General features: G+C 44.5%; 3 protein-coding genes across 17 annotated transcripts; 2 read left to right on the top strand and 1 right to left on the bottom strand.

The window, feature by feature from the left end:
* The first annotated feature begins 3,437 nt into the window (after positions 1–3,437).
* REN (renin) lies at positions 3,438–17,051 on the top strand. Its single transcript, XM_083745723.1, has 9 exons — positions 3,438–3,890; positions 7,108–7,264; positions 7,895–8,018; positions 8,203–8,321; positions 9,039–9,235; positions 9,909–10,031; positions 10,716–10,860; positions 11,454–11,552; positions 11,935–17,051. The coding sequence occupies exons 1-9, from the start codon at positions 3,757–3,759 to the stop codon at positions 12,094–12,096; spliced, it is 1,260 nt and encodes a 419-aa protein (XP_083601849.1). The 5' UTR covers positions 3,438–3,756; the 3' UTR covers positions 12,097–17,051.
* A 190-nt stretch (positions 17,052–17,241) lies between these two features.
* ETNK2 (ethanolamine kinase 2) lies at positions 17,242–42,999 on the top strand. Of its 6 annotated transcripts, none has more exons than XR_014565960.1 (9): positions 17,253–17,687; positions 26,096–26,355; positions 28,714–28,851; positions 30,326–30,474; positions 30,871–30,954; positions 34,620–34,813; positions 35,667–35,740; positions 41,672–41,854; positions 42,863–42,999. XR_014565960.1 is itself a non-coding variant. In XM_083745719.1 (8 exons), the coding sequence occupies exons 1-8, from the start codon at positions 17,337–17,339 to the stop codon at positions 36,394–36,396; spliced, it is 1,323 nt and encodes a 440-aa protein (XP_083601845.1). In that variant the 5' UTR covers positions 17,242–17,336; the 3' UTR covers positions 36,397–41,148. The 6 variants fall into 6 exon arrangements, 4 of the variants coding, with proteins under 4 accessions (XP_083601845.1, XP_083601848.1, XP_083601846.1 ...); XR_014565961.1 differs by lacking the exons at positions 41,672–41,854; positions 42,863–42,999 and adding exons at positions 36,324–36,641; positions 41,002–41,148 and having other exon boundaries at positions 17,255–17,687; XM_083745719.1 differs by lacking the exons at positions 41,672–41,854; positions 42,863–42,999 and adding an exon at positions 36,324–41,148 and having other exon boundaries at positions 17,242–17,687.
* SOX13 (SRY-box transcription factor 13) lies at positions 42,928–102,969 on the bottom strand. 10 transcript variants are annotated; one of them, XM_083745712.1, is made up of 15 exons: positions 102,870–102,956; positions 102,131–102,278; positions 69,809–70,016; positions 68,048–68,153; positions 66,847–66,933; positions 64,841–65,013; positions 62,589–62,657; positions 60,952–61,066; positions 60,025–60,107; positions 59,780–59,939; positions 57,760–57,869; positions 56,071–56,167; positions 54,131–54,274; positions 47,613–47,829; positions 42,928–46,837 (listed from the first exon to the last, which is right to left on the bottom strand). In XM_083745712.1, the coding sequence occupies exons 3-15, from the start codon at positions 70,013–70,015 to the stop codon at positions 46,558–46,560; spliced, it is 1,848 nt and encodes a 615-aa protein (XP_083601838.1). In that variant the 5' UTR covers position 70,016; positions 102,131–102,278; positions 102,870–102,956; the 3' UTR covers positions 42,928–46,557. The 10 variants fall into 10 exon arrangements, with proteins under 10 accessions (XP_083601838.1, XP_083601833.1, XP_083601840.1 ...); XM_083745707.1 differs by lacking the exon at positions 102,131–102,278 and having other exon boundaries at positions 47,631–47,829; positions 60,952–61,063; positions 102,870–102,969; XM_083745714.1 differs by lacking the exon at positions 102,131–102,278 and having other exon boundaries at positions 60,952–61,063; positions 102,870–102,969.
* Positions 102,970–112,038: the final 9,069 nt, after the last annotated feature.

Below are 112,038 nucleotides of genomic sequence, written 5' to 3' on the forward strand. Positions count from 1 at the left end.
AGTTTCACTGCATTATTGCCATCTGGAGGGCCACTCTTGTGCAAACGTGCAACAGAAGCAGCACTAACACTAATCCCAAGTGTTTGTGGCATGAAAAGTCGCAGGATTTCGGCAGAAAGCTAGGGGACATGCACCAATTGGAAATGAAGCATTATAGTATGTATGCCTGCCCCAAAATCTTAGCATGCGAAAACGGTATTGAAAGTGGAGACCCTGATATCATCATGAGCAGAAATCATAATGAATATTCAATAAAAAAGGACAACTGTAGCAGAACTGGGGACATCAGTCCTAACACTGCTTTTCTTTTAATTTAAAACAATTCATGTATCCTGAAGTTATATGAAAGATACTGCCGTGATGGGATTATGCTCTGAAAGTAAACAAGGCCTACTGGGTGACCTGGAAGTGCATTTATTTCTGCCATCTCCTCTCCTGCATCTTTCTCATATCTCTGTCCCAGCTAGCAAGCAAATGCAAACAGGGGTTGGTGATTTTTTGACCTTCTGGCCGGAAGGGTTTGCCTAGGGGCTTGTAGGCTGGGCAGTGTGACGCAGTTGCTGGAGCCTTAAAGGGTGGGAGTCTCCCAGTCCCTGCGTGGGAAAAGGCCTCCGGTTCCTGCAAAGAAGAAGGCTCAACAATGACCTTGTGTAGCCAGGCTGACCAAGAATAGGTAATCCGTAAAGGAAAAGGAAAGGGATTAAAAGCAAGGCAAAAGGCGTTGAAGTCTGGCATAGGCATAGAGTGAAGATCTAAGGAGTGAAAATCAGATGGGGAAATTGCATGCAGAAAACTCTGCTCTATCCCAACTGCTGTGATTCACATAAGCAAGAGTTGTGTGGATCCAAGAACAGTTTAACTGCATCATGTGATTTTCTTTAGCAACTAGCAACTCGGTCTGCCGTTAGTATGCTACTGTACAATCCAATTTCAATAGCTTTGTTCAGGATCTGCATATGTCATGTATGCTCTAAGTGTTGTTACACACCATCCCAGGGGTTCCAGGTGCTTGCCCAGAGTTTGTGTTTCCTTTGGAAATGACACAGAGCAGAGACTGTGGTGACTTTATGATATATGATTTATTTGCACGTATATACAGCTTGAGCCTACAATGGAGGGCTTCTCAGCATCAACACCACAAGAGGGTCTTCATAGAATTGTAAAGTTGGAAGGGACCCTGAGGGTCATCTAGTCCAACTCCCTGTAATGCAGGGATCTCAACTAGATCATACATGACAGATAGCCATTTGACCACTGCTTAAAAACCTCCGAAGAAGGAGAGTCCACCGCCATAGGGACACGGGTGGCGCTGTGGGTAAAACCTCAGCGCCTAGGACTTGCCGATCGCATGGTTGGCGGTTCGAATCCTCGTGGCGGGGTGCACTCCAGTCGTTCAGTCCCAGCGCCTGCCAACCTAGCAGTTCGAAAGCATCCCCGGGTGCAAGTAGATAAATAGGAACCGCTTACTAGCGGGAAGGTAAACGGTGTTTCCGTGTGCTGCGCTGGCTCGCCAGATGCAGCTTGTCACGCTGGCCACGTGACCCGGAAGTGTCTTCGGACAGCGCTGGCCCCCGGCCTCTTAAGTGAGATGGGCGCACAACCCTAGAGTCGGACACGACTGGCCCGTATGGGCAGGGGTACCTTTACCTTTACCTAGGTGGGGCATGGCCAAAAAAAGGTTGGGAACCACTGAGCTAATGTGTGCTAGTGTCAGCTTCTTGGCTCCAACTCAGTTGCATGTAAAACCTGTGCTCAGAATGGCTGCCATACATTTATCAAACTCCAAGAGGGGGAGTTTCGCTCCCCTTACCCACACATTTCCGTGGCTCTTTAAAGTGGCCCTCCAAGGCGTCTTTCGCACTCGCATCTGAAGTTGCCAGGAATCCACTCAGCCGCATGCAAAGTGTGTGCATTCCCAGTATGCGCTCTTCCCATATGTTCTGTTTGGCCCCAATATGCCAGTTGCACCACAAGTTAATGCAAATGTATATTTTTTGCCAAGATAGGTTTTACATTTGCAGAGCAGGCAGATTATTCAAGCCGGCGTAAGCTGTGTGCTTGTGAAAATCCGTCAAACGCTTCCCATGCCTCTCTCCGTCATATAAAAAGTCTCACCCAAAGGTTACTGAGGCCATCACAACAGAAGTAACTTAGCTGACACTTGGAGGAGCTCGCTGTTATGCTGCCATATGTGCCCTCCTCCTCCCACCAAATCCCAAGTGCCTGTAATATTATTTCATTGAAAGACCTTGTTGCCAGCCCCTTTAACCTGGCCTTTAACCTGTTCGGGGGCGGGGGATGAGCTTGGGAAAATCTCTGCTCACAAGCATGATGCCTGACACAGTGTGTGGGAAAACAGAGTTTATTTATTTACCCTGGTAACTGCCCACAGAGGTATAAGGTTGCCTTGACCAAAAAGAGGGCAATTCATTACCCCTTTTTCAAAAGGCAGTCTAAAGCGGCAAACCAAACTGGGAACAAGTCCCACTGAATTCCATAGAAATTATTTCTGAGTAGACATGGTTAGGAATATACTATATTGTTAGGGTCTGAGTGCATGACCAGTTCCTTTTAGTTCACATACAAACTTGTGTGCTTCTGCCCACCCCATAGCATTTGGCACCTGAAGCAGCTGCCTCACTCTGCCCAATAATAGGGCCATCACTGCTGCAAAGCACTTCTAAGAATTTTTTTGAGGCAGAAATGCTGGGCCAGGCCCATATTTATTTATTTATTTATTTATTTCACTTATATCCCACCCACCATAGGACTCAAGGTAGCATACACAGGGCACTGATCTGACTCAGACGTTCTCAACTTTAGCAAGGGGCAAAGTGGCTTCATCAGCTACCTCTGTATCATCGAGTAAGAGAGGATAGCAAGAGATCTATACAGTTATCTACCTTCCCCCCTGCTTAATACAGCTCAGAGTACTCCCTACCACCACCACAAAAATAGATACTCCATATTCTGTGAAATAGTAAAGGTAAAGGGACCCCTGACCATTAGGTCCAGTCGTGACCGACTCTGGGGTTGCGGCACTCATCTTGCTTTATTGGCCGAGGGAGCCGGCGTACAGCTTCCAGGTCATGAGGCCAGCATGACTAAGCTGCTTCTGGCAAACCAGAGCAGTGCATGGAAATGCTGTTTACCTTCCCGCTGGAGCATTACCTATTTATCTACTTGCACTTTGACGTACTTTCAAACTGCTAGGTTGGCAGGAGCAGGGACTGAGCAACGGGAGCTCACCCCATCGCGGGGATTCGAACTGCCGACCTTCTGATTGGCAAGTCCTAGGCTCTGTGGTTTAACCCACAGCGCCACTCATGTCCCTCTGAGAAATAGTACAGGCCTGTTAATTTCAATTTTCACTATTGCTTTAGTAATTGCAAGTGTTCACTGGAGTCCACCTGCTAAGGATCAGGAACATAAAATATTTTCTAAGAAATGCTATTAAATAAAAAGAGCAAGACTGACCTACTTAGGGGTATGTTTAAATTTGTTCCACAATAATAAGCGGGATCTTGATTTCCTCATTGAGCTACGTACGCTGTGCTAATCATGGAAGAGAGTGAGTCCTCATACGCACGCCTTCATGGGCTCTGGCCAAGCTGCCCTTTGCCAGGAAGTGAGGTCAAGCTTAGCATCCCAAAGGCACTCCCCCCCCCCATCAGCAAAATTTATTACTCCTTCCCTACCAATCAGTACTGAGCAGAAACTCAAGTTTGGCACAGCAACTTTTTCTATAAAAGCCCAATGGACGTGGGTTCTCCTTGTATACAACACCAGAGTGAAGGTTCTGCTATCCAAAGCAGCAGTAGGATGCCGTGGTCCTGGGTCTTTGCAGTGGTTTGCTGCTTCTTGTGCTTTTCCGGTGATGCCTTCCAAAGGTAATGTGCCTTCTCTTTTCAAGTCAAGTCAAGGCCTAGTCTTGGGAGAACTGCCTGCTTCCCAGCGCACGATGAATGCGTAGGCTAAGTACCTGATGCAGCAGGGTCAAGGACAAATCAGAATTCCCTGATGAGCTGTATGTAGCTACTGTGCTGGGATTGATGTTAGCATTCACATGTTTTTTCTCCAGCCCATTTTGTATTATATGTGACTGGTTGTACTTACGTAGGAGAGAATAGACCACCATGGTGTACTTCAAATTGGGGGAAGGTAGAATTGAAGAAGTTGAAGGCATGGATGAAGATATAATAAGAAACGAGTCAAAAGGCAGAGTTGGGGAGCAAAAGTATGGATAAAGCCTGTTAAGGCTGTGTAAACACTATATACCTTGTTTTTCGCTTTATAAGAAGCACCAGACCACAAGATGCACCTAGTTTTTGGAGGAGAAAAACAAGAAAAAAATTATTCTGAATCTCGGAAGCCAGAACAGCAAGAGGGATCGCTGCGCAGTGAAAGCAGCAATCCCTCTTACTGTTCTGGCTTCTGGGATAGCTGCGCAGCCTGCATTCGCTCCATAAGATGCACACACGATTCCCCTTACTTTTTAGGAGGGAAAAGTGGGTCTTATAGAGGAAAAAATACGGTTCCTTTAAAGTACAGTGCTACCTCGGGTTAAGAACTTAATTCGTTCTGGAGGTCCATTCTTAACCTGAAACTGTTCTTAACCTGAGGTACCACTTTAGCTAATGGGGCCTCCTGCTACCACCGTGCAATTTCTGTTCTCATCCTGAAGCAAAGTTCTTAACCCAAGGTACTATTCTGGGTTAGGGAGTTTGTAACCTGAAGCATCTCTAACCTGAGGTACCACTGTACATTTGAAGCCCCTTCTTTCCCTCAAAGAATTCTGGGCACTTGTTAAGGGTTGCTGGAATTGTAACTCTTTGAGGTATAAACTCCTTTAACTCCTTTAATCCCAATACTATGGAAACGCCCTTTGATTTGATGAGTGGGTTATATGTAAAAGGAATAAAAAAAGTGGACACAGAAATAGAAAGATCTGGTAACAAACTGTCTGGTGGAAAGGTTGGTGAAAACAAAGTCTAGACTGCGGTGAGGGGACAGATTGTATGGTGATGTTTTTACCAGAGAAGATCAAGAAAGAAGAAGAGGGTGGAGGGAGTACAACTTTGGACATACAGATTGGCATAAATCACCTCAGCAGAGAAGTGAACAGCTGAATTTGGGAGACCTGCAATAAGCACATCCTTTCCTTTAAGCTGCTACTTAAAATTCAGTGCTGCATATTGAGAGATGTCTCAGTTCCACTGAGAAATCAAGGCAGGTCTCCAGAAAATTGTGATTAGGCTTTGTTGCCTAATGTGGACTAAATTTAAACAAGCGTCAGCAAAGCTGTTTTGGAGGGGCGGAAGGTAGAGGAACACAGGTCCCCCCCCATACTTTTGAGATTGAAACTGTGACCTTTCAAATGCAAAGCATGTTCTCTACCCCTGAGCTATGCCATTCCCCCCCCCCCCCCAATCAATGAAAGGGTCTCATAAGACGAACAACTGCTTTTTCCTCCCCATTTCTGGAAAGGTGCTAATAATGACATATCCTAGGTCCCTGCTTCTACATAACAATACACTTTCCCAATAGCTATGCCACAGCAACACTGCGGAAATTTAAATCTGGATGGCAACCCCAAAATCAAGGCGGACCATTGAAGTAAATTGCTGCAGGTGAAGGAATCCTAGGAACCCTTATAAAGATAAAGCAAAACATTGATGTCTGTCCTCAGTGTGGTAACCTGAAACAGAAGCATATTCTTTGTGGCTATTATTGTGCAAAGGTTAAACGGGAGACAATTGCCATAAGGAAAGAAATATGGGCACAGGAGGGAGGACCACATAAGGCTCCACCTATAGAGACTGTTGTACTGTATGAGGGAGAGAAAGCTAGAGATGAAGATGAAGGCAAGCGGATCATAGAAAGAATAAGGAAGCGCCCATCTTTGTTCACACAGGACTGATTATGTAGCACAGTGGAATATTTGGTCACAAAGTCCTTGCACTCGCAGAGTAAAAATAGCTGAAAAAATGCTACTGATTACACTTATCCCCAGAAAGGGTAAATTTTAATTGTATTTTTTAATTTGCCATTGTAGTACAGCATCACTGCTGTACTTTAAATGTTACAAAGAATATTCTAAGGGAAGAAGCGAATGCATTTGGTAATTGTACTTTTGGAAATTACCTGAATGGCTAATTTAGCTACTGTAAACTTAGCTGATTTTGTCATTGTATTAAAGTTGGTTAAGCAAAGTCAATCATTTGCAGGAGCAGATTCTTACGGCATCTATTTGGTCATATTACACTGTATTGTGTATTGGGGGGGGGGGGACCATGGATTTAAACTGCATTTGTAAATGAAATGAAGCATATTCAGCAATCTCCCAAGTCTGGTTAACCATTGTAGACAGTAGTGGGATTGTGAGAGAGGGTGCCGCAAAGCAGGTATGGGAGTCACTGTGATATAAAAGGAAGGAGTGGTTGGTCCTCAGGAATAGAAAAACAAGTTGTAGAGCAACAAATGCAAATAGTGATGGGGGAAGCATTGTGTAGTTGGGTGGCAATAAAGAATTATGCTTATGTAACAAACATGAAGCATCCTTCCCTTAATATTGGAAAAACAATAATTTTTAAAACATCCAAAATGTAAGGACCACAAATTTATGCAGGTTTGAAGCTGTGGACAACAATATGCAAGACTGAAGAACATGCTTCAAAAACTGCTAAATGACTTTTAAATAAAATTGTGTGATTCTATTCTCTCTCTCTTTAAAGATAGATTGAAACTAGAGGAAAATTACTTGCTGACAGTCCATTGCAAGCATTTACTGCCATCTAGAGCAAGTGAGAGGTATCTTCCAAGCCAAGGCAGCTGTCATCTGTGCAACAAGGCTGCTTCCCCCTTGCAGCAAAGTCTGAAAGTGGCCTCAAACAAACTGTATTTCCTCACCAGCATGACTTTAGTTCTTGCAGCAGTTTATTCAGCTCACTGTGGGGTGGAAGTGGCAGAGGCATTCTGGATATCCCAGAGAAAACACAACAGCATTAGAAGAGCCCTGCTGGTTCAGACTAAAGAGCCTTCTAATCCAACATTGCATTCTCACAGTGGCCACCCAAGTTTTATAATTCCTTTCTTAACACCTTTCAGGATTCCGCTTAAGAAAATGCCCTCAATCAGGGAGACCCTGCAGAAGATGGGGGTGGAAGTGTCTGATGGCTTCCCTTCCATGGAGCACAGTCTATACCATCTTGGCGAAGCACTTCATAATGTGACAGCACCTACCACCCTCACAAACTACAGAGATGTGAGTGTTTGATGATGCCACTTGAGCAAGCGAGTCAGCAGATCAGGGGAGCCCTAGAATCTTTGTAGAGATATTTATGGAGCGTGCTGTGATGGAGGGCCCTTCCACCTGTCCTTTTAAACCGTGCATCCATGATGATTTGTGCTTATGATGGCAACAGGGTGGTTTTGCACGATCCTGCATTCCTCACTGCATACACCTGCAAAGGTGGTTTTTTTTGGGGGGGGGGGTGGATGCACTGCTTCATCTCCCATCAGTGCAGGTCCTGTAACTTCCTGCAAAAATGCTGTAATTTTTATAGTACAAATCTTTCAGGATTGTTCGTTTGTTGCACTTTTGTGGCACTGTAGAACAGCACTGCTTACAGATTTGTTATTAGATACTGGGCAGCTTTTAAATGTCATAAATAAATAAAATGAGAGTGCTCCCCTCCAGATGCTATAATAGCATTTGGAACACATCACAAAACAACTAAGAAAGCAGAACAATGTGTAGTTGGTGCAGCATCAGTCTACCACTCATACATTATTATAGCATCAATGATATGTTGCCAAATGCAGTCTGGATGGGCACTAAGATTTAGGAATCAGCAGCGCCCACTATTTATTTTTATTGCAACATGTCTTTCAGACGCAGTATTTTGGTGAAATCAGCATTGGCACGCCAGCCCAGGTCTTCAAAGTCATTTTTGACACAGGGTCGGCCAACCTTTGGGTGCCATCCCACCAGTGCTCCCCACTGTACAGCGCCTGTGGTAAGTGATAGCGAGTACCATGCATACTCAGGGAAACACATGCCAACAATATAGTATGGAAATGCCTGGATTCATGGTTTTTTCCATTCGAATGCATGGTAATTAAAACATTTGTTCATCGTGGAGTATGATCTGTTTCTGGTGCACCAATTAATATAACCTTAGTGTCTTTCTTTCCTATTAGCTTCCCACGCCCGCTATGACTCCTCCAAATCAAGTACATACAGGCCAAATGGAACTCAAATTGCAATCCAATATGGGAAAGGACACGTCAAGGGTTTTCTTAGCCAGGACATTGTGACAGTAAGTACTACAAGGGGGTAGAAGGCTCCTTTCCTTCCACTCATATGCCTTCTTGCTTCTGAAGGAGGGGAACTGGCGCAAACCTCTATCCTGGCAGACACAAGGCCATTCACAGGCCTGGATTCTTCTATACCAAATCACTGGTTGAAGGCTATGACCTCTTGCACTCAATCAAGGAGAATCCCCATAGTCTGGACCAGCCTTCCCCAGGTTGATGCCCTTCAGATGTTTCGGGCTACAACTCCCATCAGCCCCAGCCAGCAAGGACAACGATCAGGAATGATGGGGATTGTAGTCTGAAACATCTGGCAGGGGGAACCAGATTGGGAAAGGCTAGACCAGACTGCCATGTGTCACTTCAACCACTAGATCAGGGATAGGGGACCTGCAGCTGACCTGCCAGGTGTTGTTGTACTGTCACTCCCATCATCCCTGACCAGGAGCCTTGTTGGCTGCAGCAGATAGGAAGCAGAGTTCAACAATATATTGAAAGATTTGGCATTCAGCACTGTCACACTCTCCAAGTTATCTGAATGATGAGAAACTCCAGGGGCACAGTTCATTATAATTTGGAAGGAAGTCACAGGAGGCTGGTGAAGTTTTGCAAAATTTATCTTTATTTACAAATATGCAGGTTGAACATTGGGGAAGAAAAACCCATGCCTGCTTTGCTCCTTAGCAAAAGTAACCTTTCTTTTCCTTGTTTCTTCTATCCAGGTTGCTGGCATTCCTGTTTTCCAGGTGTTTGCAGAAGCCACAGCGCTCACTAACAAACCTTTCAACTATGCCCAGTTTGATGGAGTGCTTGGCATGGGGTATCCCAGTCAAGCCATTGATGGTGTTACTCCAGTGTTTGACAAGATCATGTCTGAACAGATTCTGACGTCAGAAGTGTTCTCTGTCTACTACAGCAGGTGATGGTTGTTTGGAAGAGCCTATGTGCCAGATAACTGGGAGCATAGGTGGTCTGGACAAATCCTTCATAAGGAACCAAAAACTCATTATCTAGTTCAGGCATCCCCAACCTTCAGCCCTCCAGATGTTTTGGACTATAATTCCCATCATCCCTGACCACTGGTCCTGTTAGCCAGGGATCATGGGAGTTGTAGGCCAAACATCTGGAGGGCCGCTGGTTGGGGATGCCTGATCTAGCTGAAGCATGTTTTCAGTGGTAGAGTGCATGCTGCTTTCCAGGTTCAATTCCTAGGAACTCCCATGTTCAATCAGGGGCATAAGAAGGCCCTATCTCCATTTCTTTGTGGCAGAGGGTGTGGCCTGAGGGCCACACAGAGAGAGGCTACTGGGCCTTGATGTACAAACACTGGGGTTGCTCTTCTTTGCCTGGAAAGCTTAGTTTCCATTCACACAGAGTTCGACATTGGCCCATCACTGCACCACTCTGAGTATCACTCCCCTCGCCACATTCTCATGCACACGAACACTCTCCTCACATTACTACCTATGCATGTTTTTTTGCTCCTGCCAACAAGAATCTAATCGACAGAACCTGAGGTATATCATGCCAAGTGTATCAGGTACAAGAGTGGGCAGGAAGGAGAAAGTGACTGCTTGTGATTTTTGTCCTAGGAATTCTGCGCTGAACACTGGGGGAGAAATCATCCTAGGAGGCAGTGACCCATCTTACTACACGGGGGACTTCCACTATCACAGCATCAGCCGGGAAGGCTATTGGCACATTGATCTTAAAGGGTGAGGGATGCTGCTTTTTACTGCTCCAAGTAATTCACAAACCCTTCTAAGCTCCATCGCCGTGTGACAATCCAATAAACACTCCATTTATCAAACTTGGGTTCCTTTTTAAAAACAACAACAACAATCCTTATTGAGCTTTAAAATTGTACAAAACATATCCCCCCCAAATATCCTTTCAAAATGAAAACAAGGACTTTAAAAGCATTAAGGAAGAGAGGGAAAGGTATGTGGAGGCATTTTCATACACCAGTTTATACTTTCCTTAAATCAATATATAATGCAGCTGTAAAATCTACATTGCCTGGAATGTATAATTTTATTTATTTGTCTTTTTATGTATTCAGCGCTACATTAACACATTCATGGCCATAATATCACAAAAAATAGTCAAATAACCTTTCACAGGTGTGCTTGGTCTCTAGGGCTGCAGAACCCATTGCCCTCTAGATGTTGCTAGACTACAACTCCTATCATCACTGGTCTTTGGCCATGCTGGCTGATGGGTGTTGGTAGTCCAACAACATCTGCAGCGCCATAGATAACTCCATATATTAGCACATACATCCTATAGGTTACTTATCTTCTCTATGTGTCAGAACGGCTGCTTCACTGCAAGGGCGAGGGTGGGTAGGGCATAAGGGTTTGTCTGAAACATGAAAGGCTGTTTTGCTTTCTCCCCAGGGTTTCTGTCGGGGGCGAGCTGCTGTTCTGTCACGAAGGCTGCACGGCATCTGTAGATACCGGGACTTCCTATATCACGGGCCCAGCTAGTTCAGTGTCTATTCTGATGAAAGCCATAGGAGCTACTTTGTTTGAAGAGAAAGATGTAAGCAAACTGAAAGCTCTCCTCCGAAAGCTTATCCTCTCTTGCAGTGGGTAGACAAAGAAATGACAGGTCAAAAAAGTAATGAGGAAAAACAGCAGTGGAACCCAAAGCCTGGTTGCTTTTTCATGCACGCAAACACTCCCTTGGTGCCCTTGAATGTAGTTTTGTTTTGTTAAAAAGTGAAGTGCTGGGTCTCATATCTTAGTAAAAGTGCCATGGGTGCCAGCACAAAATGGCTGCCATAGGTAGCAAAAGAAGACATGACAGTATTCTTGCCTGAGACTCCCATTACAGTAAAAACACTTGGTTACAGGTGCAATTGTCAAGTCTGAAACTAAGAACCTTGGCAATGCCCCTTCTCCTCGTAATTAATTTGCTGGTCTTCTCAAAAGGTGAAGAGTATAGACAGTATGGATTTGGAGGTTGTTTTTGCTTACATAAAACCTAGATTGAAATCTAGGCATGAGGGAGATACTCCGATGGATATTAGATGGGCTTGGTCTTCAACTCTTGCCTGAAGTACTTTGCCCCACAGTCTTGAGTACAGGACCTAAAAGTTTCATTTTCCTATTAACTCCTTTCTCTTCTCACAGTATATCATCGAATGCAAGAAAATTCATTTGCTGCCTGATATCTCCTTCCATTTTGGAGAGAGAGCCTACATACTCAGTGGCACCGCCTACGTCCTCCAGGTAAGATGCTGGGCAAGATTTGCAATAAACAGGAAAGGTGGAGGGCAGCTAGGAAATAGAGGATTTGGGGTAGAAAAAAATTCCAGGGGAAAATTTTTGAGGTCTGATAGTTTGAGCAATGGTGCAACACTAATAGGCACAGTGGAAAACAGGAGTGCCTGGGGTGCTCTGGTCCATGGGGTCACGAAGAGTCAGACACAACTCTTTTGTGTTTTGAGACTACAATTCCTATCACCCCTGACCACTGGTCCTGCTTTCTAGGGATCATGGGAGTTGTAGGCCAAAAACATCTGGAGGGCCAAGGTTGAGGAAGCCTGATCTAAGGCAATAAAACTGTCTCACTGACTCACTTCCCTGCTTGGTTGTGCCATTCTCTCTGCAGCATTCTGAATATGGCCAAGAGTTCTGCACCGTGGCGTTCTCAGGTTTTGATATTCCTCCTCCACTGGGCCCTCTCTGGATTCTGGGTGCTAGTTTCATCGGAGAGTACTACACCGAATTTGACCGGCAGAACAACCGAATTGGCTTTGCCACATCCCTCTGACACGGAAGAGTCCTGTTTCAGAGATTACTAACTTTTGAGAAGAAACTGCATAAACTGTGAAAGAGAACAGCTTAATAATATATTGTTTTCAATAGCAAAAAGAGCTTGTGTCAATATGTATGCAAAGCCCTCCAATTATTCTGCTGCATTGCTAAAAGCTATAAAACAGTAACATCAAGAATCACATACCGGTAATCCCTGGATTTCAATGTCCTCTTCCTATATTGTCCACTGAAGTCAGAAAGCTGAAAGTTCTGCTTCCTATCTTAAAACTAGGACAGCTGAAATCTTTCCACCTTAAATTATAACCTGTAGACTTCCCTTTCCTGCTTAGAGGAAGTGACTGGGAAGTGTCCGTCTTCTGTGGTTACTTATTTCCCTTCACTTTTGTGGATACTGACATTCATACAAAAAGCCGTCCTTGTTGTGAGAGGGACATTTCATACTTGGCAAAGTCCTACTTGTTTTCAAGTGAAATATGATCAGGTTAGATATGGAAATGATAGCTAATGAACAAACGTGAGGAAAAACACAGTGTAAGAGAAAATGAAGGTCCCATGCAACACATCTGAACAATCCTGAAGCAGGGTTCATCTGGCAGTCTGGGTTTCTCCCAAAGAATCTTGGGAATTACAGTCTTGTGGAGCTCCTGACACTATATCTTCCACTGAATGGGAAACATGACAGGATAGAACTGCCCTAGTTTAAAAAGTATAGTACAAAATCCTTATATGACACCCATTCTGATGTGGTAATTTTTTGCATTAACATTGTGTGTCTGTAAGTGATTGCATGAAGCAAACTGAAGAACAGAATCTTCCATTTCATTTCACTCACTTAGTATATCTATATCCTGCCTTTCTTCTGTCATGGAATTCAAGATGACATATATGGCATTTCCAGGCATTTTCCACCCAGATACTTGCTAGACTCTCTACACCAGGGGTTGTCAACCTGGTCCCTACCGCCCATTAGTGGGCGTTTCAGGATTCTAGGTGGGCGGCAGGGGGTTCTACAGCACAAGTGGAATCCTCCTTCCATTGAGCACTGGTGGGAGGTAAGGAAATTTGTATAAGTGGGCAGAAGGTATAAAAAGGTTGACTACCCCTGATCTACACTGACCTAACCTGCTTACCATCAGCCCTCAGACCATTCCGTGGGTTAGAAAGCAAGCTAACATTCTAATTTTGTCCATGGCCTAACCGTTGAAGGTATCGACTTAGGATGTCGTCAACTTTTTGAAGTCAATAGCAAGTGCATTAAAACAATGCATAGGGTAGAGAAAGTGGATATAGACAGGGACAGTCCGTCCAGTTTTGCCACCTGAGGTGAAACAGGAATTGCTATCTCCTGTCTGACAGCACACCATGATCCCACCAACTACTGCCGCTTCTGCACCCCGCATCCCACCCCTGCCACCACTGGAACACCCTGGCTCTCATGGAACTTGATGATAGCTTGGGCATTCCACAAAGCATTGCCACTCGACTTCTCCTCTCAGGCTCAGGGAAACCAAGCAACAACGTGGGATGCAGGAACACCCTAGCTCTCGCCAAATCCAGAAGGAGTCAGGGCTTTTGCATGCCATTGCTGCTTATCTGCTCCACCTCAGGGGTGAGAAAGACAAGTGTCAATGCCATGTGACAGAATGCCTCCCTCTCACCAGTAAGAGGGAGGTATTCTGGCATCAACGGCAACAGTTGGGCAACCAGAGCACTGCCTCTTGTGCTTTCACCACCTGAAGTGAGAGCTTCACCTTGCTTCATGAGCAGGCCAGTTCTGGATATACAGATGTTTTTCTCCTCTCTACAATACTAAAATTCAGGGCCATCCAATGACACTAAATGAATAAGAGTCAGGGCAGTCGGGCAACAGAGAGTACTTCTTCACACAGCACATAGTTTAACTATGGAATTCACTTCCAGAAGAGGCAGTGGTGGTCACTAATTTGGATGGCTTTAAAAGAAGATTAGAAAAATTCATGGAGGATAAGGCTATCAATGGCTAAGATGGCCATGTTCAAACTTCATAGTCAGAAGCCGCATGCCTCTGAAAGGCAGCTGCTGGGAATCACGGGTGGGGAGAGTGCTGCTGCTTGTGGGTTACCCATGGGCATCTGCTTGGCCACTGTGAAAACAGATGGACCTCAGGCTTGATCCAGTAGGCTCTGATGTTCTCAGAGTCCTCCCCCTCTGATCCTAGGTGTGAAATATTACCATTACACCTTGTAGCCATTACAGCCTTATCCTCCACAAATTCCTCAAATTCTTTTCCAAAGCTGTCTAAGTTTACATTTACATTTGATTGGTAGTGAGTTTCACAACAAAATAGAACAACACATTTTCAGTAGCCTCAGTGAAGAAGAGCTGACACAGTAATCTATGTAGTTTGTGGGATTTCCCCAGTTTACAGAGGGCTATAAACAGGGGGGTTCTAATCACCACCTCAATCCAGACACCTCCCTTGAGGGATGATCCCAACCAACAAGTGGCGCAGCAGTTCCTAGCTAGCCTTCACCAACCAAGATGGAAGATTGACCTTTCACAACTCTGAGCAATGTAAGATTTAATTTGTATCCAGAATTAAATCACCAGTGAATACTTCTGCCATTGGGACTCTTCAGCTAATGCATCTGAATGACCCTTAGTTCAGCCTATTAACACCTCTGCCAATGTGGCAGGACAATTTCCTGCCTGCCCATTTTGTACAGGACAGGAATAGGGCTTTAGATGACAGCCACTAATGACCTGCAACCAGGAGGTATTAGCACTTCAGAACATAACCAACAAGGAGGACAATTATAGCCATTCTGATTAAAATAGAGTCAGTCTATTTCATGAGAAAATGAAAATCACTCTGTGTTGCTTCCTAGATGTTTGAGAAAGAAGCAATTCTTCCTGGTTAGAAATTGGCACATTTCAATGGGAAAAATAAACCAATCAAATGTAAATGATCTCCTATCAAAATACTTTAAATATTTTGCTCACCAAAGTTTTTGGGTGGGTGGGCTATAATATGTTAAATCCCAGATCTCACAAAGAGCGGGTGTTCACTTATAACAGTTATCAAGGCTGCTGTCTTAGCTCTACTGATCTGGGAGCAAGCTTCACTGAATTCAGTAGGACTGACTTCTGAGTAGACATGGTTAGGATTGTGCTTTAAGTGCTATACAGTGATTACAGAAGTGAGTCCCCTGCTCACAGTCTCACAATTTAATAAACACAATACAAAATGGGAAAGGAATGAGGAGGGTAGAGGTGAGCATGCAAATTCAGGTACCAGTTCTTGAAAGTTACATAATCTCCACAGTGTCATCTGATCCAGACAGCCAGCAGCACAACCAAGAAGTCCTTAGTCCTCTGGGCTATAGTTTAAGCTAGTTCCTTTCAGTTCTGCAGCTCTGGAACACGTAGATATCACTGCTTCAAGCTCTCTCACTCTCCAATTTCTGGGAGACCATTCTCCTAATGCTTTGTTCTACCCTCACATAGCCCAATCCCATGTCATTTACCTCTTGAGTTTGCCTTGTTGCATTTAGGCCCCCATTACAGCTTGCAGGATCTCTGGCACCTGCACCTCTCCTTATATGACAGCTACAGACCACTGCACTCCATCAACAGAATTAGTCAAAGGAGCTCTTGGTTCAGGCCAGGCCTTATCTGTGTAGCCTGGATACATGTAGAGCCCTATTGCCTTTGCATGCCAACTAACAGATTTGTTTTCTATTAAGTACAAGCTGCTGATTCTCTTGATGATTTCTCACTCTTCTGAGTGAAAAAGGTAACAGCCTCATGGTGTGTTGTGACTCCAGGAGCTTTTTTTTAAAAAGAAAACATGCTTCAGTGTGTGTTGCATTTCACTTATGATCAGGAACACCTGTGCTGAGTTAAGCATGGACCTCTCCTTCGGGATTAGCATGGACTGAAGTAGCCAATGCATTGTGGGGTTTGAGAGACAGACATACACTGGATGGCCACTTCACACGTGCCCTTCAGAATGATGATTGCTGCTACTCTTGTTGCAGATAGCGCATGTCAGGGAGCACCTTTCCAATCACTGCATCTCCAGGTCAAGAAAATCTTAATTGCCTAAAGCTTTGCCTGTCATGCACCTGCCTTTAAAGGCACATAGCCACAGTCAGGAACAAAACTGGAAACCTTAATAATTGTTGAATAAACTAATAGCTGAGCTATGGATCATGCTTTTGGCTGAAGAAATTGAGTTATATTCAAGCAAAATTATTAGCTAACATCACCATCACATTTATGTTCCATAAGGTGGCTGGCATACATGGCCCCATTGTTTTTTATCACCTCAATCTATGAGGTAGGTTAGACTGAGACTGACTGGCCCCAGTGAGTTTCAGAGCTGAGTGGGGCTTTGACACTGGGTCTCACCAGTCCTCTCTCAAATCCAGGGATGGGAAACCTCGTCTAGTCTTCCAGATGTTGCTGGATCACAACTCCCATGGTTCCTGACCACTGGCTATGCTGCCCGCAGCTGATAGAAGCTTCCCCATCCCTGCTCTAACCACTACACCACGCATAATTGGGACAATTCTTTACAGGGCCGGCATCCCTGCTCACCAAAACACGCTGCCTTCAACTGAATAAGTACACATTAGACAGGTATAACATCCCCCCTCTCCATACTAGGGGGAAGCTGCTCCTGATGAATTCTTGCCTGCCATGCCCCTCTTTAGCTGCCACATCTCTAAATATGTTTACCTGAACCTGAGAGTTCAGTAGAGCTTACTTCCAAGTAAACATGCTTTGAAAATTGCAGCCTGAAAGGCTCAGAGCCTCTGCCAGGGTGGACCCTTTTCTCCCAGGGGACTTAATCACAGCAGCCTCCCCTAAGAGCCTTCCAGCACGAGACTCTTCCATGGGGAGCGGCGCGTTTACTCGATAGAGTCTCCAGCGCTGGCTGCCTGCTCGCTGCTGTCAACAGAACCTGGAGCCCCACCTGGCACCTTACCTGGCGGGATGCTGATGCTGATTGCAGCATCAGCAGCAGCATCCTTGAAGGAAGCGCGCTCCTGCTCCCTTGCCCTGGCCAATGCATCTCTCCCCGGCTCGAGCAGGCGAACGACCCCCTCCTTGTGACATCACAATACGGGCCGCGCCGGCTGTTCCACTCCGACCCCGGAGCGGGGGGCGGAGCGGGCGGGCGGGCGAGTGACTCATGGATTCCGCGCGGGGCCGGCTCCTCCCCGGCCAGCCCCTTCCCAGCCCCTCCACATGGGCTCCCTCGCCGGCCTCCTCCAGTCGCGGAGGGGGTGGAGTTGCTGGCGCAGGCTGCGCTCGCCTTCCTTCCGCTTTCCCAACTCGCCCGCCGCCACCGCCGCGCACCTGAAGAGAGCCGCGCTGTGGCCGGGCTGCCTCCGGGGCATGGAGGAAGGAGTGGACGAGGACGAGCAGCAGAAGCAGCCGCCGCCGCCACCACCGCCGCCGCCGCCGCGCGTCTCCACCAGCTACCGGGCCATCCAGCGTGTCGGCATTGCGGTGGATGAGACCAACGTCCTGCCGGGGGCTCTGCAGCTGATCCGAAAGCTGAGACCACAATGGGAGACCGAGCGAGTTAAGACCAAGGTACCGAACGCCAGAAGAGCACGGAGTTTTCTGGCCAAAGAAAGAAAGAAAGAAACCCAAACACTCTCTCTCCTCGGGGTAGCTGGGGGGGTGACGCTTGGGTTTGGAGGGGAGTCATCCAGGAGGGGCGTCTGGGGCGGGAGGCTTGGCACAAAGGGCGCTTCAGCCCCCAGCCTGAATTTGGAACATTCAACAGGTCGAGGCTGGTTTGGGGACGAGAACCATTCGGTAGTAGGATGGAGCCGGCATTGTTCTCCCTTATGGGTAACAAGATCATTTGATGGAGGTTAGCCCTTGCCAGAAGCACCCCAATGCTGCCTTATTATAGTCACCTCACCCTTTCCGTGCATGGTTCTGGGTCAAGCAAGAATTAGAATCCTTGTCAATAGTTGGGAGTACCGAAGGAGGCGCTTAATCCACATGGATCCCAAGGCTGCAGTCTTGAACCTGTCATTCTGCCCTTCCAGGTTTCTAAACACAAGGTGGAACTTCCCATGCCCCTCAAAAAATGCTCTGAGTGGTTATAATGAATTGATCCCCAGGTGACACACCCCATACTCAGCATTGCTTTCTTGTTTTGAGCCTTGAAGACCACTTAGTGAGAGGCAGTGGGTGCATCCAGTGCTTGGAGCAGAGAGATCTGGCAGTCTCTGTCTGTGTCTGCCCAGGCCAAGGAATTTCTGACTCAGTTTTCACATCTGTAATTCAGAAATGGAATGAATTGCCCTGTTTCCCAGTTGTGGGGCATGACTCCATAGGTGGAAAAGACAATCCTACAGAGCCCCAGGGCATGGCTAGGTATAAACATTAAGCAAGCTTCCCTTTGCATTACAATATAGGCCAAGATGAACTCAAATGGGATTCCTGCAAGAAGCATTTCCTGTCCTTCCAAATGAAACAAGATTCCAAGGAGCTGCCTGGCCCTTTAACAGCTTTGAGATTCCCCCCAACAGGAGAGTCTGTAGAGAATAAAATTCCTGAAGGAATTCCACTGGAGTTCATGCCAGCCTATATTGTAATGCAAACATTTAGCTTCCAAAAATATTCATAGGTAGCCATGCACTGGTTTTGTATTTTTTTCCAGGTGGAAAAAATATTTACCCTACCATTCCCTGTTTATGCTCTGTTGGTGCTCAGGGGAACATACAGTCCCTGGCTCAAATAATATAATGGTGCATACTTCCTCCATGTCCACAAGTGCAACTTTGTTCAGGTGAACCTAGTGACTCCCATCACTTTCCCTGAATAAAATTGGGATGCTGGGCAATCTGCTCTGGTGAAAATGGGAAAGCTGTGTTCATTTCATTTGACACACCTTCTGAAGAAGCAGGGCAATACCTCACTAACATCATGCTCTGGTGTGCTTTCATGAGGGCTTTGATCATCCCCCAATCTCTTAGGCAAGGAGTTTACGTACTTCAAAGTGTGTTTGCACCTGTCTTTTCAAAAGAACAGGAGTTTATTCCCATATTTCTGAAGTGTAGTTGAATGTCATGGTTGTACCCCCGCTTCAATGAGGTACAGAGAACTCTGTTCCTCTTTGCTTTGCCTTTCTGCTGAGAAGAAAATTAGCAGCTATTCAGTATTCCCTTGTGTAGCGTAAGGGAGGATCTTTCTGCCAAACTGTTTCTGCCCAAGGGTGAGGCAGAAGAGTGAGAGCCAGTGCCATGTAGTGGTTAGAGTATTGTGTTTCCAGGACCTGGGGGACCAAACTTCAAATCCCCACTTAGCCCTAAAGCTCACTGGGTTATCTTGTGCTACTCACTGTCTCTCAGCTTAACCAACCTTACAGGGTTGTTGTGAGGCTGAGCTCCTTGGAGGAAAGGTGGGATATAAAGGCAATAAATAAAATAAGCAGCACTTTCCTTTCTATCTTTCAAGTAGTGGCAGGCAAACTCACTTTGGAATTGTGCCTAGCCAATTGAGGCATTTCCCAGCTCAGTTCCAGAAATGTAAAGACTCCCCCCCCCCCCACACACACTCCCTGAGTTCTGCCCCACTAGCCCTTCCCTTTCAATCTTCCTGGTGGCAATGGTCATAAGCTGCAAGTCTTGCTGAGAGGCTTCCATTTCCCAATATACTTGGGACATGGGCTGTTGTTGTTACTGCATTCACAATGCCATGGGACTGGGAGAGACACACCCTTTGTATATTGTAATCTGAGCTGAAGAAGAATTGTGTGTGTTTGTGTGATTCATGCCCCACTTTGCAAATGACATGAGCATTTGAATCTGAACAGTTTCATATCCTGGACCAGGTCATTGCAAACTTCCAGGATGTCCCTGCTAACTTTCATGCATCTGACTGGAAAGAGATCTTAACTGTCACTCTGGCTTCCTGCCCTAATATAATATCAAAAAGAAATTGGGTCATGTGTTTTTTGGTCTTCCACCTTTTTGACATAATTTTGCTAGCGGTTTCATGGCAGATTCTGACATGCAATTGCTCTTCATTGCAGCCCCCACGGCCCCACCCATTCTAAGACTATGGTTTGCATATGGACTTAATGCAGGCATCATGGCTCAGTGTCAAGCCAGCTTTCCTCCTTTGCTTTCCCCCTTCATTCTTCTCCTCCAACACACCTTTGCTTAATATCCAGTCTAATGGAAGAGTTTTGATTGGCTCAGAAGCTAGCATGTTATTTTGTTGACACATTTTGTGTCTCAGTAAAGAGATATTTGAATTTTTCTCCCCCAAAGTGGCAGTTTAACCCTTTGCCATGCATGCTAACCTTTTCCTTTGCTGAGGGCTTGTTTGGTGGCTTTCTGTTTGAGAAAAGCTTATATATTTGACATATAGAAGATTGGCAAATAGCACTCCAGGAGGCGACATCATCATCATCCATGCTGTGAAATGAATGCTGGGGTTTCATCCCTGCTTTACTACACCACTCTTGAGGAGGCTGATTATACTACTACCAGTGTAGTATAGTGGTTAGGAAGCCCACAGTTCAAATCTCCACCCGACCATGAAATCCACTGAACCAGTCCCTGTCTCTCAGCTTAGCCTTGAACCAGTCCCTGTCTCTCACCTTAGCCTACCTCTCAAGGTTGTTGTGAGGGAGGAAATGGAGCTAGGAGTAGCTGTGGCTGCTTCCTTCTGCTCCTTGGAGGAGAAGCGGGGTATAAATAAAGGAAGGAAATAAATACCAATTAAAAGAAAATTCACCAAGAGGCAAATGGGTGCAGACATCCAGATTTACTATTACTGCCTCTGAGGCTCTGCAGAGGAAGCACTGCAGCTGCAGCCCCAGCCACTTATGGCGTCAGAAGGGGGGCGCAGGCAGATTGAGCCTGATCCCTGTGCCAGCTCCAGACTGGCACAGTAATCAGGCCCTGTGGTGGTTGGTGCAGGCTGTGAGAGCTTGGGATCAAACCAATCTTAGGTTGGCTAAGTCACACCCTGTCCATTTGGGGGCCTTTTGCTAGTTTTCACTGGTAGGAATACCACTTTCTGCGCTTTCTGCCCTCCTGCCCATTTGGCAGGTTGGCATCACTCTGTCAGCAGTAGCTGGAGGGAGGCCAGCTGAGCAGGCAGAAGCAGGGAGAGGGATGTTTCCTCTCAATTCAGACCCCCAAACAGTTGCATTGCCGCCTAATATTCAGCCCCGTGTTGGTGAAAGAGTGCAATGAGCACCAATTCCATCCATAAAGGGCTCAAAGGCAATCTGTGCAGGCCATTCCCTTCTCTGTGCACCCCTCAAAAAGGATAAGGTAACCTCAAATGTGTGTTTGGAGGGTTCCCACAAATGGAAAGGATAACGTGGGTTTGAAAGGAAGAGAGACGGATCTGTTATATTTGTTTGCATGCCCAATTTGGCCGGGTGCCTTCAGCAAGCAGATTCCCAGGAAGTGTGGGGAGTCAGTGACAGAAGGATCATTACAAATTTATAAATTGTCAAGTGTAATCAAACAGAAAAAGCTGTGTGGAAATGAATGGTAAAGGTCATCTGCAAACAGCCGGGAAAGAATGAGGCTTCAAATGAGGCTGCAAGTTCTCTGGGGCAGAGATTCCGTCTGTATCTTATAGGCTTGCTCAGTTTATAGGGGAAGGGGCATAGGAGCCCAACCCCCTTATGTGACAGTCCTCTTAAGGGCTGTTTTGGAAAGCTACAAGGGAGCCTTACTTTGGCTGAAATTAGCAAATGGAGCTTGAAGATATTTCCTGTATTTTCCTCCATAATTTGAGCTTTGTGCTTGACATACCTGTATACATAGAACACCCAGATCCTGACATCCAAAGCAGTGCTAGGCAACTTGTTCCCTTAGCACAGGGATTTATGCTTGCACAATGGAACTTTCTCCCCTTTCCTCCCTCTTGATGTCCCCTAAATCTGTTCTGGGGTTGCTCCCAAACCCTCTGTGGCAGATTTGGGGAGGGCAGGAGGCACATGTAGGGGGAGGAGAGGGGAAGTTCCATTGCACAAGTGTAAATTTTGGTGCTGATGGAAAGAGTGCATTGGATGTTACCCATGATCTCGCCTCGTCACACCTAGGATATGTTGAACAGACTGGAGGAGTGCCTCTGCTGCAAGCTGCTGCATAGTTTTGGGTTGCTGGGAAAGGGTTTTGCCCACTCCCTCATCTTGGGGAAAGCAGTGTGGAACCAGCCTTCTGCTTCTCCTTACCCGCATCTCTGACTGACCACAGTTCTTGCTTCATCAAGCTTGGGAGGAGGAACAGGTTTGCAAAAGTCCCCCCCCCCCCGCTTGCCCTTCCAGCCATCGCTCATACCACTGCCATGGGTGATACAGCATGCTAGGCCCACTTCTCCAGATCTGGCCCAGTGCTATGGCACCAGCGAGGACCCTAAAGATACTGGGGGGGAGGGGAAGGGTGCAGGTTACACAACGAAGTGGGTCCTATTTGCAGAGGGTTATTGAGGATTAACCATTAAGCAGCTAAAATTCACACTATGGAATGCAAGGAAAGTGTTGTGGGGATAAGTGCCAGTAATCCTATTAAGGTCCACAGGAAATATCCTCCATAAGCTTTATTGCAAAAATAAAGAATAAAAATTGAAAGCACAACCAAAGTTCGTGTCATCAGCATGGAGGTCACATAGAAATACAGTTGCAAAAATATATGGAGAGGTGGCTTCTTGAGGCATTCTTTTGGCAAGGAACTGCTCTCCCCTTCCTCCACACTGATCTTTTTAGATGGAAACTGCCACTGCTTCCCAATAATGATCAGTCTTAAGGTCTTCCCAACTTAGCCCAGCTCCCTTCTCCTCACTGAAGCCTTGCCTGTTTCTTAGCATCCTGGGATGTGGAGAAGACACAAGCAGCTTTTTCATATATTGTGCGTCTGAGGACTGACTGAGCCCAGGCAGATATGAAAACAGGTCAAACCTTTATGAGCTTGGATCAAGGTAAACCCAGATCCCTGTGCACAGTTCACTAAGGCCAAAGCAGATGCATGTATAGATGTGCTGAAGGTACTGAGGATCTAATGCTGCCCTGTTAGAAATGACCTCATGAGCATGTACAAAGGAGCACAGAGGGCACACACAAGTCCAAGAGCTTGTTTTTTGAGCCTGGGAAAAGGGAGAATTCCATATGCTGAGGCAGGCAGCCAAGCGCCAGGGAGAAGGCAAAACAAAACCCTCTGTCCATCTGTGAGGAGCCGTCAAAGCAACGAGGGACGCGTCCTCATCAGAGACATCTCCATTGATCAGGCCCTCCCAACGCCACACATCTCACAGCTTGTTTATGTCTTTGGGTCCTAAGTTGTTCAGTATTAAACTTGTTGTGCTAATTCAGGGGTGTTTCTCTGAATTGGGGAGGCATTTGCACTGCTGTCAAGTGTTCCACCAGTTAATCCATTCTTTCATTTCAATTCAAAATGATCCTCAAAGTGGCATGCAATAAAAATAAATCAAATGCACTTACCCTTGGGCTCCTTCTACCCTCTTCGGCATGGCTCTTAAGTAGTAAACACATCCTTCCCAAGTGCCTCAGATCTTATTAAGTCGCATCAACCTTTATCCTATTGCAGTCCCCTGAGTGTTGGAAGTTTATTTATCAAATGTAATTTTTGTGCCACTTGACTTAAAAATAATAATAAGTAGAAGAAAGTCCAAAGCAGTTGGATGGTCCTTTGTTTGGCTGCACACTCCTTATTCCCTGGAAGATGACTGTGACCAGTCTTTACATTGTCCAGGGGCAGTGAGGGCGTGGCCAGGTGGAGCACCTGTGCTCCAGGTGAGCTGCTGACCAATGGCTTTTGGTGCTTCAGGGAAATAAAATTCAGAGGTGGTCCAAACAAAAGCTTCCGTAGTTGTTAACTATTTTATTTATAATGTCAGTATCAATTCAAACCATAAAGCATACACACACATGATTTACTCTCCACCCTCTCCTTCCCCTAGCTGTGGCCTCCAAATGTTTTAGACTACAACTCCCATCATCCCTGACCAAGCTGACTGGGAACATCTGGAAGACACCAGGCTGCCTGCCCTACAGTGATGCTTTCCTCACAACTTAGGCACTTTTTTCTTTACATTGCACAGCTTTGCTTTTCCACCATGATTTCATGGAGCTTGTATCCCAAGGGTTGTTTAAAATAATCCTTCATGACCACAATTCTGCTTTTGCAGAGATTTCCCTCATGCAGGTCAAACAGAGATGTCCACAGTCCCAGTTTGTACTTGTTGTGAGCTATTAGGACAGTCCACTCAGCACTGGCATAATGCAGTGCCTGGGCAAGGGGGGGAAGTGACTGGGCATATGCAGAGTGGTTATGAAATCTGGCTTCTTCGTGGATCCACTTTTCTTTTCCCAGCATAGGAACTTAATCTAAATTGATGCTCAGATGCAGTAAGCCTTGGTGCCTTCTAAAACCAAGCAGGATTACAAGTCTTTTGAACCTATTTATCATTTTTTAATTGGTCCACCCAGTTATAATATTAAAATTATACTTGCATCATCTCTGTTGTCGTCAGAGTACAACTGCTCCTCACTGCGATATCCTAAAATCCATCTTTTCTTTCATCTGGTACTACAGCACTACTCAAGCATGTGACATCAGCAACTCATTTCCACCCTTTTCGTACAGCAGCTCCTTTGCTGACTCTCATGCATACTAAAAAGTATCTAAGATAGATTCCTTATGCCAAAGAGTTCACATCACAAATATGCCTCTTACTGTGGCTCAGGCCAGCCAACCTGATTTCTCTCTTCCCACCACCCTTTGCATTTAGCTATTTTTTATCTTCCTCTCTCCCATTTTATCCTCACAACAACCCTGTGAGTTTGGTACAGCAGAGAAAGAGGAGAGAGAGAGACTGGTGTAAGGTAGCCTAGCTGAGTGGGGATTTGAACCTTGCTGTCCCTGGTCTTAATTCAAAACTCTTAATAACCATTATTACACTGTGTTGGTTTCCAGCACACAACCTGAACAAGATGCTTGCTGATGAATAGTGTAAATGAGCTGTCCTGTGGCATATATTGCCATGATTTCAAGATATGATCATCTTCCTAATACCGTACCTATCCATACAGGTTTGAGATTTCACAAGACTGTTTTGCACTGCATTTTATTTCATTTCATATGGAGGTGAACTTGCTTAGAAAGTGAAATTTAAGGAAATACCTAATGAAACGACATCAAAGAAAATTGGTAATTGCTTCATTTTGAATTTTATTCTATCTACCCAGAGCTTGAGGATCAAATGCACACAATTGTGGAAAGACAAGACATACAGGGAGAACTTTTGAATGGTGGAACCAAGCAAAGTTGAAGAAGCAACTGGTGTCGTGGGGTGGCCACGCAGTTGCCTTGGCAGGGCTGCCACATTGATGGTGGTGGCTCTGCTGGTGCAATTGCACTGCCCTGACCCTCACCACTGTCCTGCTCCATTCCAAGCCCCATCCCGGTAAACAACAGCAATGGCCATGTTTGGAAGGATAGGTCTGTTGTACCACATGCCCCACTTCTAAATAGATGATCAGTAGTATTATTTGTTTCAGAATCTGTGGCTCCGCAAACAATTTCTAGATATCAAGGACATGTGAAACTGAGAGCTACATATTCTTTCCATGCACTTTTGGCAAAGCAAACACAAGTGTCATTCTTCACAAAACATGGAGTCTGTACTTTATTCCTATTCCTAGAAAATAATAATACTTAATAAAAATAAGAGCAATACTTGGCCTTATCCTACTAAATATTTGTGCTAGTGCATTTGCAATGTCAGGATTGGGTTCGTTTATTATTTTGTTAAGAATCACGCTTGGTGCTGTAATGAAACGGACTCTGGGCCACCAAAAATTGTGTCATAATAAATATGGTTAGTCTTTACGGTGCCACCCCTTTGTCGTTGTTGCTGCCATAGACCAACACAGCTACCCCTCTAGACACTGCTACACCATGACCTAACCACTTCCTCTCTATCTATTCCTCACTCAGCTCTTCACTGAAGGCATCACCAACAAGCTCATGGCTTGCTTCACAGCTGAGAACATGGGGGATGCAGTCCTGGTGAGGGTCTATGGCAGGAAGACAGAGCTTATTGTGGACCGTGCTAATGAGCTGAGGAATTTCCAAGTGCTTCAAGACCACAGCTGTGCCCCTAGTCTCTATTGCACCTTCGAAAATGGCTATTGCTACGAGTTCATGCCAGGGAAGGCCTTGGGACCAGAACATATACGACAGCCAAATATATTCAGGTGTGTGTGTGGAATGGGAGGTGGGGGGTTGTGTATTTCCTACTCTAAACAGAGGCCTATTGCTTCTCTGTCAGAAGGAGTTCCTACACTTGGTGGACATACGAAGAGTTTTGTGGGTGCTTGGCTCCACCCAAGTTGTTCTGCTGCTGTAATGAGTCATGGTTTGGTTTAACATATTACCCAAACCCAGTCTTGTGGCTTAGCTTTCCAACCATGAGTTGCAACCAGGGTTTATTCTAAGGTTTACAGCTTGTAGTTCATCTAGGAGAACTAAACTACAAGCCTGGGTCACTGACCAGACTAGCTGTGGCCAAAGGTAGGTCTTTCTATTGAAGGAACACAAGATCTGGCAGTAGCCTTGACCAGAGAGAAATCTGTGACACATCATGAGTTTTGTGTCCTTTGGCTGACCTCACAGACAGAGGAGAGGACCAGGGGGGAAATAATAATTTTATGATGTAGTAGCATCCTGTTTTTTCTCACATAGCTGTCACAGTGTGGATATGCTGAACATCAATGAATGGTGAAAGGGAACTTACATATTCTTGCTGAGTTTCCTGGAAGTATAGTAAGCCAGAGCCAGCAGAGCAAGAAACTTCCCCTGCTTGACACATTCAGCAAAGTCCTGTATCCAGAAGGTGATTGGACTTTTGTAGATTTAGAATCGACAGAAATCTAGGGAATTGCACACTTTGGGAACCAAGAATTATTCTCCCACTTTGCCTCCATTTAATAAGAAATGCAACTCTACTGGCAGGCAAAGAAGACTGAAGGCATCAGGGAAATTACTGTCAGTTTGAGCCATGTTAATGGCAATTTCACATGGTTTATAGACCACAAGAGGTATGACTTTTCACTGTACAGATCCCCTATAGGTAGGTAAGTGGTGTAATGTCTAATAGTATCATGGATTATCCAGTTTGACAGTGAACCAATAGCACAGTCTCAGTTGCCCACAATCTAGGCTTAGAGGTAGCAACATGTTTGAAATCAGAATAAGCAGTCAGTAGAATTCCTGTGATAGCTTAACCAGAGGAGAACTGTTAATATGTGAAAGGCACCCTTTGTTCATTATTCCCTAGGAATGGAACTGCAAATCTTACCCTAAACTTGAGCGATGTTCTTCTTTCGCAAAAAAGAAAAAGTGAAAAGTGAAATCTTTGTTGTTGTGGCCCTTTGCTACAGTGGGTTGGATCCAGGCTTATTCATGCTTAGAGCAGCCCCATGGAAATCAATAGGAGTTGATAGTCACAACTAACTGAAGATGCATTGATTTCAATAGGCCTACTCTCAGCCAGTGACGTAGCTAGCTGCTCAGGTGCCCGGTGCTACGTGTGCATCCAGCAGCCGGGGGCAGAGTGAGCCATCCATGCGGGCAGGGTAAGCCAAGGCAGGGCACGCTGCATAGAGCCTCTCCGCAGCCTCCCTCTCAGCTGTAGGGCAGCTGAGACGGTGGGCAGACGCAAGCTCCCGCTGCTCAAAAAAACAACGTGGAGCTTGCAGGCAATCTGCCCACTGCCTCCTCCTAAGGAGAGACGCGTGGCTCAGGCATGCTGCAGGCCCCATGGTGTGGCACCCAGTGCCCCCCGCCTCACCTAACTACCAGTGGCATAAGAAGGGGGTTACAGTGGGTGCGGGAGTTGTTGTTTTTTAAAAAAGTGTCATGAGCCCAATTTTTTAAATTTTATTCTAAAAACACGTTGTTGTTGTTGTTGTTTAGTCATTTAATCGTGTCCAACTCTTCGTGACCCCATGGACCAGGCACGCCAGGCACATATTTTGGCCATTTTGTCACCCCCCCTCAGTGATGACACATGGGGCAGACCACACCCCCCATATCCCCCTTCCTACGCCACTTCTCTCAGCATGACTAGGTCTGGATCCAACTCAGTGTTCTGTTTCTGAGAAGTCACTAGACGAGCCTTCGCCAATTTGATGCCTTCCAAATGTTTTGGACCACAGCTCCCATCAGCCTCAGAGAGTGGTCAGGGATCATGACATATGTTGTCCAGCAACATCTGGAGGGCACAAGGTTTAGGAAGGCTGTGGTAGACTATGTTCTACCATCTTATATATATTGAAGGTGGGTTAAGGGGAGTAAATGATGTTTGAAGCTGCTCCAATTTACAGAGGATCCGGTAGAAACATTTTAGATTTCTAGCAGGGAAAACCATGGAGCACTTTTAAAGTTAAGATACCAAATTATGTGAAGTTGAATTCACATGCCAGACTGTATTTTAAGTGGGTGTTTGGCTGCATGTTTTTATCCAGGTTTTGCTGTTTTCTAGAGGCTGCCATAGCTTCCATTAAAAGCAGTGTGTGGCTACTGAACAACTCTACTTTTGTGATTTATTTTAGGCTAGTAGCCCATGAAATGGCTAAAATGCACAGGATTCACACCAATGGAAGCCTCCCCAAGCCTTGCCTATGGCATAGACTGCACAAGTACTTTAACATTGTGAAAACAGAGTTTCCAAGAAAGGCATCTAATTCTGGGTAAGGAAATCAAGAGTTAATCTCTAATAAAGGTATTCATTATCCGGTAGCTTTGGCCTGCTATGTTGTAGTTATTTGAAGCATACGACACAAGAACTGTAATAGAGAGAAGTCACTGGAACTAATTTTAAGAACACAAACACAGAGCAGAGTGGCAAAGTCATAAATGGATCCTAGACTTTGCCACTAAAACTTCACAGCCAAAAGGATGCAACTAATGGTTCTTGTAGCTATAAACTATAAAGGGGGAGACAATTCTGCCTGGTTTTAAAAACTCAGCCTATTCAACACCCACTTGTCAGGAACAGGTCAGCAATAACGCACAAGGTGTCAGTAGAATTAACTCTTTATCCCAAAGCTCTTTAAGTCGTTTCCTCCCCCTGGTCCTTCCTAAGCAATCTGAGACTCTGACACCTTGTCTGACTCTCCTATGCCCTCTTCATACCTCTGCAGGCTCTGGGAGACTTATGGGGAGGGGAGCTGGTCACAGCAGCAGGAGGAGACCCACCCGCTTCTTCAGAAGCCTATTCATCATTTGGTTTGAGTCTAAGTAGCTAAACCACAGGTTTTCCAAATTTTGCGGGTGTCATGGACTGGCTGGATGCAGAGGAGTGGTGGGAAGCACCAGCTGGGGAACCCCCATGGGGAACCCCGGAACCCCTAGGGAAAGAAGGCTCAGAGCCAGGGGATTGGTGGTAGGATGACAATGAAAGGGAGAAGAGAGGAGGTGTTGGAAGCTGAAAAGGTAACAGGGTTTAGTGAGCAGGAAGAGAGCAGTTCAGAATCAGAGTATTTCAGGCATGCAAACTTGTCCACCCTTGTGTCACAGTGTGAAGTCACTGTAGGCTTGCATTGAATTCTATGGATTGTCCTGTTTGCAGTAACATGTACCATGATGAAACCGAGGTGAATCAAGAGCCCTAAATAGCTGCTTTCAGGCTGCACTAGCTTATAATCAATCTCTTGAGTGTGCAAGTAAATTAAAGAGTGAAGTAGAATAAAGGCAGCTGAGCTCATAAAATAATTTTCTGTTTCTACAAGGAGAACCTCCTTGGATTTCATGCAGAAGCTGCAAAGAGTCCCTTCGGAGATGATCTGATCCTTCAGAGAGATTTTATGTTAGTAATATCAGTTTAAAGTTTCAGGACCGTATAACAATGTTTGTCCAAGTAAGGAAGCTCTACACTAGTAATACAGTCTCATTTTGGTCATTTGGGGGTTTGATGTTTTACTGCTGGTGATCACTTGCCCTAATACAGGATTCAATTCTAGTAGATCTATTCATCATGCTGGCTGGGGCCAATGGGACTGAAGTCCAGCAACCTCTAGGGGACCACAAGTTCTCCGTCTCTGTCCTAGGAAAATCTTTCTCCAGAATAAGAAAACCCTGTTTTACCAGTTTTAGAAAACTCATCCCTTGCACTAAGAAAGGTTTAGCATCTGCAAGTGGCTTCCTTTTCTTTTCCTTCCTAAGTCTCCATCAGGAAGTGCACATTCCCAGCCTAGAGGTGTTAGAAGAAGAGATTCGGTGGATGAAAGAACATCTCTCCCAGCTTCGATCTCCAATAGTCTTTTGCCACAATGATCTTTTGAGCAAGAACATTATCTACAACAAGGCAGAAGGTTTGTTGCCTAACCAGCAGGTTACCGAGTTGGGGGGGGTCACAACTATTTTAAACTCTGAAATTAAAAACACTTAAGACAAGCTGCAGTCAAAGGAATTGAGTGGGTCCTGAAAACATATTTTTTGGAGTAATAAATACTTAATGCTTTGCAAAGCACTCAGGACCTAATAATGAGAAAAAATATCAAAATGCAAATGCCAGAGAAGCTCTCCTGTTTCTTTGAAGAGACACTGGGTCTAACAGTGTTAATCCTACTCACACTGGACCTGTTGAAAATAATGGACATGACTGCCTTAAGTCCATTAATTCCAGTGGTTCTACTCTGAGTAGAACTTAGTGGGATACAACCCACTCTGCCCAAGAATCCCAACTATTTCTCTCATTGCTTTTTCAGGTCACGTCCGGTTCATAGATTATGAATACACTGGTTACAACTATCAAGCATATGACATTGGGAATCATTTTAATGAATTTGCAGGTGAGTTAAACTCACCTTTGGTGCTGTCTCTGCCCCCCCTTTCCCTGTCTTCTTCCATCTCGCTTTCTCTTCTCATTCTTATTCTTCATGGAAGCAGAAAATAGCCATTCAATTCCTTTTTATCTGTCTTCAGAGGCATAAGCTGAAGCTTTTTAATAACTGATTTGCAAATAATCGTATTATTACACACATTATCAAGCACTAGTAATTAAGTTTATGCATGAAAAGGAATTGCCTACCTGCCTACCTGTGATCCAATAAATTTCCCTCCAGAAAACAAGAGAAACATCTTACTGTTCCATAGGTCTGAAAGGTCTACGCCATCGAGATGATCATTCCTTTCCCACACAATCTGTTTTCTTACTAATTTCATAGTAACACGAACTACCTCTGCTCCTTTAATGCCTAATGCTTTTGTCTAATATATTAAATTACTGGGACCCGCTTATTTAAACTCCTTTCATAATCTTACAGAAGGGCTGTCAAAGAAATAAAGCAAATCTACACCTTTATTGTTCCCAGGACAGTATAGGGAAGAATTCAGCGTAGCGCTAAGCACATCACTCTGTCAGCGCAAGCATATCTGCTTGCCTGATGCAAAGATCTGCCTTCTCCTTCCTCTGTGTCCAATTCTGGAGTTCCCCCAACACACCCTGAGACCATTTGGGGGAGCCTGATGGGAGGAGGCAGAGAGAAATCCCCGCTGTGCTATCAAAAGTCCTTGTATGGGTTTTCACCAGTAGGGCTTGCTAACTGAATCCTGCAGGTTATTTGGGTAGGCTGACCACTCCCTATACTTTGACACAAAGTGGGTAAAACATAGGATACTTCAGATTCTAATGTTATTCCACTTCAGTACTTTCTCAGTTGTTGCACAGCTGTTGCCGCTTAATACTTTAGTTCTTAAACAAGGTGGTACTTCCTGTCAGTTACACACCCCTTTGACAACCCTACTCCTGAGGTACTCCAGGTAACAGACCCAGGAATCACCACACCCCTCTTAACTGGTTTGGGAGTCTTCTCAGTGTAGAAGAATCTCTCCCCTCCTGACTGGAATGAGTCCTAAGTAGATTGTATTTTTCACAGCTTCTACTTCTCCTGGCTCAGCCTTACAGTTAATTCCTGGCCTATCACTCTTACAGGACACCACACACTGTCCTTCACACTAAGCTCAGAAACTCCTTTCTCTAGTTTGTGATATATTCCTCAGAGTGGATGTTTCTACCCAGAACCAACTCTCTCTCCTCTCACTCCCTATCTCCCAACCTATTCTCCCAACTCTGGTCCATGGGGTCACAAAGAGTCGGACACGACTAAACAACAACAGCATTCTCCCAACCTCTATCCCAACCTATAAACTGTCTCTCAAAATCCTCTCCTTTTCAACCCCCTCTCCTGGAACGCCAGCCAATCAGAGGCTGCCATTCGTTAATCGTTTGCTGGCAGGGAAAAAGAAAAAGAAACAAAAACCTGCCCAGCAAAAACAAACACATCACAGCTGCCTCCGCCATCTTTCTTTCTGGAAGTCCAGTCTTGAATAGTACTGATGCTCTCTTATATTATGTGGATGCTTTTTGTGCTATAAAGTTATGCATCCTCTGTTTTAAAAATGGCAAACTTCTGGCAAACAAGGCTAGCCGTACTAACGTATGGCAAAATTAGTACTTTTGGATTGTTAAAAGATTATTTCCACCCCACACCCACCCCGTAATTCTGATTCAAAGGATGGATTAGAAGCAAGCTCCTTTGGAAGGACCTGCATGTAATTATCCAGGTCTCTATATTAATTCTCTGCTAACTGAGCTTTTATGTAAGACAGGAAATCATTGTGTGGCTAATTACATCTGCTCTCATCTCAGCTTGCATTCTGTTTCCACGAGGATCATAAAAGCCAAGCAGGGTCAAACTGGAAGAGTTTCAGAAGGGGACAGCAAGAATCAGAGACAATAATAATATGCGGCTGTTATTTTGAAGTTGTTGTTTTTAACTGCTATTTAAAATTGTGGAATTGGAAGCTTGTATTTTGTTGATGTTCTGTAGCCCACTGTGCGGAGGGTATTGGCTGTCTACAAATACAGTAAATCAGTGTTTCCCAAACTTTCTCCCACCATGAACCAGGGGGAAATTGCTGAGGGTCTTGGTGGCCCAATTAATTATTTTTCTGCCTGTTATAGCAATTGTAATGAGCTGTGCTAAACACACTGTGACTTTACAATTGTATGTTTATTGCTTCTTTTATTTCTTGCTTTATTGCTTCTTTTATGTCATACCTTTGTTTTCGACCAGCTTAGTTCTTGAATTTTTTGGCTCCGGAACACCACCAACCCAGAAGTGACTGTTCCGGTTTGCAAACTATTTTTGGAAGCTGAACATCCAATGGGGCTTACTCGGCTTCCGATTGGCTGCAGGAGCTTCCTGCAGCCAATCAGAAGTCGCGCTTTGGTTTTCGAATGTTTTGGAAGTCGAACGGACTTCTGGAACCAATTCCATTCGACTTCCAAGGTACGACTGTATTTTTTATTGTACTACAATTTGAATTCAATGGGGGGGATAAAAATAATAAGGCAGTGGTTGTGCTATTTCCTGTTTTCAACCACAAAGACAGGAGAGCCAGGGCAGCTTAGTGGTTAGAGTGTCAGACTAAGACCTGGGAGACTAGGGTTCAAATTCCACTCTCAGCCATGAAGCTCACTGAGTGATCTAGGGCCAGTCATTGCCTCTCAGCCTAACCTACCTCACAGGATTGTTGTGGGGATAAAATGAGGAAGAGAACCATGTGACCACCTTGAGCTCATTAGACAAAAAGGTGAGGTACAAATATTAATTTGATAGGCATGATGAGCACCATTGATGGCATTTCTACAAAACAAAACAAATGTGAGCCAGATTGAAATACTCACTTAATACTCAACCACTGTTTGTACCAAGCATAGGGGAGAAAACAACAACAACAATTTTATTATTTCTACCCTGCCCATCTGGCTGGGTTTCCCCAGCCACTCTGGGCGGCTTCCAACAAAAGATTTAAAATACATTAAAACATCAGTCAGTAAAAACTTCCCTAAACAGGGCTGCCTTCAGATGTCTTCGAAATGTTATATAGTTGTTTATTTCTTTGACATCTGATGGAAGGGTGTTCCACAGGGCAGGCACCACTGCCGAGAAAGCCCTTTGCCTGGTTCCCTGTAACTTTGCTTCTCGCAGGGAGGGAACCGCCAGAAGGCCCACGGCACTGGACCTCAGTGTCCAGGCTGAACAATGGGGGTGAAGACGCTCCTTCAGGTATATTGGGCAGAGGCAATTTGGAGCTTTAAAGGTCAGCACCAACACCAAAAGCTTGAGGGAAACCAACCACTTCTGCCAAGACATAACACAGCTATAGGGAGAGTTAGTATTTCCTTCTCCAAATATGTTTGTTTCTTCCATTTTAATCTTAACACCTGCAGCTTTAAAAAAAGCAGTTCAGCTTGGAACTATATAAGCCAGTTCAACTGCCAGGTGATCCAGCGGTGCAAACAACTCTTAGCATCCCTCAAAAGTGTCCCTGTGACCTCACTGTGCTTGCCACCATTGTTCTTGAGGCTTAGCTTTCAGGCATCCTGAACCCACTGAGCTGTCCATACTGTTCCATGTCATGTTCTGTCAATTGCCTTCTCCTGCTCCAGGACTGAACGAGGTGGACTACAGCCTGTACCCCTCCAAAGAGATCCAACTGCAGTGGTTGAGGCACTACCTGCAGGCCTACAAAAAACTAGGCCAGGAGGACCTGGGGGGAGGAAGCAAAAGCAGAGGAGAGAGTGGAGATGTGTCTGAAGAAGAGCTGGAGAGCCTCTATGTGCAAGTGAACCAGTTTGCTTTAGTGAGTATGTGCATCACGAAGAAAGTGCAAGGAAAGAGGGAGAGAATACTGCAGACACTGGACACTGATAGCACACAGTTCACATAACTCTGAGGGCCACTTTTACATTTTGTCAACTCAAGAGAGCTGCATCACTCCCTGTTAATGGTTCACCTCTCCCTTTTCACAATTTTTTCTCTGCAGTCTTTTTCATCTTCTTGTACCATCAAAGGTCTGTTTCCTCCACAATGATTTCTTCCATTTAAACGCCTGCTGATTTTTTCCCCATCAGGCTTAATGCGGGCAATTAAGACTACATCTTTCCACAATGGTTAACTGCTGTCTCTCTCAAACTTTTTGTATGGTTTTAATTGTATGGTTTTATGTGCTGTTGTTGCAAAATTGCTCCGATATTTTTAATGACAAGTGGAATTCTTTGAAAAACTGTTGAAAAAATCGCTCTAGTGTTTGCAGAAGATGATTGTGCTGGGGATGTCACAGGAACAAGTCAATATGTGCATTTTGCAGCTGGATTTTTCCTGGTTCAAACGAAGCCACACATTACACTTGCAGAGTCTTAGAATCATTGAATTGTAGAGCTGGAAGGAATATGCAGCTGTCCCATATGGGGATCAAACCTGCAACCTTTGCGTTATCAGTACCACACTCTAGCCAACTGAGCTATCCATGCTGGGTCAGTTTTCGTAGCTTGGCCCAAGTCAGAAGCACATGTACTTCTACTGAATGCAGTGAGCGGATTTTCGCATCACCTTCACAGCTTTTAAATTTGTATGCTTGTCTTCACTCACACTTTCACTCACTCTCACTTAGGCAATCCCAAATATGTGTCCTTGATAATTCTCTTTTTTCGCAGGCCTCCCATTTCCTGTGGGCTTGCTGGGGCCTGATTCAAGCCCAGTTCTCTACCATAGACTTTAATTTTGCCAGGTGAGTGTGATTTATTTGCATTGGTAAAGGAAATTTAAGGGAGATAAGAGGGATGCTTGTGGGTATCATTTCTCCCTGGGGCAAGGATGATTCTGAAGCAATATACCATTTTAAAATTGGTGGTTTTGTGCCACGGGAGTTGCCAGTGACGATCTGTCCTCCATTTTGATTTGATATTGGCATAAGCTGTTGAGTGACCCAAGGTCACTGTGTGATCTTCGTGGCTGAGTGGGGTCGAATTGCATCTCCCCCACTCCCAGTCTGGCACATTCCCTATAGCACAGTCACTGTAATGTACAAAGCACCTAAAATAACCATACTGTGAGCACTGGGTGAGATAGATCCATATATTAGGGTGTGAATAGAGATGTAAGGGGGATTCTTATCAGTGTGAATGGCGGGGGGAGGACCAAGTGGTGTGTGTGTGTGTGTGAGTGAGTGAGTGAGTGAGTGAGAGAGAGAAAATGTAAAGGCATGGTGCTATGAGCACCCGCAAATAAGTCATAAGGCACTGATAAACTAGAGTGGATTCATATAACTAGAACTTCTTTAACAAGTCTCTGTCTCTTTCCCTTCTCTGCAGGTATGCAGACATAAGATTTAAACAGTACTTTAAAGCAAAACCTGCAGTGACATCCTTCAAAATGTCCAAGTGAGGTTAAGGCCCCAAAGTGTCTTCTGGTCCTCAAGATCCCATACTTATTTTCTCTGGGTGTAGAGCACCTGCCCCCCCCCACCCGTCCTCCTCCTCCTGCAGTTGCTTCAATGCTGAGCGGTCAGACATCATGAAACGGGGGATGGAAAAGAAAAGCACACCTTTTTTGAAGCCAAAAATTAAACCAAGCCCCTGGAACATGGCTGTGCCATCCATGGATTATCTGCCACGTGTTGCTTTCAGAAGGTGATGTTAGGACATGGCTGCTGGCAAGAGATTGCATTCACAGAGTCTGGGGGATTAAGGAATGCTTCAAGGGCTTCTGGGCTTAAGGAGTGAGTAGAAGGGGTTGGCTTAGAGACTTGCATAGCCTTGAAGGTCTGTACTGGATGGAATCCCCCCTGTTCCTTGGCTGGGAGGAATGGCTAGGCAAAGGGTTTTTAACAGTTCAGTCCTGTGCATGTCTGCTCAGAAGTTAAGCCCCACTGAGTTCAATGGAACTTGTGCCGGGTGAGTTTGTCTAGGATTGCAGTCTCAGCAAACCACGGCATTCTGTTATTTTGATCTTGGGCTAAAGTTTGAAGAGAGGGGTGGTAACATCTCTATACTACACTGATAGGAATAGCTTGAGTCCCTCTCAGACCTCCCACCCCTCAATTTCTTTCAAGAGATTGAGATGGGAGAGTTTGGAAGATATCTTGCAATGCCCTGCGATGATCTCTTTAAAGATATTGAGGCAGCAGGAAAGCCCCAGACCGTACAACTTTAATACAGCTGGCAAATGGGTTGTCTACGTTGCAAGTCTTACTATAGGTTACTGGAGATACAGTATCAGTCAGGTGGGGTGTGCATGTACAATTTAAGCTACACTGCTTCAAAAAGGGCCGATGTGCATCAGCATGGTGGGAGGAAACACAGTAATGTTGGCAAAAAAACATGGATATACCAGGTTTACCAAATACTCGGCCATCATGATGGCTGGGGGTGGGACAAGTCCCCCAGTCCTTTGCCTCCCTCCCACTGCTGTGTTTGTCAGTTCTATGTGACATCACCCTTGAGCAGGACTTTGTGCCATTCAGTATTTAGAGAATGTGAAACGACATGTTCCTTCTCCATGAGATTAGATCACAAAAGCAGGCAAATGAAATCAATGCCAGTCCAGCAGAGAAGACAATTGCACTAGTCAAGTCTAACGATGGACCTTTTGACCCCAAAAGCTGCCTGAGGAATACACACTACACTAAACAATTGAGGCTGCAATCCTAAACCCCATTTGCCTGGGAATATGCTCCTTTGAATTCAACAGGACTGACTTCTGTGCAGACATGGTGCTGTTAATGGCCCAAATAAAAGACAGACTGACTCAGTGGCAGTGCCAGTTCAGCGGTAGGGCAACGTGTAGATTAGACAAGCCCAAGAGATGCTCAAATGCTCTTCTTGGGCTCTTCTACCACCCCTTTAGCATCCTGTTTTACTTTATATGTCAATATACCTTATTGTCCCTAGATGGTGAAAAACTGGAACCAACTTGAAACATTCCTTATGAACTGTGATCAGCTCACATGGTGCTGTGCCTCACATGCAGGCCTCTTGGGTTCCTTTACGAGAGGACCAAACCTACGTACAGTATACACCTCCTACTGGTTCTCCAGTCAGAATGGGAACATGGCTCCGGCTTTGCCCCAAGGATGGAGAAACATGGATGGGGAGAGGCAGAGTGAGAATCAGGAATCTATCAAACATGAGAAGCTGTCTGTATGCCACCCCCTGTCCCTTGGGATATTATTTTGCTTAGTGAACCATTAATAGAATCAGGAACAACAGATCCCTCACTTCCTCATGATGTTCTCACTGCTTAGTTAGGTACTTTCATATCCCCAGTGATCAGATTTTCACTGAATATGTATTTTGACAGAACCAACCAGCCTCCTGCAGTCTTTTAATTGCTGTGCTGTTTTAATTAACTTCCTCACCTACAGCCTACTGCTCCTAGGATTCAATTTCCTGTGGTTTCTCTGCACTGGTATAGTTAAGGTAGAATCGATTTCAAGGGAGGTCATTAAGTGCCCTGTAGATGCTATTCTGCCAAAGTAGGGGGCAGTCCCAATTTGTCACAAAAGCAGAACTATGGGGAGCAGGGTAGGGACTGAAGTCTACTGAGTTTTGGTCTAAGACTGGCCACTGGTGAGAACCCAAAGCTTTCCAAATCAGTCCTTTGCACTAAGCAGGGGAGGGGAACCAGTGATCTTCCAGATTTGGGACTACAACTCCTGCCATTCCTGATCACTGGCTATGCAGCCTGGGGCTGATGGGAATTGGGAATTCAGCAACATCTGGAAGACCCCAGGTTCCCCAAGGAAAGATTCCCAGAATACCCTGTCACCCATGCAGAGTTTCTCATTTAGGAATGTGAATTTTAGTATTCTTGAATTTTCTCTCATTTGCTTGCTTTTGCAAGCACTTGATCTGTTAAAGAAGGTCAACCATATGGGAATTTGTATATGAGAGACTGCAATGCAATGGGTGAAGAAGACAGTTCCAAGATCTTGCCTACGATCAGATCCATGAGCAGCAAATATAGCAATCTTGCTGATAGGCAAGATTCATGGGTTTCCACTTGCTGTGTTCTGCTGTCTTCATATCTGTTGTCCCAGGAATGACTTCAGTGGAGACACTGGAGGTGGGAGGAATCATGAATGAATGGAATGGTGATGCAAACTGGCCCTTCCATATGCACCCTGTTAGGCAAAAACCGTACTTTCACAAGCAAGGAGCAATGCCTTCCCAAGCTGCTCTGTCTCCAACCCCAACCCCCTGGTCAGCAGCACATGTGTGCTGCCGAAACGTGAATGTAGAAGTGATTTCTAACTACTAGGTTGCTTGGTGCACTTTAGGAAATGAGACCTTCACAAAATCAAGTTCTACGCGATTTCTGTCCTATACCAGAGAGAGAAAGGATCAATGTGGAGGCTGCTGTCTCAACGGGGAGACCCCATAAGCTGCATCCTGGCCACAGTTTTTCTGGCCACCCGTGTTTTTCTAATCCCTTCCCTTATTCTAGAATATTTCAACATTTGAGGTGATTTCTAGCTGTCGCACATATTTCCATGTGTCCATCTCAATGTTTGGTCCACTAGATCACAGTGTGCAGAAGTTCTTTTTGGAGTAAATGTGATGCCACTGCAGTGTGGGAGCTTCAGGCACAGTCCAGACTTCATAAAACCTGGAGCCACTCCTCTGAGAAATGCACGCTTGCTGTGCTTTCGTCCACAAGCACCAATTTTGCCTTGAGGGTCAAGTCCCCTCTCCCCAGAAGAGTTTTGCAGCTTAAAACAAACAGGCTGGTTGTGTTTGTATAAGCAATGCTCTAAACACAGGTAGCCCACTAGAAGCATAGAGGAGGAACCAAATTGGTGGGGGGAAACCCAGGATTAAAGATACATGCCCTTTGGAAAGTGAAGGCAGGCACTGGGTCCATCCCACAGGGGGAAAGAAAACCCAAAATGTTTTATGCATCTGTCCGAACCCTCATAGAACCAGAAGCCAAACCACTCATGTTCCAGAATGAAGGATTCCAAGTAGCCTTTTGGTATATCAACTACTATCAATTTACAAGCATGAAAATGGATTTTTATTATTCCATATGATGAAATATACACTACACATACTAAGCATGCACTTCCAATATTCTGCTTATAGACCCAATGCCAACTGAAAGCTAGTGAGCACTCACTTCTATCTGGAATTTGGCCTACGAGCAAGCAGTTTTGGAGTGCCTTCTTCATGTGTCTGCACTGTGTATTTGATCATATAGAATATTAAGAATTTATTTTTGTAAGCTCGCTATTGAGTATCTTACCTTAACTCTTGTCTTTTTGTAGCTGTATGCTACCAAGATCAAACATTCTGTTTTTATTTTGACTATTGTGCCACATGACAGCTTTGAAAAACCCTGGAAAAATTATTGTTTGGGGCCCGAGTAGGCTTCTGGACACAAAACAAGTGTACAATGAACTGTTGATGCTTACGTGTTGTACTGTGTACTCAAGGAGCAGGTTTCCCTGTGTTGTTGTGTAGTGTAGAAAGTAGTCCTCAAAATATGACCCTTTTAAAGCTCTTGAGGGCTCTAAAGCTTGCACTATCTTGACTTGGTTGGGCAAAAGCAGGACATGCCAACAAAGGTGTGCCCTGTTAAAATGTGTAAGCTTTCCCAATCCAGTACAAAGCCACCAATCAATGGACGAGGCAAGACTAGTTTACCAAGAATTGGAACTGCATCTCTTAACTCAGGGATAGTTAACATGATGCCTTCATGTTGTTTGATTTCAGCTCCTATTGACCGTACTGGCTGGGCTGATGGTCTGCAACATCTGGGTGTACATTGGCTATCCCTACTTTAATTGGCTACTGATGCTTCTCCATCCCATGCAACCATGTTATATGCGTTCCCTCAAGTTGCAGGTGTGGACAGAACTTTGAGTTGTGACCCAACCACTTTCCTCATCAGTAGCGACCATGCATTCAGCTCTGTGTATATAAAACTGCAAGATTTTTCTTCATTATGGTAGTTGCTGACACTATCAAATCGATTGTGTGTTATTTACAGGAGCAAATGGAATCAGTGACGTTTGTTCCCTAAATGAAGGGAAGAAAGGAACCCTTTTAACACCAACTGTGTCTCTCTTTATCTATAAAGCCAATGTGATAAAATTAAAACGAGTCAAAATGCTCTCCTCCCCCTTGAGCAATCTAATATTCATGGCTGTCGTGCAGTTCTTTGCAAGGTTGACTTTATTATTAGATTGCTGGTATTTTATGCATTCAGGAAACAGTCTGTTCAGACGTGCTTAAGAGATCCTTCTCTGATAGGAAGTATATATTAACTACAGCAGAAACATGTGCCTCTCTTTATATATATTTTCAGCAAAAAAGAAAAAAAGAGAGATAAAATTAAGACCCTGGGTGTGCATCATTTTGAAAGGCAACTAATGAATTCCAAGAAGTGTTATGCGGTTCCTTGAGCTGGGCTTGGCACTGGAGAAAACAAGACACGCGAGTGTGCCCCACAGCGAGCGCCAAATTGTGTAGCCAGCCACTCCATCCTGTTTGTTTTCAGAAAGTAGAATATTCCATCTTGCCCTTAATAGGCAGGTGTTGGGTGAGAGGGGAGGAGGGAACTGCTACCAACCCAGTCACTGAATGACAGGCCAACATGACTGGATGTCTCACCAAGGCAGACCGCATGGATTCTGTCTACCCCTTTTGTCCTCCAACAGGTTCAAAATATCGTTCACCTGCCCGAGGTCATTTCCATCAGCAAACTATCCTTCAGATCAGCCAGCAAATAATTCCATCACATCAACACTGCGTAGCATATTTGCACTCCATGGTAGACAGACATTCTCATAAAGAACTATGCACTAACAATTCAGGAGAACAAAGCCAACTTTCTCTGGCAGGTTAGAATTCAAATCATGGCCAAGAAATCCACATACATTTGAGCTGTTGAGCCTTAAGGCTTGCTTGGCGGGTGGTGATGTTTGGCTGGTGAGGCCGTTGCAAAGGAAAAGCTGCTTCTGGCCTTTGATGAAGCAAAGAAAAGATGGAACATTTTGCTAGATGGGCACCTCCTCTCCAGTGACATGGGGCAGATAAAATATGAGCTGGGAATGCTGTAGCTGGGACCAAGGCAAACTGGGTCTCAAGATCCCCAATTTCCATCATTAATTTAAGTGGTGATTCAAATCAACCCTACTTATAGGGCATAAGTGATGGACAGAGCGCCACCTTCTTACCTGACCTCCCTTGTCTCCTGTCACTGGCACACCAGGAGGGGCATGGTTCAAACATACTAGCAGAGCCAATCCGTTGGTGCGTTTGCACCACACTAAACTCATCACCACTTCATTCCTGTAGCACACCACAGCAGTGGCAATGATAGGTCAGGTAAACTACTGTGGAAGGCTGATTCTTTTTAATTTACAGTGGTGCCCAAAGTGGGGTGGTTACAAACTAGAAGGGGTAAAAGGAAGCGGGATGGTTAGTCCAGGCTCAATTATTTCCAATTGAATAGAAATGATGGCATGGGTAAGTGGGTAATCTCACCCCACATCAAGTAGTGATTTAAAGGCTGGATTGGCAATCCCAGCATTTGGGACATTTCAGCTACACGAGAACTAGGAATCAAAAGCAGACACCTTCACAAAGCAACTGAAGCTAAGGACAGCAGGTGTATTGGGGGGGGGGCGTTGAATACACTTCAAAGACAACTGCTGATTCAATTGGCTTTTTCCTCTTGTAAGCAAGTTTTGCAGGGGTCCTTACAGGACTGGGCTGCATAGCTCACATCTGCAGTTTCCTGGTCAGTGCCAACATCTGCATATTAACCCAGAGCAGGTTTGTCTTGTCCAATGTACCTGCTGTATTTAACAGCGTAACCAGGAAGTATTCTCAATCTTCACCTGCAGGCAGAAAGTAAAAAGGACTGGGGGCTGTTGCGTCAGCTCCACAAAACTAGATCTCGGCACAATCCTCTGCTCAAAAACATCCTCTTTATTGTACCACAGAAAAGAAAACCCATTATAAACAAGTATGTTGAAATATACAGGTTAAGTTACTAGTCTTATTAACAAAATAAAGCTCTATCTATATGTACAGATATCTTTGTGGGGGGGGGAGACGGGGGACAAAACAAAACAAAAAAACAGCAGCCAGTTGCTAGAGAAAACCAGGGTGGGCGGGTGGGGAGATGGATGTGTTTATAAAAAAAACAGCAAGAGGCAAAGCCTTACCCATTCCCCCGCTAATTGTCTCACTTCCTCTCCATTGAGCCTGTCATGTGCCTTTCTTTGCTCTCATGAAGCTGTCTTTAACATAAATGAGAGTTGGGGAGGAATAAATAACCAGGGAGGTAAAGCCAGTCAGGGGAGCCAAAGCAGCCAGCACAGGTCACACAGATAGACAAGGGGAGGTTCCAGAGGGAATTCCTGCATTCGTCTGTTGTGGCAAAGAGAACAGAGTGTCTGGTGTGATAGCTCAAAGACTTAACACAGTCAGAGAGGAATAAACCTTTGTGAACAAGGGTCCAGGTGCAAGGGCATTAATTAGAGGTTTCACCTTTTTTAAAAAAATGGGGGAACACCTTGCCACTCTTCTTGCAAGTGCCATTTTGCTTTTGATGCAAGGAGTGCAAGGAAATCTTGGTCCCTTAGGTTGGGTCATGTGGATAAAAAAGGTTGATGTTTCCATACAGTGGTACTTCTGGTTACAAACTTGATTCCTTTCGGAGGTCCATTCTTAACCGGAAACCGTTCTTAACTTGAGGTACCACTTTAGCTAATGGGGTCTCCCGCTGCCGCCGGCGCACAATTTCTGTTCTCATCCTAAGGCTTCACTACTGAGATGAGGCAGAGTAACGGTGTCTTTCTACTATTTTTGCTTTCTCAATGCCATTCCATCTTTGGCCAGTAGAGAGCAAAAGCCTCCCATGTTTTGGAGCATCTCTACTTTTATATTCTGCATTGGCTTCTGCTAGAACATTGTCAGAGAAGTTTAAGAAGGTCATCAGGTGTGATGAGGTGGGGGAAAGGGGTGTATGCAAACACACACACACACACACTATACATCTATATATTTTAAGACCATGACCCTCTACATTCCCTCTCACCGCCCCTGCTTCTCTTTCCTTCTTTTCACGTGAAATTCAGCCTTCTCCACTCATTGGCCAAGGACAATGTGAATCAGTACCAGTACTGCAGCTGCTTTGACCAATTCAACAAAAGGATAAATGGGAGTAGAACGGGGCCAGAAGGATGCAGGAGAAGCCCCTTCAGCACTGGGCCAAGGAGGACTTGGGTATATAGTCATATCTCATGTTACGTTTGTTTCATGATACTTTTTTCAGGTTGCGTCCCATGGCGACCCGGAAGTACCGGAAAGGGTTACTTCCAGGTTTCGCCTCTGGTAAATGCGCAGATGCACAAAATGACATCACAGGCATGCGCAGAAGCAGCGAATTGCAACCTATGAGTGTGCAGATGTGCCGCTGCAGGTTGCGTTCTATTCATGTTGCGAACGGGCCTCCGGAATGGATCCTGTTCGCAACCAGAGGTACCACTGTACTAAGCAAGGAAGGGCTTGTGTTGTGACCACAGCAGGTAGAGAAAGTTGGCAGGGTGGACATCTAAATACATCTAAACACACCTGACAGGGTGTGTGCGATTGGCCCACAGCTATTTAGTTACCAAATCATTAAAGGTTTTAAAATGTACTCATTCAAATTACTGGGCCTTGAATGAGTCCCGTACTGCAATTTTTCCTCACAATCTCCCTGGGTTACAAGAGGGGAACTCAAGCACCTGCTGCCTTCTTTGGCTGTGCTAACCATTTCTCTGGCTTCCTTGCCAGAACTGAACCCCGATTCCGCGGGGCCGACATGGTAATCACAGACCATGGCAGTGGAGGCACATCCTAATGCCTCCCTATCAATGTTCAGTGGTACTGTCTCTGTGTACTGTAACAACCACAGGTGATGGGGAACCAGGGTTCAGTTCCCAAGAGGGGGCCTGAGAATCTGTCACCACATCCGAGGCAAGCAGCTGCTGTTACCTGTGCCATCTTAGACCCGCTTACCTGGGAGGAAGCTCCATTTAACTCAATGGTATCTGATGCTATGGAGACACATAACCAGGGTGGCGTAACTAGAATTAACTCCGCAAGAATCTCTGCCTGAGTTGGGATTCTCCTCTTCTCACAGATATGACCAAGGGATCCTGATCTCCACTAAGGATCTAGTTAGTTTTGAACCCTGCTGCTGCTGCTGCTGCTGGGTGTCTCCAGCTGCTGCATATACTGAGAACTGGCAAGCACACAAGCACAGGAGGGAAACGGGCAGTGGTTTATTTTACAAACTGGGCCAGGGCTGCCAAGGGTAGAAGAGGGCCCCTCCGAGATGTCCGTTGTTATTCATTCAAGTCCAGAGCTAAAAATGGCTCTATGGGAATTTACTGGCAGGGCCGGTGGGAGCAGAAAGAAACAAACACAGGACAAAAGTGGAGTTGGGGTGGGGAGGGAGATGCAGAACTGGTAGGCATCCGGAACATACAGGGAACAAGCGTTCCACCCAGTTTGAGCAAAACTGAAAGGCTCCAGAGAGGTCAGATAAACTGGTGGTGACTGTGTGGCTACTAAAAGCTGGTGCAGAACGCCAGCAGGTGAGGCCTCTGTCCAACCAGCTGCACACACCAGCTTTCAAGGAAAGGAGATCAAGCAAGCAATGGACACAAGGAGAGATTTGCTGGTAAGCCACAGCACAACTGTATGCTGCATGGAAGACACATGCAGTTGTGACTAGGAGTAAACTTCTCCCCACTCTTGCATTTGCTCCGAAGAGTTATATTGCTCAGTTGGATTCAGGAGATCTTACATTCCTGGATCGGCTTCAGGTTATATTCCCGGTTGTATGCACTCCCTTGCCAGTTCATAATGGATTTTGTTCCCTCTTATATAAACTCACAGCAGCTTGAGGAGAGAGCCCTGCGCCTCCACCCAGAGGGCAGGAGCGATGTCCCTCAGCAGTCGCAATGTCATCTGCATTCCAAGGCTCTCCTTGAATGGCGCCTCTCTTTGAGCCTGACCCTCATGCACATTCAGCAAGCCTGAGCCAAAATTCCTTCCTTTCAAGAGAGAAGATGATGAATGATCAAGAATCCCTACCAACACTATGGACACCAATGACACACAGGCCAGATCCTTTCTTTCTTCTGCTCCATGTCTGTCTTTTATATAAAACATCTAGGAAAACACTGAGTCAGACCATTGGTCCATCAAGCCCAGTATTGTCTACTTTGACTGGCAATGGCTCTTCAGAATAAGAACCTTTTCATTGGAAGTGCCAGGGATTGACCTCCTGCACGCAGAGTGTGCCCCCCTATGCCGCTGAGCTACAGCCCATGGGTACAACTTGGTACAACTACCCACAGGTCTGGCTGCTTCCCGGGAATCTGCAGCCACACAGCGGAAGAACCTGGGGGTATTTTCTCTCTTCCTTGGCCCTCTCCCGCCTTCTTCCAAAGTCAGCTAATTATTTTGATGCTGGAAAGAGGACAAAGGCTGGGGAAGTCCCCTGTTTCCACACACCTCCCTCCCCCTTCACACCACTGGCTTAGTCTGTGAGAACCACCAGCTCGCCATCGCTCTTCTCCTCGCCCTCCGAATCCTCTTCTTCGCTGTAGTGGTACATCTCGCCATCGGGCACTGAATGACTGTCCTCAGCCCCGTCCCCTTCCTCTGGTTTCAGGCTACGGGTGTTGATGATGACCGGCATGTTTGCTTCCATGCCACGGGGCAAGTAGTGGTCCATCAGGGGTGAAGCCAGCTGCATCCCAACTGACCGCTGGTACATGAGATCCGAAGAGGAAGGAGGCATCTGGCTGCCCTGAGGTCTAGAAAAAACATTACAGCATGAGAACCATAGCCTCCTCTCTGCTGTTCTGCCACTAACATATACCCCACCTCTCCACAAGGGACTAGGGACTCAGCTGTACAGCTGCAAATATAACGTTTGAAGTGCATTATACAAATATGACACTAGATGGTGATAGTGAGCTTATGGCAAATTCAACATTTTTCAAAACTTTTTTTTTTTTAAAGCATTTTCACAGCATTTCTAAATGTGTCTAAATTCCACCTAGATTGCAGTGTGTTTGGGCAATGCTGCCCTCTAGGAAATGCAAGTGAAACATTGGAGCTGTCTGCCACGACCCTTGCTGGATACCAGCTTCCAGATCCTGGGAAGGGCTTTCGGGGCTGCCTGTCTTCTGTAAAGTGCCAGCTATGCTGATGTGATGTGATCCAGCAAAGTATTTAATCACATGTGTGATCCCTTCAAAGTCAGTGAGGCTATCCATAGGCTTAAAGTTAAGACCCCCGGTTTAGTGTTTGTCTGGGTCAGTATAAATCAGCTGTGTCCTTACCACCGAGGCATAATTTTTAAGAATGTGCATGCCTCTCTGTGGCAACTACCAAGGAAGCCTTTGCTGGCCACAGTCAGAGGTTTATGGTCCCACATTTTGTTCATGCAAAGGGCACTTTGCAGAGGACGTGCTGGGCTGTCTTTTGCTCCCCAAATCAGCCACTCCCTAAGTCAGATTTGAGCAATAGGAAGCTCCTGGCTGGGCTCGGGAGCAAACAGAGGGGAGAAGGGGCAGGGAGCCTCACGCAATCAGGTAGCCCTGCCTGGCGTCCTGGCGCCGATTCCTCATCAATGCCTTGTATTCGCCGACACGGAGCCGCTTCCCTTCCACGATGCAGGTGCGCTTGGGGCGGGGCTTGTACTTGTAATTGGGATACTTCTCCAGGTGCTGGCGGCTGAGCCGAGCCTGCTCCTCATAGTAGGGCTGCTTCTCCTGATTCGACATTGATTTCCATCGTGAGCCTGCAAAGTGGAAACAAGAGGCAGAGGGAGAGGTTTAACCAGTTTACTTTGTTCTTGCTTCCAGCCACGTATAGCTAGCCTGTTCTGTGCTAAGTCAGAATACTGCTTTTTAATGTAAACAGGAGAGGATGTCCTTAAAACAAAAGGAGAAGGGGAGGGACGACACAAAAATAAATGGATCTGAGAAGTTGGAGATGAGAAATATAGGCAAGCAATTACTCTTCCAAATCTGAAGTCTGAACCCAACAAAAATGGGTTGTTCAGCAGGCCATAAATTACAACAAACAGGCTGCATCAGGTAGATCACGTAGTAGTAGTAGTAGCAGTAGTAGTAGTAGTAGTAGTTGAAGTAGTTGTACCCTGCCCATCTGACTGGGTTGCCCCAACCTCTCTGGGAGGCTTCCAACAAATATAAAAGCAGAATAAAACATCAAACATTAAAAATTTCCTTATACAGGGAATAGTGCTCATCCACAAATTGTGCAAGGCTTGATCAAGGCAATGGATATGCCAGATGGAGCACCCATTTCAAAAACAAAACAAACCCTACATCTCTGCATCCCCTTGCATAATGCCACATGTGCCTTTTAAATGAAGAAGAGCAGAGGCAGGTGTCCATCAAATATTTTCAATCCACTTAAGCTAGGAGCAAGGACCATAGATTCCTCCATGTGTTCAATTTGCACATTTTTAAACAGCTATTTTTTTTATGTCCTCAGTGAACACTAACCCTAACGCCATGGTTAATATTGCTTCACACTACCAGAAGGAAGCAAAGTTATTCACAGGGACAATGTCCAAAAATACAATATACTATGAAATCCATTAACACGAAAGAAATATAATGAAAGTGCTCATCCACACAAAAAATATCCAAGCACAAGATAACCACTGCAAAAGGATGAACACCAAAAATCAAACCACCAAAATCCAGGAGCTTAAAATCCAGTGCTTAATAAAGACTTCTTCACCTTGTAATGAGCACATATACCTGAAAGGTTTTCATTTGAAACTCTCAGCTATTGTCAAGCAGCAAACACTGACTCAGAAAGGTTGTTTACATATGTTATTATTTCAGAGAGATGCACTGCACATTTCAAACACTGGATTACTTGAGAGGTGGTAAAAAGAGCCAGACTGCAAGGCCCAAATACCAAAACAGACAAGTAAGAATTTAATTAATTTTATTTCTTTCAGCTATTTATATGCCACTTAATAACTGACGTTGCTAAATGGTGTGCATAAAAAATTACAAAAAGCATATGGTGAATAATATCAATGAAAATTAAACATCAGAACAGAGAACTTCCTTAAAATGCTTCTGGAACCAAAAGGTCTTTTCAAATGCCCAAAGTTCTAACAGGGAGGGCTGGGAGGCAGTGCCTCAGAATCAGGCCCACAATACCAAATGAACAGCTTGTGGGGGATACAAGTCGTGCATCTGAGTCACTGGGAACCACTAACAGTTATTAAGGGCTTTGCAAATTAATACAAGAACCTTTAACTTGGACTGGTAACATATGAGCAGCCAGCGCAAACTGTTTAAACCATGGCGTTATGTGCTGACGATAGTCTGTCCCCACAAACAGGATAGCAGTAGCATTTTGCACCAGCTGGAGTTTCCAGACCAAGACGAGGGCTTGCTCCACCTAGAGCCCACTGCGACAATCCAGCCTTTCCATATAAAAGGCCACAAGCCACTGTGAACAGGCAGCCCACCTATTTCTAATGAGAACCCCTCCCTCCTGCTGACCTTTCCTGTCACCTTCCTATGCTGCTCTTTTTGAATTCTTCCCAGCACAAGGTATGGTGAGCAGGTGCAGCAGCTAAAATAGGCTGCCCTGCTGTAACTCGAATTCCCTGGGCTGGGTGACCTTTACTGTCATTCCCACCAGAAAGTGTGTGAAGAATGCAGGCTGGAGAGATATGGAAGGTTTCGTCCAAGCAGGGGAAGAAGCAGAGGAAGAAAATCAGCCCAAGATTACTTTGGCAGACAGGACTAAAAACAACAAACACAGCAAGTGTTCAGGAGAAACTCAGCTTGGACAAAATTCACTTGATGATGGCTTCTTGGAGAGGGAAACTACAGCAAAGCATGGTGGGTTGAACTACCCCTTAACTATTAAAGAAACTCAAAATCAAAACAATGATAAGTCCTGAGGCCAGATTTGCAAATACAGCTGAATGAGGTGGCAGAATGGACCATTATCATTTCTGACTGCAGGCAGGGGCACCATTTATGAATATTTAAAGGTAAAGGTACCCCTGCCCGTATGGGCCAGTCGTGTCCGACTCTAGGGTTGTGCGCCCATCTCACTTAAGAGGCCAGGGGCCAGCGCTGTCCAGAGACACTTCCGGGTCACGTGGCCAGCGTGACAAAGCTGCTCTGGCGAGCCAGCACCAGCGCAGCACACGGAAACGCCGTTTACCTTCCCGCTAGAAAGCGGTCCCTATTTATCTACTTGCACTTAGGGGTGCTTTCGAACTGCTAGGTGGGCAAGAGCTGGGACCGAAAGATGGGAGCTCACCCCGCCATGCGAACTGCCGGCCATGCGATCGGCAAGCCCTAGGCGCTGAGGTTTTACCCACAGCGCCACCCTCTGGGTACTTACCTAAGTACAAAAAAACCACAAAACCCCCCTCTTTGCAGCAGAAACTGGCACACCATGAAGCAGCTCGCTCTTCCCAATTTCTACTTGTAGGTAATAAAAATAAAAATGGAGTGTGTTAAAAAATGGCAACATCCTTATCTGCATTCAGAAGAGATCTAGTCGATTCTACCGTCTTCTTCTGATGCAGCTCCAACCAGTGTTACATTCATTAATATCTGTGAAGTATTGAGCTGCTGCAGTTCATGTGGGCACGATACAAATTTGCACACCTTCAAACTATGCCAGAAAGATTCTGATGCAAATTCCCCCAGCTAGCTCATGAAAACTTTGAGATATGCTCTCTCAAATAAGTAATGTTTAAGTAACACAAATCCATCACAGTGGCTATTTGTAGGTTGCGGGGTGAAAAAGGCAGTCTACCACAAGGCCCCTTGATGCTGAAGGTCAACGTGGGTTAAAAGCACTCCTTTAAATAAGGAGCCCTTACTTTTATTTTAGCAAGAATGCACAAGCCCAGATTAAACATGCGGAGAGTAACCCACAAACCTCCAGTGCTGAAGCTTAACATGTTCACTCCCAGCACCAGTGGACTGAGACCTCCTTCAGAAACCACACCAACCTCTTTAAATAACCACCCAGGCTATGCGACAGCTCAGCACTAGGCCACATCATGGGAAACACATGCTTGAGTGAGACAGCACTGCCGCTAGTGAGGGTTATTTTTGTTTAGCATTAACAAAACATGACATCTATATTAGGTATTGTGCTGTTAACTTCTACCTGTGGTGTACAAAAAGACCAGACAAGGAGCTGGATGTCACACAAAGCAAGGGTAGAATCCAGCCTAGCACTAAGACTCATGTTCCATCAGCAAAAGGACTTCTCCTTGCACAATGGATCATTTCCTCCCTCTTTTCCCTGCCATGCCCTCTCTAAATCTCTTCTAGGGGCTCCCCGCAACCTTCTGGAGCAGATTTGGGGAGAGTGTGGGGTGTGCATGGCAGACAGTGGGGGAGTCCTATTGTGCAAGTGGATGTAGCAACTGAATACTGCCCTGTGTTCATAAGGCTCATATCCTATGCCCACTTATCTGGCAGTAAGCCTCATTGAGTTCAACAGAAATTTACTTCTGAGTAGACATGGATTGCACTGAGTGTATACTATTATCCAAGAGTTCACAATCTTCTACTTAAATTTTGAGTTAAGATTCAGGTGATGAGTGATCATATGATTTGCTTATTGGAACAGTCTTCAAAATATACCTTATATAGCAAGCTCGTGGTACTTTATTCTCACAACCTGAGTTTTCAGAGGTATGTGTTCTTACAACTGGATTTCCTGCTTACTGGCTCTGACGAAGAAGAGATTACAAGGTAATCTCATTCTAATCTAGTGGCGGAGCATATGCCAATTTTTGCTCAATAGTTTAGGCTGGAAACCACCAACCAGCTGGGAATATTATACAGCAGAGCTCCCTGCAACTAAGAAGAGTTCTCATGTCATCATTCCCCTTTCTTTACTGACCCCACTGTCAACGTTTTTGACAGGCCCCTGTCCCAAGAAGCTCATTGTCTCCCCCCCCTTAAGTTAAACTTTAAAGCACCATGTACATATATCTACATTGATGTAGCAGAACAACAGCATACAGCTGCCAGCTCTAAGAAAAGTTGTGGAGGACCAGGCAGGGGTTGGGGCAAGCCACAGTGACTGGAGCAAAAGTCTTCCTTCACCCTCAGGTTTTCCCCAGCTAGGCCTTAGAATTCCTTAGAATTGTTTACCTGGACTGCTTGTAAAACAGGATGGGAAAGTTGTGGAGGTACAAAAGCTGTAGATCTACTTATTATTTTGGTCCTTTATAAGCAAGCCCCTGTGGTTGTTAAGCTTGCTAACAGGGATAATTGCCATACACAGGGGTTTTCTATGGAATGAAAAGTATGCATAAAGTGGCTCAGCTTGCTATGGCCACTGCAAAAAACATGGGGCTACTTTCTCAATTCAAATGTTGTGGGTTGTCATGGTGATACTTTGTAAGAAACTGAGACCCGGGAGTTGCCTTTTATATTATCATTTTTAAGCGAGATAATCCATTTTATCAGGTGTGTCTTGCCATTGGATATACTTCACAGATTATTATATTTGCTGTCGATACAAAAATAGTTATTATAACTTTTGGCAGAAAACTGTAAAATGGATCGGTTGACCAACTTGACTGTTCCAAACTGGAACACTCACTTCTGGGTTTGCGGCATTCGGGAGCAGATTTGTTCAGCAACTAAGCCGTTCGAGAACCAAGGTTCCACTGTACTCACTGCAATGGATGTGCCATCTCCCATCTTCAATCATAAATCCACAGGCAAACCATGGGCCATTTCAATGAAGCTCCTGGACCACTGGTGGTCCAAAGGCCACACTTTGTGGACCTCCAAGCTATGGGATTTGGCCTGACGCACAGGCCTTTATTTTAACCATGTGTTTCATGAGTGTTGCTGAGGGCAGAGATCATCCAGGAGTAGGCAAGGCCTAGTGTAGCACTGTTGGTAGGGAAAATATTGTCTACGGGGAACAGTGATAAAGGGAGATAAATTTAGATGGCCAATAATTTATTGTGATTCCAATAAAAGCACTAGAGAAGTCAATACAGGTTGCTCATCATTTCCATGTCTCTTTCAGAGCAGCTCCTACACTGCTTCATTTAATTCACACCCCCTTCGCTTCCTTGTGGTGCAAGGCAAGATACTTGCACTGCTCTTATCACTTAGGCTGGTTTGTGATAAGCCATCCTTTCTGCCCAATCATCATGGGTTCCACAGGTAATCCTGCAGATTAGAATGAATATAGGCATGTTGTTGATTGCCACCTAATTAGCACTCATCAGTACCAACCGATCAGGATTTCTGCTGGCTGTAAATTTCAGAATAACTTCACATGCCCGGCATCTTAGGTCAGCTGCATGCTGGTGTGAAGAGAGAAAATCGCCTACTGGAAACCTCTCTTCTAAGTTCCAGGTTTTCAAGCACCAGTTCCTTGGGTTGGCGGCAGTCCACAGACTGCCTCCCACCAACCCACAGCTCAGAATCCTGTTCCTGGAAGGAAGCCTTATTTTGTTCCTTCTTCCAGCAGCAAAGCTCTAAAGAACAAGAGACAGAATAGGCTGAATGGAAGAAGTACTAAGTCTGTACAGGCTCACTCCTGAGGGCTACTGGGAAAAGCTGGCCGCCTGCTGACTTCACAGCTGCCAAGCAAGGCCTAGAACTGCTTCTCTAGGTCAGTGCAAAGCCAGCAGTTTATGTCACTAGCTTGCAAAAAAAAAAAAGGCCCACAACCACAGCTGTATCTATAGCTCCCTGAGAATGGGCTTCCTCTGCACATGTGGGTTTTTGCTCTCTCTTTTTCTAATGCAAAAGAAGACCTTAAAAAATAGAAAAGGCTGCTTTCACATCTGCTTGTGTGCTCAGGTGTCAGAGCCAAATAATCAAGACAGCTGAGAGAGAAAGAGAGAGAGAGAATATGAGGAGGATTTGCTTTTGTGCTTTTATCCTAGCACACAGCCTGCTGGTAACCTACATGAGATTAGCAGTAATTCCTTGCCTGAGGGTGCATGGAGCTAACAATGTGCCTTACAGGAATCCCAAAAGCCATGGAGGGGAAGGGGGGGAGCAGAACGAATAAGGACACCCGCCCAGACTTACCTAGAATCTTACTGATGCTTGAGTTGTGCATGTCTGGGAAGGCCTGCAAGATCTTGCGTCTCTCGTCCTTGGCCCACACCATAAAGGCATTCATGGGACGCTTTATGTGGTTGTTGTTCCTGGATTCAGGGAAATGTCGTGAGCCTGTGAAGGAAAGACCAAGGAACAGCCACTATAGAGACACCGGCAAAACCAAGCCAAACAGAACTGGCAAAGGATTGGGGCATTTAGGAGCAAGCAGCAGACTCAGTTTAGAAAAGAAAATACTTCTTCATGCAGTGCATGGTTCATCTACGGAACTCGCTGCCAGAGGCGGCAGCAATGGCCACTAACCTAGATGGCTTTAAAATAGGATTGGACAGATTAATAGAGGAGAGAGCTATTGGTGGTTCAAGTCTGCCTCCACATTTAGAGGCAGCAGTGCTTCTGAGTACCAGTTGCAGGAAACCACAGGCGGGGAGAGCACCCTTCTGCCTGAATCTTGCTTGAGGGTTTCCCACAGGGATCTGGTTGGTCACCTTTCCTTTGCCACACACATCTCCCTATTCTTCCTCCTTTGAGTGGGCCCCCTCCTTATCCTCCTTCAGAAGCTATTCCTCCACACATTCCCATTTGCAGGCCAAGTTCAAGTTGTTTCTATCAGTAAAGAAGGCCCTTCACAGCTTGGAATCTCTTTACTTGAAGGATCCCCTTACCCCCATATATGCCCCCCACTCAACCACTTAGAGCTGTGGAACTGGCACTTTTACAGGTGCCACATACTGTATTTACTAGAGTCTAATGCGCCATCAAATCTAATGCACACCTCAATTTTCGCAACGTAATTTGGCCCCAAAAGGTGAGCATTAGATTCAAGTAAATATGGTAATGTTTGCTCCACACTTGAAAGGAAACAGTCTTTTAGTGCGGCAGTTCTTAGACTCTGGAACTCCCTGTGCACTGATAACAGCCAGGTGCCTTCCCTGAACACTCTTTGGCAATTCTGTTTAGGCAAGCTGACCCAAGATGTGTACATTGCTGATCTATAATCTATAATTCTAGCTTAGATTGTATATTTGTAACTGTTTTACTCGTTTTGCTTTTTTTAAAAAACAAGATTTTACACTGATTTTTATTGGCAATCCAATTTTAGATAATCGCTTTGTAACCACTTAAAGGTTTTATTTGCAGTGAAGCAGTGTACAAATTTTGTTAAATAAAAATAAAGAAGTAAAGATTTGCCCCTTTCTGCTCAATTTGCAAAGGTGAAACCTGGAGCTAGCAGGACAAGAGGTGGGGCCAGTTCAAGCAGCCCCACTTCAATGACATGAATGTGTAGAGGAATAACATTAAGTTTGTATAATCAATCCCCCATACTATGAACACCTCCCTCATTCTCTTGAACACCTCCCTCATTCTCTTAGAATGGCAATGGAGAGCTGCCGGAGCCCATCTGAGAGGTGCCAGGACTGAGTTCCAGCTGAAAAAAAGGCCTGCCCTCCCCAAACCATGGACTTCACAAGTTCTCTTCACAAGCTGACATGTGGAAACCACATTGTGCTACCTATAGGCCATGTTTGGAGAACCTTTGGCCCTCCAGGTGTCGCAGAGCTACAACTCCCTGGCCATTGACCATGCTCGCTAGGGCTGATGGGAGTTGAAGTTCAGCAATGTCTGCAGAGCCAAAGGTCTCCTACACCAGCTATAGATAGCACAATGTGGTTTCTGCATATTAGCTGAGTGTGGAACTGAAAAGAAGCTGAGAACTTGTAAAGTCCATGGGGGAGGAATCTCATTATACTAACTAAATGGGATTTTTCAGCTTTGCCTTTCCCCCACCCCAATTATTGGGCTTTGGAGACCTGAAAGATGTTATCTGCAGCAGAAGCACCAATGAGGAGCAGAAACGGGGGGGCACCCAATTCTACCATAGATAATTTTTTATGATCAACTATCATTACCATCCCCATCACAGGTTAGCATGGACTCATCCAGTCTCTGCAAAGAAGTCTCATCCACCTGTTCTTTTGCAGGTGAAGAATCCAAGCTGACGTGGTCCTGAAAGCACATGGGAAGGTGGTTTACTGAATTTTACCAGGGCAAGCAAGGTTAGGAGTAACTTGAATGAAAACTTCAACTGAAGCATTTACCGGCATCCACTTTGTGCTAAATAAAGACTGTATGCTTTTACTTCTTGTTAGTCAAAAGTAAATGACTTTTGAGAAATAAGGAGCCCCAGAATGCAGGGCTGCATAGCCTAAAAGCCGCTCCTTGACTGGACAGCCAAGGACCAGCCCAAGACCAGCATGCAGCATTATCTGCAAGACAAAGGGGCCTGGAAAGGTTGTTTAGGACATACCACCATGCTTGAACTCAGCAGGCAGGGCAGGAAAATGTCAGAATCCCTTCAATTTAGAGGGAAGCCCCATTGAAACCAGACTGGAAACTCCAACAATCATTCTAGATCACTTCTAAAAGCTTCACTCTAAAGACAAAAGTCATGGGAGCAAGATCTTCTTGTAACTTTATGGCAACAGAGCAATAATTCTATTTAGTGATGCTCCTGAAGTTCAGAATTGGGGAGTTCAGGGCACAAGCTTCCCAGTTCAGAACTTCTGGGCTAATCCTGAGCCAACCCCCAACCCTCCAAGGTCCAGAATCAGATTATAATTTGTTTGGTTCCAGCAACAGCCTCCCCACTGCCACACCTCTTCCCTTACCCACTGAATCAACCTGGCATTGTTGGAGGTGATGAAAAGGGCCACTACTGTTACAGCTTAGGTCCTGCAGCAGCATGGGAAGTCCTGGAAAATATAATTCCCCAAAGATTCTAGTGTCTTATAAGAAAGCTGAAGAGCTGGGAGACTGCAGTTCCCAGGGAACCTGGTACCTGGGATGCTGTTGCTGCATCTAGACCAGGCATCCCCAACCTGTGGTCCTCCAGATGTTTTGGCCTACAACTCCCTTGATCCCTAGCTAACCAGCGGTCAGGGATAATGGGAGTTGTAGTCCAAAATATCTGGAGGGCCAAAGGTTGGGGATGCCTGATCTAGACTGCAGCATCAGCTCTTCTTGTTGCCTTTGCAGAGTATATTTTGGGACAAAAAGAAGGGACAGTGGAGGTGATTATGGAATCCTCACTACATTGTCTATTGGGGTAGAAGCTCAACTAAGAAGCTCACAAGCCTTCTCATATTTCTGATGATCTCGCTAGAAGCACAAGCTTAGCATGCCTCAAGCTTAAAAATGTATACCTAAATTCAAGTCCAAACCAAGTTCCAATTAGCTCATTATAAATTAGTCCGTTCCTAATTGAGCCTTGGCAAGTTCATTCTTCGCTATTACAAAAGTTGACTTTGAAAACTTGGGTACCAGTTACGTTCCTTACAGGTGATGGGTCTATCCCTCCACAGATTCCACATTGTACTTATTTGTATCTACTTCCTCAAAAATATGGTTTTCACACCTGACTTTTAACAGAGAGTGCATCTTCAGGGTGTTATAGGAATTCTAAGGTTTTATATATACAGAATAAATGTTCATAAATGTACAAGGCAAACACACATGCATAAGTACAGTGCCTGAAACAGTACGGAAATCCCGACTCTCTCCCTCTTTAGGACCAAACCGGTCTCAGAAATACCACTTACCTTCCTATAGGGATGATTTGGAGATCCATCCAACGCTCTGCTTTGGCTGTGCAGAAGCTGCCGGGCATCCTGGATTGCTTTGGTGATAGCATCTCCCTCCCCCAGGAACCCTGAAATTTAAAAATGGAATGGAATCAGTGTCACAAGATCAAGCAGGGATATCTGGTGCCCTTGCACAAAGCCCATTCTCAGAAAGTTACTTGGGAAAGAAAGGCATGCCACTTAAGTTCCAGTTCCAGCAGTCTTAGATCCATTGTCATCTAAAGCATCTCATTAATCTTCTCTCAGACCCATCAAAAGATTTTTGTCTTATCAGAAAGAGAAAGCTTTAGTTATCTTGTGCCTTCCATTATCATGAAGCTGCAGGGTGAGCCCCTCTCATGCAAAACACATTAGATGGCACCCAGGTACTCTGCAGCTATTCATTTGGAAATACTAGCACTGTACCATAATGAATGTTGGGATGTGGGTGGCGCTGTGGTCTAACCCACAGAGCCTAGGACTTGCCGATCAGAAGGTTGGTGGTTCGAATCCCCACAACAGGATGAGCTCCCGTTGCTCGGTCCCAGCTCCTGCCAACCTAGCAGTTTGAAAGCACGTCAAAGTACAAGTAGATAAATAGGTACTGCTCCGGTGGGAAGATAAACGGCATTTCCATGTGCTGCTCTGGTTCGCCAGAAGCGGCTTAGTCATGCTGGCCACATGACCTGGAAGCTGTACACCGGCTCCCTCGGCCAATAAAGTGAGATGAGCGCCACAACCCCAAAGTTGTCTGCGACTGGACCTAATGGTTAGGGGTCCCTTTACCTTTACAATAAAGAATGGAGATTCAGGTCCCCACTTATGAATATTCATAAGAATGCATTTGAAAATGGGGAGAAATCCACTTTTCAGTGTTCTGTATTTCACCACAGCAAAGTGGTTAAATGGGAAACAAATCACATTTTAGTGAATTTGAATATGTGCTTCTAGAGCACCCCTTTCCTAATCTAGTGCCTTCCATAGATGTTTAGGCTCACACATCAGTCCCAGCCAGCACTGCCAATGATCAAGGATTATGCAAACTTTGGTTCAAAACATCTGGAGGACATTGGTTGAAAAGGCTGCTCTAGAGTAAGGTTACCAGATTTTTTCAATGAATCCGGGGACACTTTTCAACTTCAATGGATTTTGTATGGGGACTGATTTGTAAATCCTGAGACTGTCCCCAGGAAATGGGGACGTCTGGTAACCTTACTCTAGAGTGAAAGTATATTATCTTTCTTTTCAAAACCAAAGCAAAAATCTGCATTACACAAGCAGGCTTGGGATTTTAAATTACTGAAAATTTAAACATATATTAAATGAAACACAGAGCATGTGGACATAACTGATATGAAGTTGTGTTATACTGAGTTAGATCAGGACTGAGCATTGCCTCCACTGATTGACAGCAGCTCTCCTGTCTTTCTTAGTCCTGCCTGGAGATGCCAAGAATTGAACCTGGGACATTTTCTGTATGCTCTACCAATGAGCTACAGCCTTTCCCCTTCCAACACTGGTGCAGCAGGACCAACAGACGAAGACAATGCCAAACAGAATCCTGAGGAATGCCAGGTTCAAGTCCTTCCTAATCCAGGGATGGGTACAGATCTTTTCCCACAGCAAATCAAGAGAGCAAGGTAACAAATCATGATCTTGCAGTTGTCATCCAAATGCAGGAGCACTTCTGTGCCAGCTCAGAACCTGAGCAGGGGGAATTTCCATAGTACTGTTATGTACTGAAGTTCTCACCCTGGGCCAGCAGGGGGATATTGTAGATAGTTTTCACTCAGGTCCGCATATGCAAATAAGGGATCGAAAGTGATGTTCAGTGATTGGATAGTTACAAAAAGTGGTTACTGTTGTGTTGTACTGGAGCTCTATATAAGCAGGCTGGCTGAACCCTTCAGTTCAGTTCTGTTCTGGCCTGTGAATAAACAAGAGCTGTTTGAAGAATCACTGTGTCGTCTGCTATGTTCACCCACAACTTAACACTTACCCAAAGGGAGGCTGGGAGGGCTGGTCTGCAACTCCTGAGAGACCCCATGGTTAGGAGTGAGTGACTGGCAGCTGCTGATCTTTAAGCTGGGTGAGCTGGAGGAATTGGGGAGCTCGGAGCCTTTGGGCTTTGCTGTTAAGTTCAGTGGCTGTGAAGATTCCTGAAAAGGAAGGAGAGGAGGAGAGTAGAAGAGCATTCCCAGAGGAGTTTGGGAGCCCACAGAGAAAACAGTTTGGGGCTTGTACCTGGATCTGTAGGTGGCCTGAGCTTGTGGGTCTCTTCAGTGCGGACAGAGGGGGGCTGTGCAGCAGTTGCATGGGGTACTCCACTGCAGATGGGACAGGAAAGAGAACAGTCAGAGATTAGTTACTGAATCAAACAGCTGCTCAAATCTTTCTCCCAGCGAAATCTCGCCAGGAATCGCAAGCTTTCTGCATTAAGAGCTAGGAAACTCAAACGGGGCTCCCAGGGTTAGGCAACCCAAAACAGGTTTGCATAAAATTGAAATCAGTTTAACAGCTAATCAATAGTTCCCTGGTGTGTGTCTCTGAGCATTTGAGGGAGTCATGGTCCTCTGATGCAGAGTCTTCCTATGACAGCAGCCCCAAGGAGGAGACAGATCCACACACTGGTCCTTCTCATGTGAATCCACTGGCACTGGAGCCTACATCTTATCCCCTAAACCCTGAGAAAGCACTTCTGATAACTAAACCACAGATTCCTCTGAGGATCAGGGGAGCCCAAATGAGCTTTCCCCAAAACAGTACCTACAGATGCAGCACTTGGCGGGGTGTGGGGAGGGGGGGGACAGAGGCCTTCCCTCTTGACTGTGTGGCCCAGACCATAAAGCTCTGCCAGTTTCTCCAAGACACTACTGAGACAATTTGGGATTTTCTGCCACAGCTGCAGGACCACTAACTGTAATCCTGGGTGGTTTCTTGGCCCTTTTCTGAGGTAAGGCTAGCCCCAAACATTTTGCTGGCTCAAGTGAAGGCCAAGACAGGCTTGGCCTTCCAAGAAGCCTGACTGATTTGGCTTTAATCAAAGATACTAATTTGCCAAACGCATAGACTTGTGTGGTCCCATGGACATGCAAGACAACTGTGCAGAAGCACCCAGAAAGTCTGTGTCCCATTAACCAGAATTCAACACTTTTCTTGGCCTCTTCGTACCTGGTTTACAAGGGATTGGCTGGATGGGAAGTGCCATCTGAGGATCTGGGGAGACCGGAAGAGGCTGGTGGCTGGGAGGAAAGGCTGGAATCATTACATAGGGCATGTTGACCTGCTGGAGAGAAAAGGGTGAGGGGGACAGGGGGACAGACAGACAGACAGAGCCAAATACAAAGTTACCTTTAAGCAGTGCATTTTCTAGGGGGTACTCAAGGGTATGTAGTACTGGCACCTCTTTTTTTGGTTAAAAATGTGTCATGGGTGTAGCCAAGGGGGGCACCTGCCTCCCAATCAATACAAATCAACACAAATCTGAGGTTTTGCCCCCCCCCAAAAAAAAATCCAGGCTATGTCCATGCTTATTGTTTCTCTAGAAAAAAAGCATTGCCTTTAGGGAACAACAGAATCTATCCAAAAAGACTTATCCAAGATTGGGTGAAGGAAGTTGTGGAGAGATCTCTTACTTTTCATTCCATTAGGTAAAGGTAAAGGGACTCCTGACAATTAAGTCCAGTCGCGAAGGACTCTGGGGTTGTAGCGCTCATCTCACTTTACAGGCGGAAGGAGCCTGTGTTTGTCTGCTTCTGCAGACAGTTTTTCCAGGTCATGTGGCCAGCATGACTAAGCCGCTTCTGGCGAAACCAGAGCAGTGCACAGAAACACTGTTTACCTTCCCGCTGGAGCGGTACCTACTTATCAACTTGCACATTGATGTGTTTTCAACTGCTAGGTGGGCAGGAGGAGGGACCGAGCAACGGGAGCTCACCCTGTTGCGGGGATTCGAACCGCCAACCTTTCTGTACCCTCCCAACATATCTATGGAGGTACAACCATGCCATACTGCAGTGGAGGGAAGGCTGAAGCTTAGGGTCAAACTACATGGAATGAGATGGGAAAATGAATTTCCAGTGCCATTTTTTTTCTTTTCTGTGCTCAAGGAAGCCAGAAGGGATGGGATGGTGGGAATTTGCAGTGCAGGAGGGCGATTGGACAGGGGCTGCAGTGCAGGAGGGGAGTTAGGCACATATGGTGCTTTGAAGCCCTGATGATTAGCTGGTTGTTAGGGCTTTAAAACACTATATACACAGCTATCTGCAAACACCAGCGATCAGACAATTGCCAAGGCTTGCAAAGAGCTGTGCAGGGCAATATGCACAGCGCTTTGCAGGTGCTACCAGCCCCTTTACAGCTAAGAAAAATCTTTACCTGCCCCATAACTGATGTCATAGATGACTTCAGGTGTAAGGCAGGTGGCCTCAGAGACCAAATGGGGAAGCATGGCAAGCCTAATCAGAACTGTGGGCCACAGATTAACCAACCCTGATGTACAAGATACACTCCAGTCTAAAACACATTCACTTTGAAGTGAGACCCATGGATTTTGATGGGATTTACTTTTAAATAAGGGGTTTAGATTTGCAGCCATTGGCAGACCTATCTTACGGTTTGAATCCATGTTCAATTCACTATTGTCCTGCTTCTATGTCAATTTCTGGACAGCTAGAAAAAGAACTCATGTGACACTCCTAACCTAGTTACACAGGGAACATCTGACAGAGCCAGGTGCCAAACTTTTGTCTCCTGATTTTCAGTCTATCTTCCTTGCTATGTGAAGGGGGAAAGAAGACCCCTTTTACCTGGATTTGCTGCTGTAGCAGGTTGATCTTGTGTTGCTGCTGGATCAGCTGTTGCTGTTGCTTGGCAATCTGCAAGAGGAGAAGACTATGAAGGGCCAAGGGGCCAAATGAACACAGGCAGCCCATGAGAGCTGATGCCTATGAACCAGGCATTGAGAACTTCAAGACACATGACGCTTCCCATTCAGCTTTCCCAAGCACTTCTCCATCTTTTTACAAAGGAGAACCTCCCAGCCCTTCCACAAGCCAAGCTTGAGTATTCGTAAGGAAGAGGTGAATGAGCACATTATTTGAATCAATCTGGTATCAGATTTGCACATTATAGAGCAGAAAACAAGAATATAATGCAGGGTGAGGAACCTGCAGCCATCCAGTTATCCAGCAACAACTGGAGGACCACAGGTTCATGTCCCCTGATATAATGTGTACAGCATTACATTAGAACTGGGCCTGAAAAGTGGTAGCATTTGATGGTTCTACGGAGTTGGAGTTAGGTAGTGGTATCCCAATACCTAACCTCATCCTAAAATCTAAGCCCTTGGGATTACTTCTAAATCATGAAGGCTTGCTGTCTCTCAAATTTGGTAGCACTGCAATGCATAACCACACCTGATGAAGTTAATGATTGTCCTTACTTAAAAGACTCAAGTGGTAATAAAATAGGTAGTTTTGATGACTTCACAGGAGCTTTTATCTTCTTTGCCGCAGCAAACTAATATGCCCACTCCTCTGGAATCTCATTTTCTTAAAATTGTCCAGTTCTGGAGGTCCGTCCGCTGGTCAAAACGGTACGCTAGAAGAGGCGTCTTGTGCGCATGCGCATTCGGCGGCAGCCACTTCTGCGCATGCACAGATGGCAGAAGCCACTTCTGCACATGCGTGAATCACGGCAACCCAGTTTACTTCCAGATTTGCCACGGATGCAACTTGAAACGTCTGCAAGACGAGGTGTATGTAAGTCGAGGTCCATTGTATCCTACAGGGGCTGTCAACTTGTCTTAGTCCTATGACGAGTATAAACTGGCAACTAATTTGTACATAACTATGACTGCTACTTGGTTTATCATTTCAGAAATATAACAGGTGTCAAAGTGCAGCTGACGTGCATGTTGCAATTATTCTTCCATGTTAACAACTGCTTGATCATTATAGACCTTAAAATGGGGAAATGAACCTTTGAAAAGTCTTGACTGATGGACCTGGAAATCACAAGGTTGAAACAATAATGTTTTCTTTAGTTTTGGTGTTTTTTTAAAAAAACTTTCCTTTTTGTTCTGTATGTTTTCCTAATTTTTCCTCCATATTCACACATATCATGGAAACTGTACACTTTTTAACAAGAATTCCAACAGGCAATGATATACAGCGAGATGAATCAACGTGATTCACAAATCACTGTAAAGTGGTCATAATTGCACTTAACCGTTACAGTTCTATAGACATTGACCAAACTACATTTATAATTCATGTAGCTCATTGTAAGTAGTTTGTGGAACTGAATTCTACATGCATGGGGAAAAAGCACTATCATTAAGAGCTGGTTCTCCCACTCACCCCAAATTATCATGCTTGCAAATACTGTGTAACTATAACTGTATTCCATTTTTTAAGTCTACAATTGTAATCCTAGTGAGGCTTGCACCAGACTAAATATGCATAGGATTATGCTGTGTATGGCTACAGCTAATAAAACCTTTAACTCTTCCCTGTCACCATGCAGTAGCCCAAATCTACCTATTCCCACCAGCATCACCTCCCTACATCACCAGAAGATAATATGATATGTGACTTGCAAACCTGTTCACTTTACACCAGTTTTCCCATTCCAAATAAGGGTGATATTCAACTCAGTTTTAACCAGAGTCAATCCACTGAAGTTACTGGTCCTAACTGAGTCATGTTGATTAATTTTGATGGATTTGTACCTAGTAAAACTTACTTGGCGCCTACCCATTATTTGATTTGTGTAGTAAGGCTTTTAGTGCTTTAGAACGGATTGTGTGAGTGACTCTCACTGCATTGTGACTCCCACGCCAGCTACACTACTTCTAAATTGTTTTCCCCCTAAATCACTTGAGATATGTGAAGTGCCAGTAACCCCTGTAGCACTATTATATCAGGGACAGAGTTTACAAGATTCTTTGCCAAGGTCACATGGGCTCTGCCAACCTGCATCCAAGCCACTTCCTGAAGACCTATCCCAAAGGTTGAGATTGGCAAACACAGCCCAAAAGTTGTGTTCTACTTCCTACCTGTTCCTGCTGCTGCCTGGCCAGTTCCATCTGTTGCTGCTGCTTCTCAAACAGCATAGCTGCCATGTTCTTCTGCTCCGAGTGGGCAGTCAGCAGCTGGTCCCGCAGGATGGACAGCTGGTTAATCATGACCAGCAGCTGCAACTCCTTCTCTGCCAGGCTTTCTTGGGTTCCTGGGACAAACAAGAGCCCAAAGGAAAAAAGGAAGAGGAAGAAGGACAGGAAGAGAGTTGGTAAATCCAGGTCTGCAACATCTAATTCATTAAGCACTTTGTGGAGAGTGAAGGGGGTTCAAACAACACACGCACACATTGAAAGAAAATGTATGGGGACTAGGTAGGTTAGCCCTGTGCCTGATGACCATTTGCACAGGGATCAAGGCTCCCTGTTCAGTCAATTTATGAAGGGGATCTACTCACATGCTCATCTGCACACACAGAAGTCCCCATGAATTGGTGGGAGGTAGCAATCAGGGTCCCACCTTCGCATGAAGTTCTGCCTGTGTACATCAATGGGCAGGTAGAGCCCCTTCACATATCAGCCACATGTGCAGATGGCTTGGATTGGCACTGCTACACACGGGCAAGAAAGGGAGGGCTGGCTGATCAAGCCACACAATCGCCTTCACGCATTCTTTAAACACATAGCTCCCCCCCCCCCACCAAAAAAGAGTTGGAGAAATCTAGGTCTGCAATGTATAATCAATTAAGCATAGCTGATTGCATATCTTTTGATTCATTAAAAAGGTGGCTGCAATTAATCAGGTAGCAGATTTTTTTAAAAAAAAATCAATTCTTTTTAATGCAGGTACTCACAAAATTGGGGAGTGGGAGGCGCCTTCTCAGAAAAGGCATTCCACCATCACTCTCCCACCCAGGAGAAAATGCCTTTTCTAAGATGAGGTGGTTCAAGGCTAGCTGGCCTGTCTTCCTTCAAAAGCAATTCCAGTTCCCTAAGAGCAGCTAACTAGCTCATGGGGCTGTTTCTGCTGTACATACTGAAATCAATGTGGCAAATCCCACTAGGATTGATCCATTTTTAATGATATGATGTCACTCTTGGGGGAAATGTTGCTATCCTACATACATTTTAAGTGTATTTTACATATTTTACAAAAACTTTAAAGGTGGGGGGTGTCAATGTAAAATATCAAATGTATGCAAAAATTTCCAGAGGACAGCAGCACATCATCAAGACCTGTCATTACTTGCTACACTGATTTCAATGCATGTAGTGGCAGGAGCCCTTTGAGCTAGCTAGATGCTCTTAGGCAGATGATTTAAAAAGAAAAAAAATGAGAGAAGATGGCAGGCAAATAGCTCTTTGACCACCTTGTAAGCACAAACAATTTGGACTACCTTATGTTTTTTTCCCTTAATTTCGTATGTCAAAGTATTCTGTGTGGGATTTAAAGATTATATATGTAGATTTGTCCTTGAAAACCTGAATGGAAACGGGATGGAACAAACTTTGGTTCCACCTTGCGATGAACCAGTCCAACACGGATTTTGTTCTGGGGCCTATTCCTAGCAATAGCCCTATAGAAATCATCACATACAATCAGTTTTGTGAATTATAAATAATATATACAATTCTCACCAAAGACCAGGGGTTGGAGACCTGTTCTTGCACCATGTGTTGTAGGACTACAACTCCCATCATCCCCAGTCTGCAAGGTCAGGGATCATGGGAGCAGTAATCCAGCAACTTCTGGAGGGCCTCAGGTTCCCCACCCTTGTATTAGAACATACATTCGCAAGATACACTAGCTAGTGGTGGGAAGCCATGTCTTATATTTCATTGGTTTTGTATCCCCTGCAAAGGTTTATGAGCTGTGGTGATATTAATTCAATGACAGTAGGCTTTGTAATTTAACTTAACTGATGTGGGGGAAAGAGGGTCTAGGGGTCCAATATTGTCACTCTCTATCCAATAGAACAAATTATGTCTGCTCTCTGTGGTCTGGGCCTTAAAGCAGTCCCAGCCAAATCAGACCAGATGCTCACCTTTCACATCTTTGGATTCCATTGGATTTTTCCCCAGAAGTCTCTCTTTCCAGTCACTGGACAGTAACTTCTCAATGGTCGGCATCACTGTAGAAATAAGAATGTTAGTGTACAACATGTAGGTGGCTTTCTGATTTGAAAGGAGAAAAGTTTCAGAGTTTATTTTAAACAATGTATTCATCAGAAATGATGACTGGATCAGCTCATGGAGGACAAATCTCCAAGGGCAGATTCCTCAGTGGCCAAGATGATTAGGCCTTTTTAAGAAACCAACTGCTGAAAGGTGGGACTGAAGGAAGGGGGACAGATTATTCTATATCTAAATACTTCAGTTTTTTTAGTGTCTCGGAAGCCGAACCTTTCGATTTTCAAACGCTGAAAACCCAGAAGTGAATGCTTCCGTTTTCGAACGTGCCTCAGAAGTCAAACGGCTTCTGAAGCACATTTCTTCATTCTTTTAATGGAATTTGCTGACCGCCCATTGCGCCTCGGTTGTCAAATATTTCAGAAGTCGAACAGTCTTCTGGAATGGATTACGTTCGACAACAGAGGTACCACTGTGTTATTTACTCTTTAAGTCATGACACTTGGATGGCCGGACTGCTTGATCCAGTATGAACATTCTAAAATTATTATGCACATTTGTCAGTATAACTACATCCACCTGCAGCAAAGGAGCCACTCCAAAAAGGAAATGATTCAAGCGGAAGGGGCCAGCATGATGCAGCTGGGCTGTAGAGCCATTCTCCTGACAATGGGGTCACTACAGCTCATCTGGGTGAGGCACAGCAACAATGAGTTTGGGCCTGTAAGATGCGCTGACAGGAGCCCAGATTGGCTCCACCGCTGCAACTGTGCAGCCCCAACCTCACTGTTCCTTTGCTTTCCCTCTTCCAGGCAAGCTGAAACAATGGAGGTGCCAGGAGGATGACTCCATAGCTCTGCCCTAGCCACTACTGGATATATGAGTAGCTACCATTCACTACATCCCTCTTGACAGGACCTCCACAAGGTCCTTCCAGCAGGTTCTTTTCCTACTTAGCAACACAAGGGATTTTAACTAGAGATGCCGTGAATCTTGTACCCTGTGAATGCAAAGCTTGTGTTCTGCCACACAATTATGGCCTCTTCCTAGAAAAGACGGCAAGAATGAAGGAGGTGGACTTAACTGAACGCAATGGTTGTAAAGCACCCTTCCTACCTTCTTTTAAGTTTCTGTTGAAATCCAATTTTTCCCGGTTGCTCACTGCCGCCTCGAATGCAGAGTTCCTGGAGTCTAATGCCTTGTCCACTGGAGATGCAGATTCCTGAAAGACAGCGAGCCATTGAATCACCAATAGCCTTCAGGAAATTAAAAAGGAAAGGATAACAGATAGAGCTGATCCTCATGAAATCTTCCTTCTGTGCAGGGTGTGTTTGAGCATCCTCTTGAGTCAATGAGCTGCAGATTTGCCTGGTGAATCAGGGTGCTCATTTCGAAAATGGGAAGATTGTGTCGCACCCACCCAAAAATCTTTTCAACTCACAAAGCAAGGACAAAATCAAATTGCTGCAATAGTATGTGGGTCAGCCATTAAACTAGCTGAGGGAGGGAAGAACAAAAACCTATGGAACTGTTAGGAAAAGTTACACCTTTTTCAAGACTGTGGATTTAAAAAGGAAAAGTAAACATTAAATTATGGCTCAGATGTCAAAACATCATAGATGGGAAACTAGCCCAGTACTCTTCTATTGTGAGTGGTAGTGGCTCACCCAAATCTTAGGAAGAGGCACCTATAATTATTTATCTGTTATTTGACTTAATGGCTGCTCATTACAAAAAGGTCTCTAAGCAACTTGCAAAAAGTTCAAATTTAAGGCCAAGCATTAAAAATAAATATTGCACATTACAATAAACCAATACAATGGCCCCCAAACTGCAGAACTTCAGCAGCAAAAAAACAATTTGCAGTAAACATCAAAACACTGATGACAATCCATCAAATTCCTGGGAAAAGAGATAGGTTTATATCTGGTGCCGAAAGGGTGTTAATAGCCCTCACTAGGGAGAGGATTCCACAGGAGAGGAATGACAATTTAAAAGGATGGACATGCCAGGTATTGAATCATAGTCCCTCCCCTTTGATTAACAAATATAATAATAATCCCCAAATCTTGAGCATTTCCCCCCACTTTTTTACAACATGTGTCTTAAGGGAGCAAAAACTTAATGGCCAGGCCATTTTTAAAAAGATGTACACCTAGCTGTTTAGACGAGGGTTTCTACCGCTACACGTTCAAACTACAGGAGATTCACGATCCCAGTGGCTCAGTCAACTGTCAGTCAAGAGGGCCCCCTATTTTGACTTGAGCAGTAGTGTTGAGGGGCAGCTCCCTGTTTCATCTTAACATTTTGAATTCCTTCCCGCAAAGCTGCTCTTTGCCCCCCCCCCCAGATAGTGTGTGTGTGTGTGTGTGTGTGTGCGCGCGCGCATGTGCGTGTATCCCAAGCGAAGCAAATTAGCAACTTCAAGTGAGAGAACTGCGGGGGGGACGGGACAGGACACTGAAATCCTACATACTGTACAATGATGCTGCTGGCTGTTTCTATGTAAAAACCAAAACACCAGGAGGTAGGCCACATACCCATATTCACAGATGCTAATGTAATATCGGAAACTCACTCTGGGCTAGTTCAACCACTAGCTAAAGTAAGGTGGCCACTTCTGGAGGCTGATTTGAGGTGTCCATTATTAGATATTTAATTTATTATTGTTGACTTGAATAATGCAATAGGGGAAGGTCTGTGTGTAAGAGTGTCCATGTAGAGGCCATGTACTGCTCTGTCTGAGTTTCTTGAGCCAGACCTGAGTGGAATTATACATCCTAGTGGCCTGGCTTATGCACTTTTGAGTGCAGAAAATGTGGAGTGCCCTGCCTCAGGACAAGGAGGAAGGATGGAAGCCAATAGACTTTGTCCCACCTGTGGAAGCGTTTGGGGCTCAGTAACTTCACTCAGTGGCGATGGTGAATTGTGTGGTTTCTCAGAGCCAGGAGGAGCACCAGTCACCTCCCCCTGTGTAGACTGGTAGCAGCTCTCAGTCTTCTCTTCTATCTTAATGCTACAGTTCACCATGTTCCCAGCTCCATCGAGCTCCAGCTGAGGAGAGGAAGGACTCCTCATGGACATCCTGTGGGGAGAGGAGAAAGAGGGGGGGGAGGTAGGAAAACATCACATTGATGGATTTGCCAAAGAAACATGCCTTGGCATGGTCAGAATTTGGCGGGAAATAAAATTCCTGAATTGGGTACAAGACAGAGCCTTAGAGTGAAAATGGTATATATACACATTGTATGTGTGTTTCATTGCACAGGAGTGATGTTAATGCCACAGGAGAACTGGCCCTCAGACGGCTCTCGGCTTGGACTTTCCAGGCCCGTCAGAACCAAAAGCACAGCAATGCAACCACACAGCAATTTCCTGGCGCAGAAGCACAAAAAGGGGGCTTGGGGTGAAAGCAGCCATTGCAACTGGCCAAGTGCCACCATCCCTGCCACTCGGAGCTCTGGAAAAGTGCAGGGCAGTAATTACATAACAAACAAAGCCTGTCTCAAGCTGTGAATTAATCAAACTGCTGAAAATAAAACCTTCCTCTCAGGAACTTCAGACAAAAGAAATGAAAACAACAAGGCTGGCTGGGTAATGAAAAGCCAGCACACTGAATAGGGGACAAAAGGAAGTGGAACAATAGGGTGTTGGACAAAAGCAATAAAGTAAAAGGAAGTGTGACAGCTGAACAATGGGGCACTGTGCACGCCAGAGTTTCTGATCTTAGCAGGGCTTTTTTATCTCGGTTCCCTGCCCTTCTCTGAACAAATCATTGTGCTTTTCAGGCTATTGGGTTTCCTCCGCCGCTTGGTTTTTGGCTCCTACTGCCATTCCAGTCTGAAGCCTGCGCCCTTCCATTTTCATCCCTGGTACGTTCCTATCCATGCCGCAGCCCACTAGAGACCAAATAGATTCATCTTCTGGAGACAAAAGCCATCCATGTGTTGGGGAGGAGCACTGATAAGTGACAGCAACTCGTCCCCCTCCCCACCCCGCGAGGCATGCCAACTGCATTATGTAGTCTCTGGCTCGCGCATCCGATGGCAACAAAGCAGGTCTCTCTCTCTCTGACACTGGTGCGCCGCTGCCACAGGAAAGAGCCTTTGCTCTCTGCTTCCTACGGCTGCTCCACATCGTGTTCAAGGAGCTTGGCTGGGGTGCCCAAGTCTCACACTGGGCAGTTTTCTGCATTCCTTGACAGCACAAAGGCACGTTGCCGCAGCTTCGACCACTTAGTGCCAGGTGAGAAGTTAATTAATAAAAAGTTAATAACTTCCAATTTCTGTTTGGCATGAAGGCTAGATGAATGCATCCACCACCACAGAGGTGTTTCCAATCCCCTTCAAGCTCAGACAGCAGAGCAAAGGATCAGCATGGTCAGGAGAACTGCCACGGCTGATTGATTGATTGATTGATTGATTATGGTGGCAGTATCCAGAATTCGCCAGGCGCATTTTGCACCTGGCTATCAGACACTTGCTACCAAGTAAAGGTGCCTGGGAGTGTCAAGATGGCGCCTGAAGTCGCCCCCATCTGGAGGTACATGCCTGGGGATCCTTGGATCTTGACTGTTTTCACACACTGGCAGTGCATCCAGCAGAATACTATCCGTTATATTTTATTTGCACAATCAGAATGAATTTCAGGAACAAAAACTTTGTATTGAAAAATACAGCTTTTGAGCTGTCTGGCCCTAAAATGGCAACTAGGCATTCTGTTTGGCAACTATAACCTTGGTTTAAGGAGCCATTTGGTGCCTAGCTTACATATCTGAGTTTCTAGCTAGGTGTCAAATGGCGCCTTAAACCTAGGTCATCACAACGGAATATCTAGTTAACCCTTGGGGTACCTTCCAATACTACAATGCTACAATTCTATTATCTCAGCTACATTGCTTGACTGTAGCTTGCTCTGATGACAATTCACTTGTCCCAAAAAGCAAGAAGGAAAGACACACACAGGGGAAATGGAAATGATATCAACTATAGACAAAGACAGAGGATTTTTAAAGTGTGGTGAAATATAATCAGAGAAAAGCCATCGGTTTCATGAAGTTTATTTCAGTGTTGTGATAAAAACAGTCAGTCATCAGGTGTGTCTCCCTCTGGCCCCTCCCAGACCCCAGGCTATATATCCTTTATTCACATCCTAGGCTAGTTCAAACTTCCCTTCTGGAGTAGGATTGGACAGCCGCAACGGCCAATCAGATGCTACATTCTAAAACCCTCCCTGCATATTATTCAAGGATCCAAACTCCAGACATAACATGCGGTCTGTTCCATTTGGGTGGCTTGTGGAAAGGCTACAGCACAGCCAAATATATCTGCACTCAGCCCTGCCCTTACTTTGCTTGATGCTTGAAGGGGGGATGGGGGACTAAGATGCTCAGCAAGGGGTCCACAGAAGCACAAGAAGTGCGCCTTTTATTGTGCACGAGTCAATTGCCTCAATGGAGCTGTCAGTCACCAACCTGGCACCCCAGAAATCTCTGCATAGTCGCAATTGGACCCATGGCAGTAACAAATTGCGCTAGGCGCCTGCGGAATTTCGAACACTGTTTTGTCTCAGCAACCAGGTCATCCTGCACACAGTTCCTCATAAGGAAACCTCTGTGTGTTAAGTTTACTTCCTAAGATTCTGTGAGTTGTATGACTGCAAATGAGACATTGAAAAATAGGCCATTATTATCTCCACATTTTGCAAAGGGGGGGGTGGGTAGTGATGGAACTTGGAGGAACTGTCATGGAAACTTTCTTAAAAGTTCACTGCAGAAGTCATGTGTGAATTAGGGACTGCCTGGTTCATAGCTCAGGATAGCCTGCCAGATATTGTTGGGACTCCCAGCTCTCATTGGATCTAGCCAACATGGCAAATGGTGAGGGACGACGGGATCTGTTGTCCTGAAACATCTGGAGGGCATTACGCCGACCGCCTCTGCAACACTGTTCTCAGCAGACAGCAGGAGCCCTTGAAGGGCTGTTATATAACCCACTGTGCAACTCTGTGCTTCTTTATTAAAAGGCAGTGCGTGCCAAACATCCAGTGTGGCGCTAAGCTGCCATCTAGGCATGCCCCATGACAGATTAGATTGGGTGAGAGATTGAGCATTCACTTCAATAAGCGGCACAATAGGCCTCAAAAGGAAATGATAGGGCACCACAGTCTGTGATCTTAGCAAGCATGCAAGAGTGCTGGGTGTGTTGTTGAACACCACATTCTTTCTGAACAGATATGTGTTAACCTGCCAGTGATCTAAGTTACCCACTGTAGAAAAATCTGAGAAAGATGGCCTCCCAAAGGATTTACTGCAGTGCAAGTTAACTTGCCATGCCAACATTTCATGCCCCCCCCAAATGTCGTGATAAATATGAACTAAATACAGGTGAGCTGACTTTTAGGTACACATTCGTCTTAAGAAAATTTATTTATTTTCCATTTTATGCATTATATGTGTATGCTGAGGCACTGGCTTGTGCAGTAGAAAGGAAAACTGACAAGATTGCTGATGTTTTATCTAACTTTGATGAATGAATATTGCATTTTAGTGTTTATTGATTGCTTTTATGTGTTTTATTTGCTGTGATCTGCCCTGGTGTCCTATGACAAAGGGCAGGATATAAGCCAAATAAATAAGCAAGCAAGCAATCCTGCCTTTCTTCCATCATAAAACCCCAGGCGGCATACAGACGGCTCCCAGGTGATCAATGACCAGATCCAGGCCGGCTTAACTTCAGAAAAATAGTGGCCTTTTGTGCTTTGTGACCGAACTCTGCTCCTACTAAATGCTTACAAATGATGAGCAGGACTAACTTACCCAGGAAGGATTAACTAACTTACCCAGGAAGGATGGAGATATGCTGAAGATAATCCCCAGTGGAAACCAGATGGGATGAAGTGAATTTGCTTGTGCTTGGGGACTCATATTTGTGTAAGGGTTCATTGGACTAATATCATAGGCAGGCTATATCAAGCTTCCAGTCTGGCTAGTCCTGATATAAATGCTAGACTGAGCTTGGATTTCTGCCCTTACTTGTTTATGGAGCGGTATCTTCTACCTGCTATGCTTCAAAACTTCAGCTTCTCCAAAGGCCTACCCAGTCCAGTGCTCTGTTTCCACATGGCCAACTAGAGGCCTATAAGAAGTCCACAAGCAGGACATGTGTGCAACAGTGCTCTACATTTGAAAGACCCAAGGTTCCCAGTAAATTATGGTTCCTGAACCTGTCATTGGCCTACATTTGCAAACATACCATTCCTATTGCTTGCAACATACAAGCCGCAAAACAAAAGGCAGGTTTAGCAGTTGGCCCTCCATTTTCCATTTCTGATGCAAGGGATGTTAGTAGCATAAACAGCCCATGCTGTAGTAAATGGTACATGGAGGACCTAAGATCATCTTTGCCAACTTATCATACATTTCATTTTGCAGAAGTGCTCAAAGAACCTACAGAAGGTCAGAGTGAAAGAAACGTAAAAAAAGGTTTTTCAAGGCACCCCGTCCCGCAAAAGGCACAATATGCAGAGATGAAAATGAACTGAGCAGAAAGGAACCCATGCTTTCGTTCCAGTCCTTATTACTTCAGAAAGAATGCTGAATGCATAACCCCATTATGCCGAGGGGGAAAGAAAGCCATATTCTTGTTGCAGATCCCGCTCTCACGCTGGCTGGTATGCAGCCATGTAAGAGGGCTGCATTGTCATCCGGACAATGGGGGAATCAAGAACAATCAGTTGGTGGCGAGCTGAAAATGTATTCATTTTAAAAGAGAACACAAAGAGAAACTTCCAATCCTCCGGCAGGTCAGATTCGTATTGTACTTAACCTTTTGGTACCACTGGAAGTTTACTCTCAAAATGGGTCTGTTACTTTAATAGGTGTCTGTTTGAAAAGGGAGCCATTGTATTTTTATTACATGGTTTGCTGAACAAAAATACAGCCAGTTATCTTGTTACAAGGCTTGTTCCAGCACTGGGCCTGTTCCCCATTCTAATAGTCTCAGGTAGTTACCTCAAGGGGGGGGGGGCGCTCTGAAGTGCAAACAATGGGAACCGGAACAATTGGCCTGGGACATGGAAAATGTCTTCCTGTAATAGGGCTTTCCTTTTAATGTTTCCTTTTCTTGCACTGGGTGGGAGGGCTAAGCAAAGCTTGAAGTCTTCGAATGTACAAGACAAAGAGAAGGGATGTGGCAGAGGCCAAGAATTTCAGCAAGATTCAAAGAAAGATTGGCACTGATGCTTGTAATGAAACACCCCATATGCTAAAATAGTTAAGCCTACAAAGCAGTGACTTTTTAAAGTTATGAAGCAATTGTTATTTGTTAATTTGCATCTCACCTTTTCACCAAAGGGTGCTCGTTTATGTAGCATTTGCACGTAAAATGTTTGGGGGTAAGCTTGCCTTTTCTTTCATCCTGATGACAAGTGGTCTTTTTTTTGGTCATTCCCTTTTCACAGAGACTGGATGGTGAGACTTAAGAGAAGTCTGTGACTTCTCCATCTGATTACAAGAAGCCGCCTTATAATAAATCAAACCATTGGTTCATCTAACCCAGTAGTGTCTATCTCAACTGGCCATAGCTGTCCTTTCAAGGTCCCAGGTGGGGGTCTCTGCTAGCTGTGCAACTTGAGACCCTTTTCAAAGGGAGATGCCAGGATCTGAACCTACGGTCCCCTGCAGGCCAAGTATTCTCATGCTCTGTCCCCAAGTTATGTTCCCGTTCACCACTGCATCCTCAACTAAACAAATCCAAGTGTCTTGTCTTCAACAGCAGCACTCTGGTGTTCAGTGAATTACCTTATGTTAGCTATGAGGCAGGAGGAGGTACATGATTTCCTAAACATTAGTAAATAACTATGTATAGTTCAGATGAGAATTACATGAGGACACTGCATCATAGCTGCATTCTAAAGTTATGTCAACACAGATTATGGCCACATTCAACAGTCAGGTAAATTCACTTGCATTTTCGGGACCATATGTGTCAATTTATCAGGGACCTATTAATTGTGATGTGATAAACAGACCCATCAGAAGCAGCTCTGAGCTATCCCTTAACCTAACTAGGGAAGTGTGATGCTGGTCACTTCTTTAATTACAATGCTGAGCTGACTCAGGATCCTGGGTGCTTCACTGCTGCTTAGCAACAGCCCCTACAGAGAGATCAGTCTATGCTTCACTGAAAGGGTAATGTCATCACAAACCTCTAAATCTTACTCTTAACATCCTGACTTATACATCATGGGGCGGTGGGTGGGGGAAGAGTTATCTCATAAAAATTTGGGCTTTGAGTGAATATACAATAACCACTGAGAATAATCAAAGCTGGGTGAATTTATCTGTAATCCCAAAAAACTGAAATCTTGCTATGGCGCCAGACTCTCTCAACAGCGGCTGCACAACTTCTTTCTACTTCCATTGTTATTTCTTTGTGGCACACATCCTGCTATTCTCCCTCCCTGTACTGCCACCCTTCCTGGCTAAAATCTATCTCTCCTGTTTATCCAGTGCCAGTAACAAAAAATAGCCACCCTGGGACTGGCAGCATGTGAACATTTGCAGGCCTCACATCTGGAAATGGCACCTTCTTGGGTAGGGTGAAATCTCAAGGAACCTATGGCATAGCCATGTGTGGATTTGAAAGTCTGAAACGAAAGAAGCAGGGTGGCTGCCATTGTGTATCATTGCAATGTACCCTCCAATTTTGATGGCTTCAAGTCTGTTAATGGTACCTCAAATGGATCTGCATGGAACAAGATCCATAAAGTTTTCTCAGTGAAGAATGGGCACAAAATTACTACCTTCCTTTGCATGATTAAGTTGTGACAGGATTATTTCTAAGAAAACAGCAGTGGCAGCAAAACCACGTTCCTCTATGAATTTGGCCATGACTGGAGAATCACTTTGGGAGGGGACAGTTTGCTTTTTGTGCCTCCAACTGCACAGAGACCAGCTTATCTTACACTGTCCGTCCCATAATAAAAACCTGTGGGTCCAGTATTCACCAGCCTCTTTGGCTTCAATACCAGCTGCCTTCCCACTCCAGCTGAGGGAGAGGAAAGGGCTGAGCAAGGGAAGCTGTCCCATGACAAGGAAGGAACACTCAGGTTTGCAGTGAGTGTCCCAGGCCAAGTCCCTTCCTGAAATTGTGCCTGTCACCCACAAAAGAAGTAGGTGGAGTAAAACTCAAGCGGTGTTGCAGCACGTTGGATATGAGTAATGCCAGAACAATGAAGTCCATGGGTGTCCATGAAGGGGGGGTGCCCCCCACCAGTAAACTATAATTCACAGATCCCCAGCCTTCATATTATTATTATTATTAGTAGTAGTAGTAGTAGTAGTAGTAGTAGTAGTAGTATCTGTGGGTTCTGAAGTGGTATTCCAACTGCTGGGAAAGACACATGTAGCATGGTGTTGGGTGTTTATTGGGCAGCGTCTGGGGTGGGATGGATCCTGAAAGACAAAGAGAGATGCCTGGGGTTGCCAACTCGTTGCTCCATCAGGGCTCCTGTGCCTCGGATGTAGGTGTAATTTTAGGTGGGTTATTAGGAGTAAATGGTTTGAGGGTTGACAGCCAAAATATGAGTAGAATAGAAATCCCCTATGCTACACAGTGTATAGCTAAATCATATTTAGGCCCATATATATGAAAAATTTTAATACACTGGATTCTATTCACACCAAACGTAGTACAAAGGCAGACTGCTCACAATGTCCATATTGTAAACGGAGGCTTCAGTTCATAAAGGTTTGCCTTGACAAGAATGAGTGCACTACAGAAGAACCAACAGACAAAACCAACATGGGTTTTGTGCTCTATTTTTCTCCCCTTGGATTTGCAATACCCCCTTAGACAGACCATCAATGCATGAACAGACCAGATCGCCAACTCGTATAAATGAACATGATGGCACTAGCCCTCTGCAGATGATCATTTGATGACACTGTGCAACAGCTAAGAGAATAGCTGTTGATACAATCCCTCCTTTTATAGATATGGCTTGCCTTCTGTTTGGTACTAGCATCCTTGCATAGAACTAGTTGGTATTCCTGCTAACTCTGCAACAGATTTTAATTAACAGTTTGTATTTAAAGTTACCTGATTCCAGTCATTTTTTAAAAAAAGACATACGAAAATCTATTGTTTATGAAGGAGCTAAGAACCCAGGACCCTTATGGCAGTAAGAAAGCAATTACGCTAAGCATGATTTTCATCCCCCCTTAAGGTAGGCAAGGGTCTTTCTAATCAAGAGTGTGGGAATTTGGGTGCCTGAAACTACCCATCAGGTGAGATTCTTACCACGCATCTACTAACACAGCCCTGCTACTCTGTGCGTTCAGCTCCAAGAAAACCTGGAGATAGCAAAGAGGACAACAGTGAAGGTTGACAATTACAGAGAGTTTGGTTCATTCCCAGAGCCCTGTGCCAAATACACTAGTTTAACAGTGGCGTGTGCACTCTTATGCTTTAAAAAATATTCTACATCACATACATTCTACACAAACAACAGTGATCTTGCAAAATGAACACATCATGGTAGCACATTTGCATAAGAGTGTTAATTTATTATTACAATGTGTTGTACGTGGGACTGCCTTAGAAGACTGTTCAGACACCCCAACCAGTTCAAAATACAGTCACAATATCGCTGGCTGGAACCACTGGATGGGAATGTATTGTATCTGTTTTTAAACATATTCACTGGTTACCAGCCAAGTAAAATTTAAAGTGATGGTGCGTACTTTTAAAGTCCTGCAAGATTTGGACCTGGATACCTGAAGAGATGATTACTTCAATATCAAACTGTCCAAGATTTCAATATTGTTAATCAAGAAAGTAAATATTTTGCTTACATGTAATTGTCACTATCTGTTCTTCATGCATTTCATTTTCTTCTGACCTCACTCCTACCATCCCCCAAACCATGTGTATGTATATATGATTGCCAAGTTAGGATCACAAGTCAAGCTTCTGGTGAAGTGGACTCTAGTTGCAAATGCTTGTGCCAGACTACACACATTAGTCTTTTATTGTTGTTTTTGTTGCAACCCTCTAGAAAAGATGATACTCTGGGTTTCTTCTGTTTCTAATATCTGGTTGCTCAATCATAGGTACAGTCAATTAATAAGGACAGAGAGAGATCATGTCAGATACACTGATTTGGGCAAACCATGAGCTAGGCTTGTTGATTTAAGCACGTCCATCATTTGACTATGCAAAATGTGATGTTTCACAGCTGAATGTGTGAACTGACTTAACTGCAAGGCACTGTGAGGTGATATGAAAGATCTGTCTGTTTGATGTGTGATGGCTCATTCACACACATATATCAACACTTGCTGATGCAAGTGATCAGTATGCATGGGGGAACTGTTTGGGACAGCTCCGAGAAAGAAGCAAGAGAAAGTTTGAGAGTTTCTCAGAGGGAAAAAATATAGTGGGGTTTAGACATTCCAAAGCCTTAAATGGAACCTGCTTCCAAATAGCACAATATATCTTCATCATCAATTTATTAATTGCCTTCTACACAATATCAAGGCAATATACAATAGGAACAGAAAAAAACAATAAAGCAACAAACATACATTTAAAGCAAAATCAAAACAATACAAGATAGACCTTCACAGCAAAGTCCCATATACCCAGAGGGGAAAGCCTGCAGGAACAAAAATGTCACCCACTTGCAGATAGCAGGTGCCTGTCATATCGGAATGGAATTCCACAACAGGGGCAGCCACATTAAAGTCGCTGCTCTGAGTTGTTCCAAGTCTTTGGAACTTGCTGGAGAAACTTTCCTTTTTCAGCTGGTTCTTAACATTCTACAGCTAATGGGCATGCTCAAACCTCACTGGGGTGTTATTTGGAGTGGGGGGCTGTCACTTTAGGGGATTTTATTATATATTTTCACACTTCTGCAAACCCCAGGGTTCCCCATGGTTTCTCAGTGCCTCCATTTTGGCTCCTATCCTGTTGGTGTTTACCACCTGAGTTGGCTATTACAAGGAGCAATGAGGTTGAGAAATCGCAGAACAATCAAAAGTACCCCATACTTTTTGTGTACAAAAAGTCTTGCTTTGAGACAATTATTACTAGTCCCTAAATTCAGTAATAGAGGGATGTTCTATAATTTTATAGTAGGACCAAGAAAATGCAAAATGACCAATTTTGATGTAAGCATGAATCACTGTTGGAGAGGGACAGATGGCATAAAGTGGGATAAAGACCCAATGTCACATCTAGAGATGACCAGAGTGTTTCCATGTGGACTAAAAGAGGTTACTAAAAAAAATTTTTTAGGCACATGCTTATCTGTACTTACAATGATCTCTCCAATATCCCTTTGTGTCCTTTTTAGGCAGCACCAGAAGCACTGCAAAACACTTTGCAATGAACCGAAATATTCTTCTATTAAAGTGTTTAGCTAGGAGCAGAGAAGGATAAAAAGGAACCTAAAAACCAGCCTTGCCCTCAGCAGCTGCAATCCGACATCCCACTACCCTCCAACTGACTCAATATAAATTCAGCATTGAGACTAATGGCTGCCCCAGCTGCTGTGCCCGTTTGACAATCTAACAACATAACTTAACAGCAATGTCAGAAGCGGCTCCACGTTATATTAAATGTCAGAGGATACACGCGCGCACACATTTAAACACACATATTTGAAGACCAACAGGAACTGACTCAAAGCAAAAGATGCTTCCTGTCATGTCTTCAGCTGAAACCGAAGAAAAAAACCTAAAATTAAATCCCCACTAGTATATTTACTGCAAGTTTTTCATTCGTCCTTTCCGCTCAGCACTCCACCATGGAGCTCTGGGTAACATACCTGAGCTTATGCCACTTTTATCTTCCCAACATCCTTATGAGGAAAAGTCAATACAGTGAGCCCCATCACTAACCAGCAACTTAAGACCAGAGCTCTGCTTCACTCTCTCAATCAAATCAATCTGGCTTGCCCCATCTGAGTGTTTGGGAAAGCAACGAGGAAGTCCCTTTGTAACAGACTTTCCCTCCCCATCCCCCAGATCACTTTTTTTCCATCTTCCAAATAAAACTGATGTAATGCAGTTCTTTGAGCTGATGACACGACCATCTCGACTCTCCTTATCTTTGTATGAAATCGGTGCTCTAGCATCATATCAATGTGTGCCAATATGAAGCCTCCCAACCAATTCTAAGTATCAAGACCACATCACAGTTTATCAGCATCGCAGAGCTGACTTAAAAGTTCCAATTTTGCTCAGAATTTTTATCTGGATATACTCAGAACAGCACCTCATTGCTGACCTATTTTGTTTTCCCTGTTTTCTGTTCTCCCTTGCATTGCCGTTTATGAACCCCTCTCAACCTCTCTCCTCAATGTAAGAAAGCAAGTGTGGCTTCCTAGGACATACATGCAACTGTTCTGAAGCAGCAGCTGCCTTTGTTATCACGGGAAGTGCATGCGCTGAACTTAAAAGCATAGCAGTTCAATGTCTAAACAATATCTAGCAAATTAGTCCTGTGGCACTTCACCACACACCTTAGGGCCCACTACAATCTGGATACTATAAGCTAATTTATTAAAGGTTGTGCATTAATAAGATACTTCCTGGAAACACAAGAGGAAGTACCTCATTAAATAGGTTGCAGGGAATGGTAGTTCATCTGAATGCAGCTCAGTATAAGAAAGTTTTTAATATTTGATGTTTTATTAGGTTTCTATATGTGTTGGAAGGGCCCGGAGTAGCTGGGGTAACCCAGCCAGATGGACAGGGTAAATAATAATAATAATAATAATAATAATAATAATAATAATAATAATAATAATAATACATTTATTATAATAATACATTTCTGTTGTATCGATCCTGCTGCTATTCCATAGACTAGAATCAATAGCACTCTGATTCGGAGAACAGATCACCTGCAAATGTGATTGCATGGACTTTCTCTTAGTGTGTAAAGTGCTTTACTTTCTCCTTTTTTCTATTTAGATTGTATCAATTTTTGCAAAGTTACAAAAATAACACAGCAACCAAACAGCCCTCCCAGCCCCTCCAACCAAAACTCATGTAATTATATATAAGCTAAGATTATTAATATTTATACAGCTTTTTCAGTGCCTCCTCTAAGACATTCCCACACTCTATGTCCAAGATAGATATGAAAAGAGGAGGGGGAAGTGGGGGAAAGACAGCAAAACATGAACCAGCTTAATTAGTTTGCATTTTCGCTGCCACGAGCTAGTTACCATATAGTTTTAGGAATGGAGCCAAAATGTTGCATATTTGTACTGGTGACTCAAGGCAATTGTTCTTTAACTGCTAGGTCTAATAAGTTCATTTCTCTGAGGAGCTGAAAGCCTTCCAGCTTTTGAGAAATATGTGCTTGGCTGTGGCTGCTGCTCTGAGGACCCACAATTTATGCCCCTGGTCCATTTTCAACTCCACAGGTAAGCACCCTAAGATGCTGTGAAGTTAAGCATTCAGGTCAAAATTAATCTTCTAACAGCCTTCTCATCAAAAGGATCTGAATACAAGACAAGATCAGAGCGCACAGCTTCACTTATTGCTGAGCATCTCCAGAAGCTATTGTGTTCCAGGGATTCCTGACAGATGCAGTCTATCAGGAGTCTCATATACATGTAATATGTGTAGCAGCCTTGACACAAGTTCTGTCAATTTCACAGATGGAATCGCAGTCCTCCTTTCTCACAGCAACTAGTGACTAGCCATCAAACTGGAATAAACAAGGGGAGGGGGGATGCAGGGGTTATTAAGCACTCCAATTAAACATTCTGGGCTGGATTCAGCTAAGTTGTTGCACTAGCCAAAACCAGAAAAATGAGTCCCACGAGTGCAAAAGAATTTTCCCTCTTCTTCCCCCATACACCCTGCTCACCATCTCCCAATTTGCTTGAGTGGGGCCAGAGAACCCCTAGAACGACGGGCAAAACAGTAGGAGATGTGAGATTACTTTGTTCCCTTGCCTTAATTTTCACAGAAATGTATGTCCTTTGCACCTGCTCACCAAAATAAGTGATGGGGGTCCCAGTCCTACAGATATGCACAGCTCTGATGGTGCACAGAGTAGCTTTCCCCAGTCTGCTTGGTGTCATCGCAGTCTCCCTTGCAAAGTTTGAATGTAGCCCGTCAGCTACTGCTTAAGATGACTGCTCTCTTTTCAAGATTGCCCAGGGCCAATACACCATGTTTTCGTTCAATAATACCATGGTGCCTCTTCCAGCTGAATATTAATTTATTCTGAAATTTATATCCCCACCCTTCCTCACAAAGGAGTCCAGGGTGGCAAACAAGAAGCAATAAAATGGTAAAAACAAAACAAAACCTCATTTGGCCCCTGGACAGGGTATCTTAATGATCTGAGAAGTCTGTCTGCTAGGAGATGAATAGGGTATGTGCTGCTACAACCAGAAGCTTCCAATCACTGACCCCTTTCAGTCCAACACTTCAAGCTTTGAAACCAGAATTGTTTGATGCCATTTCACACTGCATCCAGACAGGACAGGGTGTGGTGGAGCAAGAGGAAGAGACTGCCCTTTGCTAGCACTTAGGTGCCAGTGAGATTAGCCAAATACTAATCTAAGGACATTTTCACATATGCGACACAAGCCATTTTTTGTTTCAGGTAGTTTGCAATGCTAATGTAAAAAAACCCCAGCACAGGGGTTGGCTCAGTGGCAGTAATGGGGGGGGGGGATGTGTAGGTGTACTATGGTGACACCACAAAAAAGCATCCTGCAAAAATCAAAACAATCCTGCAATTGTGAATTTACGATCCAAAATTATTAATTACTTTAGGGATTTCTTGCCTGCCCTTCACCATAAGGTCCCAGGGTTAGCTTACAACAACAGTCAAAACCAACATATGCTTAATTCTTGCTCTTAATCGGCGGCATATAATTTGTGTACCATACCAATTGTCTTTAAAAACTTAATTGCAGCAATAAAGACATAACAAGTTACTGAACTTGAGGTTTCCCCCCATTTATAACAGATAGTAGAATCAGAATGGAATTGTATCAAAAATATTATTTCTATGAATTTCTCAGAATCTCAACTACAATGCACATGCTTGTGTGGCATCTTGTAGCTTTGTTATTCCAGAACTTGAGAAATAAACTCCATTTCCCCATAAAACAGTTATCTCTCATACTTCCTTCGCTAATAACATTAGCTAATTGGACTGTATCACAAACCATATTCTCTAGCACTCAGGTCAGGAGCCACTCGGTCAGAGAGTAAGGTTTAGACTATAGTCATTATTATTATTTTGGAAATAAATATACAGGTTACTACATATCTTCCCGTCCTCCCATTTGCCAACAGAGTAACTAAATGCCAGCTGGGGGTGCAGGCTCCTAATTCATTGCTATCTGTTCATCCTAAGGAAAGTCCCCATTTTTATTTTTGTGCCTTGGAGATAACTAAGAAAGGGCCCTGCCATTTGGGCAGAAAACAAGTTTTCTTTTATTGCAGAGTAATAAAACAAGAGAGTTTCAAGAGAGGAGGAAACTTTGCCTCTGCATTGTTTGCCGGCATTCAGTTACACCCGACCCACCCTAAAAGTTTAGGAAGAATGGCATTTGTTTTGTTCTCCAGCTCTGGACAAGAGACAAGAGGCTCTTTGTGTCTCTCGGACTCCTGAGGCACCTGTTCCCCGCACCACTCCATTCCTCACAGTGCGCCCTTATTTTATCCCTGCGTGTCCTGCTGTCTGTTCTCTCCAGCAAACAGCTTTGGCAGCCCCTTCCTACACCTGCCCTGATCTGGCACCCGGCTCAAAGCAGAGGGATGTGGGCAAGGCACAGTTGCTCTGCAGGCACAGAGCTGCACTTATGTCAAGCATTTGTTATGGGGAGCACACGGCAGCAGGGCATGGAAAAGAGAGGGAGGTGTGAGAGCAAGCAGAGGCGTTCAGTGCTGGCCTGGCAAACTGGCACTGAGCTGACAAACCCCTCAAGATGCACAGCTGCCACAGCCAAGGACGGCTCTGGGGCTCAAAGGGCACACACCAAAGACCTATGGCCAGACAACACAGACCCCATCTCCCTGAAAGCAGTATCATACGACTTTAAACAGTCATGGCTTCTCCCAAAGAATCCTGGGAGCTGCCATTTCTAAGAGTTGTGAGGAGACCGTTACTTCCCTCACAGAGCTACAACTCTGAGTGGCTTAACAGTCAATTCCTCTTCCCAAGGAACTCTGGGAATTGTAGCTCTCTGTGAGGAAAGACCCAAAGAAGATTCCCACTATTGCAAAGACCTTTTGATAACTTGTCAGTATTTTTTACTTCCAGACATCACAACTTGAATGTTTTCCCTCTACGTATTTAGAAATATTGATCTGATAATACTCTCCCTTGCTGTACTTGCTTTCCACTTAAGATTGAGGGACTAAGAAGACACAGTTGCATATATGCAAACTGTTTCATGCTAACATGTGGGCTAGAAGCTTTAAAGAAGCAACCACAGACAGACATCGAGAAGGCAAGTTCTGCACTACACCCAGCGTTGAAGAGGCGCTGCTTTGAGCCTCTTTGCTTCAAGCCATGGCACTATAAGATGGAAGGCAGAGGTAACTCCTAAATGGTCCTGCATTTTAGGGACAAGGTCCATGCACCCAAGGTGCTGGAGATCAAAGCAGGGCAAAATTCCTGCTCTTCCGCCCCCAACCTCCTCTTTGTCTCCTAGTTGGGTGTATTTCTTGGTTATAAGAAAGGACACCTAGCAAACAATGCTGTAAACCTTTAAGGACTTTCCACCACCAGGAGCCATATTGTCCATGTCCCCACTAATCAGTCTCGCCCTCCTCCCCACTCCAATTCAGAAAAAAGGCCCTTTCTGGCACAGCATGAAAGGCAATGGTATTCCTTAAAGGTGACAGTTACTTTAAGTGCTCAGCTGGGATTGCTCTCTTCTGTGGACTGGTGTCTCTTTTACTGCCGGCAGCCCTGCTGGGCTCAGGGTCATGCTGAGACTTTTGAAAAGACAGGGCAATTTCCAGTGTCTCTTCTACCACTGCTTATATTTGCAAGTGGGAAAGGTGGCTAAAAGGACTTTCACCCTGCTGTGATGTGTTCTGCCCCCCAATACCTGCCAAAGGTTTCTCAGTATGACCTGGTACCATGAGGTGAGCTCTCTTCTTTTTCTCCAAGTGGATGCACAGTCACTTGTTTCTAACACATGAACACTACAAATTGTGTTTAGGAGCCTTCGGTGCTGCAAGCCACCCTTGTGTCAACTGGATCTGCATGCTGTAGCCCAGTTCCTTCAGAAACAAAAGGACCTTCCTGTGGTATCAGGTATGCATTTGGTTGGCAGCAGGAGAGGACCTTTCCTGTGGTTGCACACACCAGGACTCTTTACATCCTTCCCTGGGGGGGAGGTCCCACTTCCCTCACTCTTTGATGGCCACCTGCTGTTTTGTGAAGACCCTAACCCTTTTAGACCCAATCTGTTCTTGTGACTGTAGTTTGATTTAAGCTATTTTTAATATTGCATTTTGGGGACGCTGGTGGCGCTGTGAGTTAAACCACAGAGCCTAGGACTTGCCAATCAGAAGGTCGGAGGTTCGAATTCCCGCGACGGGGTGAGCTCCCATTGCTTGGTCCCTGCTTCTGCCAACCTAGCAGTTCGAAAGCACATCAAAGTGCAAGTACATTGGTACCTCGGGTTACATACGCTTCAGGTTACATATGCTTCAGGTTACACACTCCGCTAGCCCAGAAATAGTGCTTGAGGTTAAGAACTTTGCTTCAGGATGAGAACAGAAATCTTGCTCCGGCAGTGCAGCAGCAGCAGGAGGCCCCATTAGCTAAAGTGGTGCTTCAGGTTAAGAACAGTTTCAGGTTAAGTACAGACCTCCAGAACGAATTAAGTACTTAACCCGAGGTACCACTGTAGATAAATAGGTACCACTCTGGTGGGAAGGTAAACGGCATTTCCGTGCGCTGCACTGGTTCACCAGAAGCGGCTTAGTCATGCTGGCCACATGACCTGGAAGCTGTACGCCAGCTCCCTCGGCCAATAAAGCGAGATGAGTGCCGCAATTCCAGAGTCGGTCACAACTGGACCTAATGGTCAGGGGTCCCTTTACCTTTACCTAATATTGCATTTTAAGTGGTTGAAACTCACTCTCGGCTGACCTAATTTTTTTATTGGAAGGAAATATGGGATATACTTTTTTAAAAAGTAAGTTTTTCTGAAGGTCTTCTGCTCCAAGGACTTTGCCTTTTCTACCTTGCTACCCATGATGTCTGGAACTGCCTCTGAGAACACTTTCTATATGCTTCCTCACACTCCTCCTTCAACCCCTTTTTCAAAGCTCACTTTTTCCATGAAGACTTTGACATGACTCCTTAGCCCTCCTGTCCTCATGCAATGGTGGGGGTCCTATGTTTTCTCCACATGTTGTTGGATTCCAACTCCCATCAGCTCCAGCCAGCATAGGCTATAGTCAGGCATGATGCTAACTGCAGTCCATCAATATCTAGAGGACCACAGGTTCTTCATTCCTGTCAATGAAACTCTGCCCATATACGTGCAACAGAAATTGACACACATTATTCGCTTGTTTATCCTGGATTCTTTTTCTCTCCTCTGCCTCTGTTGGCTCCTGTATGTCAAATTTAAAACAAAAATTAATATAAATGACCCAGATGATAGGCTAATAGATGAAATCAGCACCTTTCTTTGGCTTCACACATTTGCTTCCCATGTTACTGAAACCAAGAACCACTTCATATGTGACCATATGAATATGCCATGTGTGCACCATGTGTGTTCAATGAGTGTACACATGTCTAATTGGATGCATGCACATATTTTAGGAAGCCTCAGTCATTACAACTTCCCACTATGCAGTGCTCAATGGCAAAACAGACACATATGTGTTGATCACACCTAAGAGTCTCTCATTAGAGTCAATACATGATAAACATATTTTCCTACCAAGAAAATGTTTTGGAAACATCAATGCTTGTGAAGATGTTCCAAGACTGGATTCCAAAACAATCAGTTATCCAAATCGTCATCTGCATATTGATACAAAAACCCAGAAAACATAAAAGTGTGGATAGACTAGGATTCCTATGACCCTAAAGCCCTACTTATAGCTACAGCCATATAAGTTCTACCATTAGCTACCAATACATTTCCAGCACAGTAAATCAGAAGAGCTATAACTCCCTAGTTGAAACATGGCAGTAAGATTGCCACAGGCTATAGCTGGACGCTGTGGTCTCTCATAAGACTCAATACCACAGCTGAAGAAGTGTGCATGCACACGAAAGCTCATACCAAGAACTGACTTAGTTGGTCTTTAAGGTGCTACTGGAAGGAATTTTTTTTTGTTTTGACTATGGCAGACCAACACGGCTACCTATCTGTAACAGCTGGTAATAGTTTGCAAATCCCGTAGTACAAGGGTATGACACACTTTCTCATGAATTACGGTACTTAGTGCCTGCTTTGTTTGGTTATCTAGAAGAGCCGGACAAAGAGTTCACAACACTAGAGATAAACAACCAAGAGGGTTTGTGCAAATCATTGTTACTGTTAGAATGTCTGAATCTGCTCTTTAAATTTCCCATAAAATCTTGAGTGTTCCGAGTTGCACTGTGTAGTCCTGTGCATGTTAACTCAGAACTAAGTTCCACTCTGTTCAATGAAGCTTATTCCCAGGTAAGTGTGCATAGGCTTGCAGTCTTAGTTAAAACTCTCATCGTACTTTTCAAACAACTAAAATGAGCTCTGGATCAGGTGGAAGCACAAGCACCCAAGACCTGGACATGCAACAACATGGTTACCAGGCAGTGTGTGGCTGATGTTTCCTCCACCTTTTTATATAGTTAGTTGAACTTAATTTTATTCAAATAGGTGGGAATGGAGTCATTGTCCAATTAATTTTAACAGTCTGAATCCAAACCTAAGGGTTTCATGTAAGTTGAGCTGTTTAGTAACTAGATTCATACCTCTTCAGAACAGCTTATAGGATTCCACTCCTGTTTTTGCATCATTGGGGAACTATTTTGCCCACTCACTTTAATTACTTCTTGCAAATTTGCACTGGTTCTCTGCTTCCCACATTTCCTGCTGGAAATGGCTCCCTCAGGCTCCCTTGCTAAGCACACATGGCCTAAAACTGCGCACAGGGGAGCAGGGGAATGCATACAACATCCTTGTTTCAATCACATTCTGAGCAAGGAAGGTCTACAGGAGCTTTGCATTTGGCCAAATGCAAGTAGAACGTCTCATGCAATAAGGGCCCCTGCTTTGTCAGGATCCCCAGTAACATGGAGAGCTCCACCTATGTTCAAGCAAACATGAATAAAAGCCCCCAACAAACATTCCTTGCTCAACAGAGGGGAAGTGGGGAGCTGAGCTGGCAGGGCAAGCAAGCATCAGGGTGTCGTGGTGGAGCTTGCACAATAGTTGCTGCTTTTAGGCAGAGGATAGTCATCCGTCATTAATGTTTTAGTTGAGATTCCTGCATTGTAGGGGATTAGACTAGACCCTCAGGGTCCCTTCCAACTCTACAATTCTCTGATTCCCATCCATGGATTCAGCATTCAAAACTCCCATTGTTCTAGATGCATTTTGCAATAGGGAAATTCATTAGCGTGAGCAGTTTCTGAGCTCTAGGTGCAGTACTGCGCCTAAGATTTCAGATTAAAACTGCAGCGTGGAAGGAAAGGAGGACCTTTTTCTGCCTCCCCACTTCCAGCTACTTTCTGAAGACTGGAGAAGAGACCCTCTCAAGAATATTAGGGGAGTGGGCAGGGGAAGGACTAGACCATGGGTAGGCAAACTATGGGCTGGGGGCCGGATCCGGCCCAATCGCCTTCTAAATCCGGCCCTCAGAGGGTCTGGGAATCAGTGTGTTTTTACATGAGTAGAATGTGTCCTTTTATTTAAAATGCATCTCTGGGTTATTTGTGGGGCATAGGTATTTGTTCATTCCCCTCCCAATATAGTCTGGCCCCCCACAAGGTCTGAGGGACAGTGGACCGGCCCGCTGCCGAAAAAGTTTGCTGACCCCTGGACTAGACCATGTGAAAAATGAACATAATATTTTAGCTGCAGTTCATTCACTTTCGGCTTTGTACTCTGGTTATAAAAAAAGCATGCCTAGACATTCCATTGTTGCGCCCATAACCTAGGTTTAAGGTGTCATTTAGCTCCTAGCTTTCATAGCTCAGTTTCTCACACTGCATGGATTCACATTTGCTTGTTCAGTCAAATGCTTGAATACATCTAGGGAGGTTGCTGTAATTTGAAAACTGTGTTCAAGTTCCTTTAACACAAGCCTCCCTGGCTAGTAATTTGAAGGTAGGAGGGCCCTTTGTATTAGGCTTTTTTTAAAGGAGCATTTTGATATATACGCCCCATGTTTTCATTCCACAAAGGCGTTTGTCAAAGTGGCTTACAAATATAAAACAGAACAGAAAAACAGGAAGGAGCCAACCATTAAACTATCAAAGTAAAGCTAGCGAAAAAGCAAAAACAAAACAAGGGAAAGAGCCATGCTCACATACAATACAATAAGTAGCAACAGAATCAAAAGCTTGCTCTAAAGGAATGTTTTTGATTGTTGGGTAAACTCAAAATCTCTTAGGGTAAGACAGATCTAAGTATTCTTTTGTTTAGATTTTTATTATTGCAAATAAGTTTGCATAGGACTGATTTCACCCTTTGCTACCACCCTGGCACTGTGATGAGCAATTTCCCTATACTTCACACCTGTTGTTATTCAAGGGAAATCTTACAGCCTGGATTAGAGCACTTGCGCCTATATCCATGGATGTTTACATCTAACCAAAGATGTAAATGTTAATAGATACAGGTTCAACTGCTATAATCCAAGCTGTAAGTAAACAAGATTTCCCTTGAATAACAGCAGTTGAGCTGCTAAACTGATCTAACCAACCTGAAGGGGATTATTTAAACACAAACATGGCCCAAAGCCCTGTTTTCATGATTCTGAACTGAAGTTAACATAATTTTATTTAAAAGAGACAAAGCTCTCTTATCATTCCATTATTTTTAATTTTTAAAAGCTGCTTACTTACTTGCTTGCCTTACATCTGCTTGCATCCCCTGCTTTTTGGGTTACCAGGCTTTGTCCAATTCAGGCAAACCCCTCATTTACACACATTCAGTATGTGTGGGACTATGCACAAGCACATCCAGAAGTGACCCAAAAACATCACAAAAAGGGATGGGGGATGGAATGGAGTGTTTGCAGGCTTTTCTGATGGTGTTTCAAATATATGTGATTTCACTGATGCCTGTGATGCCTTGGACCATAACCCCTGTGTAAATGGGAGGGTTGCCTGTACAGTGGTACCTTGGTTCTCAAATGCCTTGGTACTCTAACAACTTGGAACCCAAACGCTGCAAACCTGAAAGTAAGTGTTCCACTTTGCAAACTTTTTTCGGAAGCCAAACATGCTCCGATTTGAGTGCCATACTTCCGTTTTGAGTGTTACGCTGAGGTCTGCCTGTTTTTGCTATTTATTTTGCGTTTTTGTTTTTGTGGCTTTTTGTTTTGTTTTTGTGACTGTGTGGGACCCAGTTCAGCTACTGATTGATTGTGTGACTGCAGTACATTGTTTATTGCTTTCATTTTATGGATCAATGGGATCATTTGATAGTCAAATTCATGCTAAATTGCTGTTTTAGGGGTTGTTTTTAAAAGTCTGGAACGGATTAATCCATTTTGCATTACTTTCTTTGGGAAAGTGTGCCCTGGTTTGGGAATGCTTTGGTTTTGGAACGGACTTCCAGAATTGATTAAGTTTGAGAACCAAGATACCACTGTATAGTCAATTGCTACAGAGAGCACTTGCAATGCACAAGAAGAATCTGTCTCCTTCATTCATGACATGGGGATAAGGAGACTTGCTAACATAAACAGAAACACTACACATGTTTAACCAACCCTATGCTCCTGAGTGTCCATATATTATGATATTCAACTAAGTTTTACTCAGAATAGACCAACTGAAATTAATTAACATGACTAAGAGAAGTCCATAAATTTCAACAGCGGTGCTCTTAGTAAAACTTAACTGAATACCACCTTACAGGTTTTACAATCAAAAAATAAGAAAAGAAGTCCCTTGCCTTATCTGCAAGAAAGCAATATAAAAGACAAGAGCATTGTTAAGGTACATACACAGAAGAGAGTGGGCCTCTTCAAACATTGCATTTTTCATATTGTAAAATGGGTTTCTCTTGCCACAAATTCACTGAGGGGAAAAACCTAATACCATTATGTGACACTTTGCAAATTCTGGTGGGCATCCATTTGTCCTCTATAGATGAAGCAACCCTGTTTTGCTCCTTGGTATTTGGAGATTAGGGTGATTTGGAAAGGGGAGGCAGTCAGAAAAACATAATAGAGATGGCAGAATCCTTTGTGTCTGAGAGGACGGGAGGCTTGAATTGGAGATATATATATATATATATATCCCAAATACAGCCTGGTGAGAATCTCCTTCAATGAAAACAGACACTAATTTCAGACCCTAAAGTACTGCTATCATCCTCATTCAGCCATGCATGCAAAATCCCAGTCAATTGCTTTTCTCCCCTTCCAACTGTGCAAGTGAAGCAGTGCTGATCATCATAAAAGGTTACAGGCCAGTAGATTGCACAAAGGGACTAGTAAACATTCTTCCCATTTCCCCCTACCCAAGGCAATTCAAAACACTATTTAATTTCATAATGAGACTCCAGAACGTAGTAGCTAGCAGAGGACAGCTTGGCTGAAAAGGTACTACTAGATTATGAGGCACATGAAAAGAACTGACGATGAAAGAAGCATTTCCTTGCATAAAGGCAGGATTTTGGATCCACATAGCCCCATTTGCATATTTCAGAGGGGGCTGGAAATCAGGACCTGAATGGAAGGATATGGTTAGGGGCAGGAGGCAAAGGAGAGAAAAGATGGAAATCCTCTCTTGCTTCGACAAAATTAAAACAGGGCTAGTCTTCAGCTTAGAAGGGTATTTAATTGAAGTTGCTACAAATGATGTATCTACCACATTGTTAGGTCTTTAAAAGGATGGTTCAAGAAAGCAAGAGAGGTTGATTGCTAAAGGAAAGCAAACATCCTCCAGGCTCACCATTCACATGGTAATTTTTGGATCAATAAAAACATCCTCCCAATGCTAGAATGACCATCTTCTATCTAGAATTTTTTTGGTACTTAGGCACCCATTGGCCCAAACTCCGAGCAGTTTGCAAGAGCCATTCTATTTCTCTCTCTTCAGAGTCTGCCTTTATTACTGTTACTAGTAGGCCCAAGTCAGACCAAAGGCCATTGTTTCAGGACTGGAGCTGTTCCAGGTTTAGACATATGGCACTGAAGCAGGTGGATTAAGGAGGAGGGGAAGAGTGTGCGTTGGTTGGGGAATGGGGCAGGGGGTGGGGAAAGAGTCAAATGTTTTTGAATAACAGCTAAGTTTCCAAAAAGTTTCAGCCTCCAGCTAGGCCAACTTTCCTCCTGTACAAAATGAAAGGAGTTCTTTGAACTCAACAGCTTCTCAGCCAAGAATCCAATGATTAAAAACTCATTAGCGCAAAGGAAACAATCTGGATGGAGGTGTACACAGCTTGCAGCCAAGTCAGCAGCAGAGTAGTTCCTCTATGCATAGCGGGGAGCATATTTCACTCAGTGGGGATAGTGAGATACTCTTCAAAGTGGGGGAAGAGGGTCAAGAGAGGCTATTGATTTGCTGTGATGTGAAAGAACCATCTATTCCAGTTGTTGGGCACTTAGATAGCTTGCATCTGTCACATGCAATCTGTCAGGCAGGGAACAAGGTAAACAAGACACCACCATCTTTTGCCCCTTCAAATAGTTCTAAAGATCAAGAGGTTAGGAACCACAGCCCCATCTTTAACCATTTAAGTGTATATGGGGACCAGGAGCAATGTTTCATTTGTCAAATGCTGATGGTTATGGAAGGATCTGAGCAAATGGTGACCTTGCAAACAACAAAGATAGCAGGGGAGGGTTTCCATAAGCCACAAGCCTCTCATTTAGGGGTGTACATAAACTACAGGGAGGAGCTGATACAAGAAAGGAAGCTATTTGGGATGAGAATAGGTGGGGTGAGGTCTGTGTGGACCAACAGGGCAATTTTTTAGTTTTCTTGCTTTAGGTTGATTTCCAGTGCCAGCATCACACACACTTTCCTGCCCCACCTAGATAATTTAGATTGGGATTCCTGCCATGACTGTGACCTATTATTTCCCCCCTTTATTAATTCTTTTATATAAAATATTGTAAATATCAGTGTGACCTTTCCAAAGACTGAACAGTGAGTGTGTGTGTCCACCATTCCAGCTAACATGATCAAGAAACTCAATCTGTACACAGTTGAGATGAAAGGGCTAAGCCTGCCCCTCAAACTCCAGGAGCACCAGGGCAGGGGGTAGGTTTGCTCCACCTTGGTGGTGTTTCCTGTACATATTCATATGGTTGCCCTTCATTCCTACAGAGAGAGAAAAATAAGTACTGCATTTGCTGACAGTGTCATAGTATTCACAAGCTCCCACAGACAAGTATCCTGTAAGGGGTGCAGTGAGTGGTTATCTGTGCACAAAGATATAATGGATCCTCGAGATGTCTTTGCACATTCCCATCCTTCTTATACACACACACACACACACACACACCTCACACACACAATTACAGGCATTCTGTCTCGTACAAATCTGACTGCCACAAACTTCCCATAACATGTTCCACTTGCCCTACTCAAATTTGCCAATGAAGGACTCCAAAAATTTCTGTAAGAGTCATCAGCCTGTCCCATCTCAATCCTGTTCATTCCAAACATATGCACTTCGTTCAGTTTTACAAGTTTCTCAGGAACAAGCGGTTCCAGGCCCTACAAACAGACACACACACACACACACACACACACACACACAGCAGTGGATAGCATGGTGCAATGGAGGCGCACACTGCTGCTGCTTACTGCAAGGGAGACATAGTAGGCCCTGGTGAGGTCAGAATGGTGCAAATGTACAGGTTGAGCCAATCCAGTACTGCTGCTGGGGTGACAGATAAGTGCCTCCAACTCGCTACACCATCCACTACAAGCATGTACTTACCAGAAAGGGTCATTATATTCAAAGAGATGTTCTTCAGAATTCACCTTTTGGCTCAGACAGCCACTCTCAGACTGGAGAGTGAGTCCTACTGGAATTAATGTGCCTTGATTTAGGATCAAGATGGGAGTATGGGGCAGAAATCTGATCATTTTAGTTAAACAGCATGCATTGAGAATCAGAGTTGTTCCATACTAGAGACACTAGCTCCCCAAAGCACTTCCTCTCCTCCATTTTGCTACCTGTCACACATTACGTTATGTTTTACAGTTTGCAAATGGAACATTTTATCCATACACTTAGAATGTGCAGGCAGGAACAGCATATGAAATTCTCAGCTTCGTGTACGACACAGATATACACAAGAGGCAGCTGGGATTTACAACATGCATATATCGTGGAAACCAAGTGTATGCCATTGTATGCAAGTAACACAGGAAGCAAATGTCATGCTTTTCACACTAGCTCTGAAAGTGTCCGGACATCCTTCCCAGTTTGTGACCCAGGAGGACAAAAATCCAGACTCACTGGCCTGCCGAGGATGAAAACTAGCAAGTCAGGTGGCAACTGGTCAAAGATTTCTAGTGTGACTATTTGCTACATGTCTCTAAGCTACCTATCTTCCTCCTTGCCTCAGGGAGAATCTTTTGGACAACTATGGTCTTAGCAAGAGACTCATAAATAGTGTACATATCATTATGCCATGAAATTTCCTCTCCCAGACGGTTAGACTGGGCTCCAAAGAGTTAGATTAAGCCTCCCCCAGGGAGCTCTGATCTCTCCAAGGAAATATTTTAGTCCCCTCCCCCTGCCTCTTTGTCATATTGCAAAATACCTTTGAGTCTCCCCTCCGATTCCAAAAGTTGTTTACCATGTGGCAAAGAAGGACTGTCCTATGAGAAACACATGCACCTTTGGACACATGTATAACTATGCAGACATTTCTTTGGATCCTGGTGACAGAATGAATGATACCGGTTCAACATGCAGATGTGAAAAGGGAGGCTGTGTCTTAGAAAGAGAGGAGGAAGAACAAACTGAGCCCTTGTACTCTCTGCTGCTTCAGTGAACGGGCAGCTGACACAACTCCCTTCTCTACAGATACTGTCATGGCAATCACCCTCTTATTTTGGTGCCTTGGGTGCAACAACCCCTCTAGTCCCTCCATTAAGATTCAAATCAGTGATCCTGTGTCTAATTACCATTTTCTGAGTCATAGAATCATAAGAGTTGGAAGGGACCCCAAGGGTCATCTAATCCAATGCCCTGCAATGCAGGAATCTCAACACACAGTCCCCCATCCAACCTGAAACCATAACAGACCCTGCTTAACTACAAATGTGCCAGCTGTTTTATTGCTGCACCACTCAGCCTTGCAGTTTTCCCCAATATCAGTATTACACACTCTTTCTAAGAAGTATATTGTGCAAAACAAAAATAAAATGTTGGAACTCAGTTGTCTGGGAGACCCCTGGAGCAACATGAAATTAAGCTCCCTGAAACAAGAGGCTTGCTGTGATTGACTCACTACACCTATGCAACAAAGTCCTTTTCAGCAATTGCCCAGCCCACATTAAGCCCACTGGTCAGTCAGTGTGGTGTAGTGGTTAAAGTGTTGGACTAGGACCTGGAGGAGTAATGTTCAAAGTGATAAGTTTGCTGACCCTGACAAGAACCATTTCCATCAAATAACAAAGCCCTATCCATGATGATAGCCACTTCATGCAACTGAGCTATCATAAGAAAGCCCAGCTGAGCCCTAGAAATTCCACATATCTTCTTCCTCTCTTTAAAAATCCAAACCACAGCCTAAACAGAAGAGAACTAGGAACACGACTACCAGTTTTGCTAGACTTTCTTGCATGGTATCAAATCGAAGTTGAGGCTGGTTACTGTCTGGTTGTTTCATGTTTATGCCCCAATGCCTATTATCAGTTCTCACGTTACAGACCCATGGAAGCTGTGGGAAGTACCTCTGAGCAGCAGCAGCACAAGCTCATCTCAGACACCTCAAGAATACTGCCATGTTATGGGTACCACAAGGAGCTACTATACAAGTGTTTCCATGGAAATACCTCCCTTAGTTTCCCAAAGGAGCTCTTAATGTGCGAATTTGTCCCCCCAAATATGTTGTGTACAGAACCATCACTCTGCTAAGTTGGGGAAGGGCCTAGGAGAGGGACAACATGTCATTTTGGAAGGTGGCGGAGGTGAGCACATAATCATCTTGAACTTTAAAAGAGTTTTCTGCAAAGGAACTAATCTGGCGGACATCATATGCAAATGATCACGTCATACTCATAACTTTCAGTCCCAAAGGACCCCCCACAATGGCATACAAATTTTTAAAACAACATGATTTCTTTTTTTACAACAGCTATAAAAACATTCAAAATAAGAAAGCAACAACACAGCCTTTAAAGCAGGGATAGGCAACCTAAGGCCTGTGGGCAGGATGTGTCCCAATAGCCTTCTCAATCCGGCCCAAGGACGGTCTGGGAATCAGCGTGATTTTATATGAGTAGAATGTGCACTTTTATTTAAAATGCATCTCTGGGTTATTTGTGGGGCATAGGAATTCGTTCATTTTTTTTCCAGCCCACCACATGGTCTGAGGGATGGTGGACCAGCCCATGGCTGAAAAGGGTTGCTGACCCCTGCTTTAAAGTATCTCAGTATCCAACAGCAATCATAATGCTAACTTCCTCCGAAGACCTTCACAAACAACATCATCTTCACTGCTCTTCCAGAGCTGAGGTAGAATAAGCCAGGTGGATTTCCAAGACCAGCTTCAGGTTTGAGAGGCCCCTGACCAAGTGCCCTCCAACGACAACCCTCCTTTGGTGCTGAGCCTTGGTTGTAGTGGCAGGCAGTGGCAGCCCTCAAAGCAGCCATGGGGGGTTGCGTCAGCAGCCATTTTAATTTCCCACAAAGCCCCACATTGAAGATATGCTGATGGCATTGCAGGAAAATAAAAGCAGCTACACTCAGCTGGCTTAGATCCACCCCAGCCCCCCCCCCAAAAAAATGGGGCCCCAGGACAAGTGTCAGCATTGGGCCCTGCCAGGGTGTTGGGGCCCTGCCAGCTGCCCAAGAATGTCAGGTGCTGGTGCCAGACCTGCAGACATTGCTCAGGAGTGATTCTTGTGGTGCCACCATCCAAAAGGTTCTGTTCATTAAGGGTGGGACCAGATGTTGCAAATGACAAGAGAGTGGAGGCGTACAAACTCACTGGGTGATGATGTCACATCAAACACCAAGAATCTTCATGTATGTTATGATGGAGAGAGAAGCAGGAGATGTGGTGGTGGTGCTTTCTTTCTCTGTCAAACTTGTATCATTCATAAAGCCTGGGTGTCTTCTGATAGGCAGAGATTCCCCTAAATATTTTACTTCTATTGTGCTTTTTGGAGTATCATGTGGAATTCAATGGCACACACACACACACACACACACACACACACGCACACACCGCCCCAATTAGGTGAAACTAAGATTGGGACAATTAAAATGCCCAAGAGCGACAACAAAACAAAACAAAACACTCACATGGACACCTGAACATTGAGTAATTTTCTCCCACCTGACTAGGGCAACCTTTGTCAGAAGCGTGTTATTTGACACAGGGTGCTAAAGCCTGGCAGGCATCCAAAGGACTTAGCAGCCAAAAAAGATATTGTTCCACAGGGAGAGCAAAACTGGGTTATAGTATTTGTTTCAGAAAGGAAAGACTGTCCTCAATAGGTTGTTCTGCAATCTTAGATAAGGCTTGGAATTCAGGTGCCAGCATATAACCTTAGGCTATTTGCCTGTTGCCTCCAGATAAACTACATTCATTTGGATGGAGGACAAGTCACAAGCATAGCAGCGGTGCTAACTCACTCCGGCCAAATCCTTTAAAAAGTCAGACTGAATTCTCAGCAAACCAAGTAGCACAGTTCACAGTACTTAAAAAAAAATACACTAGTTGAAAGTTGAGAACAAAAACACCTATCATGATTCTGCGCCTCCATCCCTGATCCCCTGACTTTCTTACTGGCATGACCACACTTCTTTAGGAATCTGTCAGGAAAAAAAATAGCCAAAGGATATTAAAACATTTTCATCTTTTACTTGCAAGTATGTTACCAGGCCACATTGATGTTTTTAATCTGATGTTTAATAGCAGCCCAAACTGTGAATTGCCTACAAAGAGAAACGTTCAAATAAATGACAGGTGATACTGGGGGAAGGGGGCAAACATATTTCCAAATAATAGTCCTAATCAGAGAAAAGGATCTTAGTCTAAGACATATGAAACTGTCAAACAAGGATGAATATTTGGGTCAATTCCCACATTATGTAGAGGCCAACCTGGGTTTGCCCTTAAGTGTGCACTTCCTACAGACCATCACAGCTCCCTGATGAGTATAACCAGGCGACACACCAGTTTGTGAACCCGTGTTTATCATATTCATACCTCGGATTTCACCACAGTCGGTATCCAAAAAGACCAAGGTGGTTGCCAGTTTCTCCTTCCAGTGGCAGCCTGTGATACATCATGGAATGTCGCTCAGAAGCTTTTCCCTCAGCCTGCAGAATACCTTTTCTGCAGGCAGAAGCTTCCACCAGAGGCAGAGGCCTGGTGGTGTGTATGAATCCTTTAGATCTCAGCCCACAGCTGTACACTTTTAAAATGCAATGTGCAAAAACACCTTTTGCAATGGATTTCCTATTCAAAGGATTTACGCCTTGCTCTGATATCATGTGAAAGCCTGCTCTGCTGGTATTATAACCTTTCCCACCCGCCCACCCTTTGAACTTTAGCACTCTGTGAACTTTAGCATTTGCAAGTGTCTTGTGAATCATCTTGATAGTCCTGGATACAGCAGCAAAAAGGAGCAGGAGTTGAAAGAGTCTAAACTCCAGCATTGCAAGGCCTCACTGCCAGAGTCCAGACCTGCCTTAAGCACAGCGTAAGGACATAAGATGAGCTTGCAGGATCAAGCCAGTGGCCCATCTAGTCCAACATCCTATTCTCATATTGGCCAACCAGATGCCTGTGGGAAATTTGCAAGCAGGATTTGAGCGCAAGACCACTCTCCCTTCCTGTGGCTTCCAGCAACTAGTATTCAGAAGCATTGCTGCCTCCAACTATGGTGGCAGAACATAGCTGTCTCAGTTAGCGGTCAATAGCCTTCTCCTCCTTGAATTTTTCTTATGCTCTTTCAAAGGTTAGTGGTCACCAATGCCACTTGTGGGAGCGAGTTCCACGGTAGTAACTGTGCGCTGTGGAAAGAAGTACTGTAGCTTATTTTCTCAGCCACAGATGCTGCACCAAAGTTTCCCTCTTGTACTTACGCATGACAGGGGGAGACAAAAAGCAGGGCTGGGACACCAACCTACACCAGGTGAGGGAACTTGTGGTCCTTCGTTGTGTTGGAACCTAGCTCACATCAGACACAGCCAAAGCGGTCAATGGCCAGGGATGATGGAAACTGTAGCCCACAAACATCTGAAGGACCACAGGTTCCCCTTCTACACACACATCTTTGCACTCCATCTTACACATTATCTGCTTATTTTGTTTCACAAACAATTCACATGAGCTACAAGCAGGCACAAATACGCCTAATAGTAACACCCAATTGTCAAAGTTAGTGAGAGTCAAGGAGACCGCAGATTTCCTATCCCTACACTCGATCTGCACCAATTCTTATTGGATCAGATTATCAATCCTTTAATTGCCTTCACAGAACCAGTCCTATGGATGTGATTTTCAAGGGGGGGAAAGGAGGGAAGATTAGGCCAGGTTGAACCAAAGTTAAGCGCAGCGAACATTTAGGCTTAAATCTTCTTCACTCGTTTTGAAGCTGATGCTAAATTCTGAGATACTGTCTCCCTCTGCACTTGGAGCAGGGGCTGAAAGCAACTGGATTATCTTGGTTTCTGTGCCATGCACATGCAAAGGCCCTCTCCACCCTCCCCTTTAAATGCACCTCGGGCAGCCATCAGGTTTGTCAGATAAGTTACATAATGCACACCCACCCACACACTCCGGTCACTGCACTCCCATTCCATATACTCAAATTAGAGACAAAATACTGTGGACATAATAGAAAAACAATAAGAATATGATTTTTTATTGTTGTTGTTGCTAAAGCATTGCCTACCCCAACACCACAGAAGTGTCCTATCATGCAGAATAACAGTGCTACACAAAGGGCAGTAAAAGATGAGATCCAGAAACAGGCTGTGCTATCTCCAAAACGTAGGAGGGGGGAGACTCTTATTTATAAGCAATCAACAATTATGAACATGCTACAAATCACCATTCCAACTCTACAATTCCACGATTCTATGATAAAGGAACTTGAGAGTGATCTACATAAAACAACACATTGTTCGAGAAAGCAAACAAAACAAAACAACTGGGGAGGAAAATTCAGGTTAAGGTTATAGTCCTGCCAGCTCCTCTTTGTAAGTGAGAATTAACCTTTTAGCTGGATGGTGTCTGGCTGCTTATTTTATAACATGCTTGGTGACCTCTGCTGGTGCCTACAACTGTAAGAGCATCACCCTGCCTATCACCCATTGACTATGAAATCATTGTGTTACAGAACCCCACAGACTGGCTGGCGAGACAGTGCCCCTAGTCAGTTATAAATATGCTGTTTTGTTTTGGCCAGGAGATGCGAGGGGGGGAGAGACAGAGATAGAAAGCAGGAAATGGGAAGAGGAGAAAGTAGCTCTGATTCTCCTTGAAACGATCCCCCAGTCCTGACCTATATGATTAAGTTAGCTCTACCTAAATGCATATATGGCAAGAAGCAAAATCTTATACGGTCCCTGTGCGCGAACAGAGAAAGCCACACTGAACAGAAAACCATGGGAGACGGTGCAGAAAACCTGATGGTCTGGTTTTATTTCGGGAGGGGGGGGGGAGAGGGTGCGCGGGCGCAAATGATACTTTAACCCCTTCCCTTCTGGGGCATATTAGGGAAGCAGGGGACTCACTGCAAATATTATTTTGAAAGCACTTTTTTCCTGGGGACGGAGATCTTGAATTAATACGCGACTTACTCCAGAGTAGCCGCACAGTCGCTCCACTAAAATCCACAGAATTGCTCCCAAACGAGATGTCTTGACGACTGTAAGGAGAGATTCACCCGCCCCCTTTGCAGCGCCGTTTGGTTCTCATGGGGCATTCCTGGGTAAGTGCATTTATGGACTGGAAGAAAGTGATTCATTGATTCCCTGCGCTGGAGTTGTCCCGTCGATTTCAATACATGCGTACACAAACATACCCGCGCGCGCCGGGTGAGTAGCCGGCGCACAGAGCACCCTTTATAAGAGTTTGCAAACAGGGACTGGAACGAGCTTTAAAAGAAATAAGAAAACACCACATGCCCTCCCCCGCAAAAAAAAAAAGGCCAACCAGGATGCTCCCCTCCAAGATGAATGAAGTTCCCATTTCTTAGACGGAATGATTTTTTATTATTATTAATCAGTGGATTAACTACAATTCCGCGCGAGAAAGAACCCAAGCGGCGCGCGCCTTTGCGCTGCGCGCATTCTCTCTCCAAACACCCCAACCAGCTACAAGTTCCCAGAGGCGCCCGCAAAACCTTCCAATCCATTTGGGGGGTAGGGGGAAATCTCCAGAGGCTTCCCTCGCCCACCAGCCTCGGATCGGAGAGAAATGTCATCCCCTCGGGGGTTGCAAGCGGCGTGGGGAGGGTGAGACGGCGGCGGGGGCGGGGTGGTGAGCGAGCGAGCGAGCGCGGCTGGGCTTCCCCAAGACCCGGTCGGCGGCACTTACTAAGCTGCTTGGCGCTGGCGACTCCGCGCGGCTCCCTCCAGCAGCAGCGAGCGGTTCCTTGTGTCGGGCTCGGGCTGTTGTCTTGCAAACGCCGCCCCGCCCCAGGGGCAGGCCGGACCCGTCCCTCGCTCCCTCCCTCTTCCCTCCCCGTTGTATACAAGAGGCGGCCGGGGCTGTCCGATCGCACGCGGCTGGCGTCGCAGGCTCCGCGGGGAGGGGAGGGAGGGAGGGGAGGGGAAGTGGGCAGGACGCTCCTCCGGCCACCCACCCGTGCACTTTCCAATGAACATCCTCTCCTGCAGCCCCCGCCCGCCCGCCCGCCAGCCTCCCTCCTCGTGGGGAGATAGGTCAGGGATGCTGCTGCTTTCGCCCTCTTCCTCCTCTGTCCCGACCAGCCTTTCTTTGCTGCGCCGAGCAGGCCTTCCTGGGCTGACGGTGCGCCAGCTGCGTTTCTCTCTCCTTGGCGCGAACTTTCACGCGGTTGCTCGATTTTTATTTCTTTGTTCGTTCTTCAAATTATTTATTTATTCCGCTTCGTTTGTTCATTTATATACTTCAATTCAGTATGTGTATTACAAAATTGTAGAGTTGGAGGGGATCATCAAGCTCAACCCCTTGTAAATGCAGGAATATGAAACTGTCCCATACGAGGATCGAACCTGCAACCTTGGCATTATCAGCACGGCACTCTAAGCAGCTGAGCTAGCCATGCAATTTCACTGCTTAGAAAGTTGCGGTCATCTTAATCTGTTTTAGTATTTTATGCCACAGCAGGCGCTGTAACCCTCCAATGGTTGGACTTAATCCCCCCCAAAGGTGTATGCACCCCTCCATTGTCTCCTGAGACAGAGAGATTGCCAACAGCAATGTTTTAAAGAACAGTTGCGATTTTTTCTTGGTTTTGCTGTTATTATCATTCTGCAAACTGCTGTGATGTGTCTGTTTTTTTACAATCAAGCAGTGTGCAAATGTTATTAAATAAACTAAACTAAATGTATTGATACATTTTAGAAGACATCTGAGCTCACTGGAAGGACAGATCGTGAAGTTAAGGCTCCAATACTTTGGCCACCTCATGAGAAGAGAAGACTCCCTGGAAAAGACCCTGATGTTGGGAAAGATGGAGGGCACAAGGAGAAAGGGACGACAGAGGACAAGATGGTTGGATAGTGTTCTCGAGGCTACCAGCATGAGTTTGACCAAACTGCGGGAGGCAGTGGAAGACAGAAGTGCCTGGCGTGCTCTGGTCCAGGGGGTCACGAAGAGTCAGACACGACTAAACAACAACAACAGAAGACATCTGAAGGCAGCCCTGTTTAGGGAAGCTTTTAATGTTTGACAGACTATTGTATTTTAATATTTTGCTGGAAGCTGCCCAGAGTGGCTGGGGAAACCCAGCCAGATGGGCAGGGTATAAATAAATTATTATTATTACCAGTACTTTTATTATTATTACTATTACATAGTACAGAACATCCCTCCGTCATGTAAATCGGACATATGCAATAGGAGGGAAGGGAAAACAGAATTAGCATCAGCAAGCTCCAAGCCAGCTCAGCTTAAGATTAAACCTCCAAATCTCTAAAACAATTTATGGCAATATAATCTAACTCATTCTAATCTTTTTTGCAGCGAGTGCATAAAGAGCCACTTTATGTGTCACAAAGCTATTAGTGTCACTCAAAAGAAACAGAACTTTTTCTGCCAGTGTGTAACTGCTTCTATGTAAGAACAAAGGTTTTAGAAATGGATCTCTTGGATTCCCATATAATTTGATTGATTGATTGATTTCATAACATTTATATAGTGCTCGATCCAGCATGTAGTTAAGTGTCAGACTAGGACCTAGGAGAACAGAGTTTATTATTATTATTATTATTAAATTAATTAAATCTGTATACTGCCCTTCATCCACATATCTCAGGACAGTTCACAACATTAAAAAAAAATACAATATAAAATCACAAAGGTTCAAATCCCCACTAAGCCATGAAGTATACTGGGTGACAGTGAGCCAGTCGCTGCCTGTCACAGCCTAACCTCCCTCACAGGGTTGTTATGCAGATGAAACAAAGATCAGGAGAACCTTGAGCTCCTTGGAGGAAAAGGTGGGATACAAATTAAGTAAATAAATAATTGGAGGCGGTAACCCCTTCAAAATCATTTAATAAAAGAATAAAACTATTATAAGGAAAAAGAGTTGAAAAAAACTATTTAAAACAATAATTAGAAAAACAGATTAAAACACCAATGTTCTATATATCTGGATAGGCTTGCCTGAACAGAAATGTTTGTAGCAGATGGTGAAAAGAGTACAGTGAAGGCTGATGTCAATAGACAAGAGTTTCAAAGTTTGGATGCTACCACACTAAAAGATATGTATTTCTTACAAATGCAGAGGAGTATTAATATGTGTGATTTTGAATTAGGGTCTAGAGAGTTTCTACCTTCTTGGACCAATGGGATAAAGCAAATCTGTTCATGTAGGAGACCCAACAGTGGTGAAAGGGAGGATGCAAAATTTCAAAATATACTGAGTTCTTCCTCATGCTAAGCAGCTGCGGGCCCCTTCCTTTTTCGAACTGGAGCGGCAACACAAGTTAGGCCAGGATGTCCTCTTGTGCAACTTTTGTGGTTAAGAGGGGCCTCAGTATCTAAACACAGAATTGGGGATCTTTTTGGCCTAACTGTAGGAGCTCACACACTTTTTATATTTTAAAATTAAGACAGCAATCCAAAGTATTGTTACTGGAAGCGCCATTAAAATCAGCTGAAAGTAAATATAGTGAGAATCGTCATATAAATATCAATGTGACTGTGGTTCTTGAAACCCCAATAATAAGTTGGAACTTCATGTGATTTTCTGATTTTCCCAAGCATATAGGAATTCAAGGGTGCCAGATTTCCCTAAATTCCTGGATCTAGTAAGTGCTAGAATTTCATCAAGCCTCCTGAACCCCTGGCTCCAGCAGGGCTCAAAATATAAGCCAGGATGGCTTCCTGATGAAGTAACTACCTGTGAGATGAGCTATTAAGAAAGCCATGGAGAGGGGGCTCTGTGCCAGACTGGCTAGGGCCTCTCCTCCAGTTTAGAGTCAGTTAGAAGACAAAACCAGAGTTTGAGAGTTGGCTGCAATGTGACCTAAGGGAGAAAAGGTTGCAGGTCAGAAAAGCCAACAAACTGGAAAGAGGGTCAGAGCACAATGACTGATTTCCGTTTGGCTCCAAGGTTGTGACTATGGAAGAAACAAAACCGTTTTAGGGTGCTAATGCTGTGGACCCCTCCACTGTAGGCTCAGTTGGTTAGAGTGTGGTGCCAATAACACCAAGGTCGCAGGTTCAATTCAGCTGCATATTCCTGTTTTGCAAAGGATTGGACTAGGGTCCCTTCCAACTCTACAGTTCTATGAATCTGTGATTCTAGAGGTGCAAATAAGCCAGATATCATAAAGACGCCACATTCTCTGCTCTGACTCATTCCCAAAAGGAAACATAAATCCTAGGTAAACCCCTGGAATCTTGCTTCACTCAGAGATTGCGGTGGCCTGCAACAATATGAATGTATTTGTTTATATTTCTATTTCCCCCTCTTCCTTCGAAAGGAGCCCAGGACAGCAAGAACACCATTAAAAAATTAAAGCAACTAAAAGGAATTCCAATCCAGATGTAGACCGTACAGAATTTGTAGTAGTATGTATTTGACATGTTTAAATGTGACTCAGTGGGGCTTATATCTGAGTAAATAAAGTGGAATGGAATGGTTTATGATTTTTTAAAAAGTGTGACTTTTCATTTTGTTCTCTCTTTTTACATCAGCTGAACACAAACTGCCTTAACAAAAGAGAACATACCATGTAGAAATTAGAGCATTACAGTATTGGGGGCAAGGATGGCTGCCTGACCTTAAGGCCATTGCATAGGAACAGTTTTAGCGAGAGACTGCAAAACTGGAATTCATTAACAAAATAGCTTTTCTTGGAATTGGGTGGAGTTATAAGAACGGTGTGTTACAAAAGGCAAGTGCCTCTTATTTGTTTAAAATTCATGCTCCAGTGTTTAAGCAAACATTTCCATTGTATGCATGGTTAGCTCTCCAGGTCTCAGCTCCCTTTAGCACTCCTGTTCCTTTCAGTTCACACCTTGTCCTCTTGATTTAGATGCCAGTGCACTTCAGATCAGTGTAGAAAGTATGGATTTCCTCAGTGCACTCTGCACTTGATGCAACAGGCTATTGCCTGGGGAAACCTATGTGAAACAATAAGCCAGTTCTTTAAAAGTGGCAAAATATATTCTGGTTTTCTGCTACTATAGACCAAAATAAATCCTAGAAAACATCTGTGGGAATTATTTCTTCATTTTCGCAAGCAATTTAGGGCACCACAGCCTTCCGACATGTGTATTTAGTTTAGACCCATACCCTATTTATTTTGTTTTGTCATGGTGCATTAAATGAATCTGGAGGTCCTCCAAGGAAACATAGATAGTAAATAGGTCTTTTTTAAAACAACAACAACAGGCATTTTGCTTTAAAACTCAGCAGAGATGCCAAGGCTAAAGCTGTTTAAGATGAACTGCTTCCTGACACTTGGCCATGGCACTTTGGGAGCAGGGGATAGCAAATGAATGCTTTTTGGTAGCACAGATGTAACAGTTTCCTTTTTAAGGTGTCTCAAATGAGAAAGTCTACCAATATCTAATGCTAGCAAGTTTTGTGCAGTGTCCACACATTGTTTTCATCAAAATGCCAACCTGTATTTTACTCTATTTAATCCAAATTTCCTTTTTTCTGAGGAAAATCAAGTAAGTTAAACAACTATATCGTGTTGCCAATAACCCATTTGTGATACCCATTTAGAATATTAAGTCCCTGTCTGGAAGCACCCTTTATCACATTCGCTGAATGTGGGACAAGTCATTACTGTGTTGGTCCTTTTTCTGTTTGGGTGAAAGCGACATAAGAAATAAAAATGGTTACTCTCTTAGCTCCTCTTTTTCAATCTGGAAGGAGAAGAGAATAGCCCTGACAGGCTAGTTATCCCAAAGAGTCCCATTCCCAAAGCAGTTTGATTTGCCATTAGGGTTTGCACCACAGAGATGTAGGCACAGAGCGATTTCCCCCCATCAATGTTACGGTCATGCCATTGGAACGGCAGCTTTCAATTTGGTACTGAAATTTCAGGCCTGTGAATAACTGACATCTTTTCTTAGTGCTATATGTTAGACTGCATTGTTACAATTTTAAACTTGAAAATACAAGTCCGATCTACACAGGTACCTTTTTTTCTATACCGTGACTTGGGGAAGGGAATAACGAACAAGTGTGTATCTTCCTTAGCTTCTGAAAATGAAAATATCCTTAGAAGCTGGAAATGCCATTTCTTTAGTAAGATAGTTACAGTAAGATAGAATGGGACCCAATGTCTTTTTATCTAGGAGGCAAGATAAGGGCACATCCAGGGAACCGGATCATATCAGATTTGTTTCTGGAGTTTATAATTCCCTGCCTCAGATCACAAATTTGTTCAGCTCATAATACTCATATTATGAACCGAGTGCTCTTTGCCCCATAAGTTATTTTCTGGCTTGGAACATATAACAAGAAACTGCACATACACACTCAGAATTCAGACTGACCAGGATGCTTTGTGATCATGTGAATTTTTTAAAAATACAGCTTTTTTACTCCCCACCAAACTTTAGATTGGTGTGAAACTACTGGCACATGTGCTTCGTGGGTACATGTTGAGAAGTTATTTAGCATTAACTTGTTACTCTTGAGGGAACTCATTGATGGTTGCGCAATATGTATCCAGAGCATCTGACCAGACAGATTTCTTGGGTGTGTACGTCCTTCTCTTGTTTTAAAGTTCTTGTTTTAACTGTGCTGTTTTCACAATACTTTTTGGTTGCATGTTTTAAATATGGTCTATTTTACAATGACATTTAACCAGTTTTTATAATTTTTATAAAACCATCTTATAATCCTATTATGGCACTGAACACTATATTCTGTCATTAAAATACTTTGGGTCAATCAGTTACCTTCATAGTTTCTTCCAAACATTTTATAGGGATGATCTCTAAACCCCTTTTTTCTTTTCCCCAGGTGCATTTGTAGCGGGGTGGGAATAGTTGAATTTCCCGGCATCTCTCTGCCTCGACTGGTGTGGTAAGGAGGGTGCAGAGCTGGTGTGAAGCCAGACTACAGCTCACAGGGCAATACAATAAAGCACATGGCACCATCAGCATGTATACACCAACGCTAAAAGCCAAAAGAGCTTGTAAAGCAGATGAGGTTTTCCCAAGAATTCTTGGAGAACATTCATAATACTGAGCCAATTCAGAATCTGGCTGTGAGAGCTATTCCTGTGCTTCTAGAGCAAGGGTAGGCAACCTAAGGCCCGTGGGCCAGATGTGGCCCAATCGCCTTCTCAATCCGGCCTGTGGACGGTCTGGGAATCAGCGTGTTTTTACATGAATACAATGTGTCCTTTTATTTAAAATGCATCTCTGGGCTATCCGTGGGGCCTCCCTGGTGTTTTTACATGAGTAGAATGTGTGCTTTTATTTAAAATGCATCTCTGGGTTATTTGTGGGGCACAGGAATTCGTTCATTTCTCCCCCCCCAAAAAAAATATATAGTCCAGCCCACCACATGGTGGGAGGGACGGTGGACCGGCCCACACCTGAAAAAGGTTGCTGACCCCTGTTCTGGAGAGATGCTGGAACATTCATTGTCCGAAGCACCCTAGGAACACACAGTGTCCTTTCCACCATCCTTACCCACGGGCAGGTAGCTCCAAAGAGTGCACAGCTCCCAAGTGTATCAATCCGCTGTTTGCAGTGGAGGTGAACCAGTAGCATGGGGGAAGCATGCATTCAAATGTGCATCTCACTGAAAGCAATGCAGTATGGGAGGATGACATCCACATTCAGATTTTCCTCTGGATATAGATGTCATTCATTCACCTGGGACATGCGGAGGGAGGAAAAGACAAGGATAAACCTTATGCATTTTTTTTTAATTCATTCATTCATTGCATTCATATCCCACCTATTTCTCCAAGGAGCTCAAGATATCTTACATGGTTCTTCTCCCCTTCATCATTTAATTCCCACAACAAAGTTGTGAGGTAGATTAGGCTGAAAGAGGCAGGCACAGGCGTAAGGTCTTCATAGCTTCTTGGCTGAGTGGGGATTTGAACCCTGGTCTCCTAGGTCCTAGTCTGACACTGTAACCACTACACCACACAGGTGTGTAGTAGACATGTACAAATGCGTCCAGATTTAGAAAAACTACATTTAGTGCTACAAGTGAGCTAATGTGAATCCAGCTTAAGACTCTCCTTTCAGACCTTCCTGTTCAATAGGGGAAGATCAGGGATGAAGCCAGCAGTAACACTACGTTGGGAGCAAGGCTGGCACATGTGATCTCCACCTGCTCTTCCTCCTCCATCACCACATGTTGGATTTCATATAAAGGATAATAATTACATATGTATAGCTAACATTCATCTATTTGTATTCCTATGATCTGTTACAACAGGAAAGACAATTTAAAGTAAACATGAGTAAGAACTTAGAGGAAGCTCTAAAATCAGTAAGCTTCCCAGAAGAAATTATTATTTTTTGGTGTTTACTCCTCAGGATGACTTATCAAGTCTTAGGGATGGGAATAGGGTAGAAGACACTTTAGATCTCCTTTATTTCTGCTTAGTAAAGGTAAAGGTACCCCTGACCAATAGGTCCAGTCGTGACTGACTCTGGGGTTGCGTGTTCATCTCACTCAAGAGGCCGGGAGCCTGCGCTTGTCCGAAGACAGCTTCCGGGTCACGTGGCCAGCGTGACTAAGCCGCAGCTGGCGAGCCAGCACCAGCACAGCACACGGAAACGCTGTTTACCTTTCCGCTGGAGAGCGGTCCCTATTTATCTACTTGCACTTTGGGGTGCTTTCGAACTGCTAGGTTGGCAGGAGCTGGGACCGAACGACGGGAGCTCACCCCGTCACAGGGATTCGAACTGCCGAGCTTTCGATCAGCAAATCCTAGGCACTGTGGTTTAACCCACAGCGCCACCCACGGTCCCATTTATTTCTGCTTAAAAGTAGCTAAAATGGAGTTTATACTGTTCCATTTGAAATACTTTTATATATTTTTATGTGTTTTTATAATTGTAGAGTCTATTGTAACTTGGGATTGCATGGCGAAGAGCTGGCAGAAACTCTTAAAGATAAATAAATAGCATTTGCCAACAAGATCAAAGACTGTCAGTGTGCTATAGTGTGCAGACTGCTGGACGTTGGAGACTTGGTTTAAGTCTCCTTGCTCACCCATGAAACAAAGGAAGGTTTTTAACACCAGATCAGATAATTTGTTCATTTAGCCCAATAATTTCCTGGGGAGTAGGCTAAGAAGAAATAATCTTTTGGCATCTTAAAGACAACTGTATAATGTCATATAATCTTTGTGTAAGATGCATCTGGTGGACTTATGCCATAATGTCTCTAAAGGCCCACAAGGCTCATTGATGTTTAGGTCCAGTATGGCTACTCTGACTGGCGGCACCTCTGTAGGGTCTGTGGGAGGGGTCTTTGCCCTCCCCTGCCTGGCCAGTTATCTAGAGATGCCAGAAACTGAATGCAAGACCTTCTGCATGTAATGCATGTGGCCTCTATCCCACATATGCGGTTCAAATGGGAAGAGGGGACGGAAAAGGCATGTAAATTGCCATGAACTGCTTGGAATTAAGATTAGACTTAACATCTGTTAATGTATTTGTCTTGGGAGACATCACTTTTGGCAATTGTTTTTTCAAATTTCCAATGAAGTTTGTAAAAGTAAAAAAAGAGAGATGCAATGCAATAGATTAATCTGTTCTAGCACTACTGTCCCCCATCCACTTGTTCAGACCTGTTTCTCTTTCTTTGACATAGCTATGTGCGTGCCTACGTGCATGAACACACAAACACAAACAACACTTTCTTTTTCAAATCGGAAGCCCATCCTTCTGACGAGAAAATCCAGCCCAAAGAAGGAAAAATTGAAACCAATGTATTGGTTTTTAAAATAGGCGTCCGCAGGAAATAATGTTGGCATTTTGAGGCAATGGGCCTCAGATGCGCTGCTGCCCAGCGCAGCTCTGATCAATGCTCTTCTTACTCTCTGGGGAG

The sequence above is a fragment of the Podarcis gaigeae genome (assembly GCF_964106915.1).
Source record: "Podarcis gaigeae genome assembly, chromosome: 6".
Classification (NCBI taxonomy): domain Eukaryota; kingdom Metazoa; phylum Chordata; class Lepidosauria; order Squamata; family Lacertidae; genus Podarcis; species Podarcis gaigeae.

Bases quoted from the DNA above. Each gene is read 5' to 3' on its own strand.
- REN (XM_083745723.1), top strand. From the start codon at position 3,757: ATGGACGTGGGTTCTCCTTGTATACAACACCAGAGTGAAGGTTCTGCT. The intron at 7,265-7,894 runs GTGAGTGTTTGA...CATGTCTTTCAG, and splicing joins CCCTCACAAACTACAGAGAT to ACGCAGTATTTTGGTGAAAT. The intron at 11,553-11,934 runs GTAAGATGCTGG...TTCTCTCTGCAG, and splicing joins GCACCGCCTACGTCCTCCAG to CATTCTGAATATGGCCAAGA.
- ETNK2 (XM_083745722.1), top strand. From the start codon at position 17,337: ATGGGCTCCCTCGCCGGCCTCCTCCAGTCGCGGAGGGGGTGGAGTTGC. The intron at 26,356-28,713 runs GTGTGTGTGTGG...GATTTATTTTAG, and splicing joins CGACAGCCAAATATATTCAG to GCTAGTAGCCCATGAAATGG. The intron at 28,852-30,325 runs GTAAGGAAATCA...TTCCTTCCTAAG, and splicing joins AGAAAGGCATCTAATTCTGG to TCTCCATCAGGAAGTGCACA.
- SOX13 (XM_083745706.1), bottom strand. From the start codon at position 71,068: ATGTGGAGCAGCCGTAGGAAGCAGAGAGCAAAGGCTCTTTCCTGTGGC. The intron at 68,154-69,808 runs GTGGGACAAAGT...GCTGTCTTTCAG, and splicing joins AGCCCCAAACGCTTCCACAG to GAATCTGCATCTCCAGTGGA. The intron at 66,934-68,047 runs GTAGGAAGGGTG...TTATTTCTACAG, and splicing joins CAACAGAAACTTAAAAGAAG to TGATGCCGACCATTGAGAAG.